This window comes from Nelumbo lutea, chromosome 2 (genome assembly GCF_056320005.1).
Source record: "Nelumbo lutea isolate HS-2025 chromosome 2, American lotus-T2T, whole genome shotgun sequence".
In the NCBI taxonomy this organism is placed as follows: Eukaryota; Viridiplantae; Streptophyta; class Magnoliopsida; order Proteales; family Nelumbonaceae; genus Nelumbo; species Nelumbo lutea.
In genome coordinates, this window is record NC_142685.1 from 37,694,967 (window position 1) to 37,821,914 (window position 126,948).

At 36.8% G+C, this 126,948-nt stretch overlaps 5 protein-coding genes and 2 long non-coding RNA genes across 9 annotated transcripts; 4 read left to right on the forward strand and 3 right to left on the reverse strand.

Annotated features, from left to right (window-relative positions):
* The first annotated feature begins 17,159 nt into the window (after positions 1 to 17,159).
* On the forward strand, positions 17,160 to 19,626 carry LOC148869928 (Glucose-methanol-choline (GMC) oxidoreductase family protein). The gene is made up of 4 exons (XM_088967913.1): positions 17,160 to 17,440; positions 17,558 to 18,217; positions 18,324 to 19,182; positions 19,271 to 19,626. The coding sequence occupies exons 1-4, from the start codon at positions 17,347 to 17,349 to the stop codon at positions 19,323 to 19,325; spliced, it is 1,668 nt and encodes a 555-aa protein (XP_088824039.1). The 5' UTR covers positions 17,160 to 17,346; the 3' UTR covers positions 19,326 to 19,626.
* A 2,330-nt stretch (positions 19,627 to 21,956) lies between these two features.
* LOC148869929 (uncharacterized) lies at positions 21,957 to 28,710 on the forward strand. The gene is made up of 9 exons (XM_088972641.1): positions 21,957 to 22,423; positions 24,849 to 25,035; positions 25,329 to 25,462; positions 25,592 to 25,704; positions 25,803 to 26,061; positions 26,706 to 26,861; positions 26,964 to 27,043; positions 27,138 to 27,187; positions 28,443 to 28,710. The coding sequence occupies exons 1-9, from the start codon at positions 22,016 to 22,018 to the stop codon at positions 28,574 to 28,576; spliced, it is 1,521 nt and encodes a 506-aa protein (XP_088828767.1). The 5' UTR covers positions 21,957 to 22,015; the 3' UTR covers positions 28,577 to 28,710.
* An 11,923-nt stretch (positions 28,711 to 40,633) lies between these two features.
* Positions 40,634 to 44,951, reverse strand: LOC148869930 (uncharacterized). 2 transcript variants are annotated; one of them, XR_016106505.1, is made up of 3 exons: positions 44,659 to 44,949; positions 44,387 to 44,565; positions 40,634 to 40,716 (listed from the first exon to the last, which is right to left on the reverse strand). It is a non-coding gene; the product is annotated as an uncharacterized LOC148869930 (long non-coding RNA). The 2 variants fall into 2 exon arrangements; XR_016106506.1 differs by lacking the exon at positions 40,634 to 40,716 and having other exon boundaries at positions 44,115 to 44,565; positions 44,659 to 44,951.
* A 1,951-nt stretch (positions 44,952 to 46,902) lies between these two features.
* LOC148869931 (uncharacterized) lies at positions 46,903 to 50,355 on the reverse strand. The gene is made up of 2 exons (XM_088974140.1): positions 49,864 to 50,355; positions 46,903 to 47,303 (listed from the first exon to the last, which is right to left on the reverse strand). Exons 1-2 carry the CDS (start codon positions 50,208 to 50,210, stop codon positions 47,063 to 47,065), a joined length of 588 nt encoding a protein of 195 aa, XP_088830266.1. The 5' UTR covers positions 50,211 to 50,355; the 3' UTR covers positions 46,903 to 47,062.
* A 6,793-nt stretch (positions 50,356 to 57,148) lies between these two features.
* Positions 57,149 to 88,890, forward strand: LOC148869932 (serine/arginine-rich SC35-like splicing factor SCL33). Its single transcript, XM_088971154.1, has 6 exons — positions 57,149 to 57,355; positions 58,336 to 58,509; positions 81,365 to 81,442; positions 83,187 to 83,351; positions 88,297 to 88,428; positions 88,520 to 88,890. The coding sequence occupies exons 2-6, from the start codon at positions 58,361 to 58,363 to the stop codon at positions 88,728 to 88,730; spliced, it is 735 nt and encodes a 244-aa protein (XP_088827280.1). The 5' UTR covers positions 57,149 to 57,355; positions 58,336 to 58,360; the 3' UTR covers positions 88,731 to 88,890.
* Positions 88,891 to 98,061: 9,171 nt separating this feature from the next.
* Positions 98,062 to 98,835, reverse strand: LOC148869933 (uncharacterized). The gene is made up of 2 exons (XR_016107315.1): positions 98,423 to 98,835; positions 98,062 to 98,322 (listed from the first exon to the last, which is right to left on the reverse strand). It is a non-coding gene; the product is annotated as an uncharacterized LOC148869933 (long non-coding RNA).
* LOC148869934 (binding protein) lies at positions 98,796 to 114,973 on the forward strand. Of its 2 annotated transcripts, XM_088970280.1 has the most exons (9): positions 98,796 to 99,139; positions 99,245 to 99,373; positions 99,745 to 99,860; positions 101,235 to 101,316; positions 105,822 to 105,881; positions 105,984 to 106,091; positions 107,134 to 107,179; positions 113,904 to 113,981; positions 114,321 to 114,973. In XM_088970280.1, exons 1-8 carry the CDS (start codon positions 99,065 to 99,067, stop codon positions 113,939 to 113,941), a joined length of 654 nt encoding a protein of 217 aa, XP_088826406.1. In that variant the 5' UTR covers positions 98,796 to 99,064; the 3' UTR covers positions 113,942 to 113,981; positions 114,321 to 114,973. The 2 variants fall into 2 exon arrangements, with proteins under 2 accessions (XP_088826406.1, XP_088826405.1); XM_088970279.1 differs by lacking the exon at positions 113,904 to 113,981 and having other exon boundaries at positions 98,960 to 99,139.
* The last annotated feature ends 11,975 nt before the right edge of the window (positions 114,974 to 126,948 follow it).

Consider the following 126,948-nt stretch of genomic DNA (forward strand, 5'->3'; position numbering starts at 1 on the left):
AATTAAGTTAAAATCAATGTGGATAGTGCAACAAGGAAAATAACCAGTGAAGCAATAGTGGGAGACATAACTTGTTATCACCATGGGAATTGGATCAAGGGCTTCTCAATGTATATCAGCCATACTACTATTGACTTTGCAAAACTATAGGAAGTAGGGGTGCAACTTTAAATGGTTAGGGTTGGGATTTTGTCAAAACTTCAATGGGTCTAACTTGAACTCCAAGCCTAAAACAGTGTAAACTATCAACTCGGGCCAACCTGAGTTGTACCAAAAGGACAATCAGAGAAGATCTTAAGTGGGCCCTAACAACCCCTGAATTTCATTATTGGAAAACTAGAAAGTTGATTAATTTTATTAATGGATTTTTGATTCTAACAACCCCAGAACTTTGCATAAAGGTAAATTTCGACGTTAAAGAATAAAAAAGACCATTTTCAACCCCAGACTTTGTTAAAAAGGCCATTTGTAGTCAAAAGCATATGACATTTGACAACGATGTCAACGGGTCCATTAAATAGTGTCATGTGTCATTGCTAAAGTTTGGAAAGCCCTAAAGTTTGAAAATGAACCACTTTAAAATAAGTTAATTAAGTAAATTAAATAAATTACACTAATTAAGATAACTAAGTACTCAATTAATTACCGAAACAAAGTTAATTAATTAAGTTGAAAAAACAAAGTTCATCGATCTAAATAAGTAAATTAAGCTAATTAAGCAAGATTTTAAAAATCAATGATTTCTAAGTTAATGGTTTGATCATCTGGTTTGAATGGATAGACACATGACATTTTGGAAAATAAAAAATGACCCAAAAACCATTTACTAGATCGGACATTTTAGTGGTTCAACAATCCGTGTCAATGGTTTGTTGTCCAAATTAAAAATTCTAGGCAATCAAACCATTTGACCCAAGAATTGGTCAATTGTCTAGTTCCATTTTATACTTAGCCTAGAATTTTTCAAAAAAAAAAATATTGAATTGGTCAATGAACGATTGTCCTTAACAGTTGAACAACTAAATTGGTCATTTTTTTAATTAATTATATTTTATTTTTTATTTTTTAAAATGTCACAGTTGATTCATTCAGACCAGCCAATTGAACTGTTGACCCAGAAACCAGTGGCCAAAATGGTTATGTTTTGGGTCAGTTTTTAAAATCTTGCTTAATTGGCTTAATTTACTTATTTAAATCGATTAGCTTTGTTTATTTAATATAATTAATTAACTTTGTTTCCTTAATTAGTTTAATTTAGTTTGTTAATTGCTTAATTTACTTAATTATTCTAATTAGTGCAATTTATTTAATTCACTTAATTAAACACTTTAGGGTCATTTATTTAATTAACTTTATTTTATTAATTAATTAAGTAAATTTCAGTTTTTTGTGTTAGTTCAAGTTTAGCCTAAGGTCCATATTTAGTTGGGAAGAAGTTAGGCTTTGATTGGCAAATTTAAGTTTTGGCATCACTTTGAGCTTAGGTTATGGTCTATATTTGGAGTTGAGTGCCAATTGATTGATCGTTTAATTGGTGTTAGGTTTTTGTTGACAAATTTAGGTTATTGTCATGAATCTGGGTTTAGGCTAATGTCCATATTTAGAGTTGGTTATGGATTGGCCCTTAACCTAATCCAATCCATCTAATTTATTTTGTCTTTTTATATTTTTAACCATTTAATTTTAAAATAAATAAGAACATGTGTGAGAAATGAAAGGAGGGGTTCATGTGAGTTATTGGTTAAAAATGTATTTTTTTTAAGGGAAAAATGAAGTAATAATGATTCACCAAAGATTTTATATATTTTTTTCTTTACATATAAAATAGTAAAAAAAAAATTTGTTTCTCTTTTAGTTATTGAGCTTCAAGTTTATTCATTTTTATATAGCTTATATATTATGATAAGAACATAAACCAACTAATGGTGGCTCAATTGGTAGGTTCATTCACTTCTTTACCTATTTGTAATAAAGACCTGGAATCAAATCCTACTACCACCAAGGTTGGGGGGTTAAGGAAATGCACTACCCTCCATTTTGTAGCCCTATATAGCAAAAAAAAAAAAAAGTTCTTAGCATGAGATCAATAATCAAGTTAAAAAACAATTTCTAAAGTGAAATGAACACTGAATAATCAAAGGCCCATGTTAAGTGCTTTTTTACTACATTTTATTATTGAACTAGAACAATCCATGAAATAAATCTACATTAAATTAATAAAAAAGAGAGAAAAACCCAATAATGGAAAGGAGCAATGGTTTCTTTAAACTTTTATAGAAGAAGAAAATTTGTTCACCTCATGTATTGGGTGGGCAAATTTTGGATTTTGACATTGGTTTGGGTCCAAGCTAGGGTTCATATTTAAAGTTGGCTCATAACCTAACCCAATCCATCTAATTTACACCTATACTTTTTATTAGAGAGGCAAAAGGGATTACAGGATTTAAGAGGAAAAGAGGGATTTAATGGGGATGAGAGATGCTTAGAAACTGTGTGTGTGTGAGATAGAGAGAGAGAGAGAGATATTTAATTATACTTTTAATGGTTTAATTTAAAAATAAATATGCACATGTGTGAGAAAGGAAAAGAGGATGTACATGTGAGCTTTGAGGTGAGAGAACCCCTCACCTCCCCTCTTTCCTCTTTCTATTATATTGGTTATTGCAAAAGTTGATTCCTTATCGTCTATTGCTCCCACAAATTGATATCGTGGGAGCCTTATCATCATCTATTGAAGCTATATCAAGTGTGGAACTCCTTGGACATTGTAGGACTCTATTTTTTCTTATAGAACCCGAAAGGGGCTACACAGAATGGGGGTAGCACATCCCTAGAAATCAAAATAACAAATAACACTTAGGCCCCGTTCGCTTTTCAGTAAGTTACTTACCCAGGTAAATGCAATTACCTAGGAAAAACTTACCCAGGTAAGTGTATTTACCCATGTTCTTTTATTTCCCAAGTAAAAAAAAAAGGAAATGACCATTTTAACCATAAAAATTTATTATTAAAATGGGCATTTTTGTCTCATTCAAGTGTTGGAAGCTTTATCCCCAAGTGGGAAAGTTATTTACCCACCTAGGAGATGGGTATTAGTTACCCGGGTAAGTGACACCCAGGAAAATAAACTTTCCCGTCCCCACATTAATTTAAAAAAAGAACATGGGGTTCTTGGTCAATGGGAACAAAAATCCCATTGTCCAACTTTCCCCCCTCTCAAAATCCAGAAAAAGAACGCCCCCTTAAAGGCCTAGGAATGGAACTATTAGAAATTTCATTAATTTGAGCATAATTAGCTAACTAACTTGTAGGTATATTTCTTTCCCTAAAGATATAACAATAATCTACCTTTCCTTTTAGTCTCTCAAACAAATCTTTGCATCTTCAATAATTGGTAGAACTCTCTATAGGGGGTTGATAGCTCTCTTTAAACAATCAATCACCAGCTTGGAATCTCCCTCAATGATGACAAATCTATTAGGAAAATTAAGGGTAACATTGTGGGCCTCCCAAGCAACCCAGGCCTCTGCAATATTGACAGTAGACTTACCTAACTTTTATGCTTTGAAGTCCAAGATGTGACCCACATGATCCCTGGCAACACAAGCAATTGAACAATGGCATTGACAAAAAGAGGCATCAAAATTGATTTTAAGTGCCTCATTCGACATCAGCGTTTTCTTAGTGGGGAGGTATTTTTGTTGAGAAGTAGGTACAAGAAATATTTATATTTTGGAGGGGTTTTCATACCCCATATTTTGTTGGTATCTTTTAAAGGTCACAAAGTATTTCCCTGCACTAAGCAAGTCTCATTATAAGCGATTTTAATGGAGAATTTACCGTTCGAATTGGGTCTCTAGATTTGTTTGTCCTCAATATCACCTTAAGAGATAAAGATAGCCTTAACCTTATTCCAATATGAAGGGGAACAAGGCTTCTAATTTTTGTTACATCCCAAGTGAATCTCTCCTTATCTATCACCCCATGGACTTTGAGGTCTATATTAGAAATTGTGTCTTTATCTAATGCATTGATTAGGGTTTCTTCATCAATCCCAATTATCCAACCGAAACCTAGTTGAGTCACCATTTCCAATAACAACTCTTATTCCTCTTTTAATTAAATCTCTAGAGGAATGGATACCTTTCCATGCCCAAGAATGACATTTTCTACTGACCAACTCTCAAAAATTCTTATTTCTTAAATATTTCTATATCACTACTTGGACCCAAAGATTATCTTTTTTCATTCAAAATTCTCCACCCAAGTTTAGCCAAATTTGCTTGATTGATCCATCGAAGATTTCTTCGTCACAAACCTCCCTAATGTTTGGAGGTAAAAATTTTGCCCTAGTTAATAAGGTATAAAGGTTTTCTGTCTTTGTGACTTGTCTACAGAAAATCTCTTTGTTTCTTGTCCATTTCTTCTAGGGCTTTTCTTGGGATTTTAAAAGCCCCTATAATATATTGAGGAATCATGCTAATTGATAACTTAAGAATGTGACTTTTCTTGTAAGAGACAAAGTGTTTTTCTTCCATCCCACAAGTTTTCTCTCAATCTTCTCATTAAAAAAATAAATGTCTTCTTACAATACCTATTAGACAAGACAGGGTCCCCCCTAAGTTCAGGTCACCTCTAGTACCTAGAGGAACTTTTAGGATTCTAGATAAATCTTCTGCAATCTGGGGTGAATATTTTTAGACAAAGTAATGTTTGATTTAGTGAAATTAGGCACCTGGCCAGAGGCCTTAGCAAATTTATCCCGAATATCTTTTAATGTCAAACAGGCTTGGATGTTAACTTTGGAAAAGATCAATTAGTCAACAGCAAATTGGAGGATTGATATGTTAGGACCGTGTCTTGAGGATTTACATCCAATAGGATTGTCCTAAGTAAAAGCCATCATCTGTAGATTTTTTGTTAGAGCTTCAACACAAAGAACAAATAAGTAAGGAGAGAGTGGGCCCCCTTGCTGAATACCTCGAGAAGGAATGATTTCCCTAGATGGAACACCATGTATTAGAATTTAGTAGGATACAGAACTGATACATTCCATCACCCATCCAATCCATTAGGAATAGAAGCCATATCTCTTAAGGCTACTTTCAATAAAATTCCAATTGAGTCTATCATAAGCCTTTTTCCATATCAATCATACATGCCATCACACCAGACTTTCCTTTCCTTTTCTTCCTCGAATAGAGAACTTCATGAGCCATTAAGACATTATTAGTAATTTGCCTATCTAGAACAAAGGCACCTTTGAAACAACAAGATGATATCAGCCAAGTAATAAGGTTTAATCTTTATGAAGTTTCATTTGGATTAGGGAAAAATATCCAAATAGAGCACTAACATTTGGAAATTTCTTTTAATACATTAAAAATTAAGGTTCCAACTATGATGTTGGAAAGACAAGATGCAAGAAGAACTTAAGTCCAATCAATCAACATCATAAAAGTGGTAACCAATAAGGTGGATTTTCATCAAAATTTAATTGGGAGGGGGGGCTCTCTTTCCAATATCACGTCATTTTGGCATCATTAAATCACCTCTAAATAAATTTAGCACTAAATTGATACATCATTTCAAGAATGGACCTTCAAGTTTTCCATTCATATTATCAGTGTTCAATTTGCCTAACAAGTCACAATTTTTATTTTCCTAATCTCTGCCTAGCCCAACATTTCTTTGGTATTAAGCTTCACCCTATTCCTAATGGTCTGTATTTATCACAATATAAATATAGTAGATGTTGGGAATCAGTGTTGGGAACACAACACCATTTTCTCTTATATTTTGTTTGAAAACAATGCTGTTACATAGACTGTTTTTTTGGGAAAACAACACTGATTATGTTTGGTAGCAGTGTTGTAGAACCATTTTCAGCATTGGTCTATATTATCTAATGTCCAAGATGATGCCAAATCATTATATAATTGTCCAAAACAAACTGTTTTCTGGGAAAACATTGAATTTGACATTTCTTCATACCACATTTTCTTTATTTCTAAGGTATAATCTGGGGCAATGTGTTTTTTTTTTTTTTTGTTTTTTGAAAAAACAACACCAAAAGACCATTTTTTGAAACGGTGCCTTCTTGATGCTGTTTTCTCAAAAAACGGAATCGATGCCTAACACCACCATAAACTTGACTTGCTGATAGATTAACACTGAAATGCACAATTTGATATCTGAGATTTACAATTGATCATAGGCTTGAATTTCGGCCATCTCAGCACCTCACTTCGGAAGCCTTTTTTGATGTGGATTGGATTAAAACATGGTATCTCGTTGAGGCACCAAATCTACTGAAGTCTAGCTTCCAGGGTGCTGAATTATTATGATTGCAAATGCTTTTCATGGAACATATGGGTGAAAGCCTCAACCATCGATGTTATGGTGTGTGACAATTTAGCTGCAAATTTTCTCATTCAATTCAATTAATTATGCACGTGGTAAACATATAAAACTGGATATAAACTTTATTTGCAAAAAGGTGGCAGATCGATAGTCGTTCGGTTCATTCCTAGCATAGATAGATCAAATTGCTGATGTCTGGGTTGGTTTGATTCACCTCTTTGAGAAGGAATTTCAATTTGAAAATAAAATAATAATAGCACAGCTACTATCATGTCCCCTTGGTATTGAAAGAAAAAAATTAGAAAGCCATAAAGGCTTAAGACCTTTCTGTGTGGCATCTTAAAATAAAGCCTCCTTCACATCCTCTTCACTCACATCCCTTTCTAAATAAATCCTGCTTTACTTAGAGATTTAAACTTTCTAAATGAAAGTTAGTGGCTTGCTAATCCCAAATCCCAGGGGTAAGGAATCCTACTTTGGAGCAATCCGTTCATGTTTTCCTTCTTTAGCAAATGACATAAGGCTATAAAGAAAGGATCGGGAGTTCGGATTTCTTCCCCAAAGAATCCTCACTCACACCCATAGGGGTGTAAACAGATCGAATTCAAATTCGATTAGAAAATTTGATATCCAAATTCAATTCGATATCCGACGAATATTGAAAATTAATATTCGAATTCGAATCTGATTAAATACGTGAATATCCGATTCGATTCGAATTCGATTAATTAATTCTTTTAGATAATTAATAAATATATAAAATAAATACTTTGTTGATATAAAGTATATAAATATATATATTATTTATATAACTTAATTATTATATATTATATAAAATATTTTATATATTATATATAAGAAATAAATAATTGGTCAAATTCGGATATTTATCGAATCGAATCAAGTCATATCCGAATTTGAATCTGATTAACTATTTGGTAAGAATAAGATATCCGAATTCGACCGATTAGATATTTGAATTATCCAAATTCGATTCGGTTATGTCGAATATCGAATTCGAAATTTGATTTTCGAATACCATTGACACCCCTACACCCACCTCACCACACATTGCAATTGCACATCACAAACATCTTCTGTACTTGTATGTTTTTATTCATGGGAAGATGTTTCTAAGGCTCAGTTCGGAAGTAGTGAAAATACAAATATGTAAAGTGAAAAACCTTATATTAAGGTAAAATACAAAAACCTCCCCTAAAGTTTTTGACAATCATAAAATCTTCACCTGTAGTTTTACTTTAACAAAAACCTCCCCTAAAGTTTTTGACAATCATAAAAACTTCACCTGCAGTTTTACTTTAACAAAAACCTCCCCTAAATTTTTAAAGAATTCCACAAAAACCTCTCTCCCATCACTGGTCCAAACGAATAATGATGAAAGTGCCCCTAATTAATTGTCAAAGTGTCATTAAAATATTTCAAAATACTGGATTGTAAAAATTGCAAATTACTGGTTCCTAATTTAGCCTTAAAGAAGCTTATTCAGCAGTTCATTCTATTCCGACAACCAAATACAAGTGACTGAAACAGGTGGTAGGAGTCGTGACATTACAAGAATGATTTTTGTCAACAGTCTGGCAGTTGAAGAAGCCATGAAAATGCTTGCCAAGTTTTTAGCTGATGGCTTGCAAAAGGGACGGGGAAGAGAGGAAGAAGGTCATTTATGAGATCCAGTTACTTGCAAAATCAAGCATATTCAATAGGTCTTGCTTGGAAAATGCAGCAGAATCCCCAATTTATTAAAGCTTCTATCCACAACTAATCCATCAATACAAGAGAATGACATGGAAGCCCTGCTGAACCTTTCAAAACATTCCAAGAGCAAAATTTTAATTGTCAAGAACAATGGATTGGGATTGATATTCTATACGTTCTAAGAGGAGGAATTACAAAAGATTCTAGCAACTACATTTTTTTATATCTTGCTTCAGTTGAGGAGTTAAGGAAACTGATTGGAGATATGTCAAATGCAACCTCTTCCTTGGTAAAGCTGATGAGGATTGGAACAACTCATGGTAATAAGAATGCTTTTGAGGATAAAGTAGACCACCGCTGCTGAGAGTTGCAGTGGCGGTCAAAAGAAAAAGAGGAAGGGAAAACGTAAAGAAGAAAAAGAAATAGAAGATGGGGAAGAAGAGAAAGAGAGGGAGAGAGAAAAAAAAAATAGGAGAGGGAAGAGAAGAGCAGAGAAAAAGAGAGAGAAAATAAGAGAATGAGAGAGCTTTGAAGAGGTTGTCATTGCTAGTTGCCAAAACTCTGTTTGCTGCCACAGTGAAGAAGATGAATGGTGCCTTTTGGTTGCTCTGGGTTGATGGAAGAGAAGGGGGGAGGGGGACAATGGGGACGGAGAAGAGATATGGAGAAAGAAGAAATTAAGGATAAAAACTAGTGAGGGGAGATGGGGGGAAGGATTTCATGTTGTTCCCTCGTTCTGCATCAAGAGGAAGGGTAAGCAAGGGAAATTCTGATATTTTGAAATATTTTAATGACACCCTAACCATTAATCAGAGGTACTTTCATAATTTTAATGGTTTTTCATCAGGGTTGATGACGGAAGGAAGTTTTTTGTCAAGTTTTTTAAAAGTTCAAGGGAGGTTTTTATGGTTGTCAGAAACTTCAGGGGAGGTTTTTGTATTTGTATTTATACTCTTTCCAAACTGAGTTTAATGCATAGCTACAAGTGGTGCGAGGGGGAAATTTGGATTCTAGTACGGAATAATCAATATACCTTCCAAGTTGAAGCCATTTTGTATCAGGTAATACATTAAATTTACACATCCTATGATGAAGAAAGAACCTCTATTAATTGGAAACTAATTGGACCTGCTGATTTAACCTAGCCCTAATTTGTTTGCAATTCAATTTCATTTGAATTAAGGCTCAGTTTGGAAAGAATACAAATACAAATATGTACAGTACAAATACATACAAATTAATAAAAAATACATAGTTTTGCACTCTACATATTTGTATTTGTACTCTTTCCAAACTGAGCCTAATGTACAAGTATGGAATGCAAATTTTGATTTACCTTTGCTTCAAAATTCTTTTTATTTTATTTGTTCGCAATGTAAATATTGAAGTAAAACCTAAAGCAAAACAATATAATACCGAAAGCACTGGTAAATCAGAATTCACACTTTTTTTATTTGCTCTCCTATTCATTTGTATTAGTGCAAATGAAATTGCACTACAAACATATCGGTAGCCTTTTTTGGATTATACGAGACAATGTTTTTCTATGTTTTGCATCCAGCATAGGCCACACAACTGGGCTATCTTTATGTGCCTAAGACTGCTAACTTGTTTCAGCTTCTCTTGGCTTATCATTGGATCTGATTTTATCTCACTAATAGAGATTTTGCGGTCATCCCAGCCTGGTCCATGGCATTGGTTTAGGACTTCCATTAGGGTTGCAAATTGAAATTGAGTTATGCTACGCTAGGCTGAGCCGCTTGAGATCAAACCTAGTCCAACAGTGAATCTCCAAAACAAAAGATAGCATTAGCTGAATGCTTTATTGAATATAGGCTGTAGATAAATAATAAGTCTACACTAGTCATAAAATACATGGGCCCACTATCATTCAACCTCTTGGTCTGGACCCTAAGTTTTTTTTTCCATACAATGAGAAGCTTAACACCAATGGGGAAAATAACATACCGCTGCATCAAGGAACAACAAAAACCTGAGATCCCACCGACAATTGTCTGAGAATACTTCCTCTCTATGAAGCCCTAGCCAACCAATCAATAATGTTGTTACCTGTGCTTTTGAACTGTCGTTGACTCGGACAACTAGACCGTTTGGCTCAGAAATTTACTAGGCAACCATTTGTGTTTCACCTTAACCTGTTCTTAGGCAAAAAACCATTGATTTGGTCAAAGAACTATTGACCTAGGTGGTCAAACCATTGACCCATTCGACCCAAACAACGGTTCATGATTTAACAAGAGGCAGAGGATATTGAGATATGAGGGCTAAGACGAGAATGATCTTAGATCTAAGATCATCCCAAAGAGGGGGGGGGGGAGAGAGAGAGAGAGAGGGGGAACATATCTGAGATCTTAGTTCTCAAATTTTAAATCTAAGATTAGAAATATCCGATGCTAGATTTCTATTGTCACTGCCAACGTCATTGCCATTGTCATCTCCACCGTCATCGCCATCGCCGATGAACATCAGATGCTTCTCCTTCTTACCTCCCTCCCTCCTTCCTTCCTTCCTTCCTTCCTTCCTTTCTCTTTTTCCTTTTCATCCCTCCCTCCTACATATGTAAAAGGGCAATGGATATTTTCCCTAAACCATCTGAACCGTTCAACCTAGACAGTCAAACCATTGATGTAGAAATCGGTGGCCATAGCAGTTCCATTTTCGGGTTGGTTTTTAAAACCTTGGTTGTTACCTCCGCAATGAGTGTGACTATACATTACTCTTGATTGGCAAGAATGAGCAAAGTGATTGCATTCCTCCACCCTCTGTATTTTATCACTACTGTGGAACACTATCATTGGTTCTACAACCTGCTACATAGCTAAAGACTTTAGCTAATCCGACTTCCCAAAACAAATGCTAGCCAACTTGACCAATTAGTCAACCCAAACCAAATCCAATTTAAAATTCCTCAACCTTGACCCATCTAGAAGGTAGATATTGGGTTGGGTTGAGTCTAGTGGGGTTTGGGTTGTTCAAAATTTCTTCGCAGTTTAAGATGTTTCTTCCATTCATGGGTGCATATATTCCATACGCAACAATAACTCAATCTATTCACAAATTACAACCAACATTTAAATCGGGTTAGCCTTTCTTAAGCTAACTTTTCCATGTTGGTATGGGTTGGATCAAGTTAAACTAACCCAATTTGATTGCCTTAAAGTGCCAAATAGATACAATTGATATTTGGTACATGATGAGGGATAAATTTCCCACTTTCCCTACTAGAGGACAGGTCACACGGACAATGGTTGAAGTCATTAGACCAATCTACAAGAAAATAGAATCAGAGTACCCAGGGGTTTGGACTTGGGCTGAGCACTCCGATGCTTAATTTATCTAAGCTATGCAAAGTTGGTAAGAGAGTAGAGAGCAGAGAAAGAGAGTGAGAGCAAGAGAGCTAATTGCACTTAATTGTGTGTATCTTTTGAGGGCATGGAGGTGCCATTTTATAGGAATCGGGGTCCAAGAGCCATGTCCGAGATATCTAGGAGTGATAGGTCTTATCGGCCCATTATCTTTGGGGCATATTGTACGGAATTGGCGATGGCCCTCATCCAGTCACTCTGAAGCATGCTGGGGCTAGGGTCATCCCTACTAGGTGGGCGATGTGCAATCATTTGTTTTGGAATTTATAGGCATGCTAACCAGATAAGGATAGCCTGCCACATAGGTCAGTACCTCGGAGGTCGGTTGGCTACTCAAGTTGTTGTTTGCCCAGGTCAAGGAGGTCAAGACGGCATCCAAAGCCATTGGTTTGTTCTCCTGAGGTGATGTTCTCTACTCTACTGTGAAGTGACTCATTGGTCTTCCATCGATCAAGACGTAGGTTGGGTTGGTCAGCTTGGGCTGATTTGGCTATGACTTACCTCCACGTGGCATCAAGGTGTCATTAAACAGTTTGGACTCAACCTGCCTTTACGTTGATTGCTCACCCCTAGGTGAATAGGCAAGTTGAGGTCACAAACCGGGCCATCTTGCAAGGTCTAGAAGCTCAACTAGCCCGAGCTAAGGGTCTATGGGTCGACAAACTTCCTAATGTCTTATGGGCATATCGAACAACAATGGGTGAAAATAATCCCAACCAAGATTATGGTGTTGACCTTACAGTCAGAGATGTATGACAAGCTAAGAACCAACTGCGGCTTAGTTGAAGAGGTGCGTGACCTGGCTTAGATCCAAACTGTCGCCTACCAGTAGAGGATAGTTCAATACCACAACACAAGAGTCAAAACACATTACTTTCAAGTTGAAAAACTCGTGCTAAGGAAGGTTATGGTACATGACCCAAGCAAGGGAAAGCTCAGTCCTAACTGGAAAGGTCCTTACAAGGTGACTAAGGTACTTGGATTGGGGACTTACAAGCTCAAAATTCTCGAAGAGAGGTAGGTCCCTTTATGTAGAATTCTGTCAACCTAAGAAGGTATTACATTTGAAGTTCCGAGATCCTAATTTAAAACATGGTAATTTTCACCAAGTGTCATAAGAAACAACTTGTCGATCTCGAGCTCTGACCTATGTGATCACCCATTCATGTGATTTGGTCCGACCGATCCAACCAATCCACTATTAGCACATTAGTTCATTATAAACGAGATCACTCACTATGCGCACTTTGTCACATATAAGCACCTCGATACCATTTAATTACTTAGTTAAATCCCACTCTCTTTTATGACTTAGAAAAACATAGAAATGTGTAAGAAAAGTAGGTCAACGTGTAAAGAGATGCTCCATTACTTAACCAAAAAGAGAGGGCACATCGCTATAGTAAAAGAAAAAGAATAAGAGGAAAAAATAGAAAGCAAAAAACTGAGCTTGGAAGCTCGGGATACATCATTATGTATAGGATGTCCAAAAAAAGAGGTTGAATCATCACTCCTGACTGGGCAACAGCTCATCCTTAGTAGATTGCATCTCTTCATCCTAGGCATCGCCGCTGCCCTCAACATCCCCTTTCGAGTCAACCTCTTTCTCAACCTACTCAAGCATCTCCTTCGGGACATTTGAGCTCTTGACCTTCGTTGTATCAAGCTTTGGGAACATTGAGGAGACGAGGCAGCGGCATAAGGTAAGGTATTTCTTGATACCATGAGCCTTGGCCCAACATAACTCTTTAACAAACTTCGACCTCCACTCAACAAGCTCGGCTTCCTTATGTTGTAGTTCATTGGTGAGATGATTGACCTTCTTGGATAACCTTTCCTTCTTAGTCTGCTTGTGTGCCAACTTGGCCTTAATCTCCTCGATGTGCATCACCACCATCCCCAAGCACTCATCTCGATTCTCCACGTCCTTCTATAGAAAGTTGCATTGATGATAGTATGCCTCGGCTTGGCCCATCAAGGTGTGTGTGAGAGTGTTGGATTGTGAAAGAAAAGAAGTTCCCGATTAGTACTCAGCCATAATAAAAGATAAAATGAGCGGACATCGGAACAACAAATACTTACTGTGATAAGGTACTGGAGCACTTTACCCCCGATGGCTGTAGTATGTTGGTGGACATGCTCCTCCACCTCCTTGGGGAATATGATTGACTTACTCAATTGAAGGGAAGTCTTTGAGTCAAGGACGGTGTACTTCTCCCCAATACCGGCCTCTAAAGTGACGGGTGTGGGATGGCACAACTCTGTTGCCTAGATGTTCTCAAACTTTGCATTAGCTCCCCCCTGGGATTCATCTTCCACGAGGTTGATGACCTCGATCTGCTCATGCTCCGCTAACCTAGGCTGCTCAGCCTCCTCAGTTCGGGAAGTGTCCCGATGTGACATCTTCCTTTTATTAGTTTTTCTCTTCATAAGACCAAACAACTCGGTGACGTTGACTCCTGATCCTGACATACTTCTTGCATAGATAAAAAGAAGAAAATAGCATAAGTTGAATTGTTGAAGTGGTAAACCAAACATAGCAAAACCAATTAGTACAAAAAGGACAAACCTACCCAGAGGACTAAGCTTGGCTTAAATCAATACCTCCTTAGCCATGAACTTACTGACCAACGACTTCCTAGTGACTAGGACCTACACTCTTTCCTGTAGGTGTTCATTTAAGGCTGAGCCATCCTTGATGTCCCTGATGGGAGTCTTCCAATCCGAGGTGAAGAGCCACCTATCACCCACAAAAAGGAAGAAATATCTCATCTTCTAGGCTGTCACCTTGGAGGGGAAGCCACCCAGTAGTTTACAACAAGGTTGGTAGGACAAGTAAAAGTTGAAATCCTCATTGGCGTTCCGTTTCAGTTGGCATAGGCCAACAAAGTTTTGAATGGTTGGAATGAACTCAAAATGGTGATAGAAGGAGATGGTGCCGACTAGGGTTTTGATGGAATTAGGGTGGAGTTGAGCCAAGTTGATGTCATAATAGTTCATGACCTCAGGGATGAAAGGGTGAAGAGGGAACTTGAGCCCAGCCTTCAAAGCCTCCTCGAAGATATAGAGCTCATCTTTCTCATGGTCCTAAGGCATTTTCTTGGGGATGGGAAGGTTAAGACCGACCTGGTCGAGGATCCTATTCCAGGCATCTAGATGAAGTATATCCTTGGCGGTTAACTTAGTCAAGCCAAACTCCATATGGGTTTTGGGTTGCCAACTTGAGGTTGAGGCACCTATATGAGAGCCTCGCCTTTCCTGTGCCAAGGACCCTTCCTCGACATGAACAGCCCTTGTTCCTTTCCCTTAGACACAATACCTGACATAATTTAAAGGTGAATAGGAAAATGTAAAAAAAAAGGAGAGGACTCACCACACTACTAAGAAAATTGACCTCGCTGACCTCAACCACGCCAAGTTCACCAACCAGAATTCAATTTGACCTCACTCGAAGTTTAGAAGACAGTGCAAATGGGACCCCCTAAAGGCCCCTATATACAGATGGGGACCCTGACCTCTGAAGGTCAAGATCGATTCAATCCAACAGCTCAGAAGGGTGCAATAGTTTATCTCCCGAGGCCCAAAAATGAATTTAGCACGACTTTTTGACATTCGCGGAGCCTAATTACCACATGTCATCCGTGTGTGCCTGAGATGCGACTTGTCAAACAGACCATGTTGGGAAAACTTGTTCAATCTTGAACTGTGACCCGATGAAGAACCAGCATTAGGTGTTAGGTCGTGATCACTCTGAATTGAGCTACTCCCTTCGCCGAGCTTGGCACCTTGGGCTTGGGAGCGGGGACAATTAATGAGGGGTGATCTGGTCGTCTGGCCACATAGTGCCATGTGACGAGTCGGAACTATTTAATGACTCCTTGGTGCCATGTAGGGGTAGGTTGCACTCAACTAGATTTTCCTAAGCCAACCAGCCCAACCTACATCTCAACTGATGGAAAGATCGACGGGTTACTCCCTAGCTTAGTAGAGCACATCACCTCAGAAGAACAAACAGTGACTTCGGGTGTTGGCTTGACATCCCCAACTTGGGCAAACAACAACTTGAGTAGCTAGTTGACCACTAGGGTACCGACCTATGTGGCGGGCTATCCTTATCCAATTAGCACAACTATCAATTCTAATACAGACGGTGACACGTCACCCACCTAGCAGTAGGAGCGAGCATGGGTCAGTTTGGTTCAGTTTCATGGCAAAAGTTGAGTTTGTCGGAGAAATAATGCCAAAAAGAAGGGTTGCCACTACTAGCCTACATTTATCGGAGATTGTTGGAGAAGAAAACGATAGGTGCTGATCCGTTGCTAACTTGAGATGAGAGATGAATGCTGAGAATGAGAAGTGAGAAATGAGAACATGATGAGCAAATTGGGAAAGGGGGAAGTAGGGCTTAGGTAGGGTTTTGGGAGTTTAGAAATTAGAACGATTAGGAAATGATGAATATATATTATAATAAATAATATATTTTATTCTATATGAAATAGTTAAGTCAGGCTTAATCTTGGGCTAGGCCTTTTTGACAATTCCCGAGCCAGGCCCGAAAATCAATTAGGCTTGGTGTTTTGGGCCCAAGGTCATGCCCGTGGACCTAAGAACATGTCCAAGCCCGACTTGGGAGTGGGTTGGGCTAAGTCAAGCTGTTGGGCTACCCAATCCATGAACAGGTCTAGTGGCAGCCAACTAACCAAAGGATTATTTTGTCATATTTTTAAAAGGTCAAGCGCACTAAGTAGGTTTTGAAACTTAAGGTCCATTTGGTTCATAATTGGAATCAGAATTGAAGTCCTTTATAATCAAAATTAGAATGGTCCATTCCCCCCACCAATTTGGTTTAGACTGGCAACGAAATCAAAACCAGAATTGGCTGGAGTGGATTTTCGATCCCAACTCCCAAGGGAGGGGAGGGAATGGCCATTCCAATAGGAATAAGAATTGGATTCCAACTCTTCCCAACCAAACATTTGGAATTGGAATCCAGACCCTTATTCCCGCAAATGGCCCTTCAATAGGGGTGACAATGGATAAGATCATGATCCGATCCGATCTAAGATCTGGTCCTCTTTGGTCGAATTTGGATCACCCACAGTTCGGTTCTTTGGATCAGATCAGATATTAGGATCTGATTAGAAGTTGGATCAAATTCAGGTCACCCCCTATCTAATCTAAGAAGATTCGATTCAAAATATATATATATATTGTAAATCTGTTATATTATTTATTTTTTATAAAAAACCTGCATATATATAATAATAATAATAATTAAAAAACATTTGTGTTTTTTGTTTATCTTTATTTAAATTAATATATTTTATTTTTCTTTTAATAATTTGTTAATTTTTAAAGAAAACAAATCGGATCGGATTGCATCCAAATATCTAATTTCCTGATCCGGTTCAAATTCAGATCCAAGTTTATCAGATCCGGTTGGATCTTCCGATCGAGTCGGATCTGCAATAAACAGTGTTGGATCGGATTCGGATATACCTATTTCGAATCCGATACCCGTTCCATTTGCATCCTTATCCCTCAATTAATTATCAGATAGTTTAGGGTAAGTTATTAGCCATTTTAATTTTTCAGCCAACAATTAACGGTCCAGATCTTCTAGCTTTGAACATCTGAATTTTTTGTTTACCATTTTTTTAAATTGGTTTACAATGCCCCCACCACCACCCCTCCGAGTCCCTTCCTCAGCTTACACAGTCCCTGTAAAGCGAATTTGTGCCATTCTTCATACTTTTATAGTTTTATACATCTTAAGCAAAGAGTGTAAAATTTTATAGTTTTATACATCTCTCTCTCTCTCTCTCTGCAATTCCAACGATCGCCAACTTCTCGTCGGAGCTTAAGAAATTCAGTCGCAACCATGGCCAAATTCCTGAAACCCATCTTTCCATTTCTCTGCCTCTGCACAATATTCATACCTGTGCTGCCCCAATTGCAAAATCCACGGCAACAAGGTAAGCCGGGTTCTCTGATCAAATGGATATTCTGTATCATCGGAAACCCACTTCCAAAGCATTTCAGCTTTCTTGATTAAATGGAGTTTCCTCACTTTTCTTTTCTTGTTCTTGCAGGCCCAGCGTACTTACATTTTACCTTCAACGCAACAGAGTTCCCGGTGGAGGAAGAATACGACTACATAATTGTCGGAGGAGGCACGGCCGGCTGCCCCTTGGCGGCCACATTGTCTGAAAAGTACAAAGTCTTGTTACTGGAAAGAGGAGGGCATAGCTATGGAGCCCCAAACCTCATGACCCAAGAAGGGTTTTTGTCCGCGCTCACCCAGGTCGACGCCCACGAATCCCCGGTTCAGACTTTCACTTCTGAAGATGGCGTGCCTAATGCCAGAGGCAGAGTTCTTGGGGGGAGCAGCGCCATTAACGCCGGATTCTACAGCCGAGCAGATGACGAATTTTTCCGTCAATCTGGGGTCCATTGGGACGTGCGGCTCGTGAATAAATCTTTCCAGTGGGTGGAGCGTGCTGTTGTCTTCCGCCCGGTATTAAGGGGCTGGCAATCAGCCGTCCGTGATGGACTTCTTGAAGCCAATGTTAGGCCCTATAATGGGTATAATGTTGATCATGTCATCGGAACAAAGATCGGTGGTTCCACCTTTGACAGCTCCGGCCGGAGACACAGCGCCGCAGATCTACTGGACTACGCCACTCCGTCCAACATTAGAGTCGCTCTCTACGCTAGCGTCGAGAGGATCCTTCTGAGCTCTGTCTCTGCTGGTAATCTCTCTCTCTGGTAAAGAAAGAAAATAACTGCCGATTTAACTAACAAACAAACTAACAATTCGGGTTCGTTGGTTGGTTGGTTTTCCCGCCGGTGCACCAGGGTCTGGAAGCAAGAAACAAGCGGCGATTGGCGTCATTTATCGGGATAAAGTTGGGCGGCACCACCATGCCATGATACGCAGCGGAGGGGAGGTGATAGTCTCCGCCGGGGCCATCGGAAGTCCGCAGCTTCTGCTACTCAGCGGCATTGGTCCTCGGCCCTACCTTTCATCATGGGGCATCCCTGTCTCTCACCACCTACCTTATGTGGGTCAGTTCATGTACGACAACCCTCGTAACGGTATCTCCATTGCGCCACCAACCCCACTCGATCAATCCCTCATACAGGTTGTGGGTATCACCAACTCGGGTACCTACATCGAAGCAGCATCGAACATTATTCCTTTCGCCTCCCCACCTCGCTCTGTTTTCATTCGGAACCCATATTCTCCTCTCTATTTCACGGTTGCTACCCTTATGGAGAAGATTGCAGGGCCCCTTTCAACTGGGTCGCTTCGACTCGCTTCCACTGATGCTCGGGTGACTCCAGAGGTGCGCTTCAACTACTTCAGCAATCCAATGGACCTGGCGCGGTGTGTACAGGGGATGAGGACGATTGGAGAGGTGTTAAGGGGGCGATCAATGGAAGAATTTAAGTTCAGGGAGTGGTTCGGCGGGCGGGACTTTAGGTTTGTAGGGCCAGCACTGCCATTGAATTTGTCGAATGATGTACTGATGGCTGATTTCTGTCGCCGGACTGTCACAACCATATGGCACTACCATGGCGGGTGCTTGGTGGGGAAGGTTGTTGATCATCAATACCGAGTTATTGGCTTGGATTCGCTGCGGGTGGTCGATGGTTCCACCCTCACAGTTTCTCCAGGGACCAATCCACAAGCAACACTGATGATGATGGGGCGGTAAGTAACTGAATTGACTGTAAATATAGCCTATCATCATCTATAATGTTTTTCTGATAAACATGCTGACATATTTTTATTTTGGTAGGTACATAGGCTTGAAGATGATCAAAGACAATGAAATAAATGGTAGTGATCGGTAAGGTGGTGATACTGTTTATAAGCAGCTTGGGTTGGGTTAGAAAGAAGAAATTTGTTCTACAGCCGCAGTTCCTATGTGGACGGTCATGACCTTTTTCCTTTCATTTTTTTATATTGTAAATTTCAGTGATATATACAAAGCTTCAAATTGTGTTTCCACCACAAGGATCTGAAAAAGGGATTTCTTTTTTTTTTTTTTTTTATGTAGCAGCAGATCAGAAAGGGCATGTTGAAGTAATAGCTCAAAGGATTTTCTGTTCTTATTGGATTTATTGAAAGTTAAAGCAGAAAAGATTCAATTTAGACTCACATTTGCTATCTATGTGTAAGGCAGTCAAAAACCCTTTAATGAAGCACGCGTAAGGAAAAAGAAATTAGTTGAAGGGGTTAGAGGGCTAGAGGCAGATAAAAAAATTGGTGGTCTGTAGTATAAAATGATTTTAAGAAATTGGAAGGGTTTTTAGGCTATCCATTCATATATGAGTTTCATATTTAGAAAGTAAATATTTTGATCAAAAGTTACTAAATGGGTATTTTGGATATTTGAGGATTCTAACAAACAAGGTGGACTTGCAATTACATTAGAAAGTACAGGAAAGGTGATCACAATCATCAAACTCCAGGATGAAATTTCAGAAACTTCAGAGAGATTTCAGCGATTTATCCTAATAAAAAAGAAGGGTGATATTATCCTTGTGTTTGTAACTACTAAAAAAACTTTCGGAAATACAAATGCATTAATTACATAATTAATACATTTCTTTCCAAGGATACATAGATCGGCTAACTCTGTAAGGATTCTATCTCAAGTCGTGTTGTTATTTGTTAATGTAAATTTCCTATTAAATACTAACTGGTTCTTTAATTTCAGAGTTAATGCACATGCACTTCTTTATTTTCTTGATAAAATTCGTTTCTTTCTGAAGTTATTTCAATTCCTCTATTTGTACAAGTGGCCAATAGCCACAAACAGAAAACAATGGCCCGTTGGGGAGGGTTTGTGCGTTGAGTCTGGATTTCCTATCACGTAACATCGTAGTAATCATCCTCTTACATGTTGTAATGCAATGGAGATACCGTTCTGTGGATATCTGGAGTATTTAATTTGTGTTAATTGAGCAGTATTAACTGAATCACTTTAAAGAAACTACCTGATATGGCTCTTTTACCAAACACCGAAAGATGTTCCGGGATCCTCGGCTCATGCAACACCAAAAGCAGGAAAGCCCTCCTAAACGGGAACTAAATTTGTTAAGAGATGCCACCCAGAGCCATCGATAGATCGGACCACATTTAATAAATTATCATATTGTTGGATTGGATTAATAACAAATTGGATCGCCTTCAAAAAATGAAAATAAACAAATTGGATCAAGAAAAACAATCCAATCCAATATTCGACTACAAAGTACAAACCCATAAAACTGCTAAAAATGGTTATAAACTCATATCAACTGTTGCAAACCATATTCGACTGTTACACATCCATATTCAACTTTTACAAACCATTACAAATACATATTCAGCCATTTTATAATCTATACTTAATGGCACAAATTGTTGCAAATCCATACGTTATCGTTATCTTTTTCAAGGCCCCTGGAGTGGACATATTCTCTCAACAATCAAACTCTTAGCTCAGAGGAGAAGAGATGAACCGTTACAAATCCATATTCAAACCAATTTGGATCTCCTACGCACAAGAACAAAAATGCTCGATATTTTTATTATCAAGTTTTGGACGACTTTGTTAGTCATCCACTTGTGGCATTTATAATGTACATGCTGTACAAATAATTATGCATATAATAGAAATTTAAAATTTCGATGAGAAAGATGTGGAATGTGTTTGATTTCGTTTACATTTATAGAATAAACATTTGTATTTTATTTGTTGATAAAATCGAGAAATTTAATAGTTACAACTGTTTGTAACCACTAAGTGCCATTAGGCTCTACATCAGCATAACAGTAAAAAAACTTTTGACCGTTTGTGAAAGTTTTAAAAAATAACTTTCACAAACGGTTAGCGTGCACAAAAACCAAAATTTATTTTTGTCATTTCCAAAATTTATTAAATAAATGCCCATGGAACCAAACAACAGTGTTCTGAGTTTGGATCTCCTGGCCACACAAACTTTGCTCACATCTACCCATATAACATCACAGCCACATATAGAAAACATCTCATCCTCTTATATAGTATTATACAGGGGGAGATGTTCCCAATTCACAGGGGAAGTGTATTGTGGGCAGACGTGGGCAGGAGATCCGGATTAGTTTTTCCTTGTTTTAATTTCTGTTTAGAAACTAAGTAGCTTGTTATAGAATTTGAACAAAAAATTTTGATTTTTATGTAGGTACTACACCCGAGATCGGATTTGATCCTCACAGACTTGTCCTCACATTCTTTTGCAGCCGTGCATTTGAAGCATCCGAACTCGCTTTTCATCCAAAACTATGCCCTTTTTAATGTTACAAAAGTTGAAATTTCGAGGACATTTTAGTCTTAAAAAATAAATTATTAACTGTCAAATTCCCACCTCTCCCATCTAATTAATTAGATCGGTTTATGTATTTCCGGTTATTAATTAGCTGGTATTTATATCTTATTTACTCCCTTCTGACACTATAAGATAAGCTCTGAAACCCAGCTCTAACGTTCAAAGGCCTAAAGCAAATTTTCACACGCATGGCCATTCACAGAGCCTCTGTGCATTCAATCCAGTGGCGTTGTCTGCTCCTTCTGCTCCTGCTAACATGCGTGTCTACAGCTGCAATGAGAACCCCAAGACTCCGCGTCATGAGAAGAATGAAGGATCGGAAGGTGGGGGTCATGACCGGAACTCCCTCTCCTAAGGCGGACTACAACGTTTATTACTACAATCAAACGCTCGACCACTTCAACTACAGGCCGGAGAGCTACACAACCTTTCAACAGAAATATGTGATTAACTCCAACTACTGGGGGGGTGCAAATTCCAGCGCTCCCATCTTTGTCTACCTTGGAGATGAATCGGCTATAGATGACGATATTGGTACTATAGGGTTCTTGTCCGAAAATGCCCCTAAGCTTAATGCCCTTATAGTATTTATAGAGGTATAGGAAAACAAAAATACATTTCTTATTAATTTCTAATATAGTATTTTGGGGTAGAGATGCAAATGGATTCAATTTAATCCGATTTGAATATGAACCATGGTTCAAATTCGGATATTGATTGATTTGATAATTTTTTATCCATTTAATTTATCTATCTATCTGTATATATAGATGGCCAATACCATACTGCATTTTGATAAAATTATTTTGTGGGATTTTGGATTTAGACACCTATTTTTTATTTAAAGAATACATTTTTTTTATTTTGTAAATTTATGCTAATTTAAAACCGATTTACTGATATTGAATTCGAATCTATGTTGGATCGGATTCAACTCTCCCATATTATTAATGGGTTGGATTTGAGTATTAGTCAAATCCAAATTCCTTCCATTCTGTTTGCATCCTTTTTGGGATTGGGTCGATTGGCAAATCAGATTTATTAATCTTATTTCCTATTTTTCTATATATTATAATTCTTTTTCCATCTGGGTCTCTCTTTCCTTTATGAATATTCCCCTAAGTTTAATGTCCTTTAGTATTTATAGAGGTGTAGGTAAAAATACACTTCTTATGAGTCTTGATGGACCTAGCATTTTGAGGTAAGGATGCAAATGGATTTAATTAATCCGATTTGGATATGAATTATTTGTTTGTTAATGGGTTTGAATTCGGATATTAATTGATTTGATATGCTTTGATCCATCCAATCTATTTATCTATCTATTTAAATACTGTTTAGTATCAGAGTTATTCATTATAATTTTACTTGTTAATTTAATCCGATTTGAATATGAATCATTTGTTTGTGAATGGGTTTGAATTGGGATATTGCTTGATTTGATAGTCTTTGATCATCTAATCTATCTATCTATCTATATCTATATCTATATAATTAGATAAACCTGTTTTTTATTTAAAGAATATATTTTTTGTAAATTTATGCTAATTTAATATAGATTTTCTGATATTGAATTTGAATTTATACTTTACATATCAATCAGATATTGAATCTATTTTGACCCTGGTTTTCAAAAATGGACCGGACCAGAAAAACCGGGAATCGGTCAAGTGACCAGTTCCATTTTTCCCCAAAATTGGATTTTTGCCAAAAATCGCTGACCCGTGCGGTTGAATAGTTCGACCCAAGAACCGGACCCCTGACCAGTTTGTTGTCCGGGTCGGTTTTAAAAACTTTGGATTCGACTCTCAATGGGTTGGCTTTGGATATTATTCAAATCCAAATTCAATCCAATCTTTTTACAACCTATCCAGAGAGTCCCCTGTCAGTGAGTTTTATTATCTAAAACTCACATGATATTAGATTTTCATTAGGTTAGTGTTGGTCATTATTAATAGAAGTAGTGCACATTTTACATGACCACCAAACTATCCTTAAATGGTCAATCAAGCTTATTAAATATTTATATGAGAAAATTATCCATGAATTGGGCCTGAGCCCAACTAGGCCTACAAATTTTATGGTCAGGCCTAGGTCTAATACTTCAAGCCTAGCTTGGGCCCAACCCAACCCACATATATTTAAAATACATATTTTATACATAATGTATATATTCCCACACCAGGCCTTTAAATTTTATGGTTAGGCCTGGGCCTAATACTTCAAGCCTAGCTTGGGCCCCGCCCAACCCACATATATTTAAAATATATATTTTATACATAATGTATACTTATGTATATATGTTATTTACTTAGAACCCGGGTTGGTCCAGGCATAGGCTATAGTGATTATCATAGGTACAAAGCTCAACCCAGGCCTGGCCTGGCCTAACTAATGATCACTCCTAAATTTAATTTATTTAATCCCAAATAAATAATGGAATATAGTATACACATAATTATTATATTATATATGGGCAGTCAGGAATAATTTTGTCATAAAAAGCATTTAGTAAGATTAATAGGCCATTCAGGGGTAATTTGGTCATGTAAACTTCTATACATGATACCTAACAGTTATCTTAAGGAAATTTGACAGAAGGTGAGCTTTGGACAATAATCCGGCTTTCCATTTGGTTTCATAAAAATGGTCTAACTGAAACGCCCAATTAGCTAGGTTCTTTTTTGTAACACAATTGAATTGAATCAATGGAATGAAGTTAAAATGGTGATGTGCTTGAATCATTCCTTTTTATAACATTTATTGAAAAGTTTTTACATAAATTATTTCTTGAAAGGAAAATTTATGATGCTGGAAAGACATGGTATTTGAATAGTTCTTACCAATCAAAACCCACTCATGAAATTTGATAAATTCCATCTAATTGATTAACATGTTTATGATAAGGGTTTATTGCTCACAAATTTCTTCAATCTATTTGCAAGTGTTCCTTCAATATGGACTTAGAATTTTAATAGGCATCGTCCTACAATTGAGAGATTAATTGGTATATCTTTACAGCATCGCTATTATGGAAAATCAGTGCCCTTTGGTTCAAGGGAAGAAGCCTTCAGAGATGCAAGCACACTTGGGTATTTCAGCTCGTCACAAGCTTTAGCAGACTATGCCGAGATTATTTTAGCCATCAAGAAGAACTTATCTGCAGAGAGAAGCCCAGTGATTGTTGTTGGGGGATCTTATGGTGGGAGTAAGTAAATGCAAATTAACTCAATTTCACATATATATATATATATAATTGTTTGATCACCACTATATCATCAATTGCAAGAAAACGTCTGTTGTGAGGTCATTACGTCTTTCTTAAATTTATTGCAAATGGTGGTGTATTTGTATCTGATCACTACTATATCATCAACTACAAAGAAACATCTGCTGTGAGAGGTGTGATGTCTTGAATTCATTGTAAATGCTGGTGTGTTCACAGCAGATGGGAATCCATCAATTGCTTTATTATTCATTGAAACCCTTTTTATTTTTCAGTGCTGGCTGCATGGTTCCGCCTCAAATATCCACATATTGCTCTTGGGGCATTAGCATCATCAGCACCAATTCTCTATTTTGATGACATCACACCTCAAGATGGATACTACTCTGTTGTCACCAAGGATTTTAGAGTACGTCATCGAATTCGGTTAGTTTAATCTTCAGTAATGAAATTATAATAAGATGTCAAGTGGTAAAGGAATGATTTAGATGAGGTCCCTGAATAACAAATGGGATTTCATGTTCTGTGGACGGTGCAGGACGCAAGTGAAAGTTGTTATAATACCATAAGGCAGTCCTGGTCTGAGATTGATAGAGTTGCCTCTGAACCAAATGGGCTTTCAATACTTTCAAAACAATTCATGACTTGCAAGTAATTGAATTCAACCTTCATCTTTTTCCTCTTATTAATCCCTGACTTTAGATTTTGAAGTTGTGTGTTATTTGTTTGCTTGCTTAATTGTCTACTAGGCCAATAACCTCAGCTTCCCAGCTCAAGGACTACTTGGAGTATATGTATTGCGAAGCTGCCCAATATGCTTTTCCTTCAGATGACTCGGTTTTGAAAATTTGCAATGCCATTGATGGAACCTCCAACAACACCGACATTATTGGTAAAGTTGTTGCAGGAGTTGTTAGTTACAATGGAAACTCGTCATGCTATGATTTAAATACATCTAATAATCCAAGTGATAGCGATGAAGAAACTGATGACGGGTGGGATTGGCAGGTATCTTCTGTTTTTCATCATCATCATCATCACTATCTCGTTGCACTGTTTTAAGGCTCGGCCCAGACCGGGCAGTCGGACCATGGAAATGGGAACCAGTAGCCTTTCCGGGTCTCAGTTGAATGGTGGTTTTGGCAGGTTGGATAGGCAAATCGTCCAATTAACCAGTCAAACTGAGACCCAGAGAGCATTCCATTTTTACTCTGGTCCGAATCTTAAAATACTGATTAATAACTGGTCTCTGAAACTTTTTTATGAGAACCTAACAAATTCAGGGGGGTTTCTCCAATGTGAATTGCTTTTCTTGTATTGAATTGCAAAACCAAATTATAACACTTTGGTTTGAAAACAAAGTAGTTCATAAAACAAAAACACAAGAAACATGTTATTGGTTGTAGACTAGTGATTTGATATCAAGTTGCATGTATCGTACAATATCTATACTTAAAACTGTCTTTTGAAACAAAACCAATTTCTTTGTTCCTCCCGAATTAAACAAAATTAAAATGCAATTTAAGAATCATCATTCAAGCCTTATCCCAATTATATACATGAAATTTACTACATGAATCCTGTTTCGGCATTAGGTTTTGTTTAATAACAAATGAGTACTAATCTTAGCATCATATTATTAATTAAATTAGACATGTAGTGAGATGGTAATGCCCATGGGCCGCGGTAGCAATGACACCATGTTTGAAGCAGCACCTTTTGACTTAGAGGCATTCATCCAAGGCTGCAAGAGTGCCTATAGTGTCAGCCCTAGGCCTCATTGGATCACGACTCAGTTTGGTGGCCATGTAAGCTTCTCTGTCTCTGTCTTCCTCCTCTCTCTCCGCTCTCCTCTCTGCCTGTTTTATCTCAAATGCATTCATACGTCGTTGTTGTAATATACATTTCAGGATATTAAGTTGATCCTTGAGAGGTTTGGAAGTAACATCATATTCTCAAATGGACTCAGGGACCCTTACAGTAGCGCAGGGTACAGAGTAATACTTTATCTATCTATCTATATAGAGAGAGAGAGATTAATTTGTTGAAGCAAGACATTTACTGGGTTTTATTTCCTTTTTCAGTGTCTTGACAAGCATATCAGACAGCCTTTTAGCCATATATACAAATGAAGGTAAGTCTTTGGCCCCTCCTTTAATTTTTAGAAAGATGGTTTTTGATAAAGGAACCATGACTTGGTAAAATTCTGATTTTGGAAATGATGAAGTGTCAATCATGGAACACATTCAATGACCTTCTAGGCTAATGCATGGAACCTGTATTTTGGTGTATTTGAAAGGGTAGGTTTTAGGGTCATTTATTAGAATATTCCCTATAGTTTTACAGATCTATTTAAATCTATCCTATAGTTTTTATTTTACTAAAATACTCCATGTAGTTTGCAATCTGTTTACTTGGTTGACCTTTCACTAAGAAGTGTTTGTATTACCATCTTAAAATAGTTATATGATCACCTAAACTAATCAAAAAATGTTCAAGGGCATGGCCCATGGTTGCTTATTCCAAAAGTACCCCTTACGCTTCATACAAAAAACAATATTGATCAAATAAAGCCAAATAGAAATGCTGTTCATGTCTTACTAGTAAGGGTGTCAATGGACCGGTTTTGGATTGGGCCCCATCCGGTTCAAAATCAATTTGGACGGATTAGACAGACCAACAAGACATATTGAATTGGATCAATCCAATCCAAAATATTTATTAGATTAGATTGGACCTGGTCCATCCGTAATAAATTTATCTTGGATTGGGCTGAATTTAGCCAATATCTGGTCCATTGGTATAAGATAAGAATATAGGTATCAATGGACCGAGTTTGAATTGAAACCAATCTAAATTAAAACAAATTTGAACAGTTTGGACGGTCCAGACATTGAATTGGGCCGGTCCAAAATATTTATTGGATTGAATTGGACCTGGTTCATTTGTAATAGACTCACATTGGACTGGATCGAATTGGACCAAATTTTATTTTATTTTATTTTGATTAAATTTATTTGAATGGACTTTAATTTCATCTTTGATTAAGTAGATAGATTATAAATTATAGGATAGGTCTTAATAAATCTATAAAACTGTATGGAGTGTTTTAGTAAATGAACCTAGGTTTTAAAAATCAACACATGTTCTGTATTGTGATGCAGCACAGTGTATTTCAAAGTGTCAAAATTATTTTAAAATATAAATATTTTTTGTCAAAATATATACTAATGTTTTTTTATCAGTTTTAAGATTAGAACAAGACAATATATTTTGCATTCAAGAACCAACCACAACCCATTCTAGAACAGAAGGAAATGAGCATCAACAACTGTGCCAGACACTCCCTTTGTTATAGGCTTCCGTTAATCAAAGCTTGTTGTTTGCAGGATGCCATTGCTTAGATATAGTTCAGTCATCACCAGATGATCCAAATTGGTTAGTCATGCAACGACGTAGAGAGATCGAAATCATCTCCGATTGGATCAAACAGTACTACGCTGATCTTGCTGCAAATCATTGATGTAACAATTGGATGATGGAATTAGTTTAAACTTAATTAATATAATTGTTATTACTTAGTACAATTTTGATAAATTGAAATTAGGGAAAATCTATCATGCCGAAAAGAAATGATACTAGAAGAACATTTATCAATTAAAATCCCTGTGAATTTTGATAAATACCACTGATTGATTAAAACGTTTATGATATAGGTTGATTGGTCACAAAATTTTCAAATATCATCATAGTAAAAAACAACACTAACCTCTCTCTCTCTCTTTCAATCAACAATAACATGTGATAAAAGAAATCTCTTGCCACAGTTAAACCTTCTAAGAATGCTTTCGTTTCTGCCATTTCCGCTGAACATACATCAAATGGAACCGCACATACGAACAGGAATCTACTATGCTCATCCTCGTTATAATGCTCGCCAAGGTTTTTAAAATCGATCCGGAGACCGAACCGGTCAGGGCACTGTTTTTTAGTTCGGTGGTTCAACTGTCTACCGTCTAAGTCAAATGGTTCAACTCATGATGTCATAAATAAATAAAAAAATAAAAAATATTTATATATAATAAAAAATACCATAAAAAATGGTTCAACCCGTGATGTCATAAAAAAATAAAAAAATAAAAAATATTTATATATAATAAAAAAATAAAAAATGGTTCAATCCGTGATGTCAAATGCTGCTCCAACTCGTAGACAGTGGGCTTGGTCGCCAATGCCCAATGTTGAGTGTCGAGTGCTATTGTAAACTTGCCTGGACAGCCACTGCAAGCTCGCCGCTGCAAGTGCTAGTGAGTCTTTTCGCCGTCAGACGCCGCTGCAAGTGTTGGTGAGTCTTTTCACCACTGCAAACTCATCGGTCATCGTCGGGCGCCGGAGGTGCTGGCCGCTGCAGGTGGTCGGTCGGGTGTGAGGGTTGAGAGGAGGGAACTCAGGATGGGTTAGAAGTTCTAACCCTAAAGCTAAAGGGAGTAAGGGATTCGAACTGGGTTGGGGATATAAAAAATATTTTATTTTTTGTTTTTTATTTAAAACATTAAAAATAAAAATACTAACCTGTGAACCACTGCCCGAGTCAAACGTTTTAATGATCCAACCACCTGGATCAGCGGTTTTCTGACCTTTTCAACGTTTTTTAACAATTTCCGATTTTTAGTAAAACTGACCAGTTACAGGTTTTTCCGATCCAACCGTCTGGTCCGATCCAATTTTTAAAACCATGATAATCGCTTCACAGCGAGCAGTAGCCATGGCTCCATCCACATTGACTTTGGCAAATCCAGTTTGGTGGCTTTTGTTAGCTGAGATGAGTCTACAAAACTGCAAATCAGCTGGCTGATTGGTAAGGTTTTCTGCTGGTGGTAGTGGTGATTTGGGATTGAATCCCACATGCATCTGGCTTGGGGGATTTATGAGATAGGGGATGGGCTACCCCATTGTATAGCCCATCAAAAGAAATCGAAAATAAAAATTAAAAAAAAAAAAAAACTTATGGCAAGATAAAATCTAGTTCATTTTAAAAAAGCAGTCAACCCAAATCAACTCTCAATTTTATTTCTGTTATAAGAATTTGACTCAAACTTGGGTCATACCAATATAACTACCCATTAATTAACGAACCTTTTTTTTGAGTAGCCATAGGATGGTTATCTTGCTACAATGCCTAATCCCTATTAGAATTTCTCATTATACATGAGGGCTCTCACATTCTTAATTGATATATAGTTGAATCGGTCAAAGTCCAAGGCAAGCAATAGTTTTACAACAATCCAATTTACACCCTAATGAGAATGGCAACTGGGGATGAGAATGGGTCGATTCTAAGATATCAACTAGAACCAGCCCAGCAGGGGTCGGTTCTAACTTCTAAGGTTTTGGAATCAAGGTCGATTCTGGTGTTTACCTATGGAATCTATTTTTTAAAAAAATAATGATATGCTATTTTTTTTTCCCTTCAAGCTTTGGCCTTGGATGACAGCATATCACGCACACACATTCGGAATTTAGTTAAATGTAATTTCAATGCAAATAAAATACAATACACAATCTGAAAGTTGTGACACAGTCAACCCAAACAATAACAAATAATTAATACAGATTCCATCATTCAAATCCATATGCTACGTTCAAATTACATCAAAAGCCAAAGCTAGTTCTTCAGGATAGGGTAAATTAGTCTGTTGGAACTAGTCTGAGTGGCGTCGGTTTCAAGAATTTAGAATTGGACCCTACTCAAAAACCAATTCAAAATTGGTTTGAGGTTTGGTTCTGAGTAAAATTAGCTTTTGTTTTTATTTTTCTTTTTTCTTTCAAACATTAAAACTAGATCATTTGCTTGCCCCCAGCTGGGGTGCAAGTTTGTGGGCTAGGCTGGTCAACCTAAGTCTCAATTTAAGATTTGGATCTATGGCCTGAACCTGATCTTTCCAATCTGAGCCCAACCCAAAATTTGATGCACTTGAATTGGGACGTTTGGGTATGTGTGGTTGGGTGGGCATGGATTGGGACAAGTTCGAGTCGTGATGTAAGAAGGGTTATTGAACAATTTCTTTAAGTCCGTGGCAAGAAAGGAAAAAAAGAGAAGTCCGATAATACTTTAAATAGCCATACTACAAGAAAAACAGCCTTAGGCGGCGGTTGTATAACCACCAACTTAGGGCTAAGGACTGCCACCTTTAGCCCACCCCTTAAGTCATGTCTAAAGACACATCTTTATAAAGTTATTTGTCCCCACTCAATTTTACTAAGTTTGTTGTTGGGTTAAGGAAATTTTATTCGCAAGATACAATAGAGTCTTGGGCAAAAATCTGCAACCAATAAAGTTGAAGAGTCTCTAAACAAACCTTCTGTGAGACAATAGAAGATCAAACTGAGAAAGACAATAATGATTTTTTGAAAACTTGTGTTCATTTGCTTGATCCACACTTCTTAAATAATTCCTAAGAAAGGAAGGTGCTAGCTCAACTGGATAACGTAGAAAATCCAATTTATTGCGACGGTAAGGCTGGATTCATCCAGTTGATTTTTCCTGCAAGTAGAGCAGATATGAGAATAATCGACGAAAGCAGATAAGTTAATTGGAGAAAACCAAGGCGAATGAGCTTAAACCAGAGCACTTCATATTTGGGGGGAACCATAGAATCATAAAGCAACAAATATAAAGATATGTTACAAACTATGGTTGCGAGTCTTCGAGAACAGACAGACTTTCCCGTTAAACCCTAAAAACTCCAGTTAGGCTTACGAGCTCGGAAGTTGTTTAAGGTTGTCACGCAGCGGCTTGACTGCTCGGAAGTTGGCATGAGATCGCATTAGCAAGATCAAAAGTTGGTTAAGCCTATCACGCAGATGCTCGATTGGTTTTTGATTATGTGGCATTTGGCATGAGATCACATTAGCGCCCCACAACAACATAAACAATTCAGTATATATATATATATATATATATATATATATATATATATAACAAGAAACTATTAAAAAGTTTTTTTTCAAATTTTTTTATTTTTTTATCCATATTAATTTTTAAACTATCAATTAAAAACTCTACTTTCCATATTACTTTCCCTAAAAAAAACCTTCCTAAAATTTCTCTCTCCCACACTTCCAATATTACTTTCCCTAAAAAAATTAAAAAGTGTGGGGCATTTTTTATCCATATTACTTTCCCTAAAAAAAACCTTCCTAAAATTTCTCTCTCCCACACTTCCAATATTACTTTCCCTAAAAAAATTAAAAAGTGTGGGGCATTTTTTATCCATATTACTTTCCCTAAAAAAAACCTTCCTAAAATTTCTCTCTCCCACACTTCCAATAACCTAAATAATCTAATATCTTAAAGTTTCTCCTAACCAACCTCCACCGCTATCTCCACTTTCTCCTATATTATATCTAATTTAGTAGAGAGTTTCTCTCCTAAATTATCTCTAATTCTTATTTATCTGCTCCCCCACTTTTTATCTACATCAATCTAAAGAAAATTTGAATTAAAAAAAATTAAGAATAATTTAAATATTCCAATAAAACTATATAATAACTTTAAAATAATTATTAAGAAGACAAAAAATAAATATAACCGATTTAATAATATTCATATTATTAATAATTATATATTTTTACAAATTTCATCACAAAATTATGTACAAACAATATAAGTTATGCTTTTTTGGATTATTCAACCTAAATGTTATTAAAATAATAAAAATCTAACACTAAAAATTAAATATTATTTAAATATTTCAATAACTAAATATCTTAAATAACAAGATATTAAAATTAATATTTTAAATCAATTAATAATATATTTAAAATATTTACTGAATAAATTCAACTAATAAGATTTTAAATATTTAGTTAAAAACTAAATATTTTAAAAAACAAAATATTTAACAAAACTAGATTTTAAATAGTTAAAATAAGAAAATAATGTATTAATAGTAATATAATTTTATGTATTATTAAATTCAACAAGTAATTAATATTATAAAATTTAAATAATGATATTCTTTCAATAAATAAATAAAATTGTAAATAACTAATTTCGTTTATACCAATTAATAATTCTAGAAAATAAGCATTAAAAAATTAATGTTTATTCATAATAATTTTAAAAACTTAATCTATATTTATATATACAAAAACTAATATTTATTGTATTTCAATAATTATTTACTATTTTCTATGATAAATATATTTTCAATAATTATGTACAAATCTATTTTTTTGTTATTTAACAGAAAATTTTCATTAATTATTAAATCAATTAATAATATATTTTAAATAGTTACTGAATAACTTTCAATCTAAATGTTATTCATATATACCTAACAATAAAAAATGAAATAATATTTCAATATTTCAATAATTAAATATCTTAAATAACAAAATATTAAAAATAATATTTTAAATCAATTAATAATATATTTTCAATAATTAATGAATACATTTCAATAATGATAAATATATTAAGATTTCAAATATTTAGCTAAAAAACGAAATATTTAACATAACTATATTTTAAATAGTTAAAATAACAAAATTAGGTATTAATAGTAATACAATTTTATGGATTATTAAATTCAACAAGTAATTGATATTTTCAAAAAATTATTGTTTATTAATAATTTTATAAACTCAATCTTTATTTATTATATATTTATCTATACTAAAATCAATATTTATTGTATTTTAGTAATTATTTATTATTTTTTTATAAATATATTTTTAATAATTATGTATAAATATATTTTTGTTTTGTTATTTAATAGAAAACTTTCAATAATTATTGGAGTTTAAATTACTATTATTTAGCATTTTAAATTTAATTTATTGTGTATTTTCATTATAAATTTTTTGTAATTATTGGAGATTAAATTATTGTTCACAGATTGACCACTCAGGTTATATTGGTTTCGGTCAATTTTTGGTTTGGTTGGCCGGTTCAAAAGATTTAAGCTTAAAAAATTAAATATAAAAATTAGGTTTAAATTTAAAAAAAAAAAATACAATGGCATTATTAAAAAAAATTTAAAAATTAAATTTATGATATAAAGTATTTTAGCCTAAGAAACATTGGAATTTTCCCACTTTCCGATTAAAAATATATATATTTAAAATATAAAATATTAATATATATTGCCAGATCGTTCATTTTTAGTTAGTTTACAAATGGCCAACGCGAAAATGATCCAACCAAGTCGAGTTGGGAAATTGTTGAAGCAAAGCCAACTGGAAATACTAGAAATAGGATTTATCAGTTTAATTTGTTTAAATCGAAATGACAACGGGGCAGGGCAGGGCAGGGACAAGGAGCCTCTCCCCATCCCCGTCCTCACAAAAAATACCCATCCACGTCCCAATTCCCATCCCTGCTAACGAGGACAATGTTATCCCCATCCCCATCTCCATGGAAATCCTCATTCCTGATCCAACCAAGTCGAGTTGGGAAATTGTTGAAGCAAAGCCAATTGGAAATACTAGAAATATGATTGATCAATTTAATTTGTTTAATTCGAAATGACAACGGGGCAGGGCAGTGACAAGGAGCCTCTCCCCATCCTCGTCCCCACAAAAATCCCCATCCACGTCCCGGTTCTCATCCCCGCTAATGACAATGTTATTCTCATCCCCATCTCCACGAGGATCCCCATTCCCTGTGATTCTTTATAATGTCAACCATTATGTTTTTTATTTTATTTTATTTAAAAAATAAAAGTAAAATAATTAAAATTTACAATCCTATTAGAAAATATTCAAACATTTCAACCATAATTTTAAAATATTAACATTAGACCTATCATGTGTCGGGTAGCCCAACGGGCTGGCCCGGCTCGACCCTTTATTAAATCGGGTTTGGTCATAATTTTAGGCCCGCGGGCTCGGGCTCAGGCCTAAAGCACTGGCTTTAGGATTTTATTTAATAAAATATAGATACAATATTTTTTCTTTGTTCTTCTTCTCTTTTTTTTTCAAGTAATAGTGAGATGTTTATTAACTTTTAGTTTTGAAGGATTTTAATATAAATAAAGAAAGTTTGAATTAAAAAAATTAGGAATTATTTAAATATTCTAACAAAATTAAATAATAATTTTAAAATATTTATTAAAAAGAAAAAAAAATAATTATAACTGATTTAATGATATGCATATTATTATAGATTTTTACAAAACTCATCACGAAGTTATGTACAAACAATATAAATCATGATTTTCTAAATGTTATTCAAATATATCTAACATTAAAAGATGAAATAATATTTAAATATTTTAATAACTAAATATCTTAAATAACAAAATATTAAAATTAATATTTTAAATCAATTAATAGTATATTTTAAATAGTTACTAAATAAATTTTGATTATAATAAATAGATTAAGATTTTAATTATTTAGTTAAATAACTAAATATTTTAAACAAGAAAATATTTAACATAACTAGATTTTAAATAGTTAAAATAACATAATTATGTATTAATACTACTATAATTTTATGGATTATTAAATTCAACAAGTAACTAATATTTCAAATTTTAAATAATGATATTATTTCAACAAGTAACTAATATTTCAAGTTATATTGGTTTGGGCTAATTTTCAATTTGGTGAGTCAGTTCAAAAATTTAAGCTTAAAAATTTAAATTTAAAAATTAAGTTTAAGTTTGAAAATTTACAATGGAATTATTTAATAAATAAATTTAAAAATTAAATTTATGATATAAACTGTTTTAGCCTAAGAAATATTGGGATTTTCCCACTTTCTCATATTAAAAAAGATATTTAAATTATAAAATATTAATATATATTTATGGTCAAGTCGCTCGATTTTAGTCAGTTTACAAATGATTAAAGTGAAATTTATCCAACCCAGTCAGGTTGAGAAATTGTTGAACCAAAGCCGATTGAAAATACTAGAAATCGGTTTGGTGAGTTTCATTAGTTTGATTTAGAATGGCAAAGGGGTGGAACGGGGACAAAGAGCCTCTCCCCATCCCCATTCCCACGAAAATCTCCCTCAACATACCCTATCCCCATCCCCACTAATGGGGACAAAGTTATACCCATCCCCACAGGGATCCCGACTCCCCTGTGATTCTTTATAATGTCAATCATTATGTTTTTGTTTTTTATTTTATTTAAAAAATAAAAATAAAATAATTAAAATTTACAATCCTATTAGAAAAGATTCAAACATATTGAACCATATTTTTAAAAGGATTAACATATGGACATATGTGTACATATATACATATATAAGTGTATGCATATATATACATATATATTATCGAGGATTGGGGTCCACAAGGGGTAGGGAGTGCTCTCACCGTCCCCTACCAACAAGGATGCAAGTTTCCCCATTCTCCATCCTAACGGGAAATCATCCCCATCCTTGCTCCATTCGGGGTAGATCCCCATGGGGATTGGGGAAATGGGAAAAATTGCCATGACTAAGTTTAATAAACAACCTATCTAAAATTAATTATTGTTATTTTTGTATTATAAAAAATTATTAAAAGTAGTATATAAAAAATAGATGATTATTAATTATTATATAAAACAATTGTATACTCATACATGTTTCTATTGTTTATCTTTAACTTAACAAATCCCGTGCATCGCATGGGTCACGGCTATTATATATTAAAATAAGTGTAGAAATTTTCTCCTTTTTTTTGAATTTTTTATTTCTTTTAATCCATGTCATTTTGAAACTACCAATTACAAACTCTACTTTTCCCAAAAAAAATCTTCCTAAATAACCTCCCCCACTATCCCCAACTTTCTCCTAAGTTATCTCTAATTTAGTAGAGTTTCTCTCCTAAATTATCTCTAATTATTATTTATCTATCTAAAGAAAGTTCCAAATAAAAAAAAATTAAGAATTATTTAAATATTCAAACAAAATTCTATAATAACTTTTAAATATTTATTTAAAAAGACAAAAAATAATTATAATCAATTTAATAATATTCATATTATTATTAATTACATATTTTTTACAAAACTCATCACGAAATTATGTACAAACAATATAAATTATGATTTTCAGGATTATTCAATCTAAATGTTATTCATATATATCTAACATTAAAAAATGAAATAATATTTCAATATTTCAATAACTAAATATCTTAAATAACAAAATATTAAAATTAATATTTTAAATCAATTAATAATATATTTTAAATAATTACTGAATAAATTTCAATTATAATAAATATATTAAGATTTTAAATATTTAGTTAAAACACTAAATATTTTAAACAACGAACTATTTAACATAACTAGATTTTAAATAGTTCAAATAACAAAGTTATGTATTAATACTACTATAATTTTATGGATTATTAAATTCAACAAGTAATTAATATTTTAAAGGGTAAATCTCTTAAACTACCCCTAATGTTCACAAAATTGACAAACTGTACCTTTACTGTTTATATATTGTCTTAAAGTATCCTTAAATTTTCTGACAATTGACACCCAAGTAAATACTAATGAAAAAAAATGAAATATCGAATTTTCCCTTCATTATTCATCAAATTTTCAAAATAAAACACAACTCCCCAACTCCCCTTTCAATCTTTTCCAAATACAAATATGGAAGAATGATGATTAACTCGGAGCAACGTTTACTATGTTCTCAGTCGGGTTGTATAAAATAAAACAGTGGTGGCCAAGTTCGACCACCGAAGATGAGACGGAACTTGGTCCGTGTTATTACTACGAATCTACGATGACTTGATTGACAAGTCTAATGGTTTTTAGGAAATCTACAGCGTCGCTTCAAAGTTGAAACTCTCTCTCACACCTCAGTCACCGGGTTGCCGACGTTGTGGAGCCTACCATATAGCCAGTGCAGATTGATTCTAATAGCGATATCTAATCTTGGTCATCAAATCAACAAAAGTTTGGATAGGATCCTGTGAAGATAAAGCACAAATACAAATCACAACTCAACACTCGTAAGACAAATCCAACAACAAGCTTTTATTATACGAATGCAAACACGATATCACACTCATACACACACCACCCATCATGAGAAGAGAGCCAATGTCTATGTCTTCTCCTCATCCCTTCACACATAAAGACCCTTACTTATAAGCCAACCCCCAACTAACAAATAGAAACACAAGACACACAGACACACCTCTGATCTCTTACATCTTTAAAGAGGTTGTTCAAGTTTCAACCCATCCGAGAATAGAGAGGGCTGCACCACCTATCTTTATTTTCTTATATATATAAACAAAGGAAGCTATGGAACTTGGTGGTTGATTAAAATTAAATAGCCAAGACAAGGCCGGGAACAGACTTGCCCGCTTTGCCACAGGTAGAAACCAGCAAATTCGTGCTACACAGATGTTCGTGTTCATACGGCCATGGACGAATCAATATTCACTGTGTATCTCCACCGTTGAATCCAGACCAACCCCGGCCAACATCAGTTAAACATTGTTCAATGGGAATAAGCTACCGTGAAGCTTGGGGTGTCGATGGACTGGTTTTGGGTTGGACTCCGTCCAAATCAGAATCTATTTGGACAGATTGGATGGACCAATAAGACATATTGAATTTGGATGGATCAATATGACATATTGGATTGGACCCGATCCATTCATGATAAATTTATATTGGACTGAGCCAATATGTGGTATATTGATAAAAGATAAGAACATAGGTGTTAATGGACCAGTTTGAGTTGAAACTTATCTAAATTAATAGGAATTTGAACATATTGAACAATCTCTAGACCAGTCCAAAATGATCCAAAATATTCATTGGACTAGATTAGACCAGATCCACTTGTAATGGACTCGCATTGGACTGGATCGGATTGGACCAAATCCAGACACCCCTACGTGAAATCGGTGATGCCAGAGGAGTGGTCTTCTGTTCTTAAACTCAAACGATGGATTATGCGCGGGACCCATTTTTATGCATCAAGGGCCTAGGGGGGCTCTGAAGTCATCTACTCTAAAACTCAAATAGTGGTTGGGTTATGCATCGGACCCATTAATTGTAGGCAATTCATGACCCGTAGCAGATTAGAATCGGAGGAAAGGTCTTGTCGCAGTCTATAGCTCCATGGGAATCACTTGTTTTCTGCCTCCACAGCCGTTCTCCCCAACGACCATCACCGTTAAGAGGATAGCTCCGTTTGGAAGTTGTAGTGGCCGTTGTTCCCTGCGATGGCGATACCAAAATCATCGCCACTGCTACAACTTCCAACAAGGGCGATGAACAATAAGGGTATTTTAGGAATTTTAAATAATTACTACTTACGTTATGTTATATATGAACGGAGTGTGATGAAAAATTAATGATAAGGGAGGTTTTAGACAATTATCAGAAAAATTAAGATACTTTAAGACAATATATAAACAGTAAGGGTACAGTTTGTCAATTTCGTGAATAGTAGGGGTAGTTTAAGAAACTTACCCTATTTTTAATTTTAAATTATGATATTATTTCAATAAATAAGTAATATTGTAAATAACTAATTTGATTTATACAAATTAATAATTCTAGAAAATAACTTTCAAAAAAATTATTATTAATCAATAATAATTTTAAAAACTTAATCTTAATTTATTATATATTTATCTATACTAAAATTAATACTTATTGTATTTCAGTAATTATTTATTTTTTTATGATAAATATATTTTCAATAATTATTTATAAATCTATTTTTGTTTTGTTATTTAATAGAAAATTTTCAATAATTTTTGGAGTTTAAATTACTGTTATTTAGCTTTTTAAATTTCTTTCGCTATAAATTTTTAATAACTATTGGAGATTAAACTATTGTTCATGGGTTGGTTTAGTTCAATTGTATGTTGTTTGGCCAACCAAATTGACCCGATTAGGTTGGGGGGTTGGTTACTTAGGTTATATCGGCTTTGGTCAATTTTCAGTTTGGTTAGTTGGTTTAAAAGATTTAAACTTAAAAATTTTAAATATAAAAATTAAGTTTAAATTGTAAAAAAAAATTGCAATGGCATTATTAAAATAATAAATTTAAAAATTATATTTATGATATAAACTATTTTAGCCTAAGAAATATTGGAATTTCCCACTTTTCTGCATTAAAAATATATATTTAAAATATAATATATATATATATATATATATATATATATACTATGGTCGGGTTGTTCGATTTTATTCAGTTTCCAAATAACCAAAGTGAAACTGATCCAACTTAGTCGGGCTGGAAAATTGTTGAACCAAAGCCGACTGAAAATACTAGAAATCGGGTTGGTCAATTTCATTAGTTTGATTCTGAATGGCAACGGGGCAGCCGGGGACAAGGAGCCTCTCCCCATCCCTCTCCTCATGAAAATCCTCATCCAGTTCCCGTCTCCATACCAGCTAACGGGGACAAAGTTATCCCCATCCCCATCTATTTTATCCTTCATTCTTCTTTAAATTTTTAAAATGAAAAAAAAATATATTTATAAATAAAGATATTTTTCTAACCATAAATATCAAATTCAGAAAAAAAAATAAGGAAAATGAACTTGAATCAAATTTAATTTTGAGGTTGTTAGCTCTCAGACTTACCATTTGCAACTTGCAGTGTCATATTTGAAATTAATCCCATTGGCTTCTTTTCATCCTTCTCACTTTTTTCAAAATTTCCTACAAAATTAAAAAGAAGTTGATTTAGGGCACTATTCCAAAACCCTGAATCAAGGAGTTGGCTTGGACCAATAGAGTAAAAATCATGAACTGGTTTTTCCCTACCAACTTCAGGCATTTAATTTCTTTTTTTTTTTTTTTCCAATCGTAAGGAGTGTTAATAATTACTTCTTTTTATTTCCCTTTTAATTACAAGAAAACCCAAGGGAATGCTCGAGCTCGAATCATAGAGAGTGCCAATCATTTAATGTTGTTTTTACTATTTTTCAAAGCTAGAATTGAGTTCGAGTTTGAGCATCATAGTTTATTGGCAAACCAAGTTCAAATACATAGATATTCAGCTCGGCTCAGTTTGAATCGCTAAGAGACACTGCCTGATGAAAGGAAAATTTTACCATCTAATTTTTCTTAACATAATAATAGGAAATGGTAGTATAAGTGAACCAAAAAAAACTCTCCTCTCTCCTCTCTCTCTCTCTCAATGTTATACCGACACAAACAGCTTATAAGCTAGTCACGTTTGGGGTAAATCCCGTAAAGCCTTAAATAAGCTTTCCTTCAGCGAAAAACATTAGCTTTTAGGTAAAGCTTGTTTTAGTGGCTCTGTGGCTCAATCAAATGCCCTTGGGAGGGCTTTCAAGTAGCGGCTTCATGCTTTGCAAGGTGAGTCCTACACAAACAACCTATAAGCCATACTTTGTGAAAACATCGTAAAGCTTAAATATGGTTTAATTCAGCCAAAAGAACAAGGCCTTAGGTGATTTTTTTTTTCTTACCGCATTGACTCATTGTTACATATATTGATATAGATTAACAACTAAACATAGATCTGATGGTTCTAGAAGCGTATAACAAAAACAGAACCTTTGTTTTGGAGATAGGATTTATGGGTAAACAATGGTGTATATCTGCGCAACTAAAGCCATGTTTGGGAGTGCTTATTTGGACGGAGACCACACCATTAAGCTGGTGTTTGGGAAATAAAACTAAAATAAGTGCTTATTTTAAAAATAACGGCTTATTTTTTAAATCCAAATTTTCAGCTTTTTTAAGTGTTCATACAATAAGCACTTATTCAAAATTTTTCTCCCAAAATAGTCTCCAGAAAATTTTTAAAATATCATTTTACAAAAGCAATTTTACAAAGGCATTTTTATAAAAGTAATTTTATAAAAAGTACTTTTACAAAATCACTTTTAAAAAGTACTTTTACATGAACGCACTTTTATAAAAGTACTTTTACATGAAAACACTTTTACGAAAATACTTTTATGAAAGCAATTTTATAAAAATACTTTTACGAAAGTACTTTACAAAAGTACTTTTATGAAAGTACTCTTATAAAAGTACTTTTATAAGAGCACTTTTATAAAAGAACTTTATGGAAGTACTTATGTAAAAACACTTTTATGGAAGTACTTTTATAAAAGTATTTTTACAGAAGTACTTTTATGAAAGCACTTTTATAAAAGTACTTATATAAAATCACTTCTATCAAAGTACATTTATTCATTCACTTTGGATTGGATATTTTGAAAATTTGAAAAATAAAAGTCAAAGACCACCAAACGCCCAATACAAAATAAGTGCTTATTCAAATAACCACTTGTTTTTAAGCACTTACTTTTAACATAAGCACTCTCAAACATGGCTTAAGAAAGATGTCATTGGATTATTTCTTCAAATGAGCAATTGATAGAGGAAATATCAATCTGATGTTCCCTTAACACACCTTGGGCTATGTTTCTTGAAAAAAAACTGCTTTATAAACATTTTAACTCAAAAATCTCAACCAAATAGAATGTTGCCATTGAACTCAAAATGCTTGGGTGGCACTAATTCACCGGTATGACAACATTTCATATAGAAACGACATTGGTAGGGGTGTAAACGGATCGAATTCAAATCGGATCAGGCAATATTCGAATTCAAATTCGATTAAAAAATTCGATATCCAACAGATATTGAAAATTAATATTCAAATTTGAATCTGACTAAATATTCGAATATTCAATTCCATTCGAATTTGACTAATTAATTATTTTAAATAATTAATAAATATATAAAATAAATATTATATATATAAAGTATATAAATATATAAATTATTTATATAATTTAATTATTATATATATAAATTATATAAAAATTTTACTAATTAATTATTTTAAATAATTAATAAATATATAAAATAAATATTATATATATAAAGCATATAAATATATAAATTATTTATATAATTTCATTATTATATATATATAAATTATATAAAACATTTAACAATTTTATATATTATATATAAAAATTAAATAATCGATCGAATTCGGATATTTATCAAATCGAATCAGGTCATACCCAAATTCAAATCCGATTAACTATTCGGTATGAATAGAATATCCGAATTCGACCGATTAACTATTTGAATTATTCGAATTTGATTCGATTATGTCGAATCTCAAATTCAAAATCCGATTTCCAAATAAGTTGACACCCTTACACAATAGACAATGGTACCAAACACCACATGTCTATTTCAGATAATTAAAAAAGCACGGTTGGTGTCAATAGCCGAAATATTGAACATAATGGGCATATGGCAGATTATGGGTTCCAAATTCATCTGGATTTAATAACCACAAAGGGCCAGGCCCAAGATTTTGCTTCCAAATTGTAGGTATATGGGCTGACCCAATTTTGGATATGGCCTTTGGCCTCCCTAACCCAATCAATGTTAAACCCTATTTATAGAGTTGAATGACAAAGAATTCCCATCGCTGAGCAACCATAATTTGGGCAAACGCCGGTTGTCTCTTAGTGAGCTGGTTTTCTTAGGGTTTCAACTTTCAAGCAAGTAGTATTGTTTTCAACTTGTGAATGACCCCCGTACTAAATACGGGAAATGGGGAAGTTAATTATATATATAATATAATATAATACACACATATATAATAAAATTATATATGTATGTGTGAGAGAAAATAATTATTAAATATGAAATATTTAATAATTATATATGAAGGATATATAATTATAATACATATTATATGTATAATTATATATGAAATATTAATATTATATACACATATGTATTATATGTGTATATATATAATACAAACATATATAATACACACATATTTAATATCTATATATATATATAATTAGATAATATATGTATAATTATATATATAATTATACATATATATATATAATTAGATAATATATGTATAATTATATATATATATATATGTATAATAATTACAGTAATTATTTCAAATTAACAGTAACCGGTATAAAACGGTTCGAATATAGACCCGACCCGATAGCCCAAATCATTATTCTTCTTCACCGGAAATTCTGTTCGTTCGGTCGTTAGAGCCAGGAATAAAAGAGGCTGCGACAGGCAAAAAATGGGTGCTTTACCACCCTTTTCAAGAACAAAACAGGTTTAAAAGATAAGTTTAGGTACAAAATGTTTAAATAGAAAACTAAAATATCAAACAAAACTAATCTAAAGATATGTGAAAATGTTTCAGTCGCTGATAGAGTGAACAAAACAGTAGGCTTCGGCAGATAAAAACGAGTGTTTTACCACCCATTTCAACAACATATCAAGTTTAAATAACAACAGTTGTACAAAAACAGAGATTCATACGAAATTTAAATAGACTAACCGGATTGACAACGGATCTCTGAAAATGAAGTTTGAAGAAATCAGAGGATTGCGGTTTCACAAAGGACTTTCCTTGAACCAAGATGGCCATTTACTGTGCAGGAACCAAGATAGCCGTTAGGATCTGTGCATCCAAGAACGAAGATGGTCGTTTTCCATTCACTAACATGTCAAAAAAACCTGAAAAAAAGAAATGATCAAAGAATTCAGAGGAAAATAAATAAGCAGTATTGAAGAAAACTCGAAGGAAAGAACGGAATCAGTAATAGCTACCATTCATCCAGTTTCTTGGAGGTTGGAAGTAATATGAGGTTCTGTATGGCTGGTTTGTTGAAGTAATCTGAAGAGGATTTGAATGAGCAGAAAGGTTTCTTAGAGTTGGAAACTTGTTTGAAATACATCTCATTCTCCATTTAGGAACTGATAGAGAGTGGGAGCTTCCCTCTCCTCACTTCTCAAAGCTTCCCAGTTCTCACATATGGAAACTTTAATGCAGTGGGTTTGAACTCATTCTCCAATTTTTTAAGAACTGATAGAGAGTGGGAGCTTCCCACTCCTCACTTCTCAAAGCTTCCCACTTGTCACGAATGAAAACTTTAATGCAGTGGGTTTGAATTAGTGGTCTCTCTTGTTAAAAGTACAGGTATCCAAATAGAAGAGAGCCATTAGCCTGATTTCATTACTTTAATATATATATATTAGATAGGGTTTATTGATATTACTGATCAAAACAAAAATATAAAAGAAAAAGTAAGAGAAAAGACTTAAATATATCCTGAGTTTTTCAAAAAAGGCCGATATATCATTTTCTTTCAAAATTTCAAAATATACCCTTTATTTTTTAAACTCATGTGGATGGCATATCAAATAAAAGATGAATGGGTGTCTGGACGAATAAATAGAGATATCCTATGAGACAAGAGTTAACCACTCTATTCCATGATTAATTATCGGGTATGTTTAAGTCTTTTAATAGTCATAGAAGACAACTATTATGCAGCTTTAGAATTTGAACCAGTTTAGTGGCCAACTTTTTTTAGAGTGGGTTTATTGACTAATATGAGTTCAACCCAATTGCTAGGACTGTTGATGGGTTGGGTTGGGTCGGTTTATTGATGTTTTTTCAACTGATTCGATCTGGTCAAATTACCTGAAATTGAAATCGAAACCGGCCCTGCTATTCATTTTTGGCTCTACATTCCCAAAGGAAACCGGCATTTCCTTAATGTTTTGTGGCCCATCTATGAATCCAAATTTTGTGGAGGGAGTAGAGTTTGAGAGTACTATTTGTTGGAGTAAGATTTCAATCTGCATGAAACTATATAATGGATGGATCAAACTATCAAAGTCGTCCGGATCCAACAAAAGCTAAGAGGATGCTCTCTGCTACTGTAGATAAGTAGCGATGCAATATTGAAATTTAAGGCAAACACTTATTCATGTACTCTTTTTTTATTCACTGATGGAGTGATGGGTCTTGGGTCATCTTTAATGTTTACAACATACTTCCTAATGAACTCAGTAGTGAAAAACTAAGTAGATTGTAACTACTAACTAGGAACTAACTACTAAGTCGGTTCGGGCAGGGTCGGTTTCGGTTTTCATGTGTGAAAACCGAAATCAAACCGAATCATCAGTTTATGATTTTTTATAACCCAAAACCAACCGGTGCTGAAGAAAACCCAGCCGATTCGGGTTGGGTCAGACTGGGTTGGTCGGGTTGGGTCTTCTTATGAACAACCCTACCTACCAAGTGCATAAAATTACAGTGCGGGCTAGGTTTGGATTGGAAAGATTAGACTTGACCTCGACTTGATCTGGGCTCGGGTTTTAAGCCCAAATTTTAGGGTCGGGCCTGAATTGACCATAAACCCAGCCCAACCCGCCCGACTTATACCTCTCCAGTGGAAGATATGTTTAAGTCCAGTGGGGGCTAGCTAACAAGGTATATTTAAGCCTTTTTGAAAAACTCAGATACATTTAAGCCAATTTATGAAAACCTTACCTAGTGAGTAGGGATATAAAGGCTTTGTAGAGATCAAATTAGATTTTAAGCTCATATTCTATTAACACTAGCAATCATAAAAGAGATTTTCTAAGCACAACCTATTAGTAGTAGGTGGAAACCAAATAGGGACCCTTTAGGATGGTTTCATTTTATTTCTGCAATCCGTTCCCATTAGATGCCTTCTGTTGTTGCATCAAATTTTGAACCTAAGCTGAAGGTGCTCCTTACCTGAGAGGAAACTTTTCTGAGATTAAATTGGAATCTGCAGAACATCCCTACCCCACCTCCTATTCTCATGTATGTACTTGAATCCAAGCCACTAGAGGAAAGTTGTCCATCACTTGAGAGGCCACTTTCTAAATAGAACCCCTTTAAGTAAAACCTAAGAAACTGCTTTACTTTGTCATGTGGAAAGAGCTACTCTGCTGAAAAAAGTTACCCCATAAGTAGAGGATTGTTTTGGAGGCTTTAGGTCAGCCACTTGAGCTGACAACTCTTGGAAATTAATCTCAGAAAAAGGTGATCAAATTATTGACATATTGGTAGAACTTTTGTCCCATTGAACAATGCACTATGTCACAACAGATGATGAGATCATAAAAAGTTGATCAATGTTTAACTACAAAAATTTGGTGGGTTGCTTTGGGGGGGAAAGGGGGTGTGAAGAGATCAAACTATGATGTCTTTCAATGGAACTAGATTGAATATGCTAGTGTTTTTGGCCTTGCTGTGGATGATGACATTGTTGTTGCTATAGATGCTGCCATTGCTATTCATGTTGCTATTGTAAAGTGAATATGTTGCTTGATCCAGAGTCCCCTCTCTGAAAACATAGATGCTTTCATCCTCATCCAATCGACGAAACTTCTTATCGAAGGGCCGATCATAAACTCTATGGAGTGGCATTCCCCTGAGAAGTAGATGCATTAAAATTTAATTTAATCTCAACCATAGAACAATCATATGGGGCTTAAAAAAAGAAAACAAAAATGCAGAGTCACTGTTATAACACTCAGAAACTGGGATGCTCAGTCTCAAAGATCAGGCTTGGTAAAGAGAAAGATATGGTAAAAAGTCTATCTGAACAGTCTTTTCTCACCTGATCAACACATTCAGATCAGGCCAAATTGATTTTTTTTCTTTCTGTTGTCTGATTTTAGACCATTAATTTGTTGATATTAGATTTACTTCTTGCTTTATATCCATGTGAAAATTAAATTAAAAGTGAATGGGTCCAAGTCTGAATAAATTTACTATTTAGCACCCAAACAGAGACTAAAGGGAACGAAAGAGCCTAGTCAGATCTGGAACTTGAAGCCACCACAAGCAAAATGATGTAAATGAAGAAAAGCAAAATGAGTTATGGGCCAGGTTTTTTGTCATCCAATTTTGATTTTAAGACAGCCCAATAACTATACCATTGAAAGATTGGCCCAGTGCACGTTGGTCGGACCTACTTATAAGTTATAATTGAGGATGCCACGCCGAGCACGTGCTGCACGTGTTCTAGGGAGCAATGCACCAGTGCTTAACAATACATCTGGAACGTTATGTCAGTTAAGGTGGGCCCCATCCTGCAGCTCCACATAAATGACGTTTCAGATTCAGATGGATGGTTAAAGATGCATGAGTAAGCGAATAAAATATCCTTAGCACTTGAGCACTTCTCTTGTCACTCCAATTAGAATTATGTACTGAAAGAAACAAAAATCAAGGGGTTCGAGTTCGACCATGATACCGGATGTCCCGTCGGATGGAGAGAGAGAGACCATAGAAACAAAATATGAGCTAAACCTGTTAATTACAAAAAAATCCTATGGGCCCAAATTAAGGGCCCACCCAGCTAATTTCTTTTCAAATGGGCATTACAAAAAGTCAAAGACGAATCAAAGCCGGCTTTAATGTCTTTATTGAGTTAGAATTTAGAACATGGTAGGGAACAGGCGAAGACAGAAGAGGATAAGGCAGGAGACAGATGACTTAACTAGATCGAACTATATTCATTGTCCCCTTTCAAAATGGGCCCTCCCACGTGGAAACAATTTAACCATGGGATCGGTGTCAAATGTGAATGTAAGGTAGATATAAAACTACCCCGCATATGAGGGAACTTTGTAGTCTATTTGGCCAGTTAAAACTTAAAAGGGTTTGTGCCAATCTCAGCACAGAAATGCAACAAATTGGATATTAGGCTCAGTTTGGAAAGAGTGTTAATTGTTAATTGAGAAACGAGTTCAAATCTGCCCCCACAGAATGCCTTTCAAAAATGTCGTAAAGCACATCCCAATCATGTATTAAGAACATCTCCCAATAATAAATACGATAAATATTCTCAATGCACGCTGAAATCTGCATGTATAACGTTTTTGGGGCGCATTCTGTGGGAGCAAATGTATACTCTTGAGAAAGTAGAAACTGTCCTTCGAACAATTTACTGACCCAACTACTGGTTGGTTCAATTACTGACTGGTTGAGGCCCAATTACTGACCCAACTATCAGGGCCCACCCATATGATAAGAAACTTTTTCTACACATCAGATTGGAATCTACTCAACACCAACACCTCACCTATTATTGTCATATGTCCTATTTGACTCAAATCCACCGGTGAATGTGGGATCCTTATTCAATCACCAAAGTTCAACTTTATTGTTTATGTACTTAGTGAGAGTGAGAACGAGAGTATTCTAGTATCTGTTTCCTAGACACTGGCCAAGTGGTAAATTTGTGTAGGCCACACCCATCTACGTGTCCTTTAGCCACATGGCTGAGATACATAAAAAATCATCAATGACGTTGGGAGTTAGGCTTTTCCCTCGAAAACCAAATTTCAAAGGTATAGAAAATAAGAAAATAAGCAATGAGGAGAGGAGAAGCAAACATTGGAGATGCAGTTACAAAGCCCACAAAATACTATGGCCCCACAACTTAGCCCCATCTCTCAACGGGGCCCACCTTTGATTGGTTCTTCCTTTCTGCGAAAGTTCAGGTTCAAATATAATCAAACGTATGCTTTTGTCCTTATGGTTCAGTTTAAGAGTACAAATACAAATACAAATATGTATCGTGTAAATACATATAAAATATAAAATTTTGCACTCTATATATTTTGATTTGTACACCTTCCAAACCGATCCTATACTTCCAATTTTGCAAGTACAGAATTAACAAATAAAATTAAATAAAATACAATAAAATATAAAAATCAGTTGATGCATAAGACCCAAAACAACTTAAAACTATTAAAAATGCCAAATTAATAACTAATAAGCTTTCCTGGGACCTGGGTGTGGAGATGGCCCAGTCCCAGCGAATGGTCATATAAAACTTCAATTTTCATTTAAAAAAACCAAATAATACCCACGTAAGGAAAAGAAATAAAATAAATAAAAAATTGTGGAGAGAAGACTGTCACTCACAGAGGCTGTACAAAATAAAAAGACTCACAGAGGGAGAGCAAAATACGGACCTAATATGGAAGATATCAGAGATATCGCTTCCAATATCACAGTTTCCTTTGTAAAAGGTGACGGCATCGATGAAGGCACGATACGTGTAGGTATGCAGGCCGTCGATTCTCGGATAAGGCAGCTTCGGCCGGGGCAGCGGCTCCGTCGGTGATGGATTCCGGTACCCGGAAGCGGAATATACGTACTCTTTCCAGGCTACGCCGCCTGTGTTGGCCGCCGGTGGTGGTGATAAGGGAAGACCAATGAAGCCGAGGGTGGTCATGATTGGCTCCAACTCGTCGTGGGTCATGATGGGCTTGAACGTCTTTGTGTGCCAGAGAGCCAGCTTCCTTAGAGACTCCTCCATATGAGAGAGAAAGAGAGAGAAGGTGATTGTGATGTTCAAGACTGCCCTTTTTTGTTTCTTTTTTAGTGAAGCAGAAGCGTTGGGAGTTGGGACAGACGAGGAATGGAGAAAAAAGAAAAGTGTGAGAGAGCTGAAGCATGGGGAGTGGATTCTACGCTTTGGAGTGTGGAATGTAAAAGGCTACTAATTCATTTTCGAAGTGGCAGTTTTAGAGGAGTAAAAGGCACCGGAAATTGTCTACAATTACGAGAAATGCCACGGAGAAATAGAGATGGGGTACAAGGGCATATGTACAGCTTAGGTCAAAACAACTGGGATTAAAGTTTGATTAGTTGGAAGAGTGAGAGAGAGAGATGACAGTTTTGATTCTCATCTCTCGGTTTCCAAATTCCAACCCAAAAGCCAAATCCAATGTTTTTTCATATTCCAATTTAACAGTTGACAGCTCAATAATATACTCATCAATGTATACTTTTGAAACATTTCCCAAATCTTTTTTAGATTAGAAACATAAATCTGGATAAATACTCCAGAGACAGAGAAATAAAATAGGAAAGAATTTAGAGGTTACAACTTATAAATTCTCAATGTCTTTCCACCTGTCCAACCAATGAACCTATCAATTTAAATCCTGTTATTAATTGCCAAACTGTCTTTATTGGGTGATTAGGTTTCCTGCTAAACCATAGTTATTGAACCAACCTAAATAATCACAGTGCAAAACTGTAAAGGAGGTTTTAGGGCTGTAAATTGCTTGGACTAGCTAGTTCTGACCCAAAGCCTATATAAGTATTTATATATTCATAGCCAACTTTATCATTGATTGGGCTTACCACGTCTGAATTCTGACCCAATAGGACCTGATTTTAAGTAAGAGACATTTAGCTTGGTAATTTAACAGCAATACAGATTCTCTCCCTCTTTCTATGTTTGGTTTGAAGGAAAAAGTATGGAAAGGTAAGGATTCTTTTACAAAGCTTGTATATGTTTCCTTATCTTTCCCTTCTTTTCTTTGCTTTTTCCTTCAAACCAAGCACACCTTTAAAGCCTTGTTCGCTTTCCATTAAGTTATTTACCCAGGTAAATGATTTCTAATAAAGACTTACCTAGGTAAGTGCATTTGCCCATGTTCTTTTTATTTCCCATGTAAATAAGGAAATTATCATTTTAGCCATAAAAATCCATCATTAAAAAGGGCATTTTTGCCCCATTCAAGTGTTGGCAACTCCCCCCATCCCAAGAAAGTTATTTACCCAACTAGGAGATGGTTATTACATACACAGGTAAGCGATACCTAGAAAAATAAACATTCCTTGGTCAACAGGAACCAAAATCCCATTGACAAACTTTCCCCCCTCTCAAAATCCAAAAAAAGAACACCCCCTAAGTGTAAATTGTTGAAACCTCCCTTGTACACTCTGATAGTTGTGGCTCGGCAGCCTACTTTATGCTAATAGCAATGTTATCCTCTAAATATTTTGATAATATTGCACATTTTTTTAGTAGACAAAGGTGGGCAAAATTACCAAAATACCCAACTTTGATCATTTGAATGGTAAATTGATTTTTAAATTTGCACTTCCCTATTACATTGGCCATAAAATTTGTGTTTTCTTCTATAGAAGTATATATAGTTTGTTGAATTTTTTTATTTTCTACTTTTTAAAGAAATATATAGTTTTGAATGTTTTATTGTTTTCTTTGTTTTTCTACAAATTTTTCCTTTTATTATTTTCTACAATTCTGGATTTTTTGGTTGAAATGTATTTCCGGAAAACATATCCTTTTTTTTAGTTTAGCTTTTTTGTTAGTATAAATTTTTAATTTTTATAAACTTTTGTGTCTTGTACATTTTTTATTTTTTTGTGTCTTGAGAAAAAATACTGAGTGTGGTGGATATACGGATTCAAGCGATTGGGTTGAGGTAGGTGAGAGTCAGGATAGGTTCTAAGCTACTATGCAAATAAGACATAGATGCCTCTTTTTCAAGATATTTTGGTTAGTGTGAAACCACATATTTTCATCTAAAGGAAATCTTGACATTTAAAAATATTGAGATGATGACATCAATAACTCCGTTAACATTCAGCAATTTACTTTTTAAAATATCTTATATATTTTATAAAATAACAATTTTAGATATTTTATATGAGATTATTGCATGAAAACCAAGAGAAACATATATATGATATGGGGGTAGCTTTGTTATGTTTTAATATGAAATATGCATATAAGCATATTTAAATAACCTGGAATAGGTCGACTGAGAAACAAGGACGGCATGACCCTGTTTCATGCTGCAATTATCTACCGTCAAGATAAGATATTCCAATTCATCCACAATTTTGATATGCCAAAGAATATAATAAGTAGTTACGTTGATAAGAAGACAGGAAACAGCACATTACATCTTGTAGCAGAGTTACCACCTATTCATTGACTTAATCAAATCAATGGTGCGGCTATTCGACTGCGGAGTGAGCTTATGTGGTTTATGGTGAGTTTTCTTCTTGCAATTTCTTCTTACTTCTTCATACTCTGCCTGTATATTTCTAATATATAGTTGTTTGATCTCATCATCACAGGAAGTGCAAGCCATTCGCACACCTCTCCACCAACAAGAATGTAACAAGAACGGTAAAACTCCTAAGATGTTATTCAATGAAATGCACGGTAGAATGTTCAAAGAAGGAGAGGAATGGATGAAACGAACCGCATATTCATGTATGGTGGTGGCCACACTTGTCGCTTCAGTTACGCTTTCATCAACTTTGCAATTACCTGGTGCAAGTAGAACCGACACAGGCATCTCCATTTTCATCAAACATAGCTACTACCACACTTTCGTTGCCTCAAATATGATATCGCTCCTCTTCTCCTATGCTTCCATGATTGCCTTTCTCTCCATTTATATTTCACACTTTGCAGTAACAGATTTTTTAATGAAAAATTTCTCTTTAAATCCGCTTGCTTAGTGAAAGAATCTAAAATAGAAGGAATTATCGTCATTGCTGTTTGTGTATCCTAACTTCCAAAAAGATGAACAATGTTTTTCTTCCAGTTGTCCATTACAAGGATAATATAGAGATTAAAAAATATTACTTATGTATATATATACGCCAACAATCATAATTAATTAAACTAAGACGACAATCAAGAAGAAAACCGTTGTTTACCATAATCTGTCCCAACAGTTTTGATTGTCGGCTTACAATATATAGGCCAAAAATTCTTCGGAAAACCGTCAATTTTTTGTCATTGCCTAAGCTAGCGGTTTCATTAATATAATTACCAACTTTTGAATGGTTGGACCGGTGCCCTAGGGTGGCGGTCCTTTTCCTCTAAGCCAATATAAATCGGCTAGGCTGATTCAACCAATGACGACATCCATTAAACCGCTAGTATTGGTTTAGGCCGGCAGTTTAAGAGGATAAATCGACGGTTTTGTCACTGCCGTCTTAGGGGAATTTTCTTATAGTGATCAAATCTGGTCATTATAACTTTGGCCCATGCAAGAAAAGCTTTAATGAGTTAAGCTGGCCATATCATTCATTGCTTTGACAGTTCTATCTCTACCATCATTGCTCCTCCCCTCTATCACACGTCCATTGTTCTCGATGAAGACCCTACCATGCCTCAAGAAAAATCATTCAAAAAAAAAATTTCTTTTGAGGGATGTAAGCAAAGATATCATGCAGGAATAAAATAACTTGTGGTGTTAATTGGAGCCAATAGTTTTCTCTGTCACCAAATGTGTTTTCGAATGGGTGAGCCCATAAATATTGAACCAGATTTTTGGTTTTGAAAGCTCCTGAACTTTGTGAAAAAATGGCTAATTTTCACCCTAAAAATATAAAAAAACCATTTTGACAAAGAGGCCATTTGTAAGAAAAAAAAAATGACATTTGAAAGGATGTTGATGGATCCATTAGGCAGTGAATAAAATAATAAAAACATGCTTATATGATATTGCTAAAGTTAGAAAAGGCCGTTTTAGACCCTAAAGTTAATTATTTACTTTAGGGTCTATGATGGTATAAAATTCATTAAGTAAATTAAATATGTTACACTAATTAAGATAATTAAGTAAATTAAGCAATTAAATAAACTATGGAAACAAAGTTAATTAATTGAATTAAATAAACCAAACTAATCAATCTAAATGAGTAAATTAATCCAATTAAGTAATGTTTTTAAAATTGACCCCGAAATGGAATCACTTTGGTCATTGGTTTATGGGTTAACGGTTTGATCATCTGATTTGAACAGATCAATCCATGACATTTTGAACAATAAAAAATAAAATATAATTAATATAAAAAAATGCCCCAAAGAATTTAGCGGTTCAACCATGTAGGTCAATAGTTTGTTGACCAAGTCAGTGTTTTTTTTTCTTTTTTTGAAAAAAAAAAAGCCAAGTATAAAATGGAACTAGACAAATGACTAGTTTGTGGGTAAAACGATTCGATTGCGTGGGTCAATGATGATGTTAAAACCATGCATTAAGCGAATTGTCTAGTTCCATTTGACCTAGACAGTTGAACCATTTAATCCAAGAACCAGTCAATTGTATAGTTCAATTTTATACTTGGACAAAAAAATTTCAAAGAAAGAAAGACTTGGTTAACAAACCATTGACCTAGATGGTTGGTTGAACCACTACTGGGGATGGCAATTTCTACCCTACTCGTTGGGTACCTGCCCCAACCTTCCTCGATAGGGTGGGTTTTTTTTTTTTTTGCTTGAGGAATGGGTTTTGGGATTTTACAACCCGTATGGGTATGAGTAGGATACGGTATTAGACTAAACCCGACTGACGTATTGTTGGAAAGCATATAAACTTTATGTACTATGTTTTAAATTTAATAATATTTTAAATGTTACATGAAGGATAATTGATAGTTTATGTGTTTCTTACATGCCTTAATCAAATAATAGGAAATTTTGTTGTTTATTTGTGTTATTTTACTTATTCATTACTTATATATGACAATAAATAATAGGAAATTAGATGAAGGTTCTAAATTCAACCCACCCTTACCCTTGAATGTAGGGAGGGTAGGGTTGGGGAGGGTTTTGCATTTTCATATACAGGGAGGGTTTGAATTCTCAAAACCCAACCTGCTATGGGGTTTTGGGGCGGGTATGGATTAAGAGGTTTAGGGAGGTGGGTAAAACCCTCTCCGAACCCACCCCATTGTCATCCTTAACCACTACAATGTTAATGCCATTTTGGGTTGGTTTTAAAAACCTTGCTTAATTGGCTTAGTTTACTTTATTTAGACCAATTATCGTTATTTAATTAATTAACTAATTCCATTTCATTAATTAATTTAATTTACTCACTTAATTGCTTAATTTGCTTTATTATCTTAATTAGTGTAATGTATTTAGTTTACTTAATTAATCTTATATCATCATAGACCTTGAAGTAATTTAATTAATTAATTTTAGGGTTTAAAGTGGCCTTTTCAAACTTTAAGTAGTGCCACATAAGTATGTTTTTATTATTTTATTCAATTTCTAATGGATCTGTGGTGGTTGTTTCAAATGTCGTTTGTTTTTGCCTAGAAATGGCCTTTTCATCAAAGTATGGGCTAAAAATGGTCTTTTATATTTTTTAGAGTTGAAATTGGCCTTTTCACAAAATTTGGGAGTTGTGAAAGCCAAAAATCTATATTGAACCCATAGTGGTTTTAATAATATAGATGGAGAGTATTATGGTTATTTTATCCCTACAATTAATGGATTCTAATAAAATGAGTGTACTTGCAATAGTGTCATAAACTACAGGGAGCTGATTGTTATTAGTAAAAAGTAGGGGAAGGTTTTGCAATTATTAGAAACTTCATTCTCTAAAAGGGAAAAAGGTCAATCACCTCTTGTAGTTTCTTGGATTTATTAAAATCTACTCTATAGTTTGAATTTTACTAAAACATCTCTATAATTTGCAACTAAGGTTTGAAAATAGTATAAATACAAATATGTGTAATTGCAAACATAACGTTTGCAATACAATATATAAGTTTTTGTTTTGTACCCTTTCCAATTTGAGCCTAATTTACTTAATCAACATTCTATTAGATAGAAGTGAAAAATGACAATTACGAAAAAAACAAAAATAGAAATGTCATTCTTCTTCATAGTAAAATGTGGTCAACAACTCTCTTCAATGAAATTGATTGTTTATTTGAAGAAGGAAGACACACCATTGCTAACGAAAAACATGAAGTGTCATTGTTCTCTCTTCTTCATTCTATTGAAGCCAAACATCTTTTTAATAAATCTAAAAATCAGACCTTATTTCTTTCCACAAGCTTGTTATGAACTTTTAGGAGTGGTTTCAAAATAAGAAAGCATGGGCTCATTTGCTTAAACATTTTCCACTTTGCTTATATGGTCATGTTGCCATATTTAGATGGAAATACAGAAGGTGTGTTTTACAACATGAATTATTTTTCTTGTTGCCCGTTCTAAAAACAAATCGAAACAATATGTTTGAAAACATATTGTTTCTCAACACAAAAACACAAAAACATGTTATGGGTTGTGTATTTGTTTTCTGTTTCAAAACTAGAACCGAAAACATTTTCTTGAACCTTGTTTCAAAAACATGTTTCCATCTAATTATTCAACTCCATGTTCTACGGATCATATGATTTATATACTAAAAAATTGTTTTTGTTTGAAAACCGATATTTTATTGATATTGTTTTCTTGAAACAAAACCAACTCATTTTTCATTTTTTAAAACAAAATCAGAATTCAAAAACATATTTTTATTTTTATTTTTTTAATGTGACAATTCCAAAAACAAATGAAAACAAAAACATTCAATTTTGTAGAACGCGCCTAAATGATTAAAAGAAAGTGTGATTTCGGTGAGACTCGGGTATGGGGCGTACAGTATTTTGATTTTGGGCCCAACCCGAGAGCTCGGATTGGGTCGGGCCGGCTTCGGCCTAAGTTGCAGCCCTAACTCCCAAGCGTGCAAACTGCTCTATCCACTATCGAAAGCATTCACTTTTGTGGGTTTAGGAATCTTCTCGAATTGAAGGATCGCGCTCGAGAAGGGGAAAAGAGCACTCTGCTGACCAGAGAACGAATAGAGAAGGCGTTCCATAAGGAAGATTCGTTTATTTGAGGTATTTCTTGCTAAACTGACCTCTTCTTCAATCTCTCTTTCTTTGTTTTTGATTTTATTTCGAGTTAGTTATCGATTTGATCAGCGTTAAACCATGAATTAATAGATGTTTTCATTGCTTGATTCTTTAGATTGCTGTATATGATTTGGTTATTGCTATAGAAGCTTGTTGTTCATGAAGAGATTCATGGATTTTTTTCTAAATTAGGGTCTTCTTCGCAACACTCTTTAATCTTGATATCTGCTCGATTTTTTTTGCCTAATTATTTAATTCTGTTACAGTGAACAAGATGGGGGCTGGCAGTGTTCTTCCATTGTTATTTTGTTTTGTTCGTATAACAAGCTTTCTCTTCCCTGTTACTTTTTAAAAAAGTTTTTAGTTTCGATTAGAGCTTTTAAAGAGCTGATTCACTGTTTAGACTATTAGATCAATACTGTTCTTTCTTGTATGAAACGATCCACATGGTCATTTTCTGAGAGTCAAATTGTTCTTGAAGTGTACATTAACTAGGGGCTATGAGGGACTATAAGGGAGAGAATGTTCTGGGCAGTTTTTAATAACGATTACTAGGAGCTCAACACCTGTTTAGGGGTTGACAACTGTACTTAAATCGGGAAAGTTATTCTTAAGTTGTATTAATGAAGTTACCGTTTCCACTTTCCAATAAAAAAAGACAATAAGGATCATAGAGATGAAACAATAGCATTTTAATATTAGGTTATTTTTTAACACTTCAGCGCTTCTCATCAATATTATTTTATTATTTATGAATTTTATCTGCTATTTTTTTTTTCAAAAAACTTTTGAGTCTTGTGTTTTCTTAGTCTGGAGGTTTGTACTTGCCTTTTTAGGCCTAGCTTCCTCATCTCTGTCTTAGCCTTTTAAAACTTTGTCCTAAACTAATTATGGGCTATTAATATCAAAAGAACAATACAAAATGGTCTTTTGGTTTGACCTAAGCTTTCTTTGTGTTAATGCAGATTGGATTCTTCTATAGAATTGCCAATGAGGGGTAGAAGCTATAGTTACAGTCCATTGCCACCAAGGGGTTATGGAAGGAGAGGTCAGAGCCGTAGCCCTAGGGGTCGCTATAGTGGTCGTGGTAGAGACCTTCCTACTAGTCTTTTAGTTCGCAACCTTCGCCATGATTGCAGGTTTGTTTTATCTTAACATAACTGCTCCCTTTTTGTGTAATTTTCAAAGAGGTTTGGATATTACAACAATTTTCTTTTGTTCTGATTTGGCTTCTCCCTTCATGTTGTTGTGAACGCAATAGTTATAGTGGAACAGTTTCACACAAAATTTTCATCCTTTCATGTTGTTAAAAGTTTTTTTTTTTTTTTTTGAGAAGTCAAAGCAATGTGGTATACTGAATTCAGAAAAGTAAGATTGTATGAAAGTGGGTCTCTGTAGTCACAATGGAAGCTATACAACATCATCAACAGTTGATTCTGTGCAGAAAAAATGCTATGAGAGCTTGAAGATGGAGAGGTGAACTTCCCTGAAATCTTTCTGGATAGAAATCCAGGAGATGGGCACTCCTAGGTTTACTCATAACCAAGTACTCTTTGGTTTTATTTTACGTTAAAGATTGTTCCGAACGTTACAAAGGATTGCAAAGGGAATTGTTTCTAAGGTCATTTTCCTCACTTTCTGAACTTCTTTGTTTTCCAATTTTGGAGCAATCCCAAGATTGCAGAAGAAAATAAGCAAGTTATGCCCAACAATCACAAAACGTGGGTCTAAACATCGGGATAATGACCATCAATAAGTGAGTGGCTAACTGCCTCATTGTTCAGGGAACGTAAAATTCAGTTGTCATCTACATCGCCTTCCTTGATGGTCAACTTGTCCTTAGATAAATACTTAAAAAGCAGCCTGTTGCCAGTATGAGAATTCCACATTACAGTGCTTGGGCAAGACCTATTATACAGTTAATGGAAAAAACTAGGTATCAAGAACTAATTAGATGGACCCTGTAACCACATTCTAAGGTCTATCTCTCTTTTCCTTTTATTTTAGGGTGGTGGTGGTGGTGGAAGTGTAACTTCAGTGTAAGATTTTGAATAACAATGTACAATGGTGTGGTTTTGTTCACCATTTTTGTCCACGAATAACTCATGTACGCAGAATGAAGGAGGAAAAAAAAGGGGAAGTAGCTCTGAACCTGTTTCGGTTTCCTTTGTTTCGTTCTCTGGTTTTCTCTTAGTAGTTTCTTTGTTGCAGTTTTTAGCCGGTTGTTTTCTGGTTTTCTCTTAGTAATTTTCTCTGCTGCAGGCTTTAGTAGTTTGTTTTGAATCTTGCTTTAGTTTTAGATTGTCGCCCTTCTCCTCTTGCTGTCTTCTCCTTTCAGTTTTTTATCGGTTTCATGTCAAGTGTTTTCTCACAATTCTTTATGCAGGTTGTATCATGGGAATTAAAGGTAACAAAAGGAAACACAAATTGCATATCCAAAAATGCATCAAGGATCAATGCAATGCTTTCTAGTCTAAGGAGTCTAGGGCTAAACCCATAAAAAAGAATGGTGAATTCCCTCTTCACAACCAGGATACCAAGTCCTGTGAAACCAAGATGATGGAAAGCCATCTAGATCAGACAAGTGCAAATTACAGAGATCTAAGAAGAGCTTTCCTTAAATAGTTAAATGATACTTGTGAAAAAATGGGTATGAAACTGACAAGGAATCACAAAAGCGACATTGTGATCCCAGACTGAACAATGCAGGTAGCATTTGCTTTCAGTTCAAGGGAAACTCTTCCTTGTCTAATTTCCCCCATGTTTGTGAGATGGGAAACGACAATATGGTAAAAAATGTCCTATTGGCAAAGTCCATTCAATGAAAGATGCTGAGGTTTTTAACTGAGGGAGTTGCTTAGTTCGGACTCAATTTTTTGAGTGTAAAGAATGGACAAATACTGTTATGGGACCAGATTAAGAACAACCACAGTTTTTCACCATGGCGTGAAAGGATTAACATAAAGCTTAAAATGGTTGTTCAAATAATATGAAGGGATCATCCTAATGAAGTGGGTAGTAATGAAAGCTTGCCGAATGTCCTTTCTTATGAAAGGGTGAGTCTTGACCCCCCCACCCAGTGGTAGGCACATGCTTGTATGGGCTTAAGAGCAATGGGTTGCTTGGCAATAAGTTGGCTTGTTTCAACTGCTAGGGTGAGACCTGGAACACATGTAGTGTGTGTTTGATTGAAACTCTGAACTAGACCATTTTCCAGTTATGTCTTGGACTTTGGAGACAGATGGGCAAAACTGGAAAGTTACACCTAACCCTTAGACTTGATTATGGTACTACACTAGGTGTTGGATTGTGTTGTCTTTGATATGCTAATCAGTGAGATTTTTAGCGGGGGTCAAAACCTAGGTATGTTGGGGCAGTCTAAAAATTCACCTGAGTGGGTGATCATAGTGACAAAATTAGCCCATTTGTTGAACAAAGTGAACGATTGGGAATAACACTTTCTGATGAAAACCTAAATTGTCGGTAGTTGATTTCAAACGTGTTTGAGTTTTGTTTTGCAAAATATATTTATATATAGATATACATATATTATGTTTTATGAAAAAGTTTGCAAAAGGTTTTAATTCCCGAGATCCATCCTGAGTCGAGAGTGCAACACTGTACCTTGTAGTTGAGGGAGATGTCCTCTCTTGTCGGTAGTTGATTTCAAACGTGTTTGAGTTTTGTTTTGCAAAATATATTTATATATAGATATACATATACTATGTTTTATGAAAACGTTTGCAAAATGTTTTAATTCCCGGGATCCATCCTGAGTCGAGAGTGCAACACTGTACCTTGCAGTTGAGGGAGATGTATTCTCTTGTTAGGTAGTGTTTGATCATTATGGGCTGAGAGGTTAAGTGTAAGACCATTTATGGTTTTTACCTGATGGGTTAATCTCACTTAAGTCCATGGTCCTTGGGCCTTCATAAGGTGGTTGGACTCAAGGACCATTTAGTGTAAATGTTGAGCCTGGTAAGAGCCCATACTGATGGGCTCAGGGGTTCACTGTATACAACAGTGAATTCGGCCAGGCCTTGTAACAAAGACTATGCTGAACCCATATGGTTTTTGTGGATATCAATGTTAGAGTCCCACGCCATACAAAGAGAGCCAAGCTAGCCAGCAAATTAAAAGGGAAGTGAACCTGATAACTTAATGGGCCTAAAGCCCAATTCGACTTAGGCTAATCTAATTAATTAAATATGGGCGAATTTGAGATTAGATTTAGATATGGATTAGCAAGAGGATAAGATAAGTCTTATCCACTTAAGAGTTCATATCCAAATAAAGATTTGGATCAAAGAACCTTTTCCTAGTAGGATTAGGAAGTTGATCCATAAAGATTACAAATAAAGGGCGAATTCCTTCTGTTAGAGGCTTTTGCTGAATTTAGTTCTTCTCTCTGTTCTTGTCGCCCTACCCAGTTCGATCTCCATATTCTTGGATTGATTAAGAATAATTTTTTATTCTGATATTTGCTAGAAAAATCAGATATGAAGTTGTGCTCGTATCCCTTGCGTGATCCTTGTTGAAGGATTGTAATTCTTGTTGAAGAGTTGCTTTGCTAATCCTGCTTCATCCTAAGCTGTGTCATCTTCAGTGGAAGTGGGATTTGGTGACCTCTTTGGGCGTGAACACCTACGTTGGGAGTTACGTTTGTGGATTCCATATCAGGTATAATCCTACATTATTTTTGGTTACAGATCTGGTTCAGTTTGTTTCAAGAATGAACATTGAAAAATGTAGTTTTTCTAAAACAAGGAATATGATTCCTGAATGGGAAAAAGAAAATGTTTGAAATTTCGCCCAACCACCATGCATGGTTCGGCCATCCATATAATGGATCTCCCAACCCTTCAGTTTTGGCTCTCCAAGTGAGTAATTGTCCCCAATTAGAAAAAGAAAAAAAAACCAGACTTGAACGCCGATTCAAAGAAAACCATATTTTCCCATGCAAGGGTAAGGGTGATGGGTATATCAAATAATATCTATTTGCATGTCCCAATATGCGTTGAGACTGAACCCGATGCTCAAGATCTTGGCATGAAGGAAATTGAATACAAATACCCCAGCTCTAGTAATGTCTCTTTGTCTTCTCTTTCTCGAAGTGGGGAGACTTGCTCAGAATGTTCAATAAATGATAGTGGGGGAAAACCAGTTCAAAGAACTGGAGATATTAAGTTCGAAAAGAATCAAAGGGACCTTGACATGGGAAACCAACATGTTAACTCTTACCAAAAAATTAGGAAAACCAACTATCGAGAAGCTCCTCTCAGTTACGTGCATGCGCGCAAGGGTAAAAGAATTAATGATACATGCATGCATCAAAGAGAGGGTGATCATTGTTTAAGCAATGAGAACTTAAAGGGGCGGCCAACCCAAATGGAAGTTCTCAAATATAGAAGTACAAATTGCTACTCAATGACTCAAATGGCTTTTGGGAACTGGAGTTCAATCTATACTTCTATATTGATAGGCGAGAGGAAGTACTGACAGACAATACTTAAACATTGCCCGTGCTGTAAATCTAGATGAATTGAAGGCAAACTCCAAAATTGATGATAGGTTGTTGAATAGCCTGTTTGCAAAAATATTGGGGAAGGAAGAACCCCTTAATGTGATCACAGAGAAATCCAAGGAATGGAAGCTGGAGTTAAAGACAAATATTTGGAAACTAGGTAATGATTTTTTCTTAATTTCCTTCTCTTTACAAGAAAATTACAAGAAAGTGATCAAGGAGGGGTCCTGGCTGATAAAAGGTAAATACTTGGTCCTTGTCCCTTGGAAGTCGGGGTTTAACCCATTCAAGGCAAAGGTAGAAACAACAAATATATGGTTTAGACTTCTGGGGTTACCTCTGGAGTGTTGGAATAAGGAGGACCTTGAAATTATTATGAAAGAGGTAGGTCTGGTAGTGAAACTTGATGATGACACAGAAAAAATGAAAAAAAAAAACTATGTACCGAGAGTCTACGTCTGAGTTGATCTAAATGCACCTTTCATACTTAGGATTCCCATTACCCAATGGGGGGAGACCAAGAGCCGTTTGAAAGTTTTCTATGAAATTTTTTTTGACCTTTGCATCAATTGTGGATGGAGAGGTCAAAAGTATTTTGAGTGCTCAAAAATCAAGGGTAATAAACATGATGACGGGTGGACATTGGTTCAAAATAAAAGGAAGACAAATTTCTTGAAATTGAACGAAGAAACAAGGCAGCTAAATAGGAGGTTTTTGGCTAGAAGAAAGGAACAAACATGGAACACAAGGAAAGATTAGTGGACTCAAGCCAAATTGGTAAGAGTTGGGTTGGCTAAAGAGGCTCCCAAAACAAGATTTATCAATGCCAGCCATGCAATGATTGCGCCATCCAAAAGCCTACCAATCCATATGGTGTAGACAAAGTGCATTCAGAAAAACAAATTTCTGGATCGAAAACAAAATAACTGGAATACCTACAGTAATTTCCAAGGTATGTTTGTGCATAATGATCCAGAAGATACTAACTTCTTTGGTCTATAGAGTTTTGAAGCGAATCATGAGGTTGAGTCTTTCCTTGTTAAAGAGGATGGAGAGAACGAGGAAGGAAATAAAGAGGATGACGAAAGTGAAGATGAAGAGATGACAGAGGAGAACAAACAGAACGTGGAAGACTCAATGAACATTAATGAGATTAATGTTGGAATCGCCAAGATTGAAGGGTACAACATGGGTCCAAGTTTTGAAATGGTTAACCATGCAGATTCTTAGCTAGAATTTGAGGGGCATGGGCAGGGCTTGCCTCCAGCGTCAGATTTTGGATCTTAATAGGCCTTATAATTTAGGAATTTGCTTTCTTATGGAAAGTAGAGTTATGCCTGAAAGAGCAAAGAAGATTGTTGAACCTCTTAATTTTGAAAATCATTTTATTGTTGATTCAGTTGGTTTTTTAGGGGGTTGTGGATTTATTGGAGAAAAAACTTCTATAACCTTCAAATTTTCTATTCTAATGAAAGATTAGTTCATGTTTGCATCAAAGAAAAGAGCTCAAATGATAGTTGGTTTTGTACCTTCATTTATGCGCCTCCTTGTAAAACTAATCAAAAGTGGTATGGAATTGGGTTAGAGAAATTGCAAATATTACTAGGGGACCTTGGCTCGTCCTAGGTGACTTCAACAATTTTCGGTCAAGAGAAGACAAAAAAGGGGGAAGGGAGGCTCCCCTTAGACATATAAGGGATTTCAATGGCTTTATTAGTGATTGTGGGTTAATGGATCTTGAGATGAAGGGTAATCATTTTACTTGGAGAAATAAGAATACACGAGAATGCCTAGATTGGGCCTTAGTAAATGAAGAGTGGAGAGAAAGGTTCCCAAATGTAATCTTAAAAATTTGCCTTTTTTGAGTTCTGACCATACCCCTTTGGTTCTTTTGTGGGCCGAAACCCTTTAGATTCGAAGCAATGTGGTGCCTTGACCCATCCCTCAAGGAAGTAGTTAACCAAGCATGGCAGATTGAAACAAATGGCTCAAAGGCAGTGAAATTTATTAAAAAAAAAAGAAACAACTTGGGTGATAAAATAAAATATTGGAACAAAACCCATTTTGGAAATATCTTTAATAAGAAAAGAGAGATCATGGAGTCTCTTGAGAAGGTCTGAAAGGATAATACCCTGTAGGACTTAATATCTCCATATCAAAGTGCCATTTTCCCTAACCGGCAAATTAATGATAATATCCTGATTGCACATGAAATGATGCATACTATGAGAAAAAAGAAAGGAAAAAAAAGGGATGGTGGCTTATAAAATTGACATGAAAAAAGCCTATAATAGATTGGAATGGGACTTCATTGATAAAGTCCTTAGGAAATTTGGTTTTCATGAAAAATGGATAGGTTGGGTGATGGAGTGTGTTATGACTGTGTCTTTCCAAATTTTGGTTAATGGGTCTCCAACTAGGGAATTCCACCCATCCAAAGGTTTAAGACAGGGGACCCTCTCTTCTCCTATTTATTTGTTTAATGTGTAGAGGCTCTCTCCAAAGATCTTGAGAAGGAAGCTTCTATGCCGAAAAGTTTCACTAGGTGCAAGAGAGTCCAAAAATTCCTATTCTACAATTTGTAGATGACAGCCTTATTTTCACAAAGCCTTCGATTCCTGCCTGCCTTAAGATTAAAGAAATACTGGAAAACTTTGCAGGTGCTTTTGGACAACTTTCAAATTTTAAGAAATCTTCCATTCTTTTTTCAAAAAAAGTGCCAAAAAGATTCCAGAAATATTATAGCAAGAATTCTTAAAATTCCAATAGAAACATCCACAAATTTCTCCCTATGGGCACCTTTGATTAATTCTAGAGTTACAAACAGCTCCTTTAACTTTATCAAGGAAAAGAGGAGAAAAAATTGGTTAGTTGGAAAGGGAATTCTCTTTCTATGGCAGGAAGAATAACCTTGCTCAAGGCATCTATAAGCACAATACCCCATTTCATCATGAGATCCTTTAGGCTCCCTAAAAGTATCATTGAAGATATTGATAAAGCGCAATATATATATATATATATATATATATATATATATATATATATATATATATATATATATGGACAAACTCTAGTGGCAGAAAACCTCTTCATCTTCTGAGTTGGCCTAATGCCTGTTGTCCAAAGAATTGGGGTGGTCTTGGCCTCTCAAATTTTAGATGGGTTAATGAGGCCAATCTAGCAAAGTTAGGATGGAAAATTCTTAATGAGAAAAATAACTTATGGGTTAAGGTTGTTAAGGGAAGATACCTTAGAAGAGAGGAATTCCTTAATGTTAGGATGGAAAATTCTTAATGAGAAAAATAACTTATGGGTTAAGGTTGTTAAGGGAAGATACCTTAGAAGAGAGGAATTCCTTAATGTTAGGTGTAAAAAGGATGTCTCGTGGGCATGGAGAGGGATCCTTGCTTCAAGAAATCTGTTGGTAAAAGGTCTTGGCTGGGTCATAGGAAATGGTAAGTCCATTAGTTTTTGGAAAGATAGATGGGTTGGGAATGATTCCCTTGCGGATTGCTCTGAAGCCTCTTTTCAAGAATCAGAAAATATGAATGTTGGGGAGGTAATTGACCAAGAAAGAAAGATTTGGATGGAAAACAAAATTAAGTCCCTGGTGCTGCAAGGTGTTTGGGGAAAAAATTAAACCAATTTTCATAATCACTGATGAAAAAGAGGATATTATTATTTGGAAAATGACTCCAGACGGAAAATTTTCTATAAAGTTGTTTCAAAATCAAATGTAACATATTTCAAAATGGAAATGAAAACTTCAATTGGGGAACAATGGTGTGGAACATTAAATGCCAACTGAAAATTAAAGTTTTTCTATGTTTGTTTCTCAAAGGTAGACTTCCTACAAAGGGTTTCCTAAGAAATAGGGGTCTTAATATTGATGAGGGGGTGTTGTTTTTGTGGTGAGGAAGAGGATCTTGATCATATCTTTCAGAGTTGTGATTTTGTTAGACAAGTGTGGTCGGTAGTGGATAACAACATTCTTAGCCTCGTGGAATTTATTAACAACCAATCAGAATGGTGAGTTAAAATTCATATGAGGACATTAAAAACAATACAAATATGAAAGAGAGATGTGCTCTTATTTTATGGCAGATTTGGAAGAATAGAAATAATAAAATCTTTGCTGGTACTTTAGTGCCCTTCCAAATGATTATCGATAGAGCGGCTTTGGCTTTCAAGGAATTCATAGAGTTGAGAAACGACCCAATTTCAATAATTGGAATAAAGAATTGGAAGAACATTAAGTGGATCCTTCGTGAAGTTGGGTCGATTAAAATTAACTTTGATGCTTCTCGTCGTAGCAATGGTATGTGTACTATTGGTGCAGTGGCCAGGAACCATAGGCGTGAGATTCTGAATTTCAAAGGCTACTCTCTTGATGTTTCAACGATCAACAATGCAAAGGAGAGTTTTGCCAAGAATTTGGCAGCCTGGAAAAGAAATTATATTTCAATGGGAGGAAGAAGAGCCTTGATCAAGGCCACTATGGAAAATCTCCTAGTTTATTTTCTTTCTACTACATCCTTGTTAAAATTGCTGGGCAGCTAGAAAAGATTATGAGGGATTTCCTATAGGAACCAAGGGAAGAGAAGAGAGACCACTTAGTGAAATAGGAACAAGTTAGCAGGCCTAAAGAGAAGGGGAGCTAGGGTTAGGGAACTTGGTTCAGAAGAATCTAACTCTTTTTGGGGAGATGGCTATGGAGATTCTCCTTAGAAAGAAAGAGAAAGACTCTGGCACAGGGTTATTAGAAACATACATGGACAATTGAACAATTGTTGGGATGCAAAGGTAGCTTCAGTTGCAACCTTACTCTCTCCTTGGAAAGCAATTAACAAGGTATATCCTTCTTTCTTAACCTTATTAGTTATGATGTGAGGAATGGGCCAAGAGTATTGTTTTGGGAGGTTCTCTGGTTGGGTGATATTTCTTTAAAACTCTAGTTTCCTTTGCTCTATGCACTCTCCAACTACAAATCTGAACCCATCTCAAAGTTTGTAGTTTTCTTTGACTTGGACATAAGTTGAGACTTTGGATTTAGAAGAGGTCTTAGGGACTTGGAATGCAAATCTTGCATCCTTCTCTTGGCTATGTTGGAGTTAGTTTTTTTGGACCTATCTTTGGAGGACACTAGGGTGTGGTCAATCTCCTCATTTGGTTCTTTCACTTGTGCTTCCTTCTTCAATTTCTTAATACAGCCCAATCCCTGGGGTTAATTTCCTGGTGAAAGAAATTTCGAGCAAGTCTATTTCTCTTCAAGTTCAGGCCCTTTGTTGGGAGGTCTTTCTGGCAGTGATTTAAAAGGCACGCCTCAGGCACACCTAGGTGCACAGGCAAGGTGCATTTTGGGGTATGCGCCTCGCCCAGGTCCTAGGCGCACCTCTTTCAAAAGGAGCGTGCCTGGTGTGCCTAGGTGTGCGCCTGATGCACCTTGCGCCTCAGCTTAGGCATGTACCTTTTTAAAATTTTGCGCTTTTTGCTGTTTTTTTGAGTCTAGCAGCCCAGTCCAGTCCGAGAACCCCCTATTTTGCGCCTCAGCCCAGTTCGAGAACCCCCTATTTGCTTATGTTCATTCATTCATTGCAATAAAATATCTTCTTAAAAGGCAATGAAAGTTTGTAAAATCATTATTTTTTATGTGAGAAATAAGAATTTCAGACCCTAACATAGACTTGTTCAGGCTTGCCTCGATGGGCGTGCTATAGAGGCGACTCATAGAATCAAGAATGCAATATGTTTTACATCACATTAACTACTTGAAGCAATGCAATTAAGGAAAAAAAGAGATTGCGGGTTTTACATGCTTGAAAATGCTTTATATGTTTGCTTTTATTTTTAAGTTTTCATTTGAATACACTTTACATGTTATGTTTATGTATTTTAATTTTAGATAATAGGTTTTTAAATAATTTATTTTAAAATTTAAGTTTATATTTTTATTAACTTTGTTTATTATTTTTTATTATTTTTGCATTTTTTTTAAATTTTTGGCAATTTTTTTGGAATTTTCTGACTTTTTCTTTGATTTTTTAGCTTTTTTTTTTGGTAACTTTGTGCCTTTCTTAAAAAGGCACACAACCTCGCCTTGTGCCTTGCGCCTTAGGCGCAAATTTGCCCTTGTGTTTTTTTTTGCACCTTGCGCCTCAGGCGCAAATTTTCCCTTGTGTTTTTTTTTGCACCTTGCGCTTTTAAAACACTGCTTTCTGGGAAAGACTAAAACTTGTGATGTGCTGTAGAAAAAAAGGCTGAATAAAAGCCTTTCCCCCCATATGTGTTTCCTTTGCAAGGACAATGGTGAGACTATTGGCCATATATTTATATTCAGTTCCTTTGTGCTTTGTATTTGGGTGCAAGTGGACCTCCTCAAGATGTGGTGGGCCTCTTTGATCCTAATTTCCTGAGACAACCAAAGAAAAGAAGAAGATCACTTTGGAAAGCAGCGAGGGCAGCTGCAGTTTGGACCATTTGGGAAGAAAGGAATGGAAGATTTTTTAACGATAAGAGCAGGACCGAGGAGGAAATTATTGGCTTAATTAAAATAAAGGCTGCACACTTGGTGAAAACTATGGAGGCTTTCCAAAATTTCTCTCTGAATAATATTTTGAGTACTTGGAAAGAGGTGGCACTCTTGGCTCAAGAAAAGGAAAGACAAGTTATGGTATGGAAACCCCTGGCATGTAACTCCCTAAAGCTCAACTTTGATGAAAGCTTTCATAGGCAATATGAGATTGATTTGGGTAGGGGGTCTTCAGGAATTCAAAAGGAAGAGTGGTAGAGTGGTGGCTTTTTATTCAGGACCACTGGAGCACGGTGATGCATTGATGGTAGAAATGGTTATCTTGTTATAGGGGTTAAAATTTATTAAACGGTTCTGATGAAGGAAGATTTGGCCCGACCTCTCTATTACGTGACACGTGGCAGAAACAACAGCTCGGCCAAAGGGGCCAAGCCTAGGCGGGAACAAGGGGACACTAGCGAACTGAGCTCCCTACTGCCACTGAACCAACCACTACTTCCGCCTCGCCACCTCGCCCCAAGGCCGGTCAAGGCCTCCCCGTAGGATGGACGCCCCCACCAGGCGAAGGCCTCGCGGCCCTAGAACCACCCCAACAGCCAGGCCTCGTCCCCAGGCCCAAGAGAAAAAAATGTCATCCCCGCCTCGCAACCCGCGGGCGGGTCGGGAACCTCGCTCGCGAGGTCGGCACCCCGGCGCTCCAAGCCCGAGCTCCCGCTCACCGAAAACCGATTCAGCGCCCTGGCGGCAGACTACCAGCATTCCGGGCCCATCGAGCTCGGTAACACGGAGGCCAGCAGCGCCAGTACAAGGCCCCCTCGCATCGGAACTCCTGGCGGTCCCCTTACCTAGAGACTTCAAGCTCCCACCCCTGGACAAGTACGACGACGGGTCCTTCGACCCCAATGACCACGTTGACGCCTTTCAGTCCCAAATGCACCTCGCCAGGGCTAGCAAATCGTGCATGTGCGTGGCCTTTACCACCACCCTCAGGGGGTAGCCTGCACTTGGTACAGGAACCTGGCCCCCGGGTCGATTAAGTGCTGGGCCCAGTTCGTGCAAGTCTTCACCACACACTTCGTCACCAGCCAACGGTGCCCCAGAACAGAGGAAAGCATCTTCGGAGTAGTCCAAAGAGAAGGAGAATCTATTCGGGGCTACATCAAGCGATTCAACGAAGCATGCTTGCAGATACTGCGGTTGGACCCCGCAGTGCAGCTCGCGACGGCCAAAAGAGGGGTGACGCACAAAGAATTCAAATGGCACATGGTGGCCAACCAGCCGCAACCGTGGCCGAATTCCTCAAACTCGTGGATAAGTTCATGAGGACAGAGGAAGAAATCAACCAACGAACCGAAGGCGGGAATGAGAAAAGAAAGAGAGAAGGCGAGCTCTCCAACCCAGTGAATAGAAAAAACCCGACCCGGGAGCCGAAGCCGAACCAGTCATTCCGGGCCCCCTAGCAGTTCGGACGGACTACACGCCGTTAAACACGAGGCGGACAGAGATCTTAATGACGATTAAAGACGCCCCGTACGTTAAGTGGCCAACTCGCCTAAAGGGAAATCCGAACGAGAGAAATAAGAATTTGTATTGTAGTTTCCATAGAGACCATGGTCATAGCACCGAACAGTGTAATAACCTCCGGGACGAGATAGAGGGGCCCATCCGTTGCGGATACTTGAGAAACTTTGTACAACACAACAATAACAATAAAGCAGGTCGGCAAGGGGAGCATGAAAAGGATGCCCCCGAGTCTAGCAACAGACCTGCCGAACCGTTGCAGAAGCAGCCTCCGGAAGAGGCCAGTTCGGGGAACCATCCATGTAATAGTGGGAGGTTCGGTGGTAGCGGGGTGTACCTCGGCAGCAGCCCGGACTTCAGTTCGCGAAGTGGCCCTCGAAGAACGGAACCCCCCAAAGAGACCAAAGACCGAAGAACCAATCTTTTTCACGGAGGACGACGCGCGAGGAGTCCACTACCCCCATGATGACGCGCTTGTCATTAAACTAAGGATCAACGACTTCGAGGTCAGGCGCGTACTCGTAGATTCGGGCAACTCAGCGGACATCCTCTTCAAATCAGCATTTGACCAGCTGTAGTTACAGAGGAGCGAGCTGAAGCCCGCGAACACTCCCCTGGTGGGTTTCAGCGGAGAGGAAGTCAGGCCCCTCGGAAAAGTAACTGTCCCTGTGGAAGTCGGCACATGGCCTTGTGCGGTCAGACTCAACCATGATTTCCTGGTAGTCGCGACCCTCTCCCCATACAATGCCATAATAGGGCGGCCGATCACGCATATCCTACGGGCGGCGGTCTCCACCTACTATTTGGCCTTGAAGTTCCCTACGAACTTCGGTGTAGGGGTAGCGCGGGGCGACCAACTTGAGTCCCGCAAGTGCTATGTTGCCGCCCTGAAGGGAAAAACCAAGGCGGCCGACGACCTCGAACTGGAGCGGCCTGCAGAGCAAGGTGAGGAACGAGCTTCGCCCACGGAGGAAACTGTCGCAATCCCGACTTCAGCTACGGACCCAGCTCGCACACTAAGCATCGGAGCTTCCATCGAAGACCCCCTACGAGCCGAACTGGTGAGTTTTTAACTTCAAAATTTAGATATTTTTGCCTGGTCCGCGGCCGACATGCCCGGCATTAGCCCCAGACTGATAACTCACAAACTTAATACTGACCCTGTAGTTAGACCCGTTAGACAGAAGAAACGCAACTTAGCCCCAGAACGCTGGAGAGCGGTCGACGAGGAGGTCGAGAAGCTCCTCGCAGCAAACTTCATAAGGGAAGTCCATTACCCGAGCTGGGTGGCCAACCCGGTGTTGGTAAAAAAGGCAAGCGGCATGTGGCGCATGTGCGTCGACTATACAGACCTGAACCGAGCTTGCCCGAAAGATTGCTTCCCCCTCCCCAGAATTGACTGCCTAGTGGACGCGACCTCGGGAAACGAGTTGCTAAGCTTCCTGGACGCCTACTCGGGCTACAACCAAGTTAGGATGGACCCATCCGATGAGGAAAAAACCAGCTTCATAACCGAGTTCGGCCTGTATTGCTACAAAGTCATGCCCTTCGGACTAAAAAATGCCGGAGCGACTTTCCAAAGACTTGTAAATAGGCTATTTCGGCCCCTGATTGGTACGAAGATAGAGTGCTATGTAGACGACATGGTCGTCAAGACTCAGTTTTCACAAGAATTAATACAAGACTTAGATTCTGTCTTCCAAATCCTGCGTCAATTTAGCATGAGGTTGAACCCCAACAAGTGTGTCTTCGGTGTCACCTCGGGCAATTTCCTAGGCTACATTGTCAATCGGCGCGGTATTGAGGCCAACTCGGACAAAATAAAAGCCATTCTAGATATGAAACCACCTCGGAAAGTAAAAGAGGTTCAGAGGCTAAACGGCCGCATAGCCGCTCTAAGCCGCTTCTTGTCTAAGTCAGCAGACCGCTGCCTACCCTTCTTCAAGGCAATCAAAGGCAAAGGGTTCGAGTGGACCCAAGACTGCTAGTTCGCGTTCGACGAACTAAAAGGTTACCTCGCTAGTGTGCCAACCTTAGCCCGGCCCGAGGTGGGCGAGGCCTTAGAACTGTACTTCTCGGCGAGCGACGAGGCGGTCAGTTCGGTACTGATAAAAGAAACTGACCGGGTCCAACGACCCATCTATTATGTTAGTAAAATTTTGCAGGGAGCAGAGGCAAGGTACCCGGGGATAGAAAAACTAGCATATGCCCTAGTAATAGCAACTCGGAAACTCCGCCCATACTTCCAGGCTCACACCGTCATCGTTCTAACTGACAAACCTCTTAGACAAGTTTTACTCAAACCCGAGGTTTCCGGTTGACTGACGAAATGGGCCATCGAACTCAGCGAGTACGACCTCCAGTACAAACCGAAAACCGCTATCAAGGCCCTAGCTTTGGCAGATTTTATCGCCAAGTGCACTTTCAGCCACGAAGCCCCACAGGTCGAGCCCGAGGTCCCCAGTTCGGGCGAACCCAGAGCTCCTAAGCCCATAGAGTCCGAACCCCGTGAAGTAGCAGCCAGTGTGGCATCTCTCCTGGTCAGGCGAAGCGCGAACTGGGATGAGGAGCCCTGGATCCTTCACGTGGACGGTTCCTCGAACCGGAAAGGCAGCGGAGCTGGAATAGTCTTGTGCGGCCCGGGCGGCACAAAATTAGAATACGCACTACGCTTTGAGTTCGCGGCATCCAACAACGAGGCAGAGTACGAAGCACTGATCGCCGGGCTAGACCTAGCGCGAAAGGTAAAGGCAAAACACTTGGTCATCTGCAGCGATTCTCAGCTCGTGGTGAACCAAGTTACCGGCGAGTACGAAGCACGCGATCTCTCCATGATCGCATATTTGGCCAAAGTAAAAGAAGCCCTGCTCAACTTCCAGTCACACATCATCAGGCAAATCCCGAGGTCAAAAAACACTGAGGCCGACGCCCTTTCCCGGTTAGCCAGTACAAGTTACAACAATATGAGAACTATGTACATAGAGGACTTACCTCGGCCTAGTATTCTCGGGGGGACAGAGGAGGTCGCTCCTGTCTTAGAGGCAGAGCCGAGCTGGATCGATCCACTCGCGAGCTTCTTGATAGACGGAACCCTCCCTGCAGAACGCAATGCGGCCAAGAGAGTGCAGCGCCAGGCGGCCAAATACGTCATAATAGACGAACGGTTATACCGACGGTCGTACATGCTCCCCTATTTGCGTTGCCTGCGACCTGCCGAAGTCGAGTTCGTACTTCGCGACACTCATGAAGGCCTGTGCGGCAGACACTTGGGGGGCAGAGCACTCGCCCAAAAGGCACTTCGACAAGGATACTACTAGCCAACGATGAAGGCAGAAGCTGTCGAGCTCGTCAGAAAATGCGACAAGTGTCAGAAGCACGCTAATATCCACCATCAACCTGCCTTCGACCTCAAATACCTTGCCAGCTCGTGGCCCTTTGCACAATGGGGCATCGACCTCCTAGGGTCATTCCCACCAGCAACAGGCGGAAGAAAATTCTTAGTTGTTGCAGTAGATTACTTTATGAAGTGGATAGAAGCCGAACCTCTGGCAACTGTTACGGCTCGAAACATACAGAACTTCTTTTGGAAGAACATAGTATGTCGGTTCGGGTTACCTCGGGTACTAATCTCCGACAACGGCAAACAGTTCGAGGATATCAAGTTCCAAGAGTGGTGCCAGAACATGGGGATTCGACAAAATTTCACGTCAGTTGCGCACCCGCAGGCAAACGGTCAGACGGAAGTAATGAACAGAGCCATCTTGCGTGGACTGAAAGCACGTCTGGATCGAGCTAAGGGATTGTGGGCCGAAGAGCTACCAAGTGTCTTATGGGCTCACCGAACTACCGAAAAAGCAGCCACGGGAGAGACCCCCTTCAACCTCACCTACGGCACTGAAGCAATGATCCCGACGGAAATCGAAATACCAACGTTGCGATTAGAAACATACGACGATCGGACGAACGGAGACGAGTTACGTACCAACCTCGACCTACTGGACGAGGTAAGGGACCTCGCACACATCCGAACAGCGGCATACCAGCAGCAGGTAGCTCGCTACTACAATAGCAGAGTAAAGCAACGAAGCTTTCGAGTCGGCGACCTGGTCCTTCGTAAGATTATGGTGCCCGAACCCGGCATGGGCAAGCTTGGACCTAATTGGGAAGGGTCCTATAAAGTAAAAAGAGCGCTCGGGGGCGCATACGAACTCGAAACCTTGGAAGGCAAACGAGTACCTCGAGCATGGAACATCGTGAACTTAAGGCGATACTACCTATAAACCACCAAGCGAAGTGGACGAAATCAGGCCCTATGTGCCACGAGGCAAGCCAAGAGGAACTTCGGCGTAGACAAACAAAGAAGAGCATACTATCAGCTCGGCAAAAAATCAATTTGCGGCATAAAAAACCGCGGAAATTTAATAATCCGGACAGTGGCAGACAAAGAAACAGTTCGGGGAAGATGAGCAAGGGGAAAAAGACATACTCCATTGCAAGAAACAGTACATTGGCAAAAAAAAAATTTTACATGCCCGGAGCCACGTCTTCGCCATCGGAAGGCTCTTCAACAACACCCGAAGGCCCTGCCTCTCCTTCAGAGTCCGGCTCGCCATCGGCAGCATTGGCCATCTCCTGAGTTATACGCGAAGTGGATATGGCACTTACATCGAGGTCGGGGTACGTATTCCGGATCATCCACCGACTCAACTTGAACCCCCTCCTGTAAGAGTCCACCACCAGATCGTCAAAACGTGGAGAGGCAATGTAGTCTTCAACTGCCTTCTTCTTGGCGTCTTCAATGCCTTGGGAAAAAATCTGTGTTCTCTCCCTGATGTCCTCTTGAAGATATTCGACTTGATGCTGCAAATCCAACTTCAAGTCCGCCATATGCTTGACAACTACCCCCATGGCCACGGCGTCACGCTGAGACCTCGCCTGCCTGGCCATCGCGACGCGAGCAGCCTCTTCAGCAGCGTAAGCAGCCGCCTCAGCAGCCCGGGTATTTGCCTCTGCAGCACGGAAAGCTTCTTCAGTAGCATGAGCGGCAGCCTCAGCAGCTCGCGCCTGTCGCGAGCTCCTCTCCACTTGGGCCGCCAAGGCATGAATTGAAGAATTCACCTACCAAAAGAAACAAGTGAGCAAATAACAGCAGAAGCAACAGAATAAAAAAGGAAGACAGAATCTAACTTACCACCATGGCATGTGTTACGGCGCGGCAAGCAACCTGATTCAAGGGAAGATCGGTCCACGCCGCGACCTCCTCAGGGAAAGTAGCGTCCCTACTCTTCTGAAGAGCGTAGTTCGGCGACAACACGCTCCTAAACTCCCCTTGAGCTCCCGAGCCCGAGGACCCAGCCCGCGTATGAGCAGACCCGGAGTGAGCAGGAGCGTCCGTATGAGTAGTCTCAGCGTAAGGCGCCCCGGCAGTTTCGTGCACCGGTGGAGTCACTTCGGGCTCCCTGGGCAGATCCTCCGGCGTATGGTCTGGAACTTGGGGCTCCTCATCCAGGGGCAGCTCGGTACGAGTTCGCTTGGCGACCCGCTTCCTCCTCTTCATACCTTGAAACAAACGCCCCCCGCGAGTTCTCTCCGCGTCCATGACACATGTAGAAATGAGTTCGACATCAAAAAAAAAAAAAAACAAAAAGAACAGAGCAAGAAAAAACCGCATGGCTAGAAACCTACCCGAACTCAGGCCGGCTACAATAAGCTTGGCCTCCGTTAAGTAGTGGTGGCACTCTAAGCCTTGCCGCGCCCATTGCCGGAGGCCCTTAACTGTCTCTTTATCGAGAGTCACGCCTAAATCGGGAGCGGCCTCACCCCACCCGGTCTGAAAAGGCCATCCTTGTGCACTTCGCACGCCGAAGTAGTCCCGCTTCCACGCCGGGACCTTGTTAGGAAGATCATGCAGAAGCTTAAAATCTTGGCGAGGAGAAAGGTAATACGCCCGTCTCCCCCCAGGAAGAGAACCCGCCTGTCTCTTGAGCATCAAGATAGAGGTGAATATCTCTAAGTCCAAGGGAAAGTTCTGCTCGCAAAAAAGGGAAAATGTCCCCACCAGGTTCCGAATAGAGTTCGGATGAAGCTAGCCAATGGTGACACCGAAGTGGTTTATGACTTCGACGAGAAGGGGATGGAAAGGAAGTCGCAACCCCGCAGCGAGCTGCTCTCGAAAAATCACGATCTCGTCAGGACCGTGTTCCCAATGAAAGCTACCCGAAGGAATAAAGTATGTGTACCCCCAGGAAGATTGTAAGACAGAAGTATGGATTGAAGCCCCTCAGGCGTCATGGTCGAAGGACCAAACCTGTCTAGCATCCGACCTCGGCGGGAGGTAGACGCCAAACGGCCCAAAGCGACTCGGCCTACTGGTTCATAGTCCTCAAGCTCCACCTCTGGATCACTGAGGCAGTCTGGGGACACGGCTCGGTTGGTGGAACCTACGTCGGCCCTACTCGAAGAATCGTCTGAGCTGTCAAAGCTAGACATTGGGGAAAAGATGGATTCAAGAAAGTACTCATCGGAAAGTTTGAAGAACAAGCCAAAGAACCGTGAAGACTGTATAACCAGCCTTGACGCGAGCTGGAAAAGACTTGGACGCGAACTCAGTAGACAAACCGCAGAAGTGACAAACCGACCGGGGTCCCCCACTATTTATAGCTACAGTAACCAAGAATCGACCGTGCAGACCGAAGACGATCCGACGGCCCACGTTCTTACCGACCGCACAACCCTTAAGGTCGGGACGTGATTGGCACACGTCTTTCCGAAAAAAGCGAAACGTCAGCGCACGTCTTTTTGAAACCGACGTCGCTTCGACACGCGTCTTTTCCGAAACTGACGCGCCACACGTCTCCCTGACAGTCGCCCTCGCACGTATAGCAGTGGCACGCCTTTTTGAAATGACCCGCTGTCACGTCCCAGCGGCGCGAATTGGTTTGAAATTTAAAACGCGCGCTGTCACAACCACCAGCGTTCTTGAGTAAGCACGTTTCTAGCCTTCTCGGAAATCGAAAGAACCCTAGCAAAAGCATCTCGTGCAGTGAAGGTCCGAAGGACGGGACAAATCCACCTGCTACCTCGCGAAAACTCCCCGCACCATGGCAACACCCCCGGCGCAAGGAGTGGGGGGCAATTGATGAAGGAAGATTTGGCTCGACCTCTCTATTACGTGACACGTGGCAGAAACAACAGCTCGGCAAAAGGGGCCAAGCCTAGGCGGGAACAAGGGGACACGAGCGGACTGAACTCCCTACCGGGGGCCCGAACTGACCCACCTTGTAACAACTCGGAATACACTTCGCCGAACTGACCCACCTTGTAACAGCTCGGGTTATACTTCGCCAAACTAACCTTGTAACAACTCGGGATACACTTCGTCGAACTGACCCACCTTGTAACAACTCGGGATACACTTCGCTGAACTGACCTACCCTATAGATACCTCCGAGCTCAAGACCGCCTCGCTCAGCACTTCGCATCACTTGGCACCAAAACTAAACAAGTCGTACCACGCCTGACACTAAGGAAGTTCGTGCCCAAGGGCGCTGCGCCTGACTGACTTGGGATCTGACGTTTGGCGGCAGCACCCTAAACGGTCACCTGCCACCGCCACTGACACCGCCATCTCCAGTTAGATGACGGTTAGGCAGTGACGGTTCTGTCTCAGCAGAAAGGACGACGGACGAATTGACAAGGACAAGGGTAATCATACTTGGCCTGACAAGGGCCCCGGGACGAGTGCACGAAGTGAATATAAGAGCCCCCTGCCCCCCGACAACAGAGGTATGCAAACTTTGCGCTATCTGGTATTACCTTGCTTTTGAAGGATTCTAACTTGAGCTTCGGAGCCTCTACACCGGGTTCCCCCCGGAGCTTCTCAATCTCCGTTTCAGGTTCCCTGTTACCCCGTTCGGAAGCAAGGCAGCGGACAGCTAAGACCGGCCGGATCGCGCTCCATCAGGTTCGATTTCCACAATCCAAAAGTGGAAGGGGACTCTCAGGTGGTCATCACTTAGACAAGATGTAGTATCCAAATCCCTTGGGTTTTCTAGCACAAATTTACGGAGTTTGATAACTTAATAAGGGAGCTAAATGTTTCCTTTAAATGGGTGGGAAGAACAGCAAATGGAATGACACTCTATCCAAACAAAGGGCTTTAAGACAACACTTGCTTTGGGAAAATCTGTGAACTCTTGTTCTTTTGGGGTTGATCTTACACCCATCTTCTTGTAATCTTTAAGTTGCATTATAAAAATTACTTTCTACTGATAAAAAAAGAAATTCAAGAATTTTCTCAGAGGGAGAAAAGTAAGGAGGCTCTAAGCATAGTTGTCAAGGTGACACGTAGGCAATAAGGCGCCCTTGGAGGCTCGCCTCGCCTAATTGCCAAGCAGTTTTCTAGTGTGTTAGACAAACCTTTTATATTCTTAATTTTTGAGGTTATAATTTTAAAATAGACATTTTTAAACTAAAATATTCATTTTGCGTGTTTATATACTAATTTCTTTTTATTATTTTCTTATTTGTTAGGGTTTTATCAACACAAACAATGCTAAATGCTGTATTGAACCCTGAAAGACTTCAAAACCTGAACAAGGAAGAACTTAAAATGTTGTCTAACCAACAAATTTACTTCTTTTTATTTACTAATTTTGTGTGTATATACTATATACCAATTTTCTTCTTCCACCTTTTCTTTTCTTCTTTTCCTATAACAGAAATAGGGGTTCAGCCTTTATATTTTTTTGAATTTTTCTTTCTTCTTTTTTTTTCTTATGAATATGTTGATTTTCTATACTTTAACATGAAGTTTATACTTTTCTCATGAAAATTATGGATAATTATTAAGGAATTATGATTATGGAACCTAGGGAACCACCCTAGGATACATATTTTTTACTCCAAAAAATCCATTGCCTGGGCGCTCGCCTTGGTGCCTTGAAAACTATGGCTCTAAGTGAGTCCATTACAATTAGAGTTAGCCCATTGGTTGAAGTTCTTGAAACTTTCTCGTTTGTCACAGTGGATGATCTACTTAGAAATTAGAAGGAAGTGGCTGGATCGTACAAAAAGAGCAACACCAATCCGTTGTGATCTCTACTGGATACGAGGTTCATTAAACTTGATGGCATTAGTATAGTGAATCCTCGTTTGTCAGGAATATGAGGGGTATTCAGAGGTTAGGAAGGAAGGTAGCTGCTCTATTCTCAGGCCTGGCTGGTCTGGGTGATTCTCTCAGGACAGAGGTCATGCTACTATGATAGGAGTACAAAAGGTAAAACTGTTGAGCATTAGGAAATTAACTATTGAAGGAGACTCAAAACTGGTAGTGGAGTGGTTAAAAAGTGCAGAAATGAAGCTGTGGAATTACAACAGTGAGAAGAAAAAGTTTAAACGGTTGACCAAAGATATGGAAGTGAGAGTACAATGGACTAAGAGAAGTGCAAACTCCTTTTCTCAGATGTGTTGGCAATGCAAGGGGAGAGAAGAGAAAATTTGTTTTTATTTTTTTATTTTTTTTGATAAATGAGAATATATTTTATTAATTCTGAAGGTATAGGCATTACAAGCATCTCTTAGAGAGGCATGAGATGCTACCTCTCTATAAACAAAAACAGAACATTAACTATTACAAAAATATTACAGGTGGGCCCAAAACAAAGATTGTCTATTCACCCCTTGTCGGCAAGGGTATCAGCTAACCCATTTGCCGATCTCTTCACCCATTCTATCCTCAAGGTCATATCCTTGGTGATCCATAAAAACTTTTTTATCTCATCCCTGTAACACCATATTACAGAATCTGGATCATTTAACCAACCCACCAGCAGTTTTGAGTCCCCTTCAATCACCAAATTGGTTATATTCAATTCATTAGCAATTCGTGCTCCTTGTAAGGCAGCAAGTAATTCTGCCTTGAGAGAGTCCCCAATCCCCACTGAGCCAGAGAACAAGGCTAACAGTTTGCCATCCGTCTCTCACAACCCTGGAAGAGAAAATTTGTTTTTTTTTTTTTTTTTAATGAATCCAGAAGAGAAAATTTGTTCTGGGTGGTGTTTGTAAAATAATGCTCAGGGAGAGATATGAGAGCTCATCTCCCAGTCTTTGTATTTACTCTGTACACATATTTTTTATTATTTAATGAATCTGCAGTTATTGGTAAAAAATATTTAGCATTTATGTCCCAAGCCTTGGCACAACTAGAATCACTAATTTTGAGGTGTCCTTGAAATACTGCATTTTTGTATGTTTATAATTTTATATGTTTTAGTCAGAGAAAGCATTTTGAGTTCAATCACCTGATACCTTTTAGGCATGAACATTATTAACTATTTGATAAACCACATCATTTTGTATTAGGTTGCAAAATTTATTATATTGTTTAGCTTTGTATTTATGTTGCTGACTTGTTCTGCAGGCCAGAAGACCTACGTAAGCCATTCGGACAATTTGGTCCTCTCAAGGACGTTTACTTGCCTCGAGATTATTATACTGGGTGAGATATTCCTGTTAAGCTACAATAAACTGAAGTATTTTGGAAGCTGTCAATTTTGGTCTTACCTTCTTTTTCTTTTTCTTTTTTTTTTTTTATGTATCTTTGTATATGTACAGTAAAAAGTTTTCCTATTTGGGTTAAGTAGGGAGCTTCCCTACACAGCCCCACCTACTTCTGCCATGTGAGGAGGTCCAGTGTTTTAAAAGTGCAAGGGGCAATTTGTGCCCAAAGAGCAAGGCATAAGGCAATAGGTGTGTGTTTTTGTAGCAAGACACAGAAATGCAAAAAAGTAAAAAATAAAAATAAAAATAAATTATTAAAAATAATATTAATTATAAGTATAAACTTAGATTTTAAAATGAATGTTTTAAAAACCTATTATTTAAAATTAAAATACATAAGCATACCATGTAAAACATATTGAAGTAAAAATTTAAAAATAAAGTCAAATTTCAAGCTTGTAAAACCCCCAATCTCTTTTCTTTCCTAATTGCAGACAATCTCAAACAAGTCTGTTAAGGTTTTAAATTCTTAATCTCTACACACAAAAATGATTTTATAATTTTAATTGCCTTTTAAGAAGATATTTTATTAGGATGAATGAATGAACAACATTAGAAAATAGGGGGAAGGTGCTTGGTTGGGGGGTCAGCTGCTAGGTTCAAAAAAGAATGGAAAGCACAAAAAAAAAATAAACAAAGCAATGCCTGGGTTGAAATGCAAGGCACACAAGGTGCACGCCTAGGCAGTGCCACACCAGGAGGGTCTTTTGAAAATGCTGCGCCTGGGGCCTAGGCGCACTTCAAGCATGCCTTTTAAATCACTGGGGAGATTATGTGGGTGATCCAGACTTTCTATTAGATAGGGCATCCACTGGATTGGCCACATGCTCATTCCTTTAGTCTACATCTGCCCCATACCTCAGCTTGTACAGGGTTTTGGGTTTGAAAATGAGTCTCTGTGTTACCTTGCCCTTGAGTTGAGGAAAATGTTTCTGCTGAGAAGACATAGACACATGTTCTAGTTAAGCTCATAGCAACTTTCTATATTTAAATATTGGAAAAATAGAGTGCTTTTATTTCTCAAATAGGATTAAAATCCAAGGCTGGAGTATGGATGATGTGGAATGTGGGATATATGACACGGCCAATCCTCATAAGATTACTCCATGTGGGTAAAATAGTCTATTTCCTATAGAAGTTTCCTATTTCATCCATTAAGAAACTTTAAAAACCTTCATTTTTTTGGTTTTGGTAAATATGTGTTGTATTGAATGAAATTCGGGTGCCCATCTCCCTGCCCCTGTTTCCTATTCTATATTACTATTGTAATGATGAGGATTGTTGTTTATTCTTTTATTAGTTAGTTGGATCTTTTTATTAAAGTTGTTGAGGTTTAACAGTTCAAATAAAGTTTTGAAGACATCAATCAAGTAATAAGAGTTCTGTTGAAGATGTTAATGTTTGTGAAGATTGGAAGAGAGGTGGGTTTGAATACATTTTGAAGATGTTCAAGTCTTGAAGAATTTGAAGTCATCTTAAAACTGACATTTGCAAGGTCAGCAGCCATGTGCTTGCTTTTACTTGAATTGCATAAAGTACCTTGTACTTGCATTCCATATTTCTCAGGGTTACATTGGTGATTTCACCCATCAAACTTTTTTTTACATGCACAGATACTGCCACCATAGTAATTGGTGGTTATATGACCATTCTTTGTGATACTAAACTTGTCTATGTTGCAGTGAACCACGTGGCTTTGGGTTTGTCCAATATGTGGACCCTGCTGATGCTTTAGAAGCCAAATATCAAATGGATGGACAGATTCTTCATGGAAGGGAACTGACAGTTGTATTTGCAGAGGAGAATAGAAAGAAGCCAACTGAAATGAGAGCAAGGGAAAGATTGAGGTAAACTTGGTCTTCTGTTTTTAGGCCATCACCATTTCTGATTAGACCCTGATTAACATACCTGTTTGTCATTAACTTAATGTGCAATTCCATATATGCCGTCTCATAGACTTTCTCTTAGGCAAGTAACAAAGATCATCATCAATCATACGCAAGTAACAAAGATGCTACCCAATAGTGTAGCATTACTTGTAAAAATTATTGTGCTACAAAGTTTGCAGAATTTTGATAGCAAAAGAAAATTGTGGAAAATGCATAAGACACTAGGATAAATCCCTTCAATCTCCCCTGGGTTTTCAAAATAGCCTTAAACCTTCCTCAACCTTGACCACCTGCCATTAAACCTCCCCTGACTTTTGGGGATAAAGGGACACATAGACCCCTTCCATTACCTTTAAGTGGATAGAGGCATTATTAAATGCCTGTAGCCTATTATGCCCATACTAATTCCTCCAATCAGGTTAGTGGATTTTTCTGATTCCAACTTTACCCTTGAATTGTTAATATGGGTAAATATGTAATTAGTATTTCGTTACTTTTAAGGAGCCTCCGTCTTCATTTCATAAGAAACTAGTGGGGAGTGGGGACCCGTGCGATGCACGGGATTTGTTAAGCAAACACTAAACAATAGAAACATAAGTCTATACAATTGTCTTATATTTTCAAATTTTAAATAATTAATAATTATTTATATTTTGGGTTCGACTATGATATGGGAAAGATATGATATCTGAAAATTTTTGACAAATCAATTGGTATCACAAACGTGGTAGCCAATCAGGTGTTATTTATCAAAATTCATGGGTGGATTTTGATTGGTCAAAACTCTTCCGATACCTTATCTTTACTGTATCATAGATTTTCCCTTAGATTTTATATACTATTTTTAATAATTTTTTACAATAAGAAAATAACAATAATTAATTTCAGCTAGGGTTGTTCATTAAACTGATGAAACCGACCATCTATTCAAAGAATAGATGGTTATGTTGAGGTGGATCGGCCTTCTAGTAGGTGTTGACTCTACTAAAGCCTATAAGATGGAGGATGAGCCTCTGGGACAGAGTATCTATTCAGAGAATCCTCAAACACTGTTTCTCTAGAACAGATGGGAGCTAGCCTTGAATTACCTGCTTTTGTGTGTAAGATGGAGGATGAGCCTCTGGGACAGAGTATCTATTCAGAGAATCCTCAAACACTGTTTCTCTAGAACAGATGGGAGCTAGCCTTGAATTACCTGCTTTTGTGTGCGATGTGGTCTCTTTTGTGGTTTAGAGAAGACAGAATTCACAACTAGTAGAGGCACAAGATCAGGGTATCGGTACTTGGGATTTGGGTTTCAGCAATGTCTGGAGCATGAAAGCATAGGAGGAACAGTCGGTGGATGCTATCCATTTAAAGAACTTGGCAGAGCATGATCAAGGAGAGGCTTACGAAAATTTGGAGCGTGGAGTCTCTTCCCCTTTACTTCCTCCTGCTTGCTCTCTTCCTGTTTATAACCTGCACTTTTCTGATGCTCACCCTATTGTTGTCTCTCCTCTGTTGTTGCAGGTCCAGCCTATTTTCTGCCATCCCAGAATGCTCTCAACTCAATTGCCACTTTGATTAGGTGTGGGAAAAATTCTTATGAGGACCTAGATGAAGAAATGGGAAAAACAATGAATCTAATACCAGAAGGTTTATCAGCCTTGGTTGTTGAGAAGAGTTTAGAAGGGGTTGGGGTAAATAAACTTGATCTTCAAGTGTGGGATACCAGTCAAACAACTTCCCTTGTTTTGGAGAGATCTGGTCCAGTTGTACAAGAAGAGAGTCAAGAGGAAAGGGCAGGAAAGAAAGTTGAAAAGAATTTAGGGGAAACAAAAGTATACTTGAGGAAAGGAGGAAAACAGAGGAAAAGAAATATGAGTGAGATTGAAAAACATAAATGTGGAATAGCCTATGAAAAGGAGAGTAGGAGAAAGGAAAATGATTTGCTAAAATTAAAGGAATCTTTTGGGCCTTTTAGTTTCATTCAATGAAGATCCTAAGTTGGCATGTGAGAGGTTAGGAAGTGCGAAGTAAAGAAGAATAATAAGTGTCATTAGGAAAGAAAGGTCAAACTTGGTAGTGATTGCTTTTTTCTTTTTTTGAGAAAAGTTAAAGTATGATTGTATTAAAGTAAAAGGTCCTTTGTACAATGAATATCTGTACAAGTAGCTGACAGGTTGGACCTCAAAAAAAAGGCCATCCTTGACAAAATACTATCTGACATGTAATCTTTAAACACAGTATGTATAGACAACCAACTCCTAATAAACCCTATAGCCATATTGATGACCTCAGCTTCAGAAGAAGCTTTATGTTCAAACGTCCTGTTATTCCTTGCCAGCTACCGCCCACAGAGTTGTGAAAGGGATGGAAGACTTGGTAATGATTTAAGAGACTAAATTATTAGAATTAGATAGAAGGTGGATCAGAAGCACCTGTGGAGCTAGGGGGCTTAGCTGAGCTTTTGCCCCCTCTTGGGGAGCGTCAAGGGGAATTCTTACATTTTGGAGGAATGAGAATTTGGAATGTGTGGAGTTGGTTGGCCAATTTTCCATCTCTTTAAAAATCAAGAGATCCTCTGATGGGAGAGAATGGGCCTTAACTAATGTCTATGGTCCTAATTCTTATAGAGATACAAATCTGTTTAGGGAGGAGCTTTCTTCAGTTAGAGGCTAATGGGAAGGCCCTTGGTGTCTGGGAGGGGATTTTAATGTCATACAATTACTGGAAGAATCAAATAATCCAAATCAGGGCATAACCACTAGCACAAGGATTTTTAATGGACTTGTAGACTCTCTTGAGCTGAAGGAACTCCCCTTATTGCATCCTGATTTTACATGGTCAAATTTTCAATCTCCTCCTTCTTACTCTAAGTTAGATAGGTTCCTTTTTGTGGAGAGTTGTAAAGGCAATAGACAGCATAAAGATAAAAGTTGTACATTGAGTAAAAACCTTGGAAAGTAACCGAAAGTTTTCAGAATTTTTCTGTAAATGATATAATAAGAGTCTGGACTGAGGTGGCACAATCTTCTAGAGTAAAAGATAGGATAATGATGGATTGGAAACCTCCGGAATGCAACAAAGTAAAACTGAACTTTGGTGGAAGCTCTTTTAGAAATCTGGGTATGGCAGGAATTGGAGGTGCATTCAGGAGCTCTCAAAGCAGGATATTAGCATTGTCTACTCTGGGCCTATTGGAATGGGAAACTCTTTAAAAAAACTAAATTATGGCTCTGCTGCAGGGTCTAAGAGACTAACAAAACAGTTGGGCTATAGGCAGGTGGACACGGAAGGGGACTCAGATCTAATTATTTCCTGGGCAAGCTGCAACAGGCACATTCCCTGGACTCTCAGACATGCATTTAGGGAAGTGTAAAGTATTGCAAAGGACCTAAATGCTGACTTCAGGTGAGTGAGAAGAACAGCAAACATTTGATGGAATTCATGACATCAGCCCTGCTAATGGAAAGTATTGCAAAGGACCTAAATGCTGCAACAGGGACTTTGAGGCAGCAACTGTTTTGGGCTACTATGTAAAACTGTTCTAGCTTTGGGTTGAGCCCTGTTAATTGAATCTATTAGCTTCATTTTCATGAATTTAATAAAATACCTTTTCTGCTGATAAAAAAAAGGTAAAGAGAGGTTTAAAGGTATTTTACTTTTTTTTTGTTAAAGATTTAAGGGTTTTTTGGTTAGTGTTTTAATGGTATTTCAGTTATCAAACATTTGATGATTTTACATAAGGGTAAAATTGGCATTATAATATGTTATAAATTCATGACATCAGCTATTGCTGTTAGATTTCTAACAGTAAAGTAATGGTCTAATGGAATTCATAATCTGTATTCTTTAAGTTTGAGTGGGGTAGCCGAGGCTACTCAAATCTGCCCAAAAGTCAAGGGAGGTTCAAGGGCAGGTCAAAGTTGAGGGGAGGTTTAAGGCCATTTCAGAAAACCCAGGGGAGGAGGCAAGGGATTTACCCTAAAGCACCATCATCTTCCACTTTGCAGTGAATGTATTCATCTTCGTTCATCTCCATCATCATTGCCATCACATCTTCCCAATCTGGATTCTGGATGAATAACATGTTGCCCACATTCTAGGACCTCACGCAGACAGATGCTCTTTTAGAGGGTAATTTTATGCAAGGAGGCTATTGCAAACCATTCAAGAACTTCAGAAGAAACTTGTCATGAGGAAAAGAGTGGTCCTGTGGTTACTAATTTTGTTCTTTTTAGGGTCTACCTCTGCAGCCACCCGTGGCTCTATACCAACCTTGGCTTGTAGGCTGGAAATCTTACTCTTCTATAAGTAGTACCCATGGCCATAAAACAACCAGAAACAAATTCTTGGTCGAAAAAAACACCACCACTGCCACTACTACTACAATGGCTGGGTGGGCATGTCAGGTGGAAATGTACAAAGTTATCAGCTAGTACCATTAACAAAGGTCGTCAGGTAGTGTCATAAATAGGATGATGATGCTAGACCAATAGAAAATGGATGAAAAATCTTATCTAGAGATCAAAGCGAGGTTGTTATTAATGTCTAAGGGAACCAGTGGGTGTTGGCTAGGTTTAAGATGGGGTTTTAATTGCATTATCTGGGATATTGTAAGCAAATCGGTTTAAAGGGGAAAGAATGTATTCACAGAGATTTGTATCAAACTGGAAACCAACAACAAGACTTGCATTGGGCCCAACTCAATGAATTATATTTTTTTATGAGAAAAATTTATAATTTTACTGAATGGTGTTCGATGAGCAAAGAAGTCATACTCTTCCTTAAGGTTGATTCTGAAATTCTGTCTTCGAATTGCAACTCCAGAAATTGGCACTAAAAAGATGCATGTGCTTAGACTTTCTACCCCATTTTTTTTGTTCAAAGGTTGCTTATGTGGTCACACTCTTCTTTACAGGGGTCGAAATGACCACAGGCGTTCTCCTCGTTATTCCCGCTCCCCACACTACTCCCGATCACCGTGTCGAGTAAGATCTCGTTCACGTAGCCCTAGTTACGATTCTCCATCCCCTAGGCGAAGGCATTCAAGGTATGCATTCCTTTATTGGTTTCTGCTTGTGTGCTAATTAGCTTAACATGGTATTTGTCTTGCTTAACAGAAAACTCGTTACTTGATGCAGATCAGTTTCACCTCCAGCTAGAAGGTACTGTCGAGAGCGATCATACTCTCATTCTCCTTATGATGGTTCAAGGAGCCGTAGCCATGGTCCAAGTAGGAGCCGAAGCCGAAGCCCAGAAGAGTACACAAGGAAACCAGAGAGGGAAAGGTCCTTGAGCCAGGAGAGGGGAAGGTCCTTGAGTCAAGAGAGAAGAGGGTTCTTAAGCCAGTAGTCTACTGGTAGAAAAACTGCAACCCGATTGGTCTTAGTGGTTACTTAAAGTGACAGCATTTATCAACATGACAATGTATCCCATTAATCAGGTTGCCATCAAAACTGATTCATAGATTTTCACAGTTTGTTCAAATTAGCATTAAATTGAATTTGAACAAGTGTTGTTACTGTTGTAGTAGGTAGCATCTTGTTTTCTTGTTTGCAGTTTCTAATGGAGTTGGTAGGCATGCGGGGTGCGGTTTTTATTCTAGGGAAACTGGTGGTCATCCAATCAGTAGTAAGAAGAATTTGAAGGGTAAGGAAATGATTTTGTTTTTTCTTTGGTTGAGAAAAAAGCAAGGAAATGGCAACATGTTATAGAGGAAATTGTATACCATCTTTTCAGCTTCCAAAAACTTCAGAGGGGTCTTTTTATTTGATCAAATACTGCGGTCTGTTTCATCCTAAATCTCACTCGTTGCGAAATCTATCAGGCAAGGTTCAAAAAATCGTTACATATTGGCCTGTATTAGCCAATACTTATTGTACTGGGAGCACACCGATATGCCCTTACAGAATGTATCAGGGTTTTGACCGGTTCAGTGGTGGAGAACCTTAAACCGGCCCTCCTGAACTGGATTTGAAAAATAAAAAAGTAAAATAAAAAAATTATATATATATATACTGATACTGCCCTCCCCTACATACTCTAATTTCCATACCAAAAACAAATCCTCTAATTTCAATGCTTGCATTCACGTCCAATGTTCTCTCCTTTCTCCTACGTGGTTTATACTATGATGAAATCTTCTCTCTCTCTCTCTGCATGACTCCCATTAGTACCGTGATTTAATTCTAGGAAGATATATCATACGAATACTGCAATTGCAAGTTTGAGTGTTTGACCCTATGATTTAATTCTGATATGTAAAATTTCAGTTATAAGGCTTGCGGGCTTCTCTTAATCAATTGTTATATTTTTATGATTTTATCCAAGGTTCTAAATGTCAATGTGGCGTATTGGTCTGTATGGGTATTTTTTTTTTTTTGTGTCATATTTATTTTCTTTCGAAATTGGTTCAAAAGGATTGGTTTAAGTCCCGACTATCTTCTGAACCATGCCGTAACCTGATACTCCCCCTATAGGGGCATAGTATGTTGAACTTTGGTTTTATCCAAACTTTTGGACCAAATTAATGGTAATTCAAGTAAAAATGAATTTATATATAGATTAGCTTGTCATGCGTAAAATTAAAAAAAAAAAAAAAGAAGAAGATAATGTTGTGAAGGATTGAATTGAAACCCATACAACAAAGTTGAACATCATTGCATCAACTAAGTTTGGAACAGACTGTATCTTGAAGAGCCATACAAGCTTGATTTGAGCATCTCTTTATCAGAAATATTCAGAAATATTGTAAGGCTTTTCTACTTTATGCTTTCTAAATGTATAGTTGTAGATTCTTTATTATACCTTATTGATTCTTGTCTGGCTTTCTCAAAAATATTTATTATTGTTGTTGATTTTTAATTTTAGATAATAAAATAAATAAAAAGAGAAACAACGTGGCAAACATGGCATTAATGTTGACAACTTCTGATCTAAATGACTATGACAAGAGAAAAATGTTTTGATAATTTCTTTGACAAAGAAGGTGACGGTGGATAATCGTCGTTATATTGCTAATTTCCTAGAGAAGTAACGGTTTTATTTTCTTTATATAATCATCGCTATATTGCCTCTAACATAAGAACTTTTTTTTTTTTTGTTATTTGTAGAAGCCAAGAGAAAACTCTATCAGAAAGTAAAAAAGTAAAAGACAAATAATGCTTACCCTTACCCAACTATTGGAAGTGATTATCCACTCTTTAAATTATTTGTTTTTGTATATTATTAATAATTATTGATTAGAATAATTATCATCTAAACAGTTATTCTTCGAAGATATAATAATATTTGTACATTAGGGTTTTGAAAAAAATCTAATTTTTGATAATGTCACTTTTCCTTTGGTTTTATTTTAAATTATTTTTTATACTAATAATTTTTCTACATATATATTTTCACACTAGATACACATCAAGGTTCTAAATATCGATACAAGCCTAGAGGTGTAAAGTGGGCCATGTCGGGCTGGCATGGCACGGCCCGTGGGTGGCCCACGCTAAAGGCAGGTCGTGCCATGTTGGCCTGCATGCCATCATGGGTTGTGCCGCCCTCCCCGGTTTAAATTTTGGAGGTTAGCCTAGCACGGCCCAGGCCCAGGCCCAGGCAGGCTCATGTCGTGCTATGGGCCTAGGTCGGGCTGGGCCATAGGGCGGGCCTTGGGCCTGGGGCGAATTGGGATAGACTCACTGAATGGATTATTATCATATCAGAGATTCAGGATCACTAGATCAGGATTCAAGAATCAGGGCGGCAAACGAATAATAAATTAATAACAAATTTATGATTACCTAATAACCCAAAGAATAAATAAATAAAAGTATAAAACAATTCAAATAGGAATTTAAGAATTTTATTTCATTTAAATTTGAATGAATAATGATACAAATTACAAATCATACAATTATACAAATATTGAAACTATGAAATATACAACTGTTGGATACTTCATAAACTTCATACTTGGATGAATGAAATATGAAAATGGAATAAATTAATAAAATATAAAAAATACAATATATAATTATAGACTATATAGACTATATAGTTACAAATTGAAAATACAAAATTACATTAATAGCAAATAAATTAAATAAAACTAAAACAAATTTTATAATAATTTGAAAAATAAAAAATTGTGGGTTATTTGTTTAAATTTACAATTTAAACAAAATTTACATATACAATATGATGAAAGCATTCACACACACTTTCATCATTTGCTTCAGGTGAAAAACCAAACATCCGATGTATATTGTAGTAGTTTGTAGTATCATGCTCTCCTTTGTCTTGTAATTGTAAAGTTGTAATCTATATTTTGCATCATGATTCATAATTGCATCTAGCCAACCTTGGTAGGTTGGTACAGTGGTAGTGTCGTAGTGTGGTACCTACAGGTCTTGCACTAAAACAACTAAACAAGACTCCAATGGAACCATAGCTTGTAGACATCAAAAGGGTTAGTAGATCACAGATCACGTGCCATGGCGGGATTGACGGCGAGAAATGTTCTCCGAGAATCTGACTTCTCCCAAGTCCCAATATTTTTAAAATTTATTTTCCATTAATATTATTTCAAAAATTCATTTAAGTTGTGGGTTATTTCTTCTTCCTTCTCATGTGTGAGAAAATGTATGGTCAAATGACCAGTACCACCATTGCTATAATAGCTAAAGTCTTTTTTACATTTTTGGCAAACTGTTCTTTTCCCCTTTCCCTCAACATCCTCTATTTTAAATATTCTCCAAATCGGGCTACTAAACTTGGGGTTTTGGAAAGAGCTGGCCATTTTTTTTAATTCTAAAAAATAAAATTAATTTAATTGGACTTACCCCGGAATCTCGGATTATCCTATGATTATCGGTTCAGAATCCCATATTCCCAACTTTATTTCAATGGTCAAAGCTTTTCAACGTGACAACATCCAAGGCTCCAAGCCTCCCAAATTGCTAACTTGAAGAATCAGACAATCAACCAATCAGACTATGAGACTATCAGAGTTCACTCAGATTATAGAGAATGTATGAGAGACTGAAAGAGACTGAGAGGAAGAGAATAAATAATAACTTAATAGGAGAATTGAATGTTGATTCACTAATTGTTGAATTGGTGTGATGAGAATGGTAGAGGATAGCTGGATAGAGCTAATGGGCTCTTTATAGGAATTGAACATAATTCAATTACCCAAATGACCCAAAAAAGTATCTCTTATTTAGTTGTTGGGGGGGTTTTTTGGTCATTGTAAAGTTACTTATAACTTTACCCAAAATGCCCCCATAAACTAGTTGTTATATAGCTATTGAGGGGCATTTATGTCATTTTTTCAACCCCCATAAGAAAAATACACAAATACCCCCCCTAATATAGTTGTTTATAGCTATTGGGGGGTATTTCTATAAACCCCCCAAAAAAGCTGAAACTAGCCGTTGGGCCCCTTGGGGGGGTATTTCTATAAACCCCCCAAAAAAGCTGAAACTAGTTGTTGGGCCCCTTGGGGGGGCAACGACTATATTCCTGGGCAGGCCGAGCATGGCTCGTTATGGGCCTGGCGAGCCGTGCTTCATGCCGTGCCGGCCCATGGGCCTCGAACCCCCAGCCCAGCACGACACAAACCTCCTTGCCGGGCTTGGCATGACCCGTTAGCCTTTGTGCCATGCTGTACTGGGCTGTAGGCAGTCTGACCCAATTTACACCTCTATACATGTCGATATGCTGGTAGAGCGTATCAGCCTGTATCGGTGCTTTTTTGTGTTTTATTTATTTTTTCAAAACTGGTTCCGAGGGGTTGGTTTAAGTCCCAGCTACCCTTTGAACCATGGCTTGACCTGATACACCCCTTGTAGGGGCATATCGAGAAGGTCCTGATACAATACATATCGACTGATACGGGCCAATACGTAACAATATTTTGAACCTTGATACACATGCAAATTATTAATACAACATTCTTAGGCTAAGTTTTGAAGGAATATAGATGCAAATATGTAGAGTACAAAACCTTGCATTTTGTGCTTTTTATATGTATTTGTACTTTATATATTTGTATTTATACTTAGCTTTTTTTTTTTTATAAGAATAAAGAAATAAAAAACAAAAGGAAGAAGAGGTTACACACAACGGGGGGTAGCACATCCCCAAATGTTGGAATGAGCTAGTTAGCAAGCCAATCAACGACCTGATTCTCCTCCCGGTAAGTGTGTTCGTATTCAACGACACCGTCCATCTTCTCGATCAACGTCCTACAGCCTTCAATGATCATTTTTAGTCTCCATGGAGGGTCCACTTGGTTCTTCAAACTGTTAATAACTAACTTGGAATCACCCTCAATGATGATGGATTTTTCGTTGACGTTGAGAGCGAGATTATGGGCTTCCTAGGCAGTCCAAGCTTCAGCAAGATTAATAGTCGTAACACCTATTCCATAGGCTTTGAAATCCATAATCTGGCCAAAGTGGTTCTTGGCCACACAAGCAATGGTGCATTGATTGCCAACTGAGCTTTAGCCTTTAATGATGGCATTGATATGGGAAGAGACGTGTGCTTCATGTATTTGCTAATGAACCCAAACCCATTTGCTCAACTTTATGTGTTTTGTCCAAGAGATCCAAGTAGGAATGGATTTACATGGTGATTCCAGTAAATCGAAATCAGAGTCTTTCGATATCATGACACAGTTTGGGATTCTTCCATTTCCATGAATTAGTTTTACTTTTAGTTTATGATGAGGGGTGATTTGGCCCGACCTACTAAATAGCGAACATGTGGATGTGACCTGATACTGGACAATGACTCAATATTTCTTGCCACCTCAGTAGGCCAGGTCACCTTGGCCAGGACTGAGGTCTGAGTAGCTCGGGATGGCCCAAACTACCGAGGTGACACGTAGCGGACTTCTAGAAGCAAGCTAGATGTCTCTGAGCTCTTTGAGATCACACCACACAACTGTAGGTCTTATCCTCATCCCACCCAGATCGGTTGGACACGATAAGCTTTATTGGCTAGCATGATATCCACCTCTCGGTGCAGAATGGACTCCTAATAGCATGTGCTGAGGATCTCAGAGGTGTTTCACGAGACCCACGGTAGCTCATCTATATAAGGGCGATTACCCCAGTGACCCAAGGTACGTGTGATTTACTACATTCTAGCTCTCTTACTCTCAAGATTTTAACTCACACACATTAAGATTTTAAGCATCGGAGTGACTACGCCAAGTGAGCCACCTCGGGTTCTTTGAGTATTCCTTCCTTGTAGTTCAACTGACTAGCTAAGCAATCGATGTTTGAGCTGCCCTCCAGTTAGGAGCAACCAGATCGTGCACCATTAGTTTACAAAGCAAATTATCTTATACGCCAGATGATAATATGTGAACTTTATGATATGAGAATGAAACACAACCCTCCCATGTATTAGTATGCATTTCCATTATCCCATCTGATCCAATGAAGGTTGAGGTTTCTCATTTGTCTTATGGAAAATTATGATTCCTAGGTAGGGGTGGATTCGGGCCGAGTCGAACTGAATAGTTAGCTATTCGAGCTCGGCAAGGTAGTACGAGGCTTGAGCTCAAGCTCGACTTGAGTTAGAACCTTTAGCTCGAGCTCAGCTCGAGTCAAAAGCTCGTAAGCTTGAGTTCGGCTCGGCTCAAGCTCAAATTGAGAAAAATGTTTATAAAAAAAAAAATATATATATATATATATATATATATATAAAATCTTTTTTTATTTGATATTAAAAAAATTAGGAATTATAATAATTAGTTATTGTTATATATAAAAATAAAATATTATATATATAATATTTATTATATATATTATTTTCTATAATTTTATTATTATTATTATTATATATATGTATGTATGTATGTAGCTATTCGAGCTTGGTTCGTGAGCCTCATGAGCCGAGTTTTATTAGGCTCGAGCTTGACTCGATTAATAAACAAGCTTGTAAATTAGGCTTGAGCTCAGCTCAAAGCTCGGTTGAAACTGAGCCGAACCAAGCATTTCACGAGCCTAGCTCGAATAACTTGTGAAGAACTCGACTTGTAGCCATCCCTATTCCTAGGTACTAGCTAGACTCATCTTATATTGCTCTACATGCTCAATTAGAACCTGCTACTAAAGTTGTTGGGAAGCCTGAATGTGGGACACAAATGCTGAACATTACTGACCAAAGGACCCCTGGCTCTTCCTTGCAATCCCTACAATAAATTCTTCCTCGATACTCTCAAGTGTTTCTAGGCCAGGAGAAAGAATACTCTTGTTAGCTAAATCTGTCTTTCAAGGAACTGGTCTCAAGATTTTAATGAAGGTTGTAGGCAAGAGGGTACTTTCCTATGTTCTCTCTACTCGGTACCCCCACCTTTTCAAGGAAGAAAACCATGCCTTTTCTCATTTTTCACTGAAGGTTGTACATAGATTCCCTACTTTTCCTTCCTTTCCATACGTTTTCCTTCAAACCAAACAAGTCAATGTATAGGGATGAACAAGGGTAGGGCTTAATAAATATGCATAACTACAAGGACGTCTTGGTATACCAATATATAGGGATGAACAAGTGGGTAATTCAATATATAGGGGTTGAGTAAATGGGTAGGATGTACCTGAAACCAAATAAGAAATAAAAACGTTTATTTATTTTTTCATTGACTATTATTTTGGGAAATCATCTAAAACCTCCGCCTTAATTTACAGATAGGCTGCGTTTGGAAACAATGCAAATGGAGTGCAAATCCCGGTTCAGGGTAAATTTGCACTCTGGTTCACTTTTGCCTATGTTTGGCAACATTACATTTATGCATTGACAAATGACAGATCAATGCATATTTACATTGATAATAAGATGTGAAAGTACATCAATAAAAAAGAAGTAAATTTGCATCCATTACAACTAAAAGTTTGTTTGGTAAGAAGGTAAATTTGTTAGTGCAAAACTAACCCAATTTTACAATTTATGTGAGCCATTTTACACTACATATTTGCATTCACACTTATTTGCATCGTTTTCAAATGCAGCCATAATGTCTTAAACTTTTCCTCACTTTTTATGCCTTGGGCTACATTTGGTTTGTAGGAAAGAGGGAGAAAAGAGGAAACGTTCTTCCCTTTATTGAGTTGTGAGATGGGATGATAACAAAAAGAAATATTCCAATTCTCAAATTTTTTTGATAGTGGGATGACCACACCATTTTGGTATGAATAAATAATAAATAAATAAGTAAAATAAAATAAAGGAACTCAGTTAATCTTGGACAATATATGACAACCCAACAACATGCCAAGGAAGAAGGAACCAAAAAATAATAGTGATTTTGCCAAGGATTAAAGTATCAGTATTGAGTATTGTATCGGATAACTCGAATACAGATACGAATATGCTTTGAAAATGCATGGATATAGACGAAAAACATGAAAACACTTGGATACACTAGGAAAATGAATGTTAATTCCATAAATATATTACTAACAATAGGTTTAATGTCAAAATAGCAACAAATAATATATAAATATACAAGAGTTAGATATTTTGATGGTGTATATGAAGAAATATATTACAATTAATATAGCAGAATGAATAGATATAATACAATTTTATTGATATGCATCAACCAAGATTCCAAAAGACATGTTATATAGATTTTTACAAATTAATATGTGCACAAAGCCATTATTATCTTATTTTATATTAAAGTCCAAGGCATAAAACATATGCAACTATTATATTTCAATTATTATATCAGTGTTTCTATCTTACTACCTAGAATTTTTAACATACAAAAATGTAAACTAAAAATTAGTTCTCAAAATTTTGATAAACAATTGTAAACAATAAATATGTTATTATTGAATGCAAATCAAAATATTAATTGATAATTTATAAAAATATATAATCCTAACTTAAATATATCAAATCTATTTAAATTTCAAAGATACATATTATATGAAAATTCATAAATTTTAAATACTACACTAATTATTTCATTATTAATATTTTTATTTTTATAATTTATAAAATAAAAAAGTTTTAATATAAATACAGATTAGTGGATTTGATAGATTCAATTTATATTACATTTTTAAATATTTTATAAATAACATTTTTATTTTTGTAAATAAAAATACATGGTTATTTAATGAAAATTAAAATATTAATTAATAATTTATACAAATTTTGAGATATATATCATGTGCAAATTTATAAATGCTAAGTATTAAAATAATTATTTCTTGTTAATATTTTTAAATTTATTTAAATTAAAAATCAAAATTTTGATATAAATATGGATTTGATAGATTATTTATTCTATTGGTTTATAAAATATTAATTTTAAATATTATTCTTTTTAATTTATAATTGAAATTGTTGAAGATAAGTGCATATTGATTGTTGGGTTTTGATGTAGATCCGTGTAATAAAAGTTAATGTATTATGAAGTAAAAGTTGGCTAGATGCATCTCTCTTGGACGCTAGGCGAGTTGGCCGTTGGGGTCTTACGTTCAAGTCAAGCTTTGACGCTTGTTGTCAAACTGAGGTTTGAGGTTCGACACGATAGCATATTGGACCGATATGATCCAGTTGTAACGTATCCCATGCCGGTATCGCATGACCCGATACTGATAGGATACACCCAATACTTCAGCAGTTGCAGCTACAATGCTGCAGAACATCCCAACACCTTTTGCCCTTTAATCAGCAATCACTGAGCTTGTGCACCAGCCACAATTTACAAGGGAAAGACAATACTTCGTTGGCTCATCATACAAGAAAAGAAAGAGCAAAAGCAATTGTATGTCTCTTTGCCTTGGATTAGCACAGATACCTTTTATTTTTATCTAAAAACCGCCAATTGTCCAATCACCCAACTTGAAGCATCTGATTACTGCCAACGCCATATCCCTGGTGATAAATATGAATGGAATATGCAAGATTGCACCATGATCTCCTACTGAAAACGGAAGAAAAAACAAAAAAAGATAAGTTATCTGCATATACATGAGATTTTTCATTTGAATCTTGTTATTATTGCTGTTGTTGTTCATAATTACCTCCCGGAGAGAGCTCAGCCAGCTTCCAAGCAGCCTCTCTCTCTCTACAACTTCTCTCCCCTCTCTTCTATCTACCTCTGCATCTCCCTCTCCTTCACGATCCTATCAGCAGGCCTGGATGTCTGCATCGAGGGCCTCCTTCAGCTCCTGCACGAACTTATCCACCACATCTTTGATTCTGAAAAACATGTCTATGCGGAAATCACATACCTGTACGGCTGCTCTCTCTTTCGCTCGTTCTTACTTCATTGTATGGAGTATGGACAATGGACTGCAAAATTTGAATTCATGTCTATTTCTGATTATCACCCGCCAGTGACCAAACCAGTAGTTGTAACGTTCAGATCAAGCACTCTGGATCTGCTAATTACCATACCCTAGGTCCGTCGCTGGATTTCCAATGAAACTGCACCATCTGTCCTCTGAAAGTGTGAGGAAACTTGAATGCGACGTTTGGATTTTGGAAGGCATTTGTAATTTGAATTGAGGGCAATCTCGGTAATCCCTAAATTATAAACCTTGTTCGAACCGGTGGGGCCTTTTCCTTTCGCGATTCTTCTCCACTCCAGCATCCAATTCTCCTTTACCCTCTGAACTATTTACACAGAAAAGGAGAAGAAAACGAAAATTGAGGAAGAAAGAATGTTGAGATCTTTCTACCATGGAATCGCCCAACAACAGAAAAGGAGATTTCTACTACACCAGTTGTTTACTCGGGTAGTTTCCTCAGTTTCCGAAAAAAACTGAGGGAGATTCATATTCCTGCTTATATTTGCTATTGCTTATTTACTCCTGCTTATATTTTCTATTCATATTCCGCAGAGAGAGATTCACAGCAGAAATAAAAAGGCAATGGAGTTCGTGGCAAAAGGATGGAATGCTTTACAGGAAGTTGATAGAGTCATCGACTACACCGAACCTAACGACCCTCGTCTTTTCCCTCTTATGAGAGTAAGATTTCTTATGGAAAATTATACCCATTTATTTTTTCCTGTAATTTGGTTCATTTTCCCTTTATTTATACGAGCTTATTTTAGCTCTATTGGTTTCTTTTTTGCTTTTGTAGTGTATATTTTATTTTATATTTGCTTGTGAAATGCAAAATACATTCAAACTTGTACTCATTCACGTACATAAATTGATGCAGATGTGCCAATTATAAATATGTAAGTAATCTTAAATAGATAAGTGCTTATGTATGCTTATGTTTGTTCGAACTTATTTATGTTATTATTACTACTTGAGGTTTCTGGCTTTATTTGTGCTTACAGTTTACAGTATTTCTTGGGTCAATGTCGTGACATTTTGTATGTCAACATCAGACTGCAAAGGAGAATTTCGAATTGGCATTGGAGGCTGATAATTCAAATGTCCATGCAAGATATTGGTTGGCCAGACTTCATCTCAAATATCATGTCCCTGGGGCCTGTAAAGCCTTGTAAGGATAACTCTTTCCTCCAGTGTCGAGTGTTCTTTGCTTCCTTTTGTTGCTGTTGCTCCCTATCATGGTCTATAGTCTGAATGTTATCACTACTTGAAATTTCCATGGACATCTAGATCTTCATTGGATAAAACATATGGTGGTTATTTGCAATTTTAGTAAATTTTTACATGTAGTAGTGGGGGAGTTTGGATCAATTTATGAAGTGAACCATGTCATTGATGTTATGATATCGCAAAGCTTTTAGACTTGGGCGATTAATTTATATGCTACTTGGAATAAAGTAGAATGTATGCTATATTCTGTTAGGCAAAAATGTAAGTGACAATACATCAAGATTTATAGTACTAGAAACCTACAGAACTCTAACTTCTCTCTGCATGTGTGTGTGTGTGTGTGTGTGTGTGTGTGTGTGTGTGTGTGTGTGTGTGATCGTCTATCTAATTGTGGACCATCACCATGCTTCTTTTGTATTGTACTGCGCTATTCATTTTAATAAATTTTACAACTAAAAATAAAGAATATTTCTTTTGAGAATAAATAAAGATTGTATTTGTCAACTAAATCAGCACCCATGTACAACAAAAGCCTTTGATTAATTACAAAATAAAAATCCTCTGCCGGAAAACTTATCAAATGGCATTCCTTTAAATAAGGAATTTGAGGCCAGCCAAGATAACAACCACCTTTGACTTTCCCTTCAACTGCTATTTCATCACTTGCTTCTTCTCAAAAACTTAACTGTTTCTTTGACCCCAGATAGCCCCCCAAAACAGCTACCATCCCACATTACTTTGTCACCCCTGCCCAACCTATTAAGATGCCATACCTCCAGAATTGCAACATATACTTGGGGAAGCAGGTTTGAACCCTAAAATTGTCTCACACTCTTTTCCAAATGGATGCAGCAAAATTACAATGTAGGAACAGAAGATTTGCTGTTTCCAGACAACTATTTCATACATTGCATGCTGGATTATCCACTGCCACACTCCACTTCATAAGGTTTTCAGTTGTGACTTGTGAGGCATTTTTCCAATGCTGCCACCCACAGCAGGAATCTAATCTTTGAGGGAATTATCTTGCACCACACTTTAGAGAAAATATTTACCTGGAATGGTTGAGTATTTATAATAGATATGCAATGTTTCTGTAGATTTTCTACTCCTGCAAATTTTACTGTTTGTCAATTTGGTTCTTATGGAGTCCTTCATTTTGGTAATAAGTTTATGATAATTTCTGTGGGCTTGTAATGCCACAAATCTTGATTTATCGTCACTTTTGCTTCCCCCGAGGCCTTTCATTCATATTCAACAGTTCGATTGAATAAATTTTCAATCTCTTAAATGTTCCTTTTTCTCATTTTAATAGAGGAGTTGCTTTATTAGTGGAAGCTGCAGATATGGGTGATCCAGATGCACAATATGAACTGGGTTGTCGTCTAAGAGTTGAGGTTAGGCTCTTATACGTTGACTGATACTGTGACTTTTTATTGCTGCCTTTTCTACACAAAGAATGTGGTTTTTACCAATTTAGAATTTCTTGAAATTTAGAGGAGACCCATTCTACTCTGTCCTTTAAATATGCTTTCATTGTTCAAGACCTTCTTGTGTCTTTTTTTGTCCTTGTGCTTTAAGAGATCTGAATATATCTCAACTTCTTATTGAAATTTATACTTGGTGACTCTTGATCAATTAATTATGACTGATGTTTCCAGATATTACAGGTTTACTGAGGCATTTCATTTGCCTGAAAGCCTAAAAAACATAGCACTATAACATATGATTATTATTTTCTGTCATAATGATCCAATTTGTTTTCATTCGCTAAGGCTAATTTGCATGAACTATAAATTGAACTTAAAAGTAAATAGAAGTATAGAACTATAAAAATTTTGATGTCAAGATTTTCGTTTTTTCTCCACTAAATCTGTTGACATATTCATGAAGAACAGCTCTTAGTTGAGTATTGAAAATGCATGTGGAGACAATATCTACCTTTTTTTTTCCTCTGAAGAGGTAAAGTATGGCATTTGTATTAGTGATGCTGCACCCAGGAAAGTGGCCCAAAAACTTACCAGAGGGAAAGTTCACTTTCCATGGGCCCTACACTTCCTTGCAAAAGAATGTGGGGACTTACTGGCAAACGAACAGGCCTTATGTGTTTCCAAGGTCTTATTAGAATAGAGATGATGGGTGGAGAAGGGCTTGTTTTCTAGAGTCTATTGGAGTGCAAAGTTTAAAATGTTGGTCTTCCAAATATAGGAACCGTGTCAGAAATATTGTAAAAATTATAGACTTGGTGGAAACATTGCAAAATATACAAAAGTGTAGAATGGTATTTTATGAAATGATAAAGGAGGTGTAGGCACACCTTTTTAATTCATCATCTTGTTCCAAATCATTAAACAAAACTAAGAAACTAAGGTTATAGACAAAATAATATGCTGTGATGTTGTCCTGTAAACCTTAAGATTCACAACTACATGATAAAATTAGTTCAAGCATTTTTTTTTGACAAAAAGTAACAAGAGTTTCATTAGATAAAGAGGTGGTACATGAGAAGATGTACAACAAGCATGGAAAGCCCCAAAATCTTCTACACGGGGAGCAGCCTATCACTATATAATACATCCAAAAAGCACCAAATTTGGCTAGGCCATCTGTAATGGCTCGAAGTGGTTATCTGTAATGGGATTTAGCTCCCTTGGAATCCCAGTCAAGTTTGCATTTAAGCACTTCAGAGAGTCCCTAGCTTCTGCCAGAAAATGGCTCAATCTCCATGGGCCACCCTCCTTGTCCCTTAGCCAGTTTATGGTATTTGCTGAGTTGCCTGCAATGGTTAAGCTCTGAAAACCCAGGTTTCTCACTATTCTAATTCCTGTAAGTCAAGCAAAAGTTTAACTCATAGAAAATGCAAATGATTCTAGTAGATCAACCAAATAATCTATTACACAAACAGAAGCCAATATTTAACTTTATACTCGAAATGAATATCGAGCTGGCTCGAAGTGGTTATCATGTACATCAGGTGGATAATCGACATATTCCCCAGTGAACACTACTCTAGATATCTACAATATTTTCACCAAATTATATTATAATACTATCTATTGTACTCCACATAGTGCTGGTAGTGTTCACTGGGGAATATGTCGATTCTAGTAAAACTTCATGTCACTACCATGGAAATGGAAATACGTTGGAGAGTATGACCTCAATGAATCCAAAATTTTATCTCAAGGGCTGGAATTGGAAGTTTAAGAGATTTAAGTAATGTGATTGGTTGGCCCTTCATGTGTAAGAAAAGCCCTTTGAGAATTTCTTTCTAATTCTAAAAAAAATTGAATCAAGTGTTCCCTTGAATCATTCATTTAATAGTTAAAAGTCAGGAAAAATGAGTTTACCTCTCCCTAATTTCTTTGTGCTCTTTTTTATTAATGAAAATTCTCTTTTATTGACAAAAAGTAAAGAAAAATGAAAAATAAAAAAAATTAAAATTATATATTGGACATGTCCTGATAAAATAAGTAAAGTAATTTTCTTTGCATGGGCCATTGCTTGGTAGAATGGTAAAACCTCTGGCTGGCAAGTGTGAGAGGATGTGTTCAAATCTGAGAGCATTTACTTTGTGCAAAAGTGTCAAAGTTTAGGTCCATATCCAGTCTACCCCTCCCAAGACTTTGGCCGAGACTGGCCTTTGAAATATATGTTTTCTTTGAAATTGCATGTACAGTGATTTAAAAGGCATGCCTCAGGTGTGCCTAGGTGCATAAAGACGTGCATTTCAAGGTATGCACATATGCCTTGCCCCAACCTAGGAGCAGCCTCTTGGAAAAGGCATGCACCTTGAGCCTCAGCGCAGGCTTGCACCTTAGTTTACATAGTGGCTGGGCCTGGTTCTTTACTCCTGGACCCCAACCAAGCCCCATGAGGCAGGCCCAAACAGGTCCATAAGAGAGTCCTAAATTTTTGGCCTATATAGAACCCTCTTATCTGTTGTTTTCTCATCTTTGTTGGTACAAGGCATTCTTCATCAAACAACATTTAATTTCTAATCATAAAATATAATGAACTGCAACTAAAATCACAAAACTAATCTCTTTATATATAAGCCAAAAATTTAGGATCCCCGCATGGATTTGTTTGGGCTTGCCTCAAGAATCCTTTACAGAGGTGGAGGGATGATCTTAGAATTAGGAATACAAGTTATTTAACATCACATTAGCTACCTAAAGTATTGTAATTGGGAAACAAATAAACAGATTGAAAGTTTGACATGCTTGAATATGTTTTATATGTCATGTTTGATTTTATTTTTACATTTTTAACATCAACCTCTACTTTCAAAAGTTGGCCTTATCTATTGCTTCTGGAGTAAAATTGGCAGAAATTTTAATATTGCCTCTTTACCTTATAGATCATCATAACTAACCATCACTTCACTGCAGGCTGAGGCTGATCGTTTGTATGCAATTATGCATGGGAATATTTAAATGACTCCAATAACCACATTGATTTTCTTTTGAATTTTGGGGTTTCGTTCAGATTTGCAGGGTAGGTAATAAGAAAAAGATTTAGAATAAATTATATATGTGAACTAAGGAAAGAGAAAAAAGAAAACATGGAAAAAGTAAAAGAATTAGGAGGTGCATACTCCTTACCCAAAAACTTAAGGATGTGAACGTTAGGCTAGACCTAAGGGATGAGATATTTCAGAAATATCTAAAGGGAAGTTCACACTCAAGTCCTTCACATTATCCTTTTTAGGAGAATAAAGGATGGAAAATGGCTTATTCTGGTCGTATTTGGAGTAGACAAGTCCGTGTTGTTGAGGAATTCATGTGGTTATTTTTCTTGATAAGGTGCTTACCCTGGATAATCTGAATAATGGGGAATTGCAGTTCCATGACTATTGTCTCTCTTCAAATTTACTGAAGTGCGAGTGCACCATTTTTTTCTCGTTTGTTCTTGCACTTCCCTTTTTCTTTGTTGGCTCTTTCAGATCCCCCCTCCCCCTGGATTCTGTGATGTAGGAAGAGTCCTCTCTTGACTCTCTATTTAAGATGGTAGAAATAGTGCTGTTTGATGGTCCTTTTGACCAGACCCTTTATTTTCAACTGCTCAGTTGATTGAGATGCAGAATCGCAGATTGCAGAAAGCTTTGTTGTAGTTGGTCTAATGTTTTGGTGGAGGGGTTATATTGCATACCTACTTTTGGCTTTTATAACAATAACATCATCATCATCAACAACAATTTCTTGTCCTACCTGGAGATTTTCTTAGGTTTCATTCAATATTTCAGGGAAATTATTTGGAAAAATCAATTCTAAATTTAATCATCCTTGATAATTCTTATATCATCCCATATCCAGTGTGACATCTAGATTTCTTTTCTAACATTTAATACATGGAAACATTACTTTGCTTTGCCATCATCATCAATGTTTATCCATGAAGTTTTCTTCCCTTTGTGGCCTTGGTTACTAGGTCAGAAAAGTGTTTAACCAGTCTAGAACAAACACCATAAATCTGGTAGGCAGGATCGTGTTCCATCTTGTCATTGTATCAAGAATTGACAAGCCTTTTTTGATAGCAGAAAAAAACTTCATAATGGAAAAAAGGAAAATGAGTTGAGAATTGACACCCTTGATAGTTTAACATTCTTGTATGTTTTTTGGACTATAAGCCTAATGGTTTACATCTTCACAATAATGTTGTGTTTTTCTATGCTGTTCTTTTCCTTGCATAGATCAATCTCACATGGCTTTGAGCTTAGATTTCTTAATTTGGATTTGTTGATTCAAAAGTATGTAGTTTGCATGTTTGTTATGTTTAGATAATTAGCATGTGTTCTATTTTTGGTTCCTAATTATGTTGGTGAATCAGATACCTTTTGTAATTATGACTGATGCCATTATGTTGTTCTTTGATCCTGTTTTGGGATTTTGGAGGATAGAATGAGAATGTTCAATCAGATCAACAGGCTTTCTATTATCTGGAGAAAGCTGTTGACCAGGTATATTTTCCATGCACTATATGTTTATGTTATTGATGGAGATTGCATTTCACATGCATAATATTTCGATCTTATTGTTCACTGGAGTTTGCTTTGTTCTAGTTGCATCCAGGTGCGTTGTACCTTCTAGGTGCTGTATATTTGACAGGGGACTGTGTAAAGAAAGATATTGCTTCTGCATTGTGGTGTTTTCATAGAGCATCAGAGAAGGTAATAGTGGTTATGCTAATGTTAATTGTTCTGCAGTTAAACAACTGAACTCAAACATAAAGCTTTATTATCATTACTATTACCATCACTATGACTAAATGTACAAACTAACTACAACCTAAGCAAGTTGAAGATATTTCATTGAAATACAAGCAGTACGTAATTAACTGAATGCAATATTTCTTATAGGCCTTTTGGCATGACCATTTTTGTGGAAATTGATTGACTTATTAAGACACTTTATGTACTATAATATATATTATTGAACTGGAGGCATCTGATGGCAATTTTGTAGTGGAAGATAGAGAATTACTTGAGGAGGCTTGAGCACAAATGACCATTATTTTGGTGGGCTACAAGAAGATAGCTTATCTTTCCACTTGAGTTACTAGATTTGCTTGCAGACTGAGGTTGTTAGAAAAAAAGTTTGATGCATGTTCAATTGACACTTTCAAGTGGAACAAGGCCATTTTGATGCATCTTCTGATTTTTTGCTCTCAAATTTGCTTTTCTTTTTTCTCTTTCTTAGAAAAAGGTTTGACACACTTGCTGGCAAGTGCACAATAAGTCTATATATCACATAGCATTGTATATTGAACTTGCTCTTTCTCAAAGTATTTAATGGTTCTTCTTTAGCATATCTTGAAGTCTTGAACTATATATCAACTTGGTCAACTGATCTTTATTACCACATATTGCATTCTTTTGGCTGGTAAGAAAAATAAATGTATTTCGATAAAAGGAAAAAGCACTACTCTGAGGTTCACAAGTAATTCAATAAGACAGATTTGGACATGAGATTGCCTGGGGAGATGCTGGCAGGAGGTAATTCACACCGCCAACATATAGCCACTTGTGTTGTTCTTTACTTTTGTTAGTCTGTTCTTAAAATTCAGCAATTTAAACTTGATTTATTTGGATGCTGGTCTCTTAATAAAATATGTTAAAGAATTAATTTAGGAATAAAGTCATTTGGATTAGTTCTCAAGTGGTGTGCATTATTATTGAAGCTATATTAACTTTTTCTTCAATCTGTTTTCAGGGGCATGCTGGTGCGGCAATAGCATATGGATCACTGCTTTTACAAGGTAAGTAATTTCCAACTTGTGATCTATCCACTTTATCAATTTTTTCTTATTTTCAATTTCTACAAGGTCATAAGCTCTCCTCAACATTTTCTCTTAATCAGGTTTTTCTTGGTGTCCGGCTTCCTTTTTAGCTATATATTGTAATCTGCTTCTTTGGGAGCTTATGAAAACCTTGTCTAATGATGATGTGGAGAAGTTCTCTAGATTGGTCATTCATCCTTTGTAATGCCAGGGACAATAGGGGAAGAGATAAACAAGCATTTCAATTTGATAATATGGATTAAAAAAAGAGCCAAAAGTTCCTTTACAGATCTGCCCTTTTTCTTTATATAGGCTAATAACCAATAAGCTTGACCCCCTACAATCTGCTACAGTAACATGTGAATAGTGCTACTACAGGGTGAACCATGTGATCTCTGTTGCTGGCTTTCCTAGCCATTTCAACAAGACCCTCTGGTACCGATTTCCCCAATGGGATTGAACCTCCTTATCATCTAGGATGTCTTCAATAATTTCAAGTGGTTTCTTTGGCAGCTGCTCTAGTCCAGATACTACAACTTCATCTCCATCAAATCCTTCATAAGAAGACAAATGTGCTACATTAAAGATTGGACTAATTTGCAAGTGATCTAGTTGATCTATAACGTAGGCATTATTGCTGATCTTCTTCAGTATTTTGGATGGCCCAAACTTCTTCGAATTCAACTTGCTCTATTTTCCCCTTTGAAGTCTTTCTTTTCTCAGATACACCAATACTCTCCCTCTTAAAAACTCCTTTAAGCAATTATGAGAGTCAACAGCTTCTTTATAGAGCTCATTGGTCTACTTTATGGATTCATGCACCTGCTTGTGAATCTTCTTTGTGTGTTCATCAAAAGCCTCGCCATCTTCACTCACCCGAGCCTCTTGCAGTAATGGAACAAGATCCAAAACATGTGAATTGTGGTTTATACCCATAGGCAGCCTCAAGCGGTATCATCTTAATGGTACAATTAACTGAGTTATTATAAGCAAACTCAGCTTGGTGGAGGACCTGATCCCATATCTTCACATGTTATCCCACAATACTCCTTAGCATATTATCCAAACTTTTGTTAACAACCTCTGCTTGCCCATCAGTTTGGGGATGGCACATGCTGGACTATTTCAATTGGATTCCCAAATGCCTCCAAAGTGATCTCCAAAAGTGACGAACAAACTTCACATCATGGTCAGAAACTATACACGTTGGCACCCCATGCAATTGCACACAACTAGGGGTAATCATTTTAGGTCGGCCCGGCCTGGCCCAGAAATTCTGGGCTTGGGCCTGGGTTTTGTGTTTAGGCCTGGCCCGGGCCTAATACTTCAAGCCTGGCCTGGGCCCAGTGCAGCCCCACATATATTTAAACATACACATTTTATGTATAATGTATATATATATATATGCACATGTGTTATATTATATTATATATTTTATATAAAAATATTATAATATGACATGTATAATTTATTTTATATATAATATATGAAGCAAATTTATATGCATGTCATATGCCATCTATTATAAAATATTATATGTGTAATATTTTATATAAAAGACATAGGCCTGGAATTAGGCCCAGCCCGGCCCAGGTCTGTGTAGGCTTAGGGTTGGGCTTATGTTTCAGGCCTGGAACCCCGGGCATGGGCCTTGGCTATAACCTTATCATAAGTGCATAGCCCAGCACAGCCTGGCCCATGATCATTGAGTAGCATCGATTGTCTTAGAACATGGGATAAAGTGTGCCATCTTCAAAAATTGATCAACTACAACAAAAACCAAGTCATGCCTCCTTTCTGTCTTCGGCAATCCTAACACAAAGGCCATGCTTAGATGTAGCCATTGGTGATTCTGGCACTAGTAGCGGCATGTACAGACCTGTATTTTGTGGTTGTCTTTTAGCCAATTGACAAGCTCAACATCTCACTAATCTTTCCAAGTCTCGGTACATATGTGGCCAGAAATAGCGATCAGCCACCATAGCCATAGTCTTATCTCTATTGACCTCCTAACCCTCCTCCATGCATCTCTTTTATGATTTATTCTCATAGTGACCCTATGGCAATACATAGTTGATTTTCCTTAAAATAAATAATCTTCAACCATAACAAATGGGGAATCCTTCCTGCTGGTTGGGTCATCCAATTCCTTCAATATGCGGCTGAAAAAAGTATTATTGCTGTATTGTGTTATCAATTCTTCAAATCCAACTACTTGTGCCTTCAAACTTGACAACAGAACAGATCTTCAGCTCAAAGCATCAGCTACCACATTTGATTTACCTGACTTGTGCCTCAAAGAGAGAGAAATCTTGCAGATAAGAAACTCCACTTGGCATGTTTAGGAATGAGCTTCAACTTTGATATCTAAGGGCCTGATTATCAGAATACACCACAAACTCTTCTTCATGTTAATACAATGGTACTTTACCTCCTCTCTATCTCTCTCAAAAAAAAAACCACAAACTCTTGGTGTAATAGGTGCCACCAATGCTGTAAAGCTCTTACCAAGGCATAGAACTCCAAGTCATATGTAGAGTATCTTTTCTTACATTTTGATAACTTCTCACTAAAATAAGCTATTGATCTGCCCTCTTGGCTGATCGTACCAATTCCTACGTGAGAAGCATCACATTCCACAACAAAGACTTTTTCAAAATCTAGTAATACGAGGACAGGAACTTCTAGTATTCTCTGCTTGAGTAATGGGGTTCTTAATGTTGCTGAGATTTCAAATAAATCTCCTATAGAAATAGACCAATCCATGGAAACTATGTATATCTCCAAGGGATTGTGGTTAGGCCATTCAATAATAGCCTTCACCTTTTCAGGATCCGGTTGTAGCCCCTCATTGAAAGTGTTAAACCATATGCCCCAGAAATACTACTTTGTCACATAAGAATGAGAACTTCTCAAGATTAATAAAGAGCCTTTTTTTTGTGAAGAGTCTTCAACTTGGACAAAATTCTTGACCTCTACATCTGATCCAACATATCATCTAATCTGGGAATGGGAAACCAGTCTTCACAGTGATTTTGTTGATTGCGCGTTGTCCACACACATCCTCCATGAGGCCTTCTTTGGTGTAAGCAATGTTGGGATTGCACAAGGGCTTTTGCTTTTGTGAATCAACCCCTTTGCAATCAGGTCTTTCACTTTTCTCTTCACTTCAGGGTTCAGCCCTATGAGCAAGGTGGCATGCAATAGGCAGGATGTTTTGGCAATGCTGCATCCAGTACTAAATCCATAGCATGTTGCACATTACATAATGGAGGTAGACCCGTTGATAACTCCCCTTTAACAAACTTCTTTCATTCCTCCTCAAATTTACAGGCTGAAAGGTAACCTGCAACCTTGGTTTCCTGTAAGATTCTCCATTTTGTGATCATATAACTAAGGTCTTCCCAAAAGTATATGACAAACATCCATAGGAGCCATTTATCAAAAAAAAAAAAAACATCCATAGGAGCCACATCACACCATGCTTCATCATCATATTTATTGCCAAAAGTAAATCTTACTAGGCAACTTGAAGTAATGGGAAACTCCATATCTTTTTGAAACCAAGAGACCTTGTAAGGTTGTTGATGTTTCTCTGTAGTTTCTGCCACAAGTGACACGTATATGGAATATGCTTCAACAACACCAATCCTCCTCTTCTTCACTCTTGGGGGATGTTAGCACCCTTCTCACCACCAAACTCTCACATTGGGAAGGAAATACAGCCACTCCTTCCTCTCCATCTTCATAGTCATTATACACTGGCTTCACAAGCTTATTTTCTTCATTGTCTCTTTCAACAAGATTAACTCTTTGCTGCGTACATGCATAAGAGGTGTGTCCCCTTTCCCCACATGTAAAACAGTGTATTGAGGGCATGCTAACATCCTTGTATGGTCCAGCACCTGCATGACCAATTGCTGGTCTGAAAACTTCTTTTCCTTTCTCACTTCTATCCATACCTTCATTAGAATAGTTCATCACACTATCCCTCTGTTTCAACTCATGGAAGCAGCGGTACATGTCCCTTTAATAATCAGCAGGCAGGAACTGTTTCCTCATCTTCCTCTTCATGTCTTCCCAAGATCTGATTATTCAACCGTTGTCTCCCAATCCAAATAATCCTTAGCACTTGACAACCCATAAAATTCAGGCACTTCTACTTACTCCTCTCATATTTGAGTCCAAAGCACTTACCAGTCTTTCCTCTAAACTCCCATGACCTGGTTCACCTCTCCCTTGAAGATTATGAAAAAGGATTAATAGCCTCTGATAGTTGGATCCTTCATATTCCTCCTGGTCACATTCCGGACACTAGCAGGTTCATGGTTGCCCCCTGGTACCTCCATTTGGGCCTCCGCACGTCACTACTTTTGCAATGCTTGCACTTGACTGATGTAGGGAAAGTAGGGTGAGATAGATTTAGAGAGTGAAGATGGTCAAAACATGATAGTATGGATTGATAATAAGCCAAAATATACTTCACAAATATGCCCTTTTTCTTTATATAGGCTAATAAACAAGAATCTTGCCTTGCAAGTCGTATTAAAGAAACTTGCAGCCCAAGCCACAAACTAACAACAAAAGGCAACAAAACATTTAAGCTAATGAATTTGGAAAAAGACCCTCATAGAAAACAGAAATAACAAAAGACCCCTTAGCTATCTGCTACAGTAACCCGTAAAAAGTGCTACTACATACTACGGCTGTGTTGTCCTTCATGCTCCTACACTTTTGCCTGGATGGCATCTTCCTTTTTAGCCACACCAAACAATTGCATGTCTAGGCCAAGACCATCCATTATATGGGAAACTTTCTGGATTATCCATCTGGTCCTATGATTGATCATCTGATCAGCATCACTCATGTCAGTTGTATAATGCTTTATCGAACAATTACATGTTTTTAATCCAAGACCAACCATAGATAGTAGACCCTCTGAACTGACTATTTGATCTATGCCCCCGTGTTTTAAATGCACATGGCGCAAGGTGTTTTGAAGCAAGGCGCAAAAAAAAAACAAAAAGTTGCTAAAAAATAAAAAGTCAAAAAATGCAAAAAATTAAAAATATTAAACATAATATTAATAAGAAACATAAACTTAATTTTTAAAATTAATGGTTTTAAAAACCTATTATCTAAAATTAAAATACATAAACATAACATGTAAAGCATATTCAAATGAAAATTTAAAAATAAAATCAAATATATAAAACATTTTCAAGCATGTACAGCCCACAATCTCTTTTTTTCTTCAATTGCATTACTTCAAGTAGCTAATGTGATGTAAAACATATTACATTCCTAATTCTACGAGTCGCCTTTGTGCCATGCCCCCTCGAGGCAAGCCCAAACAAGTCCATATTAGGGTCTTAAATCCTTAATTCTTATACAAAATTATTGATTTTATAATTTTATTTGCCTTTTAAGAAGATATTTTATTAAGATGAATGAATGAACAACATTAGCAAATAGGGGGTTTCCGGAGCCCCTGGCCCAATCACTAGGTTCAAAAAAAAGCAAAAAAGCATACAATTTTCAAAAGGCGCACTCTTGGGCCAAGGTGAAAGGTGCATCAGGCGTGCACCTTTAGAAAGTTCTGCACCTAGGGCATGGGTGAGGCACCTACCAAAAGATGCGCCTTGCCTGTGCGCCTATTAAATCACTGCTATGTCCATCCATGTACCATAGTTAGTAGACCCTCTGACCTGATTATCTGATCTATGTCCATCCATGTTTTTTTCTTTGATAATTGAAAATTAATTTCATTAAACAAGAAGAATAAAGCTTTACAGGCATCCCTTGAAGAGGCACAAGATGCAGCCTCGAGCCTCCCCTAAGCATTACAAGCAATCAGAAATAAAGATTACAAAGCTGCCCAAAATGGCTTATCCCTAGAGGACCCCTGTTTAGCAAGGGAATCAGCAAAGGAATTTGCCTCCCTATCCACCCTCTGGAATCTACACGTTATGTGTCTTGTTAAGCATTTAGTTTTTTTTTGTGAGATCCCTATATCTCCAAACAACTGAGTCTGGATTTGACAGCCTGCCCACAATCACTTTAGAATCCCCTTCAATTAATAAGTTCACCACTCCTAGTTACTTAGCAATCTGAATCCATTGTACTGCATCCAACAACTCAGCTCTTGTGGAATCCCCTATCTCCACTGGGCCTGAGAATAAAGATATGATGTTGCCATTCTCATTCCTCAGGACTACTCCTATGCGGGATGGTCCTGATTTACTTTGAATACTTCCGTCAAAATTCAATTTAATTACCCCTTCCGGAGGAGTTACCCAAACTGTTACAGCTCTGTTTTTCCCAACTGAAGTGTGTGTTACTGCAGCCCAATTCCTCCAAATGCCATCGAAAGAGAGATTTTAAATAAGCCAAGGATTTCAGCCAATGAATAGCCCTAGTTAAAATACAATCTTTCACTCTGTAAAGGATCTCTCCTTATCTTGGAAAATTCTGGCATTTCTATCTTCCCAAATTGTCCATAAGGTGGCTGCTCTGAAACATCTCCACATACTGCTCCCTCTTATTGTTGGGCAAGCAAAAGTTGACGGAGAAAACATCTCCACATCTGCGTCCGTCCATAATTCTGTGTACCGGATACTTTCCCTTGTAGTACCAACCTTGAAGTCTCAGGGTTACAGTTAAAATAAATGCCAGAAATTGGTTTTCTTTTGTTGTGTATCAGGTGCTACTGGAATGAAACTGACCACAATAGGAGTGTGAAATGTCAAACACGTGGAGTACTTGGGCTGCTAATTTCCATGTGAGATTGCTGGCTTGCATGAATCTATTTGCTAGACAAATTTTCTGGATACAAGCAAACCCTTCATAGGCTACTATTTACCGGACAATGATACAGATAACATAGGCTAAAAATTGTTCTAAGGAGCAAGTTGAGTCATTTTCATTTGAATGGCCAAAAACTGTATGACAAGTGGTTTTCAATGAATTTATAAATTGGATGGTTAGTACCATCCAGCACGTTGGTCTGTGGTCTCAGATTCTTGGGTTTCAACTATATGTTGTTTACTATAAAAAAAACTATATATTGTTCTTGTCATAAGATTGTGATATTTCCGAATGACACATTTACATGATGCAGGTGCTAAAATCCCAGTAGCCCTAACAAAATTTAATTCAAGAGGGGGTATCTCTACTAAAAGAGCAAAACAACATGTGGAAAGCCCCATGGAGAACCCAGTAGAGATGGCAAGAAAGCAGTTCGAAATAGCTGCAAAGGCTGGATGTGATCTTGGATTGCAATGGTTGAAAAGACTTGAGGAGGAGGAGAAGCTTCAGATTGTTGCATAAAACTAACATTGCTGTACCTATAGGTATTCTCTCTTCAGCTAAATTGGAATTTATTAACCAAATGGTAAATCTAAGTGTAGAAGCGCAATTGATAGACTTCAAACTTCATAAATATCAAATACTTCAGTCACTGCTTTCATGGGTGTGGCTCAGGATGTAAAATTTGTTGTAAAGCTGTCATAGAATCAGACATATCAATACATGAATAAATGGTCCTTGGGATAAGCTTATAGAAAGATCGGAATATAGTCTAGTCATGCTTATCCAACAATGCCAATCTTCCTGTATGAATCTTTTTTTCTTTTAATAGGGAGGACATTAACCTTCCCAGACTTATGAATCCATTAAGGACCATGCTCAACTGATGTCAAACAGTGAATATTTTGGTTTATTTTCCACCCCATGATGGAGTCAGATAGTGAGGATGCTGTACTGTTTTCTCAATATTACTATGTGATCTTTTCAATTCCATGTAAAGGCATGTTCAGTCAGGGAATACTTTTAAAGACTGTCACTCATGTAGCTCATATGAAATGATAGGAAATACTCTCCATTGGGACATTCTTGTTTTTTGAAAAAGGTAAAGTAATAATGTATTCAAATATCAAAAGTGTCAATGTACAATGAGAAGCTGTGCAACCCAAAGTATTCTAGTGTCCTCAAAAAAGCTAAAAACCAAAAAAGAAGAAGAAAATTCATTCTCCTTGAATGAGCTGTATTTGATATCCACTGATTTAGAGCCTCAATAATGCCCATTAATCACTCTGTTGAGCTATTTTCTTCTCAAAAACCCGATATATCCTTTTCAGCCATACAAACCATAAATCCACTGAGTTAGAGCCTCAATAACGCCCATTAATCACTCTTTTGAGCTATTTTCTTCTCAAAAACCCGAGAAATCCTTTTCAGCCATACAAACCATAAAACTGCCAATGGAATATTAGACCAAAACAGGCTTCCTTTCCTGCCCATTCCAGTTACTTCCATCCCTGTAAGAAAGCCTGAACATGCTTAGAAATATCTCTCTCCCAAACTACCCGTCAAGTAAAAAACCTAATCTGAGGGTGCAGGCTTGAGGCTTGCAGCAGACCTCCATATTGTTTTGTTAGGAAAAGGAAAAGCCACAGCCATATCCAACCCCTTCTAGCAAGATTTAACAGAAACCAAGCCAGATTTAGACCATTTCCAGCATCTGGAAGTCTGAAACTAGGTGCAGCTCCCAGGCATTGAAGTTCCTTCTGAAATCAGGGGACCAAATAAAAGTACCACCTACCAAACTACAATAGTCTTCCACCAATGCATCTCAATTGCTAGCAATCTAAGAGAGGCCTTTCGTCACACTATGGATCTGTCAAACTTTAGCTTGTTACCATTACCAAGCCGGTATTTGATGCCTTTCGAAAGGTGAGGGTAAGCCTTGAAAATCCCTCCATGCAATGCAGCCCTAAGGTTGCAAAGGTGGTGTTCGTGTCCCAGCCATTTTCATTTAGCCGTACTTTTCAACTAATAATCTTCTCCACGACCCATTAGATTCTGAATTGAAACACCAGAACCATCTTCCTAATAAAGCCAAATTGAATCTTTTAACCTTTCTTATACCCAAACCAAGGAAGAATTTATTGACACAAAATTTTTTCAGTTTTTAAGTTGGAAAGTTTCCCGGTAAACAGAGATTTTTTAGAAGAGGAAACGTGGTTGTTTTAGGCCTATCATCTTGCCACGTGCATGGCCTGGGTTACCTGGGAAAGTTTGCCGGCTGACCTGACTAACTAATCTCCTTATCACCACAATAACTAAAATGTGATTTTATAGTTTTCCAATATCTAATAGATGCGCTGAGGTCACTACTAGCACTTCAAACGTTACATTGATAATTTGATTCTGGCATTCTTGAGGAAAACATTGATTGCTTAGGCTCAGTTTGGAAGGAGTACAAATACAAATATATACAAAATAATATAAAATGTAAGATTTTGTACTCTACAAATTTGTATTTGTACTCTTTCCAAACTGAGCCTTAGGGACTGTTCGGCAGCATTGTACTCTAATCTCATGAAAGCATAGAAGTCCTGAGCTCTAAGCTTTGAAAATTTGCTTTTTTTTAGCTTTTTTAGATCTTGGAATATAGAGAATTTAAGTAATAAAACAATTAATTAATTAATTAAGAAATAAATAATTAGTGGGCAATGGAGAAAAGTGTGATTTGATAAAACAATTTTTTTTAACATTTCTTGTTTTTAACAGGTGTTGAGAAACGGATATTTGGCAGCAACAGTCCCAAACCAAAAAAAGAAAAAAGAAAATCCATTTTCTAAGAAAATAACAGGCCAATGTACCAGCATTATTTTCTCAGAAAATGGTGCTGAAAAATGGCACTGATTCCAAACATTTTCTTTACAACTACCGGTCCCAACAACCATTAGAGCCGTCCATTGGAAACATCTCCCTGAATGGCTGTTAGGACCTCGTGTTGAATTACATCCAGACTCCACAATCGCTGCTCAAACATGTTTTCCTTGCAATGATGACATATGGTTAGCACTTCTTTGGGCATCATTTTTTTATTAAGGCTCAGTTTGGTAGGAGTATAAATACAAACAAATTTGTAGGGTGTAAAACTATGTATTTTATATTATTTTGTATGAATTTATATTGTACATATTTGTATTTATACTTCTTTCAAACTGAGCCTAAACCCCAAATTTACTCTGGTGGCGGTAGCCACTGAAATTTCTCATTAAAATATCAGAAAAACCTAAGAAGCGGGACACAAATACCTTACCCTTTCAGAAAATCTATACAAGGACCATCAGTTCATAAAAATCTCATTTACAAAAATAAAAAAAGTCTGATGCACTGTAACGATGCAGAAAAGGAATTCCTGGACCATCACTACGGAACCATCTCTGCGTTGGCGGGTATCACAAGTTAGCCAGAGCATCCTCTACCTGATTTGCCTCCCCGAAGATATGCACAAACTAAAACTCACAATCACTAATGGACTCTAACAGAGAAGCATTCCAGTACCACAGCCGCCATTGGAGTGAAACCATACCATTAACAATGTTGCACAGAAGTTGTGAATCCATCTCTACCACCACCTTTGTGAAACCAAGGGCTCTTACCAGCGAGGCTTGAGCTTCAACCATAATATTTGTATGATTGTATCCCTATCCTACAACTGAGTTAAACCCATCCCTTACAATGCCACCTCCCCCACTGGATCCCGGATTGCCCCTAGAGGCACCACCCACATTTAATTTGACAAAACCATTAGAAATTGGGTTAAGACAAACTACTCTCAGATTCCCTAAATTAGGAGGAGACAATTTCTGGTCGAAGGTTAGTATACCCCTGAACTTCTTCAGATGAGATTTTTCATGCAACCATTTCAGGACAGAGTAACAAACCTGCTGAGAACATCTGAGTCTACATTCTGTGGCCAGTTTCTCTCTTTCCATAACTCCCAACAAATAAAGCAAGCAATAAGGCTGACAACCATAGTCCATAGGCTTCTTTGTTGTAAGGAAGGTTGAAAGTTGAAACCATTTGAGAAGCAATTCACGAATTGATTCCGTACCCCTAAACTTTACTAGCTAATACGCCCTAGATCAAAAGATGGTTAGCATTCTCAGTAGATGAAGATTTAACAACATTCACACTTTGAGGCAATGGGGATTCTCATGCTTTAAATATCAGAGTCAACTCCCACATGACCTTGCAACAATTTCCATATGAAAAAAGAAATTTTAGTGGGAACTGAAGTTACTGAACTACACCAAATTATTTTGCTCCAAGCCACCAGAGGTTTTGCGGTACGAAGGGAATTTGAGGCTTATTTAAGGGAACAGTCCCATCCGACCTATGCACCCAAACATGGTATCCACTCTGTTGGAAATGCAAATATCCAAGTGGGTAATAGCATAAACCAAGTGTTGCGATAAATTTGGGGTAACTTGCTCAAGATGCCAATTTCCAGAAACTGTTAAAACATCTTGAATTTGTAAATCAAGATTTATGGCATCATAATTATCGATTAAACCAATCAATTAAAGGACCAGCCTCTAACCACCTATCCAACCAAAAATTTAATTTTCCTTCTCCCATTAGCCATTTCGAGGATTTCACCAGGCCATCCATCATAGGCATTTCGAGGATTTCACCAGGCCATCCATCATAGTAATGGCCATGCTTAACAGCTTAAGATATTTTACTTTAAAGAATTGAGCTCAAAGAAAATCTTCAAAAAGCACAGTTTGGAGAGCTTTCAATCTCAAAGCTAAGTTTAGATCTTCAAGGTGCTTGATTTGCAAGCCGCCTTCTTTAAGAGGAGATGTGATCTTCTCCCAATTTACCCATCTATGTCTTCGTTCCATATTGGATCCTAACCAGAGAAAGCCAACAAACAACCTTTCAGTTCTTCTGAGAAAAGAATTGGGGGTATTAATGACTGTTAAGAGATGTATAGGAAAGGTACTTAGAACATGCCGTAAGAGGAAAATTAGCTGCCCCTTCCAACCAACAATTCTATCATTTATCTTTTCAACAATATCACCAAAATAAACTGATTTAACCCTTCCTTCATAATGTGAATACCAAGGTAGGTGAAAGGAAATTTTTTGTGACCGAATCTAGTCGTCATTTCAATCACTTGGATTTGAATATGAGAAGCCTTAATATTGTGAAAAAAATAGTTTTTTCTTACATTAACCAGTTGTCCCGAACATTCCTCATAACGGTGGATGGTGTCCATTACCTTATTTAGAACTCTCTTTGATTCTCTGGTAAAAATGGTGTCATCTACATAAAGACAATGAGTGACAACCGGGCATCCATTATGAGTAAACAGCCTTTTGTAACTCCATTCCCAACTTGGATAAGTTCCTATTCAACACCTTTTCAGCAAGAATAAACAAACAGGGAGATAATGGATCACCTTATCTCAAATCTTTGGTAGATGTAGCAGAGAAAATGGAACACCATAAAACAAGGAACCAACAATTCTCAATTGTTTTTCGCACTAGCTGAATCCACTTTTATCCAAAGTGCAAACTTATCCATTTCCACCCATAAACTTTTTGTTAATGTCAACCACCATTTCTTGCACCAAAGCAACATTATCCATGATATTGCTTCATTTAACAAAAGCTTATTGCTCAAGGGATATCATAGTCAAATACCATTTTCCAATCCTTGTAAGAAATGTTAGACCAATTAAGCCAAACAACGATCTTTTCCAAGGTTGATCTGAATAGTGGCTACTATTAGATCCACATTAAACTTGAAGATGAGTGAAAGGCCACCTTCAAAATCAAAGAAAGCTTGTATGAATGGTTAATTGTGTCTTTTGGCCTTTCTAATGTACCTTTCACATTTATGTGATTAATGACTCAGTTGTTACTACCTTTCCTAGGCAAATTTGTCATTATATATTTTGATGTTATCCTTATAGTTAGAGTACTAATAAATACATGCAACATCCCTAGAAGTCTTTGATGTATTGAGTATAGAGAAGTTTTATGCCAATTTGAAGAAGTGTTGGTTCATGTAACCAAATCTAATCTTCCTCGACTTTGAGTTATTCAGCGAAGGTATTCGAGTTAATGAGACAAAAATTGTGATCAAGAATGGCCAATGCCCAAGTCTTGCACAAGGTTAGGGGCTTCCATGATTTTGCCTCCTCCCGATGATTCATCAAGGATTTCAACACTATAAATTTATCATGGCACTCATCACTGACTACATGAAGAGTAAGGAGCAACTCCAATGGATAGATGCAACATAAGCAGCTTTCTATGTCATCAAGGAAAAGCTTAATAGTGTCCTTGTGCTTGTACTTCCCAATTTTCATGTTATGTTCAAGCTTGGGCGCAATGTATCAAAAGTTGGAGTTGGAACAGTGTTGACTCAGTTGAAATGACCCATCATATACTTTAGCAATACGCTCACCAAATTACAACTCAACTACAATACTTATGATGTCGAGTTCTATGCAATGCTGGTACCACTACATAATGATTAATCTCTATAGGGTTTGTCATCTACTTCAACCATGAAGTCTCAAGTGCTTGTACTCTCAAGAACATCTTAATACAAGACATGCCAAGTGTACCATCTACATGCATTCAAGAGTTCACCTTCTCCTTAAAACACAAAGTTGGTGAACAAAATAAGGTAGTTGATGCACCAAGTAGGAGAGTATCACTCATTGCAATGTTTCAACTTGAGGTGTTTGGCTTTGACTATTTTTACATGGATGTACATGTAAATTATTCATATTTTCTTCCTTTCTTCTATCTACTTATAATGGAGAACATATTGGCTAGCACTTGCATGATGGCTACTTATTCAAGAACAATCAATTTTGTGTTCTTGATTGTTCCTAACAAATATTGATTTTGCAAAAGATTCACATGGTCATTTTGGGCACGATAAGACCTACACTCTCATCATAGAATAGTACTATATTAGCTAAAGATGAAGTGCAAAGTAGACTATGTTTTTAAAAAACAATACATTTGAAACACATGAATAGGCGTGTATAGAGTCAATTTTAGGCTTTCCTACCCCTTGAAAGTGTCAAAACTTTTTAGAGTTTTAAAACGCAAATGATACAATACGTTATGCTCGATATGGGGCATATCATATCGAAATTTTGAACCTTAATGTAGACAAAATTTCTAAGCGGTGCATAATCTATTAGACTTACAAAGGTAGACCCTCTAATGCAGGTCTTTATTAACCTCTTCTAGTACCTTTTCACCCTTGGCTAGACATTAGCATAGATTTCATCCTTGGTCTACCCTATACCCCTTGTGGCATTAGCAATATTTTAGTCAGGGTTGATTACTTCTTCAAAATGGCACCCTCCATTCCTTGCCAAAAGGCCAACTACACATTTCACGTGGCCTAACTTGTGATCAGCAAAGTAGTAAGGTTGCACAGGCTTCCTGAATCTAGTGTCTCAGACTGAGACAGGAAGTTCATGGAACACTGCTAACGATATTTGTGGCAAGGTTGAACACCAAGCTCAAGTTTAGAAATTCTTGTCATCTGTAAACCGATGGCCAAACGGAGGTCGTGAACAAAGAAGTTGGAAACTTAGTAAGAATGAAGTTTAGCAAGTTATCTCAGTCATAGGATACCTCCCCTACCTTCTCTAAGCTATACTACAACAAGAGTCCCCATTGCAACCCCAAAGCCTATGGCAGATCATGTATGGATACAACCCTTTAGGGCCTCTTGAACTTACTACCCTACCCACTTTGGGTGAAAATAGGTTGTGAAGTATATTATGTATGTTTGGTTTTCCCGAATTGTTGGTTCTTGTTCTAATTAATGCATCGAATTCATTGAGATGGATGGGTGTTGCTAGAGGCATATGCTAAGAATAGGATCTAATTTTCTATTAATGTTGAGGTAGTTTTTCAGATTCTTCGCTGTCCTAAAACTTATATCAAGGAAGATTGAAAATTGAGTTATTACAAAATAAAATAGTGTGTAAGATATAAAATTAAATGAATTCATTAGTATTATAATAAATCTATGTACTCATCAATTTCAAAGTTGAACACAAGCTTTGTGAAATTACTAGTTGAAATTGCTTGAACTGTACAAACATTAACTATATATTTAGTGGTACGAGTATGTAAAATGTTGATGTTTAAAATTTAGTAAGTTTTATCTTGATAGTTTGTCACTCAATAGTAGAAGCTAAGATAATTACAATATCTTTTTTTTTTTTTCTATTTGTTCCAATTTGTGGTTATCTATGTCACCAAATGCATCCTATAGAGTTAAGTTTGTTGGATGAGCATTCATAATGATGAACAAAGTATTGCTATGAGCCATATTTCATCAATTTGTCATGTACAATATATGTTATAAATATTTATACTAACCTTTCATCTATAAGAGTGAGATTTCTTTTTCTTAAGCCTGAGCTGATGGTGAAACTATTGTTAATTAAAAAAGTAATCCAATTACATTTGTAAAGAAAATTTTCATATTGGTTTGGGGTTTTGTAAATATGACAATTAATTTTTACAAGTCATAGATAATAATTTACTCTAAGTATACCAATGAATGTCCTTTTACCCTTGTATGCATTGATGCTATCAAATCTCACAAGATTATATTTATGTAAAGAGATTATTAAGTCAATCCCCACTATCATTTATAATTGTTATAATACTTGTAAATTGAAAGTGGATATCAATTTTAGCGAATATGTAGTCCACATCTATCGGTACTTTTCTGTCTTAAGATGTCGTATATATCTTTCCTTCTTAGGATACTATAGAATTTATCAGCTTTATCTAAATACATTCTAAACTAAACATTGTTGGAAAAATAATTACATAGAATTAACATAATTAACTTATGAAACTTAAATTTTCATTAAGAAATATCATCCTGCAAATCTTTCATAGTTCCTTTTCACTTTGGAAGCTATGTACTCACATCATTCTTAGAAATTGAAGTACCAATGAGGAAAACGTACATAGATATATGTTGTACTGGTGTTGGTTTACATGACATGTTGTATTTATATTGTTAAAAATGAAATTTATACATTTAATATAGTGTATTGATGTTGAATTGAATGGTATCATATGTTTACAAATGTTAAAATAAATAAGTGACATTTAAACAATGGTTTGATAACAAACACTACAACAAAGTTGAGTTTTAGAGGTTTTTTTAAAGCAGCCTTTCAGTTTAAGAGCCACCATAAATTGGCTTTAGTGGCAGATATTAGAAGTGCCATCTGCTACAACTCTAAAACACCATTATATGTTTTCGGTGGCACATAATAAAATTGCCACTAAAAAATCTTTTAAAAAACCACTAATATAAGATCTTATTAAAACCATTGCAATTTAGAATCAATGGTCTAGATTTTATTTACTTGAGAAGAGATACTTAGAAAAATGTTAGGAAAACTTAACACTCACTTCGCTCTCAAATTGGTTTTCCTCCTACTCTACAACCCTATGTCCATTCTTCTTCCTCTCAATGTTTTCCTTTTATTCTTATACAACAAAAAGGGTAGAAACCTATTGCCATTATTCTAGATTCACCAAGATAACCCATCTGTCTTATCAAACAACCAAGGTCAATTCTTTTTGATTCTTAGGTATGTTCCCTTCTTTTTGGTAGTAGGCTTAACATCTCACAATATGATTTTGGTAAGTAGATGCTTGACTCTATAATGACTTAATTAGAAATGTCATAAGACTCTTACTTAGGGATGACCGTTTATAATTTAGCCCAACTCGGCTAGAGTTACAAGTTCTCGAGCTCAAGAAATTATTTTCTTCTAAGCTATGTCTAGCTTAGATTTGCACCAAGTCCACACATAATGTGGGTAGTAGGGTTATAAACGAATTGGATTCAAATCAGGTCCAACTACATCTGCATCCACACTCAATTATGACATCCCTAGATCCACATCCACATCCGATTATTATGTTGGATTTTGGATTGGATTTGAATTTAATCCACAACCATCTTATTGTGTTTAAAATTGCCAAAAAATTAAAAATGTTTTAAAAAAACTAATTATTTTAAAGTATATGTGTATAATAAACAAATGTAAATGAAAAATATTAAATTTATCAATTGTAAACTTTATATAATTATACATAATATTTATATATATACATAATTATACTATGTATATATATAATAATAAATTTTTGTTGGACTCAAATTTTATTAGGCTAAGATGGGGTTAAATCCATATTTGATTGATCATTAATTAGATGGAAGTTATAACATCCAAATTTAGGATAATCATATTCAAACTCAAATAAGGTATTGGACCTTCAAAGTTTGTTGACAACCCGAGCGAGTAAGGCCCAAGGTAACCTCTAAGCTTGACTTGGGAGTTATATACTTTATATATATATATATATAATTTTATTTATTTTTATAATAGATTAAATTAAATAAATTTTTTAATTTATAAAAAAATCATATTTTTATAATTAACAAGATAATTAATAGAGCAATGGGAGTAGCCTAGACAAATATTATTACGCTTGGGGTGTGGTCTGGATTGAACTAGATAACCTTAAAAATTGTTAATACACTATCAAAATTTGGCTAGAGATCTTTTATTTTTTAATTCGTTAGGCTACACAATGGGAGTAGCCTATCACCCATATCTCCTTTGGATTCAATATTAATGTTTTTTTTATTTTAAATAGTTAAAAACCCAAAAATAATGCATGCATGAGTTGTACTTAGTTTGGTTCAGTCTAATTATGAATGTCACATTGCATGGAGGGAGGGGGAGGAGGTTGCATCAGGTTGAGGATCAACTAAAGCCCAACCTGAAGTCTTAAACCTCAAGCATGGGATTAGATTAATTTAATTATGACTACAACCTAATTTTATATATTTATTAATATTTAAGTATTTTAAATATTTAAATAATATTTACAAAAAGTTATAACATTTAATCATTAATAAAGTAAAATGAATAAAATATAACACTAACAAATAATATGAAAAAAAATTATTTAATAAAGTAAATAACAATAATTTATTACTTTTATTAAAAGCACTAATATAATTAACCCAAATTACTAAATTATTTTTGTAACAAATTACTAAAATAGAGATTAATTATTTTAAACAATGTCATATTCTTTCCTTATAATCAAGGTTTTAAAAACTGACACGGAAATGGAACCGTTGTGGCCATCGATTTTTGGGTCAACGGTTCAATTTTCCGGGTCAAATGGTTCAGGCAGTTTAGATTATTAGGGCAACTTTTACTTTTATTAGTACGAGAAAAGAGAGACTATGTAGTTGTTGGCTGACAAAGAAAGAAAGAAAGAAAGGAGAGAGAGGAAAAAAAGGAAAAGAAGGAGAGAAAGGAAAGAATGGAAGGAACGAAGGAAGGAGCAAAGGAGGGAAGAAGAAGAAGAAGAAGAGGAGGAGGAGGATTTGACTTCACTAGCGATGATGATGGTGATACAATGATGACGACAATAGTGGTAGATCTCCGATCTGAGATCTAAGAACTAAGATCTAATTTCTCTCTAACTTTTGCAAATCTTGTTTTCTCATCATCATCATCATCATCTTCTTCTTCTTCTTCTTCTTCTTCTTCTCTCTCTCTCTCTCTCCCTCTCTCTCTCTCTCTCTCTCTGTTATTTCTGCTATGTGATCGGTCTTGTCTCAATTTCTCCCTCTCTAATCTCCTACGAATTGTTGTTCGAGTTGAATGAGTTGATGGTTCAACTGCCCAGGTTAGCGGTTCTCTAACCAAGTCAACGATTTTTTGCCTAAGAATGGGTTAAGGGTGAAACAGAACTGGTTGCATGAACGATTTTCTTCCTTTGACAAATCTAGAGGTGTAAATCAGATTGTGTCGGGATGGCACGACATGACTTTGCGAGCCGAGCCTTGGGCTAGCCATGCTATGGGTCGGGCTAGGCCATGAGAGGCATATAATTCTAGAGGGGGTGCAAGATTCCCTCTAGAAGCACTAGGAGTTGGCACCTAACATGGCTTATCTCCTTTTTCCTCTTGTTTTTATTTGGAAACTAACTATCCTCCACATTCTCCTAAATTATCTCTCTCTCTCCCTAATTCCTATTTATCTCCTAAATTATCTAGAATTTCTATTTATCCTCTCCCCCACTTTTCATCTATATCTATCTAAAGAGAGCTTCAATTAAAACATTTAACAATTATTTAAATATTATAACAGAATTATATAATAATTTTATAATATTTATTAAAAGCACAAAAAAATAATTATAATAGGTTTAATAATACTCATATTATTAATAATATTATATTCTTCTGAAATTCATAATGAAAGTATGTAATAAAAATATAAACTATAGTTTTATGGATTATTCAATTTAACAACTAAATAATATTTTAAAAACATAAATAAAAAATTATTTAAACAACAAAATACTAAAAATAACTAAATAATTATATAAAAAATATTTAAAATAACATAATAACTTTAAAGAAATAAATTTAAATAACATAAAAGGTTAAAGATCTTACGTATTATTTAAATATTTAAATAATGAAATATTTAACATAACTAAATTTTAACTAGTTAAAATAAGGAAATTATGTAATAAATTTAAAAAATCTTAAGAGTAGAATAATAATTATAATTTCATGGATTATTAAATTTAATAATCATTATTATTTTAAATTTTTGAATAATGGTTTATTTTAAATAATTAAATAATATCAAAAGCACAAGAGTAATTATAACTAACAGGGCCCCATGTGATGCATGGGATGTAGCATCCCTCCTTGCCCCTTGCCCTCTTAGTCAAAACACTCTACCCCATCCTTGTCCCGTCCACAATGGCAGGGCAGATTTGAGGCAAGGCACCCATTTCCCGTTGGGGATAGGGAATCCCCAAAATTTT

Excerpts from the sequence above, each read along its gene's own strand:
- LOC148869932 (XM_088971154.1), top strand. The coding sequence starts at position 58,361 with ATGAGGGGTAGAAGCTATAGTTACAGTCCATTGCCACCAAGGGGTTAT. Across the intron at positions 81,443-83,186 it reads CCTCGAGATTATTATACTGG|TGAACCACGTGGCTTTGGGT; the intron begins GTGAGATATTCC and ends TCTATGTTGCAG. Across the intron at positions 88,429-88,519 it reads CCTAGGCGAAGGCATTCAAG|ATCAGTTTCACCTCCAGCTA; the intron begins GTATGCATTCCT and ends TACTTGATGCAG.
- LOC148869934 (XM_088970279.1), top strand. The coding sequence starts at position 99,065 with ATGTTGAGATCTTTCTACCATGGAATCGCCCAACAACAGAAAAGGAGA. Across the intron at positions 99,861-101,234 it reads CCTGGGGCCTGTAAAGCCTT|AGGAGTTGCTTTATTAGTGG; the intron begins GTAAGGATAACT and ends TCATTTTAATAG. Across the intron at positions 107,180-114,320 it reads TGGATCACTGCTTTTACAAG|GTGCTAAAATCCCAGTAGCC; the intron begins GTAAGTAATTTC and ends TACATGATGCAG.
- LOC148869928 (XM_088967913.1), top strand. The coding sequence starts at position 17,347 with ATGGCCAAATTCCTGAAACCCATCTTTCCATTTCTCTGCCTCTGCACA. Across the intron at positions 18,218-18,323 it reads TCTGAGCTCTGTCTCTGCTG|GGTCTGGAAGCAAGAAACAA; the intron begins GTAATCTCTCTC and ends CCGGTGCACCAG. Across the intron at positions 19,183-19,270 it reads ACACTGATGATGATGGGGCG|GTACATAGGCTTGAAGATGA; the intron begins GTAAGTAACTGA and ends TTATTTTGGTAG.
- LOC148869931 (XM_088974140.1), bottom strand. The coding sequence starts at position 50,210 with ATGGAGGAGTCTCTAAGGAAGCTGGCTCTCTGGCACACAAAGACGTTC. Across the intron at positions 47,304-49,863 it reads TCTGATATCTTCCATATTAG|GGGAATGCCACTCCATAGAG; the intron begins GTCCGTATTTTG and ends TCTACTTCTCAG.
- LOC148869929 (XM_088972641.1), top strand. The coding sequence starts at position 22,016 with ATGGCCATTCACAGAGCCTCTGTGCATTCAATCCAGTGGCGTTGTCTG. Across the intron at positions 25,463-25,591 it reads TTGTCACCAAGGATTTTAGA|GACGCAAGTGAAAGTTGTTA; the intron begins GTACGTCATCGA and ends TGGACGGTGCAG. Across the intron at positions 26,062-26,705 it reads ATGACGGGTGGGATTGGCAG|ACATGTAGTGAGATGGTAAT; the intron begins GTATCTTCTGTT and ends TAATTAAATTAG.